This window comes from Phasianus colchicus, chromosome 6 (genome assembly GCF_987193195.1).
Source record: "Phasianus colchicus chromosome 6, bPhaCol1.hap1.1, whole genome shotgun sequence".
Classification (NCBI taxonomy): domain Eukaryota; kingdom Metazoa; phylum Chordata; class Aves; order Galliformes; family Phasianidae; genus Phasianus; species Phasianus colchicus.
In genome coordinates this window covers 27,009,867-27,130,364 of record NC_143441.1, presented here as the reverse complement: position 1 = coordinate 27,130,364, position 120,498 = coordinate 27,009,867, and the positions used below count along the sequence as shown (strand labels likewise).

At 38.1% G+C, this 120,498-nt stretch overlaps 2 protein-coding genes across 2 annotated transcripts; one reads left to right on the top strand and one right to left on the bottom strand.

The window, feature by feature from the left end:
* Positions 1-20,178: 20,178 nt before the first annotated feature.
* LOC116243285 (uncharacterized) lies at positions 20,179-30,366 on the top strand. The gene is made up of 5 exons (XM_031614431.2): positions 20,179-20,497; positions 23,103-23,198; positions 27,169-27,273; positions 27,839-27,934; positions 29,879-30,366. Exons 1-5 carry the CDS (start codon positions 20,260-20,262, stop codon positions 29,986-29,988), a joined length of 645 nt encoding a protein of 214 aa, XP_031470291.1. The 5' UTR covers positions 20,179-20,259; the 3' UTR covers positions 29,989-30,366.
* Positions 30,367-34,642: 4,276 nt separating this feature from the next.
* On the bottom strand, positions 34,643-74,411 carry VWDE (von Willebrand factor D and EGF domains). The gene is made up of 31 exons (XM_090142740.1): positions 74,144-74,411; positions 70,295-70,479; positions 67,879-68,110; positions 65,796-65,861; positions 64,841-65,100; positions 63,233-63,322; positions 61,797-61,941; positions 60,967-61,181; positions 60,598-60,671; positions 58,405-58,678; positions 56,976-57,184; positions 55,592-56,574; positions 53,948-54,084; positions 50,552-50,707; positions 49,876-49,980; positions 49,377-49,491; positions 47,757-48,007; positions 47,421-47,640; positions 46,927-47,064; positions 46,281-46,343; positions 44,073-44,744; positions 42,322-42,417; positions 42,146-42,241; positions 40,560-40,655; positions 40,254-40,349; positions 39,841-39,936; positions 39,285-39,380; positions 39,089-39,184; positions 37,718-37,813; positions 37,170-37,273; positions 34,643-35,798 (listed from the first exon to the last, which is right to left on the bottom strand). Exons 1-31 carry the CDS (start codon positions 74,217-74,219, stop codon positions 35,778-35,780), a joined length of 5,559 nt encoding a protein of 1,852 aa, XP_089998866.1. The 5' UTR covers positions 74,220-74,411; the 3' UTR covers positions 34,643-35,777.
* Between the last annotated feature and the right edge of the window lie 46,087 nt (positions 74,412-120,498).

Here is a 120,498-nt window from a genome sequence, read left to right as displayed (position 1 = left end):
ATGAATAAGCTATTAGGCTTTAATATTGCATTGTCTAGACTATTTTTTTTTTTTTCGGAAGAGTTATTATATAAAGGCTGTCTGTGCCTTCTTTGTAATATACTGATGGTCTTGACAGATTTTTCAGGAGACATGTGGGACTCATTTGTTACCCGTCCCAGGAGGGATGTCATGATGATAAATAATGACTGTATCAGCCAGCGCTCTCTAGAGCGATGTTCCCCCTGGAACAGGGGTGACTGGAGAAAAAAATGGCTAATGGCCCAAGCTGCACTGACATACAGACTGAAGTTTCCATGTGACAATATACTGAGCTGAGGGCAGGTCCTGAATGTCAGTATACATCACCTCAGCTGGAAAAGCTGCTGTCCAAATGGTTTCCTGATTTAGTTTATTCAGCAGCCTTTCCCACTTTCCTCTGGCCTTACTCCTGGCTACAAATGGTACAGTACCCATTTGCAACATGTGTGATGGAAACGTCTGGCTAGTAGGCTGTACCTGAGAGCGTATTAAGTAAAAACACAACAATGCCTGGAGGTCACAACCATGGCAGTGTCAGGTGGAGGATGCTGGAAATGTACTTTCTAGTTTAGTTGTCATTTGAGATGCACTGAAAATGAATAGTGAAGTTGACATTTATATAAATATCCTGTGTATTTTCTGGGGTATCCAGACTCAAATCTTTCCACGTGTTCATACATGCAATGTGTTTTACAGCCTTCCAGGCCTTACACTGTCATACACAGGTAGGACATTGTTGCTGAATTCATAAAGAGCAAACGCCATCAGTGATGGCTGTCCAGGCAGGCAGCCAGTGTGATATGCTGAAGGTGAACAAATATTAGAAATGTCTAAGTTCTGGAAATTAATTACTTGATATCCACAAAGTGCATTTACAGACTTGAAGGAAAAAAAATGAGTTTAGAGACGTTCCATCTTGCAGGTTTCTAATCTTCCCAGTCACCTCTGTGTTGGAGTATCTTCCAAGAGAGCAGTCTCACAATTAGTTCTCTTTAATCAAATATTTGCCCTTTCCAATGAAAATAATTATATATTTTTCTGGCAGAAAATTGTTTGAAACACCATTTCCTCCATTGTCTATTTCCATTTATTCTTGTGAATGCATTTTTGTGCAGATATTCAGAATACAGAAGCTGTACACTAGACTTCGAAGGGAACTTCAGCAACAATTGTGCGTAGCAATGTGAGGTCAATAAACTTCATTAGGAAAAAAATAGTTAGCAAAACTTATTCTTGTATCTCTGGCAAACCTACAGCATTCAGTCAGGACCATCCTTGCGTGTCACATTCTGCCTAGTTAAACATTGGAAGGAGACTAAGTTGTGCATTGCTGGGCTGCAAACTAGCTATGGACTAGGTCCAAAACTCAATAAAATGCATACTCTTTAAGTTATTTCATACTTAAAATAATAATAGCAGTCTTTTTCAGGGTTGGTTGGATTTGTTGTTTTGTATTTTTCTTTTAGATGTTTGGTCAAAATTTATGGAAAGTTTTTAATTCATTTAAGAAAAAAAGCAGCTGTTTTCTTCTGAAGCTAAAATGGACGTTGTAGATGCTAGATAAATCTTATTTAAATATATGGGGAGGAGTGAGAGGGGTGAGAAGTAATCATCATAATTCTGCTAATAATTTTAATGTGATCTAGAAAGTCTGGCATCTCTAGAGCTGTGCCAATTTTCCTTCTGCTCAGAAGCTGTGCAGAGCTGCAACTGGAGAGGAGGGAAACAGGAAATGCTGCTTGAACCAAGTAAAAGCCAGTGGTAGTAATGCAATGTGAAGTACTGCCCAGACACTCTGACCCCTTCCATTTGGTCATGTATGTGACGTGACAGTCCTGTTGGACAACTGGAACATAGCCCTTAGCTACAGTTCAGAGGACCTTCAAGCCTGCTCATATGGTGGGCTTGTCAAATTCACTACAGGAAATGTGAAGACTGAGGGAATGGGCAAGACTGATTGGTTTCAGGGCATCCATTTGGGCTCAAGATGCACAGTACTCACGTGGTCCTCCCTGAGTGTCTAGAACTTCTTGCACACTTCTGCCTTTCCTCAGCAGGTGCTACCAGTGTCCCTCTGGATGCTCCACTGGTGTGAGGTGACATAAGGGACAAGCGCACATTCTGCAGGAATGTCCCTTGAGCCCTTCCCCAGGAAACTGATACTCAGTGTGACAAACTCCACTTGTCAGCTCCTGTCATTTTTGGTATTTGATGTCTATAGACAGAAGTCATTTGTTTATTTAATCATATCCATGCCTGCATTGGAGGCAGTGACTTTGTGCATGTTTTTACTCACATAAGCACGCTCTTGTCCTTATACCCTTGGGTCATTTTGCATTTGGAATAATTTGCTGTTGGAATAATACATGTATGTGTTACATGCTGTTAATATTTAATGGAACTCTGGTAAGATTTCCACCAAGATCATATTTTGAAAACCAGAGAAAAGAAAAAAGCACTTAAAAAATAAAAATCCTGTAATGACAACAGTTGTAGACGGTGCCATTTTCTTTTGTTTGCAGAACCCCAAGTGAGATAGGTTTCTGAACTGTTGAATACAATGGGGAACATATTATTTGCATATCTATGCATCTTCATAAACAAATTTGCGGGGGCTCATACTTGAGGACATAATTCTCATTCTGTTTTACACAGTCAAGCAACATATGCTTGGATGAGTTAATGTGCCGAGATAAATCCAAGCCTTCCACAAAATTGTAACATATTTTAAAGATATTTTAATTATTTTACAGAGAGAAACAAATACATTTCTTAGGCTAAGAGTTCACAGAGATCTATAGGCTCTACCATGTAGGTCCTACCCTTCACTAGGCGTTATGGAGTGTACTGTCTGCAGCCAGCTTAACTGAATCGAGACTTCGAGCTGTTTGTATAGATGTGTCAACATAATATAGCCATGTTTTTCCCAAATCTTTTGCTAGAAAACTTGCTTTTCTTGCTGCTATGCTTTCTTTCAACTGAACTGAGAATTAATAGAAGACTTTGAGTTGCTGGTTCCTGGCTCTACAGGTATTGTGCACTTTTCCAAGCTGTGGAAAACGTGTTAAATCTGTGCAGCTTTTGGATGAAAAAGGTTTGCTATTTCTAATTTTGAATGAACAAACCTCTGAAAGCACTTTAGTATAGCTAACTGATGGGAAGAATGAAAGGTGAAGAGTTTCTTCTGTTTGTGTATCACATGAATGACAACCCTGATGGATCTAAGATCCATCCAAAGTATTCCTCTTTCTTTGGTCTATCTTCAGTCCTTCAGGCCACACATTTCTTCAGCCCCTATACACTGGCCACAACACTAAGCTCAAGTCAGCTTGCTGTGCCAGTCCATGGGTGTGCAATGGGCTTGCTTACCCAGTGTCGTGCTCTTAGCACTGTCTCTATGGAACTGCACCACTGACCTGCCAGCAGCTTGTGACTCTGCTCTACCTAACAGGGCCGCTGCCTGAGGAGGGCCACCCTTGGAGATCAGCCCACTCTTGGGCCTGGCTGGGATGCTGGTGAGTGCTAACAAGCAGGAAGGGCTGTGCCCAGCTCTTAAGCTCCTCCTGATGGAAAACTGTTTGGGCAGCTGTGTTTACCCTTTCACAGGGTAGCATTTACCTTGCAGTTGCTCTTAATGACTATACCACTTCTTTCATCTTCGCCACTACTGCATCTAGAATACTGTATGTATTACTGGCCAAAGCATCTCATTGCATGGCTGGTCTGAGTATTTGTACTTCAGATTAAAGGCTGCTATTGTTTTGATAAAATATAAGCTGTGCCTATACCCTCTTAATCTCTTTTGGCAAAAAAATGATCAAGCCCACGATCTCAAAAATGTGGGATTTTATTTTATTTTTTTTTAATGGTACTAATTAAAAATTTTCTTAAAAGGATGCTTGTTTGGGAAATCTGGGCATCCCTAATATTCCTTCTTTTAAAACTTTTGTAATAGTCACAAACTGTCTTCTCCACCTTTCTTAAAAGCAGGAATTAGTCTGTCAGAAAGATAAATCAGCATTTCCCATAGATCAGATATTTAGCAATGCCCTGGTTCTATCCTTCCTACAATTAAGATATTTTTTGGATCTTTCTTTTTTTATACAGCCATCAATTTTTGCAGCACATGTAAGGACCTGATATCTCCACAACCCTTCCCTCATCTCAGTGCTTGGTGAATGGTATCCAGTGGCTTTGAATGTAATAGGCAGGCTGAGACCAGCCAGCTAGACCAAGCATATGCATAAGTTTTTTTCTCTAGAACTAAGCTAATAGTCCCTTTTTTATTAGGATTGTCTTGTATTCACTGTTTCACCCACAGATGTGATTTCACATGATTTCAATTTGGAGAAACCTTGCAAATCTCCTTCAGGGCTTCCTTTGAAATGGGGCTCTGCTTTGCTTTCTCTCCTTGTCTCAGCCACAGCTTCAAAACCCCTCTTCTACTGTGATTTCATGTGAGATGGCAGCCAAGTGTCTGGTCATGCAAAGTCCCAAAATCAGGAAAGGACATGCAGTGCTGAGTTTCAAGCACCTGAGAAAGCAAGCAGAAGAGCATTATGCACGATTCAGTGAATGAATGTCATATGGATGAGTGAAACTTGGCAACCTCTCTGCACTGTGCCCTACAGATGTAGGATGTAGTAATGAAGGGAGCATGGATGAATGAGCTTATTCTTGAGATACACAGGCATCTTTCATGAGAGTCTCTGTGAGTTTGATGAATCAGATTTGAATCTGACTTTTGAAACCAGCTTGATTGCTGAGTCACTTGTATGCTGGTGCAGGAGGATGGCATGAATGGGCCCCAGCAACAGAGACCTGTGTCCTGCTCCACCAGTGGCTAAGCAATATTCAGCAACATTCAACACTCCCTCTGAGCATCCTCATGGCCTCCTCTTGACTCACTCCAACAGCTCTACGTCTTTCTTGTGCTGGAGGTCCCAGGCCTGGATGCAGTACTCCAGATGAGGCCTCACAAGCGCAGAGTAGTGGAAGACTATCCTCACCCTTCCCCTGCTAGCCATTCCTTTTTGGATGCAGCCCAGGATACAGTTGGCCTTCTGGGCTGCAAATGCAAACTTCTGGCTCATGTTCAACTTTTCCCACCAGAATCTCCAAGTCTTTCTATGCACAGCTGCTTTCAATGAGTTCTTTTCCCAGTCTGTACTCATGTCTGGAATTATCCCGACGCAGGTGCAGAAGCTTATACTTGGCCTTGTTGAGCCTCATTAGGCTCACATGGGCTCACTTCTCAAGCTTGTCCATACTTCTTTTGATGACATCTTTTCCTTCTGTCATAGAATATATGTTTATATATTGACCACGTGCCAGCTGCATGTGAGTCACAAACCATAAGCCACCTGTGTTCCATGAGCCACAAGCCACCTGCCATCCACGAGTGAACCCTAAGCAACAAGCCAGGTGCCATGAGTGAGCAACGTCCATGAGTCACATCCCAGAAGGCATGTGCTACATGAGTCACATCACATGAGCTCTTGTCCTATAAAAAAAGGCTGAGGGAGCTGGTCACATTCAGACTGGAGAAGAGAAGACTCTGGGGAAACCTCACTGAGACCTTCCAGTACTTGAGGGGAGCTTATAATCAGGAGGGGTACCAACTTTTAAAATGGTCTAATAGCAATAGGATGAGGGGGAATGGTTTTAAACTAAAAGAGGCAAGACTGAGATTAGATATTAGGAAGGAAATCTTTACTAAGAATGTGGTGAGGCACTGGAACAGCTTGCCCAGAAAGGTTATAGATGCCCCATCCCTGGAGGTGTTCAAGTCCAGGTTGGATGGGGCCCCAGGCAGCCAAATCTAGTGGGTGGCAACCCTGCCCACAACAGAGGGGTTGAAACTCAAGAATCCCAAGCCATTCTGTGATTCTAAATGCAGCATGTAACTAAACCTCCTTCCACAGTGTCCTATCAACTTACCTCTGTTGAGGTCATAGGAAGCAGAAGCAATGCTGGTCCTGGCACTGTTGCTCTCCTCTTGGCTTTCTGGCAGCAGCATTCTTAGCTTGTCACCTCAACAAACAAACAAACAAACAAACAAACAAACAAAAAACATAGCTGTATTCTACTTCTCAGTGCAGCTTTTTAAGGGTGAATTAGAGCTGCAGGTGCTGTAGGAGCACTTCCTGTCTCCCCAGCTGCAAAGCCAGTGCCTCCTTGAGGGCAGGAAGGAGCATACACCTGCCCTATAGAAAGTTCCAAGGAGAAAAGAAATAGCCCATAGCTTCTGAAGAGCTTTTGCCTGACAGAAATACTCCAATGAAACAGTCCAAATGAAAACCTTCTGTCTATACTGTCTACCATTTCTCCAGCTGTGTGACTTAATTTCAGTTGCTGAGAGGCTTCACTGCTCACTGTGGAAGTGTGGAGTCTTGTTTTCTGATTTTCTCTGGAGACCATTTAAAACTCAGGCTCTTTGAGAAAGGAAATGAAAGTGGCCTCAAGAGCTCTTTGTCTGAACATGCCTCCTGAACCCCACTCAGGAAAGCATGTTCGTGTCACAAATGGATAAAAACTACAAGGGTTCATTCAGGAATGTAGCATCCATTTAACTGATTCATTCACAAATCATAAAATCAAAGGCAAGATTTATTAGGCTTTGGCATAAGGATTAAGCATGGTCCTTTTGTTCCTAGATGACATTTTCCTCCTCTCAAACTTAGTTAAAAATGAAATAGCCCCTCAGTTCAACACAGATTCACAAAACTCCTTTGTCCCTTCTTGGTCAGCCATTGACTCTTTGTAAAGCCCAATAAGGAATCTCAGTCTCAATGGACAGTAGAGTACGAAAACTGTGGAGTAAGAAGAAGTAGTATCATGAATTACTTATAAAGTTCACTGAGATGCAGCCACTGACAAAAAGAATAATGACAAGCTTGTAGGTTTAACTACTCTGATTTTTCTCTTCACATAGGCTTTCATTGCCAAGCCACAAAGGTGTGAGTGGGCTGATAGTGTGTCTCGTACTCATAGAGTGATGAAAAAGCTATCAAGTAACACAGAGCATGCACATTTTTCATGGCATCATGTTTCATTTTTAAGTTCCAAAATAACAACTGCTTCAGAAGAATGAACCTACAGGCTCCTGTGAACATGGAAGATACTGCGTGTGCACCTCCTCACTTTTCAGACCACAGTTATCGGTCCTCTTTTGAATCACTGAAATGAGGGGAAGATCCAGAGGGAGAAGATTAAGCAGGTCTCATTTAATTTTAGGAATCTCCAGATTCCTTGGGACATTTGGGTGAGCCTCAGTGCTGCACTTTGTAAGAAGCATTTGTAGCCCATTGGAAGCAGGTTAATGGGGCCTTAAAGCAAATAAGAGCTTTACGAAATTTGTTCTGTGCTAAGAGCTGAAGTCAGAATGAATCAGAGAAGGAGAATGTAACCACCCTTCTAAAATACACTACACTTGCTATCACTGGGACACTGCTATAGAATTACAAGAACTCCCTATTTCTGCAGCATCAGCAGCTGCTAGGTGTGCTGGTAGCCATAAACTACACAAGCCAAACCATAGAACACAAACAAAAGATCAAAATCATTATTTATTCCTTCTTTCAAGTTCTGCTGGATGCACAAAATCCTACCGTTTCCTCAGATTTCATGCATATAATTTTCTTATACATCTGAGATAGCTGAGTCCTCTCAAGCAGCTGGTAATGTGGGGCTCAGTTGAAGTACAGACTTATAAACCATAATCCCAATGAACCCTCTGCAAAACACCTTCTCTGAAGATGCCTAGAAACTGCTCCTGGTAACTGTTGGGTGTTTTTAACCAGTTCTAATCTCACTCCATGGCAGCCTCCACATATCGAGTGCATCTTGCTTGCCTCTGGATGAGAGCACTGCATATAGCAATGTCAAAGGTCCTAATCTTGCTTTTGTGTTTTTGCATGGCACTTCCCTTAAATTATGTCCACTGAGCATGAACAAGAACAGGCACTAGATACAAAAGCCCTATGCAGTGGGATTCAGGAGCCCTCCGCTGCACAGCCAAGGGGCTGTAGCCATTTCGGACACTGCCAATATTTAGGGTAAGCTCCTCAATTTCTGCTGGCTTCCTAGACATCAGGGAAGTGCTTAAATGGTTACTTGGAGGCAGCTTTCAGCCTCCATCCTGTTGCCCTTCTTTCCTTCTACTGGTACAGTGCAGAGAAGTGATACATTTTCCTGACTTCATTCATATAAAGGTTGAAGGTTGTTTGTAACAGAGCCATTTCAGAGAGTTTCTAGTTCATGGATTACTTCATGTTTAGCTCTAAACCTTTTGCTTAATTAACGATGTATCTTTCAGAAACAGGAGCAACTGTACTCAGTTCACTAAATGAAATTCAGGTGCCCTGAATTTAAGTGCTTGTATGTATAATACATGCACAACTACGCAAGGACTTTGCTTAGAACTACAGCCTCTAGGCTGCAATAAAATCAGATTTTATTTGGGTTAATTTTAGCAGGCAAAACGTCTCCAAAAGATCTGGCAATAAAATACTTAAGTCAAAGAAAAAAAAAAAAAAAAGAAAAAAAAATCACCCCTAACCCTAGAGTACAAACTCCTACCTGTAACGTCAATTAACAGCTGAAATAACTTCCCAAGAGGAAAGCAGATTTTTCCATCCCTTGAAGAATCATAAAGGGGAATTTTTTTAGGAAATGAGAAAAATTACCATCACAGCTTTAAAACAATTGAACCTCACCTCACTTTAACATCTGAGCCTCTTCATTTAGCATGGTAGTAATTAGCTCCTGCAGGCTTCAATTAGATATACTTGTTCAGCAACACTTATCAGCTCCTACTCCCTTGGCACCACTCAGTGGAAATGCTTGAAGCTCTTAGGCTCAATTTGGGTGAAAGTAGGGCCAAGCTACTCACAGCCCTGAGTTTTGGTTCTACAGCATGCATTATGTATATACTGAAGCTGAAATCAGGTTCTGTTTTGTTTTCTTCTGAAAAGCTGTAAAGCTTTGTCCTATGAAGTAGTAAGTACTGTTGGTGTTAGTTTTTTGTTGTTGTTGTTGATGGTGGTTGTTTTACAGGGTACTAGAGGTTGCATTGGAACTTGTTTCTTTACAATTGGTGTGACTGAACTCAAACGGAGGTCTAGAACTCTAATTCCAACAAAATGTAGAAAAGAAAGTAAGAAAAGACCTTTAAAAATATGTATCCATTTTGTTTATAGCCTATGCTAAATTGTAGGCTCCTAAATAGAAGTGTTAGCCTGTCTACTTTCTGTGAGATTTGTGTGGAGATTCTCTTATTGATGAGTTATAGAAAGTATAGTTAGTGCTTCCCATTGATTTCTATGCAAACCAGGTGTGCATCTGAACTCTGAGATGGACAACATATGGGGGGGTATTTACTGCCTCTAAAAGGTATCTGAATGGTTGATCTTTTTCCTATCTGTCTTGGTTTTAAAGACTTATTGCAATACTTTAGTTTTGTTTGTTTGTTTGTTTGTTTTTCCTCATATTTGTGCATTTACTTTTGCTGCACAAACATATTTTTTTTTTTAATGATTATTACCTACATTGATGACTTGCCTCTATAAAATGTAGGAAAAATGATTAATGTTATGAGTAGCAATTTTTTCTTTTGTACAGACTGCAACTATACCTGTGTTGTTTATATGTTAGGCTCCAGCCTGTAAATCTGATTTTAGGAGCATAACTTAAGTGAAATGTGCTATCATGAGAATGGACTGGGAATTAAAAAGCCATTTTAATTATCAGTTCAGTAGTGCTTTCCTCCTTCCTATGTTATCAAGTTTATAGTCAGTAAGTCAGAGCTCCATCATTGTCCCCACAAAGAAAAGGTTACTTCCTTTTCCCCAAATTGCATCAAACTATGAAGAATCTCTCAAAGCTGCAATAGCAATAGTAGAATTGTAGAATCACAGGGTTGGAAAGGACCTACAAGATGTCTAGTCCAACTGTCCTCCTATCACCATTACTACCCACTAAGCTAATAAACTATAATAGAGTCATAGAATCACAAGGTTGGAAAGGAAAATAAAGAAAACATACTTTGAGCATGTTTCCTATTACCTAATATGACATATACCAGACAGCAGGGTGATGTCCTTAGCTGAAAGAGTTTAAGAAGAGAATATTGCCTCCAATGGTACTGAAGAAAGCAACTAATCACATGGATGCTGCATTTAACACAAATTGTTTTAAACAGTTTTCTATTAATCTGTGTGCAGCAGTTTCTCTTGCATTAACCTTTTAAATTTAGTGTTTTATAATACATTTTTTAATCTTTACTACACACGGAATTAGTACTTTCTACATGTAACACAATGTTATGCCTGTGTATTTAAGATAGGAATACAGTAATAAGATTTGACACATAGTTAAATGGCTGGTTGCCATTCCACTGAACTGAAGGGCTCTTCTGCTCAGAGGTGCCCAAGAATTTGGGAACTTTCTGTTTTCAAATACCAATAAGGTGAGGTAATGGGTTATCAGTGAATTTCCTTGGTCACAAGGCAGGGGCCTTACAGTGTGTTAGGGCAGTGCTGGGACTGCAAAGCTACATCTAGACCAGAATATTAAAAGCATACGTGTCTCTTTGCCAATGGAGAACAACAAGCATGATGTAGCCTGCCCCATGTGTATTGCCTCATGTGAAACACAGTAGTCCCAAGGTGTGCTTCTAGGCTGTATTTTTTTGTCCACGTTGAATAGCGTGTTATGTGCTGCTTGAATTTGGTACTTTGAAAATACTTCTTAATTATACTTTAAAATTATAATTAAGCTTAATTGTTGCTGAGTATTTATAGTACCTATTTTACTGGATGTGAAGAGTACCTGAAGAAACCAATGAATGTACTGACAGTAAAGAATAATTATACTTCTGGTCAGTACATAATCTAGCACATTTAGGGGATAAAAAAAAAAAAAAAAAAAAAAAAAAACAACTCTGGGGGAAAAAGCAGCTAGCTGCCTTTAGCCAGTAAGTGGCAGGAAGTCATACTTCACATGGCACTAGAATAACACAAACGACATAGCAATGCAGAAGCTAATAAAGGCAGCCATTCTGCTGTGGGCAAGTAATTGAGAGACATAAGAAGCGCTTCTAGGGATGCCGAAAATACATCATTATTGGCTATTTGATGGGACATGTCAAAAAGCCACAATCAGCAGAAAACTAAGACACGTTTGAATAGAGATATCTGTCACAGCTTGTACAGTATCTTACAGATATAGAGCTAATGTCAAAGAAGGACATTTAGGTATTTACTCTCCAGTTTAGCTCTCTTGTATACATGCAATGTGAACAGCCCAGATACGAGCACTCTTCAAGTCTCACAGAGACAATGGGATGTACTATATTGACTCTTCAACTAGGTCCATTGCAAATCCATAATGGTCAATACTGAATGCTGGAATTACAAAGTAGACAAAAAATCTTACAGTCTCATAACTGCTTCATTCAGTTTGCTAGACTGTATTGTGAACTGACTTCCACATCAGCTTATAGATAATAGCATCGTAGGAAAAACAGCCATGAATATTGGATTATACCATGATGGTATTCTTAGAAGTAGAAAACTGTCAATAAAACTTCCTTCCACTATTAGGCTATTTTTAAACTTACTGAGAAGTAAAACAAAAACAACAAACCAAACTTTTACAGTGGTAGTTTTTGCAACTTTCCTTGTTTGGTACATCTTCAAAATCAGTCCTACTTGGTTTTGGCCATGTACTGCTTATATTACTTATGATTACTCTCATTACCTTTACAACATTGAAGATAAATTACAGTAATATTATACAGAAGTATACACAGTAACAGTGAAATGAGCCTACTACTGGGTAGCACCTAGGTAATAATGTTGGGTTTTGGTGGAATGATTTTTGTGTATGCAAAATAATTGCTACCTAGTTTCAACTATGCTACTCAAGCGGAGTTTGTGTTTAATTTTTCACTGGGGAAAATTAATGCAAGTGTAAACAACATAGGCTTTGACAATCTCTTTTTATATCTCCTGCCTTCTTTCTAAAGAATAAAGTATTTTTTTTAAGAGATTGATGTTATGCACAAAGAGTTCTTAGTTTATGCAGGAATGTTGGGGCTGGATGGCTCTGGGTGCTAAGGAGGCAGTAACCAGGTGTCCTCGGAGATATCAGCCTTGGTATTCTTGTATAATAAAAGTACCATTTTTAATGGTGAGTCAAACATTACCAATGTTTTGTATTGATCACTGAGTGTAAAGGTCAGTGTAAATTGCATCTGGAACATTTGAATGCTCCCCCTGAGCTGGCTGAAGACGAAGCAATGACCGTTTCTGTGATCTTCAACCCATTTCCTCCTCTGAGTGCCATTACAAAGCAGGTGAAAAGCAAGATCTACGATCTACAGAAAAGAGCACAACTGTTTTGTCACCTTATTCCTTGCAAATATGTATTGATTTGTGATATCAGGGCTGACTTGTTTTAAGGTGTCAGGACAGTAAGATGCCAAGTTTATCATGGCAAGTGGCCAATTTCAGAAGTTCTATCAAAAAAATGAAAATAACAGTCCTAAAAGAATCAAGTCTATCATCTTCTAACAATTAATTTTCTTAAAACTGCAGTCCACATTAAGTGGTCCATAGTATTAACTTTGTAATGAAATGTTACAATTGACATCTGCAACTGAAGTATTTTTGTAAACTCCTTTAGTCAACCAATGCATAGGGTCTTAAAAGGAACCCCGACTCCAAATATGAGAAGATTCTATGTAGATGAAAGGGATACAACTGCTTATGCAGAATATTTTTTGAAGTATTACCTGCAAGTTAGTCAGCAGTTGTCACTGTGGTGAAATATGGTTACTGATTAGAAGCAATTTTTTATCTTTTGAAACTGCTGCCTCTGGACGTAAATAACCTGACAGTATTAATTGTATCATATTTATGTTTCATTTCATCCTGCAGTAGTGTTTTTTTTTTGTTGTTGTTATTGTTGTTGTTTTTTAACCCTTAATGAGAGTTTGGCAAAAATACATTTTAAAAAGAGAAAGGTATGTTCTGGCAGTGTTTAGTCGTCTTATTTAAAGCAAAAGAGATATTAAGTAATGCAGGACTAGACTTTTCATCACTGAAAACAGTAGGAATGAAGGATGTCAACGTCCGTATTAGACACTGCATAGGAAAAGAGGTTTTCGTATAAGTTCTTCACAGAATTGAGCATGATTTTCAGATTTCAAGTTTAACTATTAGTATTATCTTTTCCTAAAATATGACATGCTGCATATGTCCTGTCTACCCATAAATTGGTGGACAGCAACATTAAATTTGGAGCACAGTAATCTTACATATATGTAGTGCAATATGACAGTGTTAAGCATCTGGGCTTTTATTGTGCTTATCTTCACTAAATTTACCCAACCAACATTTCATTTTCAGTGGTCTGAAATACTTCCACTGAGCTTATTTTCACCGTGTTTCCTGCTTGCAGCTGCTTTGCACTCCTCTGCTCAGCATCTAAATCCTGCATGTGGTAGAGCATCCGTTTCAATGGGAGTTCTAAATGGGAGGTGCCTAACAACTCTCTGTTGCCCCACCATTTATAAGTGGTTGTGCTATTCAATTATCCCTTAGGAGTGCTGTGAAAATTAATAGAACCAGGCAATTTGATAATGAACTTAAAACTTGTTATGTGCTGCTAAGCTTCTAAATATTATTTGTTGTTTGAGTTACCACTTTCTTTGTTCAGAGCTAGATTTGAGATGAAATGAAATAATAATATGAAAAACATAGGAATATGTATCAAACCAAATTTATTAACCATCAGCTCCCAAACTAAAGTTGTCTCTGTCTGTGAGCAGTAAAGAAGTGATTGTACTTTTTTTTTTTTTTTTTTTTTTTTTAAATAAGGGAGCATTCACAGTGCTGATGCTTTGAATGGATTCCAGCATGAGTAATTACATCCTACCATATCTAAATATCAATTAGATGTGGCCTTTCTTTACCCATTTCCTGTGCCACATTGCTGGGTTGTGTTGCTGAGCACCGTGGAACAGTAGACACATTCACCATAAAGTTGGCAACATCTTTGTGTCAGACAAAGTGATATCTTTATGTCTCAAAGATGAGTCTTTGGATACTTCCTCAGACACTGGTTTTGCTCCAGGGCAGCTTGAGTGGTGTTACTTTGGCTTACATCAGCAAAAGAGTGAAGGAATTATAGTACAATAATAACTATATTAGTACCAAATGATTAATATCACATTTGATACCTAATGTGAGCAGCTGATGGATACAAAGCAGAATCCTGTCAGGCTGAGATTTAACTTTTAGCACAATAAAAAATTAACTACTTCATACTGGCTGTGTGGGGGAGAGAATGTTATTTACTCTCCTGAGATTTTCTTTATCAGGATGAATTGTGAATGTGGACTTTCTACTTCAATTAATTTACAGAACATTAGGTCCCTGGTATTTATACTGTGTTCAGTGGTGTGGTGTCTGAGTTACTCTCAATGGTTACGCCAAGTGCTATTCAATTATTCTTTTCATTGGGTATTATGCCAAATTTCTTTGAGGGCAAAAGATAAATTCAGTGAACAAAAAAATTGTTTATTTATGAGGGACATGGTTGGGAGCCCACAAGTAGGGAGGAAATCAAATTCTTTTCATCCGTTTGCAAGCTGACTTTAGCAACTCAGCAGGGTAAAGAAGAAAAGAACTACTTTAGTTTGTCTTTGTAAAATACCGAGCCCTTTAAACTCCATACCATGTCAAAATTCAAGGTACTGGGAACCTTGCAATATCACGCCCTTTACTTGCTGGGATGTGGAGCATGATACCTCAGTGCTGAAGACAAGTTGATTTCTGAATGGCTCCAAAGGCAGCTGGTTGTCATACTTAAGCATCTAGGAGTCTCAGTTCATCTGCACTTAGGAGTCATTTCTGCACATGAAAGACATAAACCAAATTTGCTGAGGATGCACTCTGTCCCTCAGCGAGTTTATCAGAAGGCTGTTCAGCAAGATCTGGACAGGCTGGAGAGTTGAGTGGAGAGGAACTTCATGAGGTTCAATAACAGCAAACAGAGTCCTACACCTGGAGAGGAATAACCACGTGCATCAGTACAGGTTAAGGGCTGACCTGCTGAAAAAGTGTTCTGCAGAGAAGGACCTGGGTGTTCTGATGGACAGTAGGTTAGCCGTGAGATGTCAATGTGTCTGTGTGGCTGAGAAAGGTATCTGGGGTACATTAAAAAGAAAGTGACCAGCAGGTTGAGGGAGGTGTCTCTACTGTGTCTTGGTGAGGCCACATCTGGAGTACTGTGTGCAGTTCTGGGCCTCCCCCTTCAAGAAAGGCAGGGAACTTCTAAGGAGAGTCCAGCAGAAGGCCATAAAGATGATGAGGGTCCTGGTACATCTCCTTTTGGAGAAAAAGCTGAGAGCCCTGTGACCGTTCAGCCTAGAAAAGACAAGACTGAGCAGGGATCTTATCAACGTTTATAACAGTCTAAAGCATGGATGTCGAGCATGGGGACAGGCTCTTTTCAGTGTTGCCCAGTGACAAGACAAGGGGCAACATGCACAAACTGGAGCACAGTAAGTTCCATATGAACATAAGAAAGAAATTCTGTATTTTGAGGATGATAGAGCACTGGAATAAGCTGCCTGGGGAGATTCTGGAGTCATCTCTGGAGATATTCAAAACCTGACAGGACATTTTCCTATGTAATACTACTAGGGAACCTGCTTTAGCAAAGTGGTTGGATTGGATGATTTCCACACAGCAACAAAATATAATGAAATATTGGCAAGAAAGTTCAACCTCTATAATTATTACCGTACTACCAACATCCTCCTCTGATGTCATAGGACAACAACAAAATAGGAGGCATTACTTTCAGAGAAGCCCTTGTATAATACTTCTGCTCATCTATCTCACACATGGGCATGCTTGAAGAAAAATTCATTCATCATTTTACTTCTTTTAGCAGAATTATAGAATACATATTTTTCAAATACCTCTGTGGCCCAACAGCACTGAAAGACAGATCAATATGTGAACTGTCAACAAAGAAGATCAATGTTGGTCATAAATCCCTATTGCCTGAAAGATTTGACATGAATTTGAGTTTGGATACAGCTTTGAACAGAGCTACTAAACTGTACTGTTACCTGATGGCTCATCTATATGTGACAGAATGGAGATCAAATTATCTGGAAAAGTAGTTACACATGCATATTAACTGTAATGGTACACTTATATATGAAATGTCAGGTTTGTACATCTGGACGACACGTTATTAGATATGATTAAGTACAGCACTGAGCCCAACTGTAACAGTGCAGCTGTGATTGAGCCAGTGTTTTGGACAGCACATGCTGCACAGTGCAGGGAAAGAAGTTAGCTGCGTAGCACACCTCCTAACATTACCTCCCACTCCAGTAAACTTAATTAATGAGCTGCTCATGTTTTATTATTGCGTATCACCACTGTGCAAATACTGTCTAAAATTCATATTCTGCTTTTCAGGTTTACTATTTTCTTACAAGTCAGTAATTTTGTCAGTAGGTTGTGCAGCACTAAGGCTGGCAAACTAATAAAATTCCATGATACATGAAGTTCTTGTACTTCTTGAATATTTTTCACAATGTAATGAAACAAGTCTTTGAAATGGGCAAGAGAAGTGTGACTGTTGTAGAATGTGGCATTTCATGGAGAGCTCTGTCCTTGTTTCTGTTATGCCTTACATGGAGCAGAATCACAGCTGAGGTTCTCAGCTTGGGTTATAATGCAGGTTTGACATCATTCACTGTCTTATTCTCTAGGCTAGAGAGCAACACCAGTGGGGCTGTTAAATATTACTATCTATAATGCATGTAGCCAGTAAACAGAAGGACATACACAAACCTTCCTCAACTGCTTAAATAAGCAAGAGATGAGGCCCTGAATGTCCTGGTTCTAAAACTGATCTATCTGCTTTTCAGTTTGAAGGTAAGACTCAAGTACAACAATTATAACATGACTGAACATGAGCTTTCTTTGTGAAAAGTGAACTCTGTATTAGCAACCTCATTAACTGTAATTTTTTTTTGTTTTTTTAAATCAGATTCTGCTTCTAGGATTAAAACATGTCTGATGCATGGAGGCATTTCTGTTTTCAGTGAAAAACCCTGTTAATATGTTACAAGCCACCTTAAGATGCAGACATGCACTCGGCAAATTTGATAAGCCCTGAGATGAATTTAGATTCACAAAGATGGTGAAGAAACCTAATCCTTCCTACATAAGATAATGTTTAAACAAATTTATTTCATTCAATGAAACACCTGGGCAAGCTTATTTTATATAGTCTTTGCATTTAATTAGCTCAATTGAAGGGGCACCTGCCATATTTCAAACTATGATTATTTCCTTTCTTATTAATTACTTTAAGATCCTCAAATGAAACCTAGAAAGAGATGCAATTAAAAAAGAAAGGAAAAAAAGAAAGAAAGGGGGAGCTCTTAATTAATCTGAGCTACCACAAGTTATCTTTTTGGAATAGAGAAGATGGGATAAGGGACTGAAAACAAATAGTACTTTAAAAATCAGACTCTTGACATGAATAATGAGAATAGTCATTAAAACCTGAAAAGAACTTGGTGTGAATGAATTGTTGCTAGGCATTAATATCAGAAACACACACTTTCATGCTAACCCATCGTAAGGAGAAAAGTCAAAAATAGAAAAATAATTATGTGAAGTACTCAGTATGGTCAAAATTATTGGCAGAACTTGAGGAACTATAAAATTATGATGTACCCAGAGCACAATATAGCCCACAGTCAGTGTCTCCATTCTTTCTCTCATTCTGCTCTTGTGGGATTGGCATAAACAAAGCTATTCCGTTTGGGAAGAATTTATTCCCTAATATATATCTGGCAAGCAATTTCACCAAGAGTGCCCTATCTGAACAATCCAATTACCCTTACATTTACAACAGGGAATACTGAATATGAAAACACAACTGGAACTGCAATAGGAAAAGGATGTGCACACTTTTATTCTAGATAGTAAACTTGCCAACTATAATAACGTAAGCACAAGTAATTATATCATTGGTGTTTTCATTCAGCATCAATACTACTTGAAAGGGTGTTTGCAAATTAGCAATGAATGTAATTGTGTATTGGTTTTGCCTAAATTTGCTCTGGTTGCCTGGGTACAACCAAGAAGAGAATTTGTGCCCATTTTCGGCAGTTATTAAGTACTGCTCATATAGGGTTCTCCTGTTTAATCATTTAACATGTCACTTTGCTCTCTGAATGGGTAAGTATGGTCTTACAAAGATAATAACATCTGTACCTTAATCTTTACAAAAAACAAAATAGCACTCTGTAATATTAGTAACAGATTTCCCTTGTATTTTCATCTCTCTACGAAGCATGTGTTCCACACTTCACTGATATGAAATCAATTTTTTTTCTGGCAGAAACAGTTTTTTGCCTTTTATTTCATCAAACAATTACAAACTTTAATTTCTAATCAAAGTGAATTCAGTTATCAGGTGTACTACTGCTTCATTTAGTCAACAAATCAAGCTGCTTCATGCCATCATGAAACAAATTCAAAGCCAAATCTCACAGCTTAAGCAAGGCTTGCTTTTCCCTGGTTTTACAGGAGATATGGGGTTTATTTCACTTTTCTGAAGAAGTATGTTTTCTCTATCTTTTGTGTAAGTGCTTTTACTGTCCTTTTATTGCTATTAGTCAATAAAACACTTCTAAAAAAACTCCCTTGGGCTCAATCTTGGCATTGAAAGCATGTGCTTTCTCTGGGAAATACTTAAAAACAATAGGAAATGCTCATGAAAGATGGGCAATAATGAGGGGGAAAAGATTTTCTCTCCTTTTTTTTTTTTTTTTTTTTTTGTGTGTGTGTGTGTGTGTGTGTATGTGTGTTCTTGTACCTGAAGATATTTTTACATTTGAACTAAAACATTGGTGTTTACTTGTTGCAGAATGTTATTCAAACAATATATTCCCAGAGATTTCATGCTCGGTGAGGAGCCAGCTTGAAACTCATCTTCCTTCCCTTTTTCCTGTCTGCAAAATTCATTGAGTTCCATACCTCAGTCCTTTCCCTTCCTCAAGCCATCTCTGAAGCACTATGACACAATGTTCACACCTAAGCCTGACCTTCAAGATAAAAATGAGCTAAAGTTTCTAGTCTAGAAGAGGTGAGAGAACAGTTACATTACAAGAGTTGTGGCTAAAAGATGTCATCCTGAAAACAGGTGCAATGGCCAGTAACTGGCATGGTCCACTGCTAAGTGTCATGGTAAAATGATCTCACCAGAACTGTGTAAAACTTAAACCAGCTAAATAACCACCCAGTAGCTGCTCAGTCATTAAACTCTTTATATTGTGTTTATCTTTCTCCCACTCTGTTTTGTTTTTGTTTTTTCTTTTTTCATGTAGCACTGGCCTTCCAGGTTAGAATCACAGCATCTTTTAAGTTGGCAGGGGCCCTTTAAAGGTTATGCAGTCTAACTCTCCGGCAGCCCAGGACTGGCTTTCTGGGCTGTGAGGGCACACTGCTGGCTCATGTCCAGCTGCCATCCACCAGTACCCTCAGTTCCTTTTTGGCAGGGCTGTGCTCTGTCCTTACATCCCCCAGCTTGTAGTGGTAGTGAACGTTGCTGCAACCCAGGTGTAAGACCTTGCACTAGGCTTTGTTGAACTTCCTAAGGTTCCCCTAGGCCCACTGCTGGAGCCTGTCCTGGTCTCTCAGAATGTCATTCCATCCCTTGGATGTCGACTTCACCACTCAGCTTGGGATCATCTGCAAACTTGCTGAGGGTGCACTCAATCCCACTGTGAATGTCATTGAGGACGATATTAAAGAGCATTGGTCCCATTCTGACTCCTGAGATTTACAAGCAGAGAGTGAAATTCTTTGGTCAACAACTGGGTGGTTTAACCTCGGCTAGCAGTAGGCAGGACAAAGGCCTGCGAGCCCGCAGCGGAGCAACCGAGGTTTGTAACCCAGGGCACGGCCCCACACCTCGCGTGCAGCCTGGGGGGGCGGCGGGGGGCGGCCGCGGCGAGGCGGGAGGAAGCTGACGGCGAGAGGCGCTAAAATGGGGGTGAAAGGGTGAGGAGGGGGAGGAGTGGAGGAACTCCGAAAGGAGAAAAACGACGGGAGCGTGAATGAGCGAGGGGAGAAAGAGGAGCGAGGGCAGAAAGAGGAGCGAGCGGGAGCCGAGCGGAGCGTCCCGGCCATGGCACGGCGGGCCGGGGGCGGCGGGGGGCCCCGCCTGCTGCTGGGGCTGTGGCTGGTGCTGTGCGGGATGCGGGGCGGCAGCGCCCAGTACCCGCAGTACTCCCGCGGGGCGGGCCGGCCCCTCAGCTGGGGCCCGGCGGCGGCCTGCAGCCCGCGCTGCCTGCACGGCGGGCTGTGTCTCGGCAACGGCACCTGCCTCTGCTCCAAGGGCTACGAGGGCGAGCTCTGCCAGCACGGTAACGGCGGGGCGGGGGACGAGGGGCAGGGCGCGCGAGAGGTGAGATGGCGGTGCTGTCAGTAGGTCACGTTTTCCACTTGAAGGTTGCCTAAATGCCCTAGGCTTCTGCATTGGCTTGTTTTTGTCGTTTTTTTTTGACGTGTAAACTTCCCTGAGCAAGGAGAGGTGTTGTTGAGGCTTGACTGCCGTCCAAACGTGAGGAACGTGAACTGATGTTTCTAGGTGAGATTGGTGAGACGTGTACTAAGGAGAAGCCAAAAACGCGTGCATAAGACAGGTTGCTCTATGCATCCCTTGCTTATTCAGACTGCACCGTGCTCATAAAATCTCATATCCCAGGTGTTACCTGCCCAGCAGTCGCTGGGATGTCCCACTGCTGTGCTGGCAGGTGTGGAGCCGGGTTAGGGTATAAAGCTTGTTCCTGTGGGTGTGCACAACATGTCTGAGTTCTGATCCATGGCTTGAAAAATTTAATTATAGAGTGCTGTGGCTAAAACTCAGCAACCAGGAAAAGCTGCCTTGCCTTATATCCTGTGTGAAGATGTGATGTAGTTGGTATTGTATTTCATCTAGTTCTCAGTGTGCTTCGTCTGAAATGTAATTCTTTCAAGCTTTGAAATGGGATGTGTGATAGGTGCAGCAAATTGCATCTAACTGACTGTGTGTGTAGTGGTTTTGTTTTTTTTTTTTAATGTGAATATCATGGTCTTGAAATAGGGGCAAAAAAAGGGTGATGTCTCTTACATTCACTGGCTCTTGAGATACAGATGGAAAGGAGAAGATCTGTTCCATCATTTAAACAAACAAACAAAAAGAAAAGGACACTTTGGGAAAAGAAGTCTAATCTTTAAAATAGATGGTCTTGAAACTGTTGTTTAAACCTTTGATTTCAAGGTGAACAGACCCAATAATATACGCTGATCTTTGCTTAGTGCAAGTTTTGGAATAGATTTAGACATGGAATTGTATATCATGAATATAATGAAGGAAAAACATTGAGCAATGCTTTTTGTTGCTCATTCTCTCTGGTTGAGTGAGGTGCTTAGAGAAGATTTTTACTACTTAGCCCTCTTGTTCCAAGTGGGATTGCAGAGACAGGCGAGGCTGCATGTAGAGGTTCTGGTGGAGATTCTACCTATGAGCTGTCCTTGGATCTCTGGATACAGGTATTGTAGAATGCTTAAGGTGCTTCTAGCATAACTTTTATTCTGGTGAGCAGCTGCAGATCAGGTTCTTCCCATTTACTGGAGATAGAGTCAAGCTTGTTCTGGGAAGGCCAAGAACAATTGCAGATATTTTCGCAAAGGGTAAAACCAGCATAAGGAAAACATGTGCAGTTTGTAGGCTGTGGATTTCAGGATAATATCTTTCCTCAGAGCTGTAGCTCTGTGTTGAAATGCCTTCTGAAGCCTTATGGAGAGTCTTCAGTTCTATCCTATAAATATATCTAAGTACTTGGCTGTCCAGATAGTCACAGTTAGTCGATAAGCATTATGTAGGGTTCCAGCACTGCATAATACACAATACTGTCTTTTTAAGATCTCATTGCTATTCTCTTGGTTTCTTTCCTGTTTCACACCAGTGATTCCTACTTGCTATGCTTTCTTCATACTAGTGATACCAAATTTAACCGTTTGATCTTCAGGACAGAACCACTCTTTCTGTCTGTATGCAACTCCACAGTGATATTTTGATACTGCTGCCATGTTGGTATTGTGGGGACAAAAACAAATACAATAAACCTGTGAAATAACACAGAAATAGGATTTTCCTTAAATTGAGAGCTCTTCTGTGTTATTTCCAATCAACTTAAGCATCTGATAAAAAAAGCTATGAGTGCTGAGTGTTGAATGGTTCTATCATACATGTCTGTGTCCTTTATTTGCATGCAAGTACTCATTCTACAGTTATTAATATGAAAAATCCTCTACTTCTGAACTGGATTTTGCCCTCACACTGCCACCAAGCAGTGGTCTTACTCAGTGCTCATCTTTTTTTCTTCCCATTGTTTCAGACTTCTCACTCATCCAGGCAGAGGATAAGGAAGTGTGATGGTGAGAATTCATCTTGCACCTGCAGTTAATTCAGATGAGACTCTGAAACACATAGGGTCCTAGAATTTGGGTGTGAATAAACAAATGTTTTTTGAGAAAGCTGGTCTGATTGAGGAGTGATTTAGGACTAGTAAAAGGAGGGCTGTGTGTGGAGTAATTTATGTGCAGTCAGACTGGACTTCCCTTGAATTCTGCAAAATTGAGCTTATGCACGTTTCTTATCACCTCTTTTCTCCCCTGCTATTTCTTGCCTTAAAGTATCAAAAACTTCTATCACAGTCAATCTATTCCTTTTACCTTTTAATATGGCCACATCTTCTCTCTGTTCTGTCTATGATGCAAATTCTTCTTTAGTTTTGAGTGTTTAAAAGCGTCAGAATGGTGCTTTCTGTGCAGGAATACCCTGTGCAACATGGGATGGCAGAGCAAACATATCTTAAGAAATGTGAAGACAAATTGTGCATTTGGAGACTGAAAGAATGCACATTTCTTATGTATTTAAGCATTAGCTTCAGTAAGTTTCACCGACGTTTGTTATCTTTCTTATAGCAACATGTTATCCAAAATGCAAAAATGGTGGAGAGTGCCTGAGACCTGGAAAATGCCGATGTCCGCCTGGCTATGGGGGCAGATATTGCCATAAGGGTGAGTAAAACACAACAAGTGTTAGCATGGAAAGGCTCAAAGTTTGAGAACAGATTAAATGCATTTGGGACTTCTCAAATCCAGACTGTAATGCACTTTGAAATAATGACCTTAATTCCCTAGATCTCTGACTTTACTGTCAAAAAATACACTTCCAAAGCATGAATGTTCAGTCTTTTGGCTTGCCTGGACCACATTCAGTGAGGAAGAATTGTCTTAGGCCACATATAAAATACATAGGTCACTCTGAACATAATGCCTCCTATTTATTTCCAGGGAAACTACAGTAGGTTCAAAGAGCACTACACTATTTGATAGGGCAAATTCTCAGCTACATAGTCACCACCATTAACTTTGCATTTTTGCTAGGGATGAACAAAAGCTTGCATGCAGTGCTTGTAAAAATCTGCATCAGTGGAGATGACCTGCTGTTGCCACTGCTGAAACACCACTCACTGTGCTCACGTCCACTGTTTGGCTTCCATAAATCTTCAGCAAATGCTGATGAATGTCAGTAGATGCCATTTTTTTCATGAAAGAATTCAGTGACACACCTTTGCTTCATACACACTTCCATGTCAGATGCTGTTTTGTCACACTCCCCCTCTGTTGCCGTCTGACACATGGCAAATTTAAGGAAACACTGGAAGATTCACCCTCTTCTGCCATATTAGCAACATCCACCTCTGGGGTCATAGGCCGGCATAATAAAACAGGAGACATTACTTTCGGAACAGCCTTTATATGTAATATAGTTAATGTATAAGAGCAAAAAAACATTTCATTTTTTTCACTTTTTTTTATTAAAACATAAAAAGAGAGCAACGAAATCATAAAATTAGTGGGATACTTGACCTTGTTTTTGTGAAACTAATGCATCAGTCTGGTTCAATGGCAGTGGCTGCAATTCTTAGTGAGTTCTCAAGGCGTTTGTCAGAGACTTTTGATGGAATTTTACTCTTATTGTGCTTCATCCTTGAAACAGTTGTTCAAAAACCTATGTACTGCCAAAAAAAGTGATGACATTAATGTTGTGAAGCGATATTTCTTTTTGGTAAGAGAGATTTTATAAAGGTCTCATTAAAAAAAAAAAAGAAAGTGATCACATTTTTGAGTCAAATATCTGATTGCATCTCAGTATACTCCATTTCAAAAATTGCATGTAACATACTTATGTTGACTGAAAATGGAGTTGCAACTATAACAAAAAATTGATGATCTTTTCAACAATCTTAAACCCTATTCTCAAATTCCTTTATCAAAACAGAAAGCATGACTGCATATTTTTTGCTCTTTACAGGACTGTGTTTAGCTAATGTATCAAACTGCATAGAATTATTTGCCGTAAGTTGAGCTGGCACTGCAGTGCACCCTCCCCATGTTCCACTTTCAGCCTAGACAGTGCCAATCACACACTGGTGTTTGGTTATTGCTGAGCAGTGAGTGTGTGCCTGGGCTGGGCCACTCGACAGGGAAGAGCCACTGCTATGATGGCATATGGGGCACAGGGTGGCCGCAGGGTGGGCTGGGCCACATGAGTGGGACATGCCTGAACTAGAGGTTCTATGTGCTTGCTGGATAATGGCGTGCTGAAATTTATTGGGAGAATTTGAGATGATGTTGAGTCTTGTAAATACAGTGTTGATGTGTTATGGGATATAACATATTTTAAATGTTGTTCAGTGATACAGCAGACTTCCTGAATAAGCAGGAGGTTTGAATAGATGGATATTAATGCATTAGGTAGCTGAAATTGGTGTAGCATCTGTAAGATGGCAGTATTGAGGGCAAGCTGCTAAAGATACACATAGCAAGGTCTTGGTGATAGTGGGAGATAATAGAGGTGAGGAGTTACAAAGACCAATTTTTATGGTTTTGTGAAGCCTAATAATATATGCATGGGTTGGAAAGGGCAATCCAGGAAACGTTGCTAATTTAGGAACTTATGAGACTATTGATGATAATTCTTGAGTTCTGGGATAAAAGGGGAAGCAAACTTGAAACAGTTTGAGGAGAAAACAGTGTAGTAGGCAAGATATTTCAGAGAGTGAAGGAGAAGAAATCATTGTTTTTCTTTCAGCAAAAAAAGCCTGTGACTCTTAGAAACTTACCATCAGTTCTCAGTTCACCTCAGTGAAGAGGCACTATTAAATTACGGAATCATAGAATTGTACAAGTTGGAAGAGACCTCTAGGGATCATTGAGTCCAACCCCCAGATTAGTTGGGCTGTTGCTAAGAACTTGATGAGCATTCATTCCAACCATGGTCAGAGCAGCTGGAAGCACCTTGCTGGAGTCTCTGTTTATTCTTGATATTTATCCAGTGGGCATTTGCTTTATTTCCTTCCTAATGTGAAATGGAGTGTAACCTCTTGGAGACCTGAGAAGGAACTTGGCTAGATTCTGCAGCTCTCTGAAGTCTTGTTGGACTGTCTGTAGAATTTTGTGTATTTTATGAAAAGAGTTTGACTTGAGCGTACCTAGCAGGATAACATCTGCATTTGCAGAACCTCAAACTATAGCTCTGGGATATTAATGAGATTGAATAGCAATTCAAATGCCACTGATAATACATTGATATAAAAATTGTTAATATAATCTTCATCAGGAGACACTACCTTGTAACACAGTACTGCGTAATGCATTGAGAAATAACCTTTCATTTTGAGTGGACTTAGCAGTACCAACAATGATGAGGTAAACTGGAGCACGGTCGAGTTCACTTTCTAGCAAAAGACTTCAAATACTCTTTTTATTTCTTAAAAGCCAACTGAAAGTGTAGGTTGGTGGGATCTGTGTAGCATGGAGAACTTCACATTTTCAGAGTAATCTGACTCAGAAGGAAGATGATGGGTTCTTAAACAGAGAAAGTAGAATATGGATTTAGTTTGGGCTCATGCTGTAGGCTAGATTTGGATCTCTATCTGAGCAAATGTTTCTGGTGCTCTCACTGTGAGGCAAAGGATGTGGTGAAATATGATGGCTTATAGCCTGTGCAAACTTGCTGTGAAGTGCAATGTGTTATTAAAAACAGTAACTTAGACTGTATGAAAGAGAAACATGAAACAGGCTCTGTAGAGCTTTTCTGGCTATGCTAGAGTTGACTTGTTGCCCTTGCAGTTCAGCATTTGTACCAAAAATCTGTTAACTGAGTTCATGCTCATAACTTGTGGTAGAAGAAAGATTTAAACTTCAGTGTGAAGTACTGAGCAGACATTCTGACCATTCATTGTTATAATGAAAGATAATTGTTTCTCTTCCATAAAGTGAAAAAGTTGTGTACATTCTTGTGAAAAGATGCATTTGATTGTACAAAGCAGCAATTATGCCATGTTTCAGAGGCAATATTGCAGTCCATAGTTGATATTAATCGTATGTCTAGCATAAATAATGCTTAATTAATTAAGCCTTCAGGGCTTTGATATGTAGAACAATTCTGAAATGAGGCTTACTTGGTTGGCCTTTAGTAGAGCATCACTTGACTGGAGTGTAGTCATAGTTTCATTTGTCAAAGTAATAAAAGTAATAATCCCCCTCTTCTTCTTGTTATATGTAGGAACTGTCAGGAAATTAAATATGTGAATCCTTGACCACATATTACTGACTTATCAGCTCTGATTTGGCTAGATTGATAAGAATACATGTCAGTAGTTGTTATGATGTAGCTGCTCAGCTTTTGCTTCACTTTTTTTTTTTTGGGGGGGGGGGAGGCAGTTGTGCCACCATAATAATCATGTTAATACTCTCAGGTTAAGTTGCCAACAAACTCATGCTTAATTTTAACTACATTTTGAGTTGGCATGTGCTGACATGGTTTTGTCATTCTTGCTAATTCCTGATGATGTGCCTTGCTGTGAATAGTCAAAATTGTAGTCGTTACAGATATGATGAAATAAGTAATTGACATACAGATAATTACTCAGTTACCTATGCTACTCCTAAATGTTCTGTGCATGCTGTTTCTCTGCAGTAAGCTGTGAAGGAGGCTGTCAAAATGGCGGGGAATGCATCTCTGTCAATGGGGTTGTGAAGTGCCTTTGTGCTTCCGGCTGGACAGGATCAAGATGCCAGGAAGGTGAGTACTGCTTCGTCTCTACAACAGCTGACTAAAGTGCTGACAGTCCCTAATCACTGTGAGTAAGTCCTGATGGCAGCCTAATGAGACTCAAGTAGTAAAAACAAAAGTAATTTGCTGGATAGATCACTGAAGTAGTCTCAGTTTTTTTTGTCTCAAGACATATCAATAAAAATGTAACAGCAGTGACAAAAAGGATTAAGAGGCTAATAACTATGGAAATGTCATTACATTATGACAGGATCAAAGAATATGCATTACTGGTATGTATTCAGAAAAAATACTGTCAAGTTATTCCACATTAATGTGTGCATCTGTTAATATTTAAACTTAAATACTTAGTAGATGTATATTTTCTTTTTCCTTTTTTTTTTATTTTTTTAAATTTTTTTTTTTGTTTCCATGGTCCTGGAAATGCCTTTAGAATAATACTAGTTGAGCATCTGCCCTGGAATAAAATGTATTTTGCCATTTTGATTTGTATCATTGTGAATATTTTATTCTGTCAGGATTCTTTTGTATCAGTTTTATAAATCCTGCTCTCTTTCCCATTCTTTTCTTCTAGCAATTTGCCCTCAAGGTTGCCGGAATAATGGAGCTTGTGTGGCTCCTGGGATTTGTAGCTGTCCAGCTGGATGGGTCGGTGGAGCGTGTCACTTAGGTAAATAACTTCTGACATTTTTCTTGTATCCCTTCTTTACTTGTTTGATTTATACAGTACAGTGTTCAAATCTTCAGTGCCTAACAAAGCTGCTAGAAAAGTGTCTTAGAACAGTAAATAAGAAGTTCTTCTGCATACTGGGGATCTTATGTATATGTGTCAGGAATAGATAGCCTTTTAGCTTGCTCAGAAAAACAGAACTTTTTCACTTCAAGTGACTTCAAATTCAGATCTCAGTTGTTGCCAAATTCATTACTTTGAATGCACTGTATTTCTGAAATATTTACTGTAAACTGAGATTTCAGTCCAAAGAACCAAAAACCAGCCATTATAGAAATGCTGTCACTACTGATATAGTTTAGAAACTTCAGTAAATTTTACAGATGTGGAGAACTGAAACTTGCTTTTCACTTTGAGGATAAACTGGGAGAATGATCTCTAGGTGTTTTTAAAAAAGCAAGAGAAAGTTGTCTGTATTCAAGATTCCTACTGAGCAAATACTTGCATTTCAGAAAATTTTGATTCACAAAAGCAGATGAAGGTTATACAACCTCTAATCTGCTCAGAGCTGCATGGCCCTGTATGCCTGTAAAGCATTGCCCTGATGCCAAAGGTAGTAGTCCTGAGGCTGAAAAAAAGGAGAGCTTTTTGTTTGCTTTCTGGGACGCTGAGAGAGAACTCACTTAAGATGTTGCTTTTGACCTGGATATGGTGGGTGCAAGGTCTCTGGTTTAAATTCTCCTGCATATAAAATATTTGCGTGATTCAAAGAGTCCAAATTGGCTAGTGTTAGCTCTTCTGCAATATGTATGTTGTCCAACAATAATAAACAAATACTTTAATGTTCCCATTTGATTGGGAGAATGCTTATTCTTTGTATTCAACAGTGTATTGAGATAGAGGGTGATAGAGAGTTAAAAGGTAAGTAGGGGATGTAGAAATTGCAGAATGCCTGCTTCCACTCCCTGCATCAGCAATAATGGTAGAAGTGTTCAGGTTCTGAATAGCAAAATAACAACCATGCCTGAGTTAGCTAAATCTTTTTCTGATTTGACTTCTCTTAGCAAAAGTGCTTGTAAGAAAATTGCAGCCCTCTTGTTTGTTATCTTGACTGCTGTATGACAAGCACACTTATGGCTGTGCATGCTTAGTTGACCATTGCCTTTCTGGTCCCCCACTCCTCCTAAGGAAGGATGGCAACATGTAAGCAGTACCTTGTACATAGAAACTGCATGTCAATGTGTGGATCCAAAAACTGCCTTGAAGAAGTTTCAGCAGAAATTTTTACTGTTCCCTGTAGTGGAAATGCTAAGTCAGGGGTTGAACCAGTGATTGAGCACCTGGTTGGAAGGCACGGGCATCCCAGGGGAGCTCAGATGCATGCACCTGAGTGACTAGTGGGGTGGAGCCAGGATCCACCCCAGACCTCATTTAAGGGTTGGCAGTGGAGGCAAAAGTATCTCTTACTGGAGATCCTTGTGTACGTGAGGACTTCCAAGGGTAAGCAGATTTTTTTTATTTTTTCTTCTTTTGCTTTTGTGTCCATGGCTGCTTCATTTGAGCTAGTCCTCACTTGCTGCAGCCCAGGACTTTGCTACCCTGCTGTTAATGTGCTTTCCATCGCATTATAGTTTTACATTTCCTCACTCTCATGGAGACATCCATCTAAAAGGCAGTCTGAACTTTAAAGAACAACAGAAATGATGGTATTTTAAAAGGGGAATGGAGCACAAATAAGACTAGATGTACTGTGGCTGTATTCCCGTGAAGGCCATGAGGCTATAAATTGAGAAGCATTGCTTTTTGGTTCTTCCAGTGTGCTTTTATTTATGCTGTCCCAACATGGTCCACCAGGGAACAATTCTGTTAGTACAGTAAGACAAAGAAGAAAAATGATCTTGTGTTGTGCAGAAGATGTATTGTGTGTCTGGTGTCTCATTTCAGCTGTATGTAAACTACCTTGTCAACATGGAGGAAAATGCATAGCTCCGAATGTGTGCAGATGTCGACTGCCCTACTCTGGTTTACAGTGCACAAAGAAAAGAAAGGAATGAAACAGCTTCAACAAAGATAAGCTGCATTTTCTTCTTGTAACTCTTCATGCAGAGATAAAACCTGGGGGAAGAAATAGGGAGAAACTTAAGTGGTAATTAGTTGATGTCAGGTAGCTTTTTGTCTTTAGTATTCTGAGTAAATGCATTTCTCTATTAAAGAGGAGTATTGCTGATAGTAATAAAGCTGTTAAAAATATCCAACGGTGTGTAGTGTATGATGTACTCTCCTGTATGTGTAGTGTATGTTTTTCTGCTGTTCTCACTCTTCTTTGTAAGCAGAACTATTATGTCTTGGTTGATAGAGCTGACCTTGAAGTAAAATTTACTCTTCAAATAAAATACTTCAGATCAGATGTGTGCTCTTCTATTTGATTATTTATTTTTCAGACTGAAATTGTTGTGTTTTGTTTCACATGCTTTTTACTAATAAAACCTCCTTAATTCATATCATAAGAATGGGTTGTTAGTGCAAGTATAACTTGTATTTGTTAAGATAACATAGTTGAAGAGAGAAGCATGAAGTTTGCTGATGTTTCAGAAAGATGCCAACTGCAAGGCATCTTATCAAAATCCTGCTTATTGATTTGTGTATGCTTCCTGCTCCTCACCACAATCAGATTTGATCTTCATCAGTTAAGCTTTATTTAAAGAAAAAAAAAGTACATATTTGGACAGTTCCACTGTTACCTTCTAAAAGCTTAATCCATGCTAATACTCCTTATCTTAGTTATCTTAGATTAGTCCTTATCTTGACCACTCTTACAACTGTAGTTTCTGATCATTTCTCTGCTTCCAATTTATTTCTTTTCCTTATCTGAGTAAGATAGGGGAATCTTTATCTTCCTTCTAGAGATGTAGACATTGATGATTCATGTTCAAGATTGTGTCTGCAGGAGCAACATAGTGGGGAACTCTGGGCCTGCAGTGAGAAAGAGCCCTTCTTGCTGCACATCACCTGCACAGAGGATGCTGAGGCTTCCCTTCTGGGCATTTTGGCCTCATTTGGGTTTTGCAGCCTTCTGAGTGGACTGCAGATCTGACTGAGACTTCAACAACCATTGTTCCATGTTTTGTCTGTCCTATTTCTTGAAAGCTACAGCACAGAAAGGCTTTGCCAAAACATGCACGTTGAACTAGGCCAAACGTGGTATCCCTGTCCAAGGGAAAATGAAGGGCGCATTTTTCCAGGGATGAAAACTGACAAATATTTACTGGAAATAAAAGAAATGGGGCATTCATGTTTACCAAACTTGTCTAGAAGAGAAACAAAGCATACTGAAGGCAGGTGAGAGACATTAAATGGTATATTTGTAAGGGTGCTGTTTTCTTTTATGAAGTAGTTGCTGCTTTGTGTAGTTGAGAAGCCTTTCTCCACCCTTGCTTCAGAGGCTATTGTAACTAGTTCACTTGAAACCTGCTAGAAGCCTGTCTTATGGATGTTTTGCTGCTGCGAACATGGGGCAGAACAAGAGGAATGTATTTTTTGGTGCTGCTTTTACTGTGATACGCTGGATATTTCAGATGTGCTGGTAAAAAAAAAAAAGTGTTTTTCACAGATGGAACAAGATGACTTTATCAATACTTCTTGAAGAGGTTTCATGATAGTGAAATTCTGTGTCTGTATCACAGCTCACTATGATAATCAAGCAAAAATTTAGAAATTCAGAAGTGAAGCTGAATACCTTAAATGAAATGCTAGTTGCAGGGCAGTGAATGAAAGAAATAAATGGCATCAGCCCCAAGATTTCAGAGAAAATGAGCAGAAATTCGTACATGCAAAGAGGCACAATATCTCAGCTTTGTTCTTGGAAAGCCTGACTTTCATAGTAAAGCCAAATGTGACAATAGTAATTAGAACCTAAGAGATGTATTATAGGCATATAACACAAAGGCCTATAAAGCAGACCTGTGGTTGGTGTGTGAGCAGGTGAGAACAACTGCTAATTTAAATAGTTACCTTTTTAGAAATAGTTAAAATGGATAAAGCAGTAATTTGATGAACACACCAGAAGTGATGGCATATTTTAGAAACGGCTTGGATGCAGCACCATCTACTGGCTGAAGATTTTGCTGTATTTTTTTCTTCTGTTTTCAAGAAAATCCATTTAAATCTGCACAATACTTTTACTAAATGTCCTCGTTATTTCTAAGTCGAGCATAATCATGATGTATTATAAATGAGATCCAAATGATTGTTTCCAGAGTTGCACATTTATATACTTAAAGAGCTGTCAGTGTTTATTCTCTTTTGTTTCTCCATTCCCTCCCACTCACTGGAAGGCTGAACATGCTTGCCAGTTACAGCATGCTGTTTTGGGAGCTAGGTGTATCTTCCAATGAAAAGGTAATTTTGCATGCAGAACAAGTTTTTTTTTTTTTTTTTTTGTAGAGCTAAGCTAATGGTTCTCATAAAAATGACTGAGAAAATTGTAAGGAAGGTGCATTGGTTGTATTTCTATTATTCTGTCATTTTAAAGGTACACATGGAAGGGTGAGAAATGTTTATTTCTTATGTAATGTATAATTTACCATCTAAATTTTATATTCCACAATCAGTGGTGGTACCAAGAATGGAGTTACTTGGTTCACTTCAATCAAATTCTTTTTTCCAAACTGAGCTGTGATGAGAAGTTGAATAAATTAACACAACTATGCCACGTACTGCCTTCTTAGAAGAGAAAAAGCATAAATCTCTTCAGTCATCGAAAACCTCTTCTAACCTACATGATTCTGTATGTGTACCCTGGTGTTAATGCTTAACTGAAAATTTAAACATTGGATTTTCTCATTTGGGCAAGTAATGGGATAAATATTCTATTTGACAAGAAGGTAAAGCTTTTATACTTATATATGCTACCATTTGCATTGATTATTCTTCAAGGGTTTGCTTTTGTTAGATGGAAATGCAAACTCACTTTCTGTCCTCGGCTATGATAATATTAATGCCTGTAAAAAGAGTGAAACTTTCAAATGTGGCCCACTTCATTTTATTTTTTTAATTTTGAAATTTTGGGTAATATGGATGTAAATGTAGGAAGGTAAGTCCTTGCAAGGTCTGTAGGTTCTTCTGTGATATAAGTGACTACTTCTTTCAAAAATACTCATTAAACAGCGTTTTAAAGATCACGGGCAATGTTTTAATGTGCACTTAGGAAAGGAATTTCTCCTGCTTGCAGAGCAATTTTGGTAGAATCAGCAGACGTACATAGTATATAAGGAAATTATATATAAGGAAACCGTGCAACAACATTCAGTGAACGATATTCTTGTAGAGCAGCAGAAGGTAAACTGAATCAGTATGGCATACATTTTCTCTGCCAACTGACTTCTGACTCTGTTCATACTGATGGAAAAACTTTGTATGTACACTATAAAGATGATTTACTTACGTGAAAACCTTTTCCTATTAATGTAGTCTTTCCAATGTGCTAAGAATCAGCGTAAGAGATTTCAGCTTGGCACTCGTTACCCTGCAGCAGGCCCTGTCATCCCCCATTCCAAGCCCCCAAACTCTTTTTGGCCTACTTTGTGATTGTGCTATGCAATTTTAGAACTTTTTTTTTTTTTTTTTTAACCAGCATATATAAATTCTGCAACTTCTGCTGACTAAGTTTCTGTAAAACTGAGCAGCATTATTGCATTGTTGCAATATGCTTTCTAGGTATATTCAGTAGGTACTATTTAATGTATAATGGACAATAGTAACAGAAGTTTCACATACTAACAGGGAGATTTTGAAGTATGTGTCCTTATGCCTGTACTAGTAATTTTCCTGCTTTGTGTGCTTAAAGGAACACAGCATAGATTGGCACCAAGCTTTTTACTACTGTAGCAAAAGTCTAGATGTGCTTTTCTTCACTCAGCTTGCATTTGGAAGACGTGAAAGAAGTTATTTCTGCCTTTAGCAACAATGAAAATCAGTGGGAAATACTAGAAGTTATTAATTAGAACCCTTCATTCAGCCTGAAATCCTAGAAAGGCATTTGTATTCGTTCAGTTTTGTGAACAGAAGGTTGCACAAAATCATTAACCAAAATGCTGTTCCTGGCACCTCATCCTTGAGAGCACCACCTCTGTAGCTAAATGATGCGTGAGTGGGGGCTGTTACAAAATGAGCTTATGCAATATCAGCATGCCCACGTTTAGAAAATATTATGTATTCAAGGCTTCAGCCTGAGGCATCAGTTCCAATAGCTAGTCAGGTTTTGTTCATAGAGATCTTTGTGAGCTGTGAGAAAGGAAACAGTTCAAGTGAAGCAGGTTTTAAATAATAGAACAGTTCCCAGCACATCTGGCTATCAGCCACCTGGACGCTGGATTAAAAATAAAAGCCATGGAGCCACTGAAACTTACAGTGCAAGTGGAAGACTGAAAACATTTTTGAAATACACACCAGGCACTTAGAAATCATCATTCTGAAATAGTGCTGAGCTCTGAAAATGCCAATTTACTTTGCAGAATGGATTAATAGGGCTATGGAAAGGTGAGGAGAAATGTAAGCTCACAAGAGCTCTTACAGTCATGAGTGGCAGTTGGCGTCCCATAGTGGCAGAAAATAGCAAGAGGAACAGGATTTTCTTTCTATTCAGAATTAGTGCATATAAATGGGATATGGTTCATGAGATTAAAAATAATGAGGTTGTTTTTTTTGTTTTTTTTTTTGTTTTTTTGTTTTTTTTTTTTGTAAGAAAAACAACCCACAGCCCCAAATGGTAAATTTACATGCTGAGCTTAAAGAGAGTTTTGTGTCTATTACCAGAACTCATTTGCTGAAGGAGAGGCAGAAGGAGGAAGGAAGCGTAGAATAAACTAGAGTTTCATTTCTTCCAAAGCTGTCTTGCTGCTGGTTGGTGGTAACAATTGGTTGGAGCAATAGGTAATGGAAAAAGCACCCATATGGATTGCTTGCAAGTACTTTCTGAGATGAGAAGATGTAAATAGATGTCATGATGTGCAGCAAACTCCCAGTGTTACCAGCTCTTATTTTAAGGTTCAGCACAAGATCTCTCTGGGTCAAACACTGTCACATTTCTCTAAGAAACATTATTTTCTCACCTTTCCAAATTCTGTTTCAAAATAGGAACATAGAAGAGTCTTACAGCAGTCATTCTGTAATCCCATGCACACATGTGAATGTAAATAATGAAGAAGAGTCAGAATCTGGCTGCTGGATAGAAAAGTCTGCCACAGATAAACTAGAAGTAGTCTGCTGCTGGTTGACTGTTAATGAGCCATATGGCCCTGCCTGCATTACTACTGAAATCTTGTTTTAGGCTGCCCCTCATTCCTCACTACTACCCAAATGAAAATACAACAAAAAACAAACAAACAAACAAAACAAAACAAAAAAACTGCGCTCTTCCTTCTGTATGCTTCCAAATAATACATATATGAACAGTGTTTAAAAACAGAATGTACAATTCCCAAATGATTATGTGCTGTCTACTTTCGCAGAGGTGCTCAGCAGCTATTACAATCTTGCTCACACGTAGTATAGTTGACAACATTAACAGACTGCGGAATTCTGGGTTTGCACGATGCGTGAAATCTCTCAATCTGGTGAAGATTCAGAGGCTCTGAGGTAGCTGAGAATTGTAAAAACATACATGTTACAATGACTACAAGTTTGTTGTATTGAAGCTGTTCAAAAATTCACAACTAACATGAATTGTTTAAAAATATTCTGAATATTCTCCTCATTTAAATTAGATCTGTGAATGCCTTCAAATTTCTTGCTATTTTCAAGTGTCACGGATCCATGCAGCATTTAGTTGATATACTTTCTTTCTTCAATCACGATGTCTTTGTACCTTGGAAGGAAAAATAAATATAATAGATGGACTTTTTTAAGAAACAATTTTAATGAATTTCTGCTTTCCTGATATGGAGAAATACAGTGTAAAGTTCAGGTTGTGCATAAAGCTCATTTGTTTATTTGAGAAAGAAAACGTGCCCATTTTTTCAGTGAGAGGTATAGCACTGTCCGACTGATCAGCAATGTATTTTATGGAGTAAGAAAAAAAATGCTGATACTTTGAAGGATGTATTTACTCGAATACTTAAGTCTAAATTATTTCATTTGTTATAATGCATTTTGGAAATCCATGCCACAAACATTACAGTTTTATCTTTACAGTGATTGTGATGTATAGCTTTATATTTTCAAGGCACATAGGAAGTCATTTACTGTTCTGATTTCTTACACGTATCTACTCCTTTGGCAAATTATCTGACATCGAACTGTTCCTCACTAAAAAATACCTGCATAGCTAGAAGTCACAGTATAGATTTTACATTAAAAGACTCTGTGGCAAAGTACTAAAAAGAAAAAAAAAATAGGAAATATAGATTACATTGTTTTGTTTGCTGTAGGAGACCAAAGAGCTGAATGGTTTTTAAAAGAAAACAGTGCAAGTGTGAACAGTGGCATGTAATTAAAGATGAATGCAGAGGAATAGTACCAGCAAGCAGTGCAAAAATGAGGTATGTTCCAGCTCCTCCAAGTGAATTCTGCATCATAAGAATATTAAAATCTGCTGGAATTAAAAGGAAAATCATAGATGATTCCACAAATGTGGAATGCTTTCTACTTCAGGAGTCCCAAAACAGTTGTAATAACACTTAATTGGATAACTTCAGTGAAAAATAGTCAGTGCCCAAACACAGGAATATGACAAAGCAGAGAAATGGTCGTTGTTCACTACCATACAAAAAAATAAATCTATGCCCGAAGTTACAGTTGGCAACAATAAATGTTTGCCTGAAATGGGGATACACTGAATGACAGTGTAGGCAGGTAGGTAGTTAAAAAATATTAGGGCTTGACCTGACACCAGCTGAGAAAATCAACAGTGCGATACTCCTCCCCAGAATGGGGCTATGCTTTAGAAAAGAGTTATGGTTGAAGTCATTCCCAAAATGGCTACACTAGGAAAAGAAACACCTTAATTAGAAACAAAGGAAATTTACTTCAGGTGTTGGGAAAAATTCTCAAAAGTACTGGAATGACCAAAAAAATAGAATAAGTCAGGACTTTTAGGACCTTTCCCTCACTGGAGACTGAAATGACGAAATAAGACAAAACACTCCTGGTGTATTTGGTGCTACTTTTCTGGACAGGTGGACTAAATAATGGCTTCCAAATTGCCACATCCGTAGTGGCATCTTGACACTGCAGTTACCTGAACTTTCTTCCCACAGAGGATTCCAATATAACCAGGACGGCACGAGCACACATTAGGTGACACACACTTGCCTCCAAACAGGCACTTCTGATTGCACACAGCTAGATCAAGAGACAGGGATACATGGCTTTAGTTATCTAACAACTCAGTGAAGGAAGCTTCACAGTCATGTGGAACCAACAATACTTTTGCCTACCCCATTTCCATATTCAAAGGTGCAGATATAATATGGGAACGTGCTGACAGAATAAATGAGATAGAGAGAAGGACATGAGTAAGGTGTATTTAAAAGCAGTACATAGCAATGGTCTCTCAGGGCTATTGCAGCAGCATATCATCTATCCGTTTGCATGCGTGGTCTCAGACTACCTTTTTATTCTAGTGAGCTTCAGAATGGGCACAGGAATCTGTACTCTGTCCTACCTTTAACACAGATTTGTGTTAAAATAAGCCAAGGGACAGGACTTGCAGGTATTGTGCATTTCTGAAGCATTCTAAACTGTGCAGAAATAAAAAGTTTACATTGTAGGTCACATCATTCTTACGTGTTTGACATTGGATTCCTTCCCACTGTGGAGGACAATGACACGTACTTGGTCCAATGCACTCTCCACCATTCTTACATTCCTGAAGACAGACTGCTGCACAAAAAACATCATCACAAGGTTCAGTTATATCTCAAGTGATTATTTTTTATTTACATTTGAGAATGCTTAGTAATTGTTGACTGCTTTCTACACAAAAGAGTCACATCATCTTCACTAAAACCCTAAGATCAACAGAATATTAGAACCAGAAACAAAAATGCCTGCAGTCAGGGTATGCATTGAGATGTTCTGATACAACACAGTCAGTTACGAAAGCCTGAAATATTAAGTCAATGCCACTACACCGTTTTGCTGTTTTTTTTCCAAGTTTACCTTTCCAAAATCCAAACCTCAGGGAAAGATCTTTCTGTCTGTCGTGCAACTTAACTCACAGAGAATCAACTCGTGAATATTTGATCTTAAATTATTTTCTATGAACCATTTTTTTCTGCACATTCTCTGTTTATTAAATCATTCTCTAAAACACTATTATTTCTCATTGGTTAACATATTTTATGATGATGAAATCTCTTTTCCATAGAGTCCAAAAATATCTAACCCTTGTCAGTATGGGTGGGGTTTTTTTTGTTTCAATATGCCTTTCCAACAATTACAGAAAATAACACAGGGAGAATTGTTTTTCATCCATCCCATCAGAGATCTCATTGTCTGTATCAGTATCTGAGCCTCAGGTGTGGTGATATGACAGACACTCACATTTTATCTATTGTATTTCTACCATCCATGCTCATGCTGATTTTCACACAAACTGTGCCTTTATCCAAGCTGCCACATTTTATTTACATGCCATCTATAACTCCATCAAGATACAACGCAATCCACAGCTGTGCTTCCATCACAGTCCTATTTTTTCTTTCCTAGAGCATTTATGCCTATTGCATTTTCTATTCCAATCATTTCCCACTGTTTCCACAGCTTTCCAATGTTTCACTGTAGATCTTTTTCTGATATCTTTTTTTTTATGTCCTATAGTGCAAACTGAAATTCTTTCTGTTCATTGATCCAGTTATTTGCAGCTGTATGTATTCAAACATACAGATTCATCTTGTTTAGACAAAAGTGGAGAAAGAAACAGAAGTATGTCATTCAAGAATTAAAAGGATATTTCAGTCTCATGATTTAGCCTGAGCTGCATAGTATTAGTTCCCCATTCTACATTTTGCTGCCAAGTTACAGATCACTGTTTGTCAATGTGTGTATTTTTAAGAGCTCTTTGGCAATAACTTCATATTATCTGTTGACAGAGCTGTCCTTCAGCCATACATTAGTTTTAGGGCATGGTTCTCCTGTTAACTGCATGATACTTACGTGTGTTACAGTTTTTTCCACTCCACCCTGAAGGACAAGAGCAAACATTGGGCTCTACACACCTTCCTCCATTCATGCACCTTGGCTCACAGACACCTTAAATTCAGAAACATTTGCTGTTAAATACTTTTTAATGGTTTACAGAGCAATTTATTAGTTACTTTCATATTCTGGAAGGATTTTAACACTAGCTTACTTTTTTCACATCTTCTACCTGTGTAACCATCAGGACAAGTACAAATGTTGTTTCTCATACAGTGGCCACCATTCTTGCAAGGCGGCCTGCAAACAGCTAAAAGATATAAAGGAGAAAGGCTGTTGTTTGCTTTTGCAACATACTTCCAGGAAATTAGTGAAACACTAAAATCCTGACAGTACCAAACATCGATATAAACTACCAAGCCTGTCTGTTAAAAGTCATATTAGTGGATTTATTACATCAGTTGCAAATACAGAATAAGATAAGAATGTGTCAAGGTTGGCAAGTGTATGTGTATGTGTATACAAGTGACCAGACTATATAATGTGCAAAGCAGCTGGTCAAGTGGCTGAACACCGCTCAAGAATTGAGTGCAAGACAGAGAAAGTGAATTTTTAGTATCTCTTCTTGAACATTGACTGAATCAGCCATAAAAGCCTTACATACATACGTTTGAGTTGTATACTACTTCTCTGAAGCTTAACAGTGCTTTCTTACTGATTACCTCATAATGACAGGAAATAGGAGAAAGAAAAAAAAAAAAAAAGATTACCATTCTGACACTGAATTCCATAAAATCCATGTGGACAGAGGCATACACCTGGCTTAGTACAGGAGCCACCATTGAGACATACAGGGTCACACATCGCTGCACAAACAAGGTGAAGAAAAGTGAGAACAATGACAACAAAATAAAATCCATAAAATATCTACTTCTGTTGCAAGGACTGTGATTAAATGCCTCACATGAGTTCAGATTATACTGTTCACTTAAAATCTCTACCCAAAAATATGAGATCTGTATTATAGAACTAGCATGCAAAGACAAGAAGGGGTGTGGGGGCACCCCAGCATTAAGCAACCACCCAGTGCTGCTGAGTCACATGCTTAACATTTCAGATTATGAGAGGCCTCCCAGGAATGTAGAACTTGGAGGAGTCTGCAGTGGGGTCTATTCCCTGTTACCTGTACTGCACGTTGGTCCGTACCATCCAGATCTACACTGGCAGATGTCTGGAGTGAGACATTCACCACCATTTTCACAGTGCCTGTTGCAAATCACTACCATCCATCAATCAAAGAGGGGAAAAAAATATGTTACAGTTTATCCTTCATCTATTTTTCAGTTCTTTCCCAGATATTAATATTGGAAATTACACACAATTTCACTAGTGGAAGAAGAGTACATCAGATATTTAAATTACAACTTGCTTTGTTCCCAAAGAACAGGAAGAATTTTCGGTATTTTTTTGCTTATGATTTTTTACTTACTTGTATCACATCTTGGTCCTACAAAACCATAGGGGCAGGTACAGAGATTTCTGGCCAAGCATGTGCCTCCATTTTTACAGGATGGTTTACAGTGTGCTGTGAAAATAGAATTAAGTTATTCAAGAAATCACATCTAAAAAGATGTGTGTATTGGTTACGCTTTAGCAAAAGGACAAGGTTGATAATTGACAGCGGGGAAAGAACTGGAAATAAAATGAAGTAACATGTTATGCCAGAAAATAAACTGAACAAGAACTGAATTTCAAAGAGCACACAGAGTTCCAGCACTGCTGGCTTCCCCCAGAGAATGGAAATGTGAGACAGTTTCCAGACAGGACTGCAGACTTCCAGCTTTTCAGGAGTGTTCAGCTTAGAGGCATATAGAGTTACAGGTGAACTCTATTTGCTGTGATAGTTACACTGGTCACTGTCTTTACATAATTTCACATTATCAGAAATACTGCAGGAAAACCTGTGCTTATCTCTCATCTGTATCTTCGTTATTATACAGGTGTAAGGAAGCACTCACCATAAATCCACCTGAAAAGACTGGGGAAGCCTACACATTAGATGTGGCTGGCATTACAGTTAAAACAGTCAGTCATTTTGGGTCAGTACACAAATAGTCCAAACCTATCCACAGAAGGGGTCATGGCAGCAGGGTTTTTTGCAGCTGGCAGTCCTAATCACTGGGCTAGACCAGACTTCCTTTCCTGCTGCCTGTCTTTGGGGATATCACTCACTTCAGCAGAACTGCTAAGTGCTCTTACTAAGAATTGGGAAACTGTTGTGGGGTGATGTGTCTAGAATCCAGATTTCTCCTTCACTGGAGAACATCCCAACTGTCACTGTGACAGAGAGCTGGGTGCCACCATGATGTGCCATTGGGAACTCTTCCTAAGAGGACACAGTTAACATCTGTACTGTTCTGTACTTAGAGAAAAATAAATCATGAGTAAGCAAATTGGGTCATCACCTGGAGACAGCTTGTATTCTCTATACAGTCAATAGAGAAAAGAATGTATTTACATTAAATTATTCGGAAACAGAATGTAGAAAATTCAGGCGCTTTTTTGAGACATTCTTTTGTATTCTTACCCTCCTCCTCAAAGGAACTGAGGAATTTAGGGATGGCAATACCTAAGCAAAGGCACCTAGGTTAGAGGGACTTGATTCCAGCCAAGGATCTGTTGGAAAGGCATATGCACACCCATGAAAGTGAACTGCAATTTGTTGACTTTTATTTTCTTAAAAGGTTCTGAAAGGGTGAAGTGGAGAATGGCAACTCTGAACAAATGCCCAGTGGAAAAAGCACAGCTTCCTCAGATCTTAGTGATAAAAAATAAATAAAAACCAACCAATCAAACAATTTTTCGTTAATTTTAGATCAGCATGCAATGTACTGATGATGCAACAAGTTAAATCGAAGTATGATAATTTGCTGTCATAACTTAGTAAACATAGGAATCTCTGTTAAAGTAAAAATCAAATGAACTTGCATTCCTGTCAGAATGAATGGTTATGAGAGTTACTGACAGCAATCTTCAGATATTTATGAATTCAAAAGTACAAAATATTCTGTTTACCTTCTTCACAAGTGGAGCCGTTGTAACCTGGTAGACATTCACAGACATTGGGCTTAATGCATTTTCCATGGTTTTTACAATCAGGTCTGCATAGAGCTGTGCAAAATCAACAGCGATTTTAATCATTAACTCATTTATATGAGCTATTATGGGGTAAATCAAAATGCCATACCCACCTGTCTGACATTTAGAACCAGCATAACCAGGCTTGCATTTGCAAATATTGGGTGCCACACACTCCATATTTTTGCCACATGTTTGTCTACATATTGCTGAAAGGCAATTAAGAAAACAGTGAAAGGAATAAAGAAACAAACAATGGCATTTCAGTCTAACTATGTCCTACTTAGCACAATGAACATACCACAAGGAATCAATCAGGTCCCTGATCATAAGATGGAAACCTGAGATACATCAGAGAAAAAATGTTTTTAAGTTCATCCGCATAACTAAAAGCCTGTAAGGTAAATATTAATAAGGAAATAAGGAAATTCAATACTATGTGAATTTTACCAATCACACATTAACAATGAACTCTCATGTTATAAAAATACAAGACCTGTTCTGAAAGTAATGCCTCCTATTATATTATGTTGGCCCACAATGTCAGAGACAGATTTTGGTGGTATGGCAGTAAAGCTGAACCTTCCTAGCAATATTCCCTTAAATTTGCTGCCATGTGACAGATGGCAGCAGAGTGGCAGTCTTACAAAATGGTGTCTGACATGGAAGTGCATATTGAGCAAAGGTGTGTCACTGAATTCTTCCATGGAGGAAAAAAATGGAGCCCATTGACATTCCTTGTTTGCTGAATGCATATGGAGACCAAACAGTGCATGTGACCACAGCGAAGCAGTGTGTGGTGAGTTTCAGTAGTATTACAGAGACATGAGGCAAGTCACTTTCTGGATGTCCATGCAGAGCTGTCACCCAAGAAAATGAAGAGTGTCTCAATCAGCTCATGCATGTGAAGACAGACTGCAACCAGGGAACTGTGTATAAAGCTGAATATTGTCTTCTATGTGTTGGAAATGATGGTGGCAGCGTTAAAGTATTGCAAAGTTTGTGCAAGGTAGGTCCCAAAAATGTTCACACAGAACAGAAAGACCACTGTATGCAAGTTTGTCAGGATCTACTGAACCAATACAAGACTGAAGATGACAGTTTCCTGTAGTGCATCATTACCGATGATAAGATATGTTGTCACCACTATAAGCCAGAGTCAAACCGGCAGTTCATGGAGTGGCAAAACATGAATTCTCCGTCGAAGAAAAAATTCAAGATGCAGCTCTCAGTAGGTAAAGTGATGTTCACTGTTTTCTGGGATAGGAAAGAGGTGATCCTTCTGGATTTTCTGGAACCTGGACAAATCATTAACTCTGGCCACTGCATCATGATACTGACTAAGCTGAAGGCTCAAAATTCCAGAGTAAGGAGAGAGAAGAGAACCACCTTTCTCTTGAAATATGATAACTGTAGCCCCCATACCAGTTTGAAGTCTGTGGAGCACATTGTCATTCTTGAAAGGACTGACTTAGCATACCCACTGTATAGACCAGATTTGGCATCTTCTAACTTCCAACTGTTTGGGCCAATGAAGGACAACTGTATGGGCAACATTTTCCTAGCAACAAAGCCCTCAAAGCAGCTGTGAAACAGTAGGTCACCTCCACTTGTGCAGACTTTTATGAGCGTGGCATGCAGGCTCTTGTTCATCATGGGCAAAAATGCATAGCTAATGGTGGTGACTACCCTGAAAAATAGTGTTTTGTAGCTGAGAATTTGCTCTGTCAAATAGTGTTATTGTGCTCTTTGTGTTTGTTGTAATTTCCAAGTTCCATGGAAATAAATAGGTGGCATTACTTTCAGAGCAACTTATATATAAAAAAATTCTCAGCGAAGCATTTAGTACAGTCATTTGCAATACCTCTACAATTGAAGCCATCTCCGTAGTAACCATAAGGACAACGACCACACTTGACTCTATCATCCTGACTTGGCTCACAAGGTACTCCAGGAAAACAAGGTAGATCAGCACAGGTTACTACTTTAGGAAGTACTATTTCATCTGAATCTTCAGGAAGCATTTCTGGTGTGACAGTCACTTCAACAAGAGCAAAAGGTAAAGGACTCATTCTATGCTTGGCTAACAAGTGCTGAACTCTGTGAGCATTTCCACCTTTAAATACTTTGTGTGACAAAGAAAGGCTTTTGCTTGTATTCACTGAACTGCTAAGAGAAGCCTTCTTGCTAGTCTCCCAATGACTGTAGGCCTCAACTTGTGCCCTTATTTTCTTCTCAGTTGACACAGCATGGCTCCTTGAAGAAGCTGTAATCACTGTGTTTTCTGGAGAAGTCCATTCTGTGTCAGTAAGGTGTCCACTACTGCTATCAACAGCTTGAGCAATGTTTTCAGTAACATCTGGTTGTACAGAAGCACTTCTCTGAGAATGATATGACTTCTCAGTGGTGACTGTTTTTGATCTGGAGAGTGATGAAATACTAGTATTGTCCATTTCTATAGAAATAAATCTTTGGGGGACAACTGTAGAACTGGGAACAGAGTTCAAGACCTTGTCAAATGATGACTGTTCAAAACCTACAGAATGTTAAAGAAAAAGGAGAAAAGATGTACAGAAATATTATAAGACTTTTTTTCTTCCAAGGATGAAGAATGTCTTCTGAATAGAAAAACATATGTTCCATTCATTCCTCTCCTACCATGTGCTACACCAGAATAAATGTTTGCAGTAGGACATAAATCTCAACTGGCAGACAAAGGTACTCTGTCTATATACTATATATACTATATCCTTTCCCACTCTCACCATGGCCTTTTGGAGCAAGCAGTCAGGGATTTTCAGATACTGGGTAAACATATAACTTTATTGGCAGAACGAATTAGTAGTGCCATACCAACTAGATTACTGTAATGGTGTTTAAACAAAAGATACTGCTTACTGTTCAAGTGTATGTCTAAATGCAGGTAATAAACCTAGAGTTTGGAAGCAGATATTTAGTCACAATACATACTTACCCACTTGCTTACATCACATGAAGAATTTTGTACGAATAATTCACTATTTTGTAGCAAAAGTATAATTATGTTTTAGTTTACTTAATTACTTCAGTTATCTCAGAGCTCTCTGATAATTCTCTGAACATTTTTCTTCATTTTGATAATTTTTGTATATTTTTTATTAGTGGAATATTACATATGTGTTTTCAGTGACAAAGATGGACTCAGCCTTCTCTCTGATAGTAATGCAGAATGAATGAGAAATGCTCCATATTCTGCCCAGAAAAAAGTGAGTTTCTGGTGGATTGTAGAAAGGAGTATGGCACTATAATACAAGAATGGCAGAAGGCTTTCAATGGGCTTTTTAGCATTATGGGTTTGAGAAGGAATGAAGTTGGAGGAGATTGTTGAACTTAACTTAAGATCTGTCCTTTGGAACAGTATTAGAAAACTGTAAACAAAAGGTTAAACTTCCCTGAATCTTATTGCAAAATGTTATCCTCCCGACTGCTGGAAAACAAAGCATTAGAAGAAACTGATAAAGAATTATCCAGCATTGGCAATTGAGTGAGAGTACATTTTCCTCCCCTGCTAACAATTCAGAGATGAAGAAAAAGACACCCAAGGAGAATTCTCTGTGAACAATACCTCAGCAGGCACAGAGCTGGAAATGCCAGCAATAGTGTTTAAGGAGTTTTGGAATTAAGGACCTTCATTTGCCATACTCTTCACCTTTCTTTTGAATTAAAGTATGAAAATGGCATTCAACATAATGCCATAAACTTTTGCTTATCTCATATAACAGATGTCCCTATCCCCATGTTACCTATTGTACATCAGTGGTTGGGCACAGAAACAAAAGGCAGAAGGTAAGAATGTCATACATCACACTGACAATAAAATGACTTGACTGACCTAAGGGATTTGTTGATATTGACATTTCAGTGTCATTTATAAGATCAGAAATAAGAATGCAAACCAAGTCATTAATTTCATTTAGTTAAACTGAATAATTAAAGTAAATAACATAAAGCTGACTAAAACCTTTAACTTCCCAGCTATATTCTTCTCAGTATGTGAATCAGAAATATCACTATCTTCATGAAATAAAATCACCTTTATTCTCTCCAGCTTCTCCTATGAAATCTTTTCTTTCAACGTAAATGTTGTCAAAGGTTTCTAAAACAAAAAATGAGAGGGCACATTAATAGTTACCTTCAACAGCAAATAAATTACAGAATTCCGATAGAAAAAAATAACTCAAAATTCAGACAGTAGGTGAAGAGTAAAAAATGTTTCTTGAAGATTTGCAACAGATTATGTTAAAATTATTAGTTATTCAGAAATTGCATAAGAGGACACAGTAAATTAATGTTAGGAACCTGATTTCTCAAGTGTCTTTATTTGAATAAATAGTTCTATGCTGAGCAGCCTAAAAGCAAAGCATTTTGTCAATAGTTACTCGTATTATGAAAATAACACAGAAAAAATACACTTCACAGATTCCTAGTATTATATGAAAGAATGTGGGCATTTGTAGCTATTTTTTTCTAAACATTTGAAAAAGGAGCTTACAGCTGTGTGACCCACTACATTCTGATATTGTGACCATCTGAGATTCTGTCTCTGTAGCCAACAGTCAGAGTTCTTTTCTGCTGACTACTACAGTTCTAATTTACTGTTAGAAATGTAGCACATCCAGAGATATCTTGTCTGATTATAATAAGACAATAGTATTCTTCTGAAAAGCAGATCATATTACCATAGCATGACTTCCCATCTCCATGTAGATTGTTTGGGCATGAACCACAATAGTAAGAACCAAAAGTATTGAAGCAAAATACTCCAGGGAAGCAAGGATTGGATGCACATTCATCTATGTCATCTTGACAATTTTCACCTGCATTCAAATACAGATTTTTATAATACTGTTGTCACCAGACTTTGACAATATTTTTTAAAATGATAGAAGTAGAATGTAGATGCAAAAATACAAAGGACTGCATATACGAAGTACATCAAAATATTTCAGTACATCTAATAAATGCAGCTCACTATGTTTGTCACATACATTTTTTTATCATATGCCAAGTTTCTTGCTTATTGCAGAATACGAAGAGAATGGGCTCTGTGGACTACACTTACCTGCTGGCACTGGAGGAACCATGCTGGGACCAAACTTATCATTCTTGTTTTACCATATTCACCAGAGGAAAACAGACAATCTAAATGTGAATATATAATGTAGTAGTTTACCTTGAAGTTCAGGTGGGCATTCACAGTAATAGCTGTTTATTCCATCTACACATTTGCCAGTACCACACTGGTTGAGTTTGCAGTCATCAGTATTCACTTGACAGAGATCACCTTCAAATCCAGCCACACACACACAAAGGTATCTCCCACTTCCAGGTGGGAAATTAATGTTTGTCACACATGAGCCATTATTCAGGCAATCACATGAATTTACCCTGATCTACAAAACAAGACAAATAAGACAGTTTTCTCTTTTTATGAACTAGCAATGAATGTTGTAATTAGATATTGTAAACATCTTACTAGCATGAGTCATTTTACTGTAATATTAATTACCTCTATTTCTACCTTAGTCTCCGCATTGCAGTCATCTGTCAAAGAAAATGTTAATTTATGGGGATTCTTTGACACAGCTTTCCACAAAAGGAGACCTGATGGGGAAAGACTGGCACCTTCAGGACCAGACTCCAATGTGAAAAGAATAGCAGAGCCCTCTGGATCTGAAGCCAAAAACTGATATACAAAATCTTCTCCATAAAAAGTCTGTAGCATACCCTGAAAAGTTTCAAGCACAGGAGGCTGGTTGTCTGTAACAAAGGAAATATTTTCTCTTTTTAGCAAGAGTTGCAATATACTGATAAAAATTTTAAAGGAACATATCTTTCTGTTAAGGAAAACATATGTGACTATTTCTTTTAAATTCTAACATCATTTGAACAGTACAGGAAAAAAAAAAAAGATATTTTTGTTATAATTGTAACATTAACAAGAAATTACTTACAACATTACAAGAAATTATGTAAGAGTGTAAGAGCTTGTAAAGATTGATTGCATTTAAATAGAAAAAGGCCTCAAAAATTATTGAAATTAAAAACTGTTTTTATAAACCTTTGCAGTTTAAAAGTGAAAGTACAGAAAGTCATAAAAAGTTAGAACTAGGAAGAGATTGAGTGAGACAATTATCAAAAGTCCCATTCATACAAGAGCCATACTAATCCAGGCGAGTCATGTTAGCACTTCCCCCATGAAACACTGATGGAATTCTTGTATGTGAGATATGATGGATCTGGGTTGATGGGGAAAGCTGGTTGATGGGAAAGCTGAACCAAAAGAGCTATATCTTCTAGGCTAGAACTTTGTACTATGGAGAGACAGAAAATAGAAACTAGATGACAGTCGTCTTTTCATGGTATGGTTTCTAATTGGACTGAAGTATGAGATTCATAAGTATATTTGCTTAGGCCGTGCACCTATGCAATCAGTGTGAGTTATGTCCAAATATTAAGTGGTTAATTAACATGACCTGCCTTTTAATCCAGTTTCTTGTGTTCACCTCTTGTTTGCTATAAGTCAAAGACTATGGAACAAAATCTTGTTTTAAACATCATTACTAGGCCTGAGGTGTTACCAACATTTATGCAAAGCTCTTTATAGAGCATTTTCATAGATACATGTATACAGAAAAGCTGCTTGTTGCCTAGCTTATGCAGAGCTACGTTGCTCATATTATAAGTTAGAACATGCCTCAGAACATGCACCTGATTTTTGGGAAATACCTTTTATTCCTAAATGTTGAAGACAAACACTTGTGGACATGGCTGTACCAAAAATCAAAATACTGTTAACTGCTAATAAGGCTCAAAGAGTTGTTAATTTCAGTAGTTTCTTGTTAGTTACTGTAAACAGGGGAAAAAAAAAAAAACAACCAAGCCTGTCTTTCACACGTCTAGTCTGGAAAACATCCTTTTCAGAAATAAGGAGAAACGCAAGATGAAAAACAAGATCAAATTACAAAACTAAAATAGTACCCACCAAGCTTTAGCTGAAACATTTAACTAAGCTCAAAACTTCGCTATATCTATTCATCTTGAAACTCAGTAGAACCTAAACTTTTTGCTACTTTAAAAAAAAAAAAAAAAATCAAAGAGATGACAATCAGAACTATTTAGAACTTACTTTCAACAACTGACCAAGTTAACCTTGATGTGTCAGGTCTGCAGAGTAAGCAAGGGCTGATTGGATTTGTGTCACCTTCACCATAACAGAGTCCATCTATGTTGCATGTTTTCTCCTTTTAGAGAAATGACAATGTGATTCATTAATTTCAGTTGTCAAACAGTAAATTACAGACTCATGTATTTGTAAAATTTTGTATTTGTAGAGTGTCCAAATTTAATAAATCAAACCTAATCAAACCTAACCTTACATTCTACTTTTAGAAGTAAACAAATGACAGTATGTTTGTTTTACTTGTTAATTATATACAGTGCTTTTTGTTGTTGTTGTTGTTGTTGTTGTTGTTTTCCTTCAAACTTGTCTCTTCTGAATTTCTCTTCTGGTGCTTTTCATTTCTACACATGAAAAATTCCTGTTGTGAATGAGTACAGGATATGTATTCTTTCTACCTGAAGAGATGCATACTTTAGTAAAATACACAGAAGAATGATATATATACCTTTAGTGCACATAATCCAGATTCCTGTAGTTCACATATCTGACAAGCTCCATCGTATATTATCATTGCTTTAGAATTGCTGTAAGTTAATCCATCATTAGAAATCTGCAAGATGTAGAGTAAAAATAGTTTAACCAACATAGGTATCAACATCTCAGCAGTACTGAGATGGGATTCAATTCAATGACAGGCACTATATTTAGCTGTTTAAACTCTTGTAATAGACAGCAAAACTCTAATCAACAAGATTAGGCAGACTGACCACATGTAGGTGTCTATGCTAGGATAGAATGAACAGTTTTTGGGGTCCATTGACCTTACTGACTCCAACTGCATGATGTCTACCTCACACAAACATTCATGTAGACATATATTGAGCTCAACTCATTTTTTCTGTCGACATATTGAATGTCATTTGAAATACACTAGGGTAACTACTTGGCCTTTGCCTTCAACTTTTGAAGGATGCATCCTTCTGTAGGTTCTAGGGATAGCCCCTTATAGGGGGCAGTCCCCTTGCAGGAAGCACTCTATATTTAATCTTAAGAGATTAAATGAGATGTTATGTTAAGCAAGCTGAATTCCATCCACTGTACCATTAACAAATAATAGTTATATACACAATGTATTTTCATCTTAGTATCTGTAAGTGAATATTTGAAATTTCTGCAAGTACCTTTATTTTCCACCAGGCAATGGGTTTATCATCAACCAGATCCACGACATCAGATTGTGGGCCATTATTCGGTAACTCACAGTCAACAGTTCTGACATTTTGGAAGGCAGCTGACATGATTAGAGGTTCTCCAGGAATCCACTGGCTATCAGTATACTAAATTTTAGGACAAATAATTTGTTTTTCAGTGAAATGGAATATGAAAATATTTTTATCAGAGAAAAAAAAAAACATGTATTGCTTAGTGTTTCAATGTGTCTACTGTCTCTGGATTAGAATGATGTGGGAAATATTATATGTCATTTTTTTCCCCCACAAATAGATTTCTACCACAGCCTGTTAATATGAAAGATGAGAAATCTTTCCTGGTGCATGGCAATTTGGCATGGCATTACCAAGAAAAATTCTTCTATCTGGAGAGTGATGGAAGAGTTAAGTAGTGGGTGATCCTTTAAGTAGCACTGATCTGATGTCGCAATTACTTTATGCCTCTCTATCTCTGCTCACAGAAGTGGACAAGCTTTAGTCAGATGAACAGATGAGGTTCTGGCAATGCTCAGCTATGATTTTGGGTGCCAGCAAATACTGGCAGTTAGCCACTAAACCCCTGCACAAATGAACAGATTACAACATTAACCCTGTAGAATTCTTTTCTATACTCCAGGAAGGGCAAATTACCCAAGGATCTGTCGTGAGAATTCAAGATAACTGAATAGGGATGGTAGTACTATGTGATAGAAGTATGGATTGCAATAGGAAGCAGGGTTAAGCATATAGAAAATAGATTGCGTCCAAGTCTGGAGCCCCCAATATAAGAAAAGACAGGGAGCTGTTGGAGAGAGTCCAGAGGAGAGTCACAAAGATGATCAGGGGACTGGAGCACCTCCCCTATTAGGACAGGCTGAAGGAGCTGGGCTTGTTCAGCCTGGAGAAAAGAAGGCTGCGGGGTGACCTCATTGCAGCCTTTCAGTACTTAAAGGGAGCCTACAAGCAGGAGGGGAATCAACTCTTTGAAAGGGTGAGTGACAGCAGGACAAGGGGAAATGGTTTTAAGCTGAGGGAAGGGAGATTTAGGTTGGACGTCAGGGGGAAGTTCTTTACAGAGAGAGTGGTGAGGTACTGAAACAGGCTGCCCAGAGAGGTTGTGGATGCCCCATCCCTGGAGGTGTTCAAGGCCAGATTGGATGGGGCCCTGGGCAGTTTGGTCTAGCATTAGGTGGGATGGTTGGTGGCCCTGCATGTGGCAGGGGGGTTGGAGATTCATGATCCTTGAGGTCCCTTCCAACCCTGGCCATTCTGTGATTTTGTGATTCTGTAGAATAGGTAGATTAAGAATTGAGAGAACAACAAGATCAAAATCATGTTGAGTTTAGCTAAGTTTTACTGAGTTGGCTATTTTTTCAGTTACTGGAACAAAGTGAAACATTTATTTAATTCCAACCCTGATGTAGGGACCACAGTTCTGAATTTTTTCAAATAAAAAAAAAAAAAAAAAAAAAACACTTCAAAAAATGCTCAAAAGACAAATTAACTATTTTTGTTCAAACCAAACTTTTTTCAATGTTCTTTCACCCTGTGCTAATTAATTAATGGCAAAGGTGAGTAAAAATGTAAAAACTAAGCATTCATGAATACGCAATTTTGAGATCTTTGTCTCTTTGAAATGTGATGCAGTCTATTTTTCCAAAAGCCTTTTGTTATCAGCTGGAGACACATTCAGATATTTTTTTCAGGAATATTATTGCTGAAAAATCAACTAAAAATCTCCAAATCTACTAGAACAAAGTAAGGGGGTTCATAAACATTCCTATCTTTTGCAAAATCTAAATAAATTCTGGCAGTCTGTAATCATTAACTCCTTGGTCATGTCCTGCCCAAAACTCTACCAAGAGATGCGCACTAGTTATGTATCTGTGAAGTATTCCAGTACTTCATCATCTCTTATAGCACTGTGCATGGTAGGACAGTCTGTAGACAACCAATGTGATTTAATCTTTCAGAAGTGCAGGCATTAGAAATGAGAAATGTGAGTGTATTAGCTCTAAATTCAGCAAAAATGCTTCTAGGAAATTTTGATCAATTAAATTCATCTCAAAATACCCACAAGAAGTGCTATATGTTGTAACTCCACTGGCATTTGCACAAAGCCACCATTATTCTAGTCAGAAAATTAAAAGGAAATAAACTTACTTTCCTTGGTAATTTCAGGAAGAAAATCAAAATAAAATTAAAAAAAAGAAAAGCGATAACAACAAAGGAGATCACAATAAAAGAGATTATCTAGAACGTTTGTATAGTTCAGAGCCACATATACTACAACAAAGTGTTGTATCAGAGAATCTTGTCATGAGTTAAGACAGAGGCAGTTCAGATTATTGCAATCAAACTCCCAATAATTGTCTGTGAGATGCTCTAAAATTCTTTTAACTTATACTCTTAACTTTCTCATTTCAAGCCAACAAGCAATCCAGCAATGACTGGATAAATGTGCACAAGAAAAAAAAAAATCTATAACCCACACTGCTTAATTGTAGCATCTACTAGAACTAAGGAAAGCATTTTTTGGTTGTCTCAGGAGCAGAAGTTTCCCACTGAATGTTTTCCCTTTTGTCATTCTCTCCCCCCACTCATCATGAGTGAAAACCAGTTTCATTTGGCAGGGTTTTTTTATTCTCATGTATAATACAATGCAAAAACTTCTAATCACAGATTGTTCATTTCAGGCTAACACTTGTAAATTTTTATTTTAATTTTGCTTTTAATTTTGCCTTGGGCAAATTCTAGGTCTGATTACCAACATTCTGTCTGTACAGACTACTCTGCCATTACAGTGCAGTTCTTTTAGTCTTCTGTTCAAACCTAGGCTACAGAGCTGACATATTATTAAATAGTCACAGTATTCTGCTCCTGGGAAATGGACATCTCAAAAATGCCTTTTTCTTTTTTTGTAACAGATTTATTATGTTTATAAAAAGGCTATTTTGAGTATTGAGTTTGAAACAGTAATCTAGCGGTGTCTTTAACCTTGCGGTCCTTTTTCAAAGAACTGGTACTTCACTTCCTCTCCATAAGCACTTAGAAAAAAAGAAAAAGAATGGAAAGAACAAGCAACGTACTGGTTGCTACCAATAGGACTACCTTTGCCCTTTCCAGATGGATAGCTGCTGTTTGCTGTTATCTCCCTTTTAGCCGTTGAACATTCCCATTATGTTTTGTACTTTTAGCACTGAGGAAAATGCAATCTTGCAAAGACTTGAGTGCCCGCTGCAAAGTGCTGAGTGCCTCTGCTTTTAGCTTCTACTAAAGCATTGGGTTGTACCAACATAAATGATTAGATAGTTTTTACTTATTCACAGAGAAATTTAAACAGAATTATTACTATACAAGGAGACCTACTTGCAATCTGATAATTTCACACTTCAGATTCGATGACTCCCTGAAGCCATGTCCAAAAGCCCTCACTGATGTGCAGTCATACTGACGAATATCACATAGCCCAGCATTTTCCAGCTCTGTAATTTCTGGAGCTTGGTCTTTGAAGTAGAGATTAGACAATAAAAGTCAATACAATGAACTCATTCATATACATTTACTTTAGACAACACATTTATTTCTCTGCCCAACTAAGAAAACTGTCAACAACAAAATCTGGAACCAGTGGAAAAAAGGTACAAACAGTAACCTTTTGTGTCATTAAAATGAATGTCACCATCAAAGCGAGGTTTTATGTCTTTTCTGGGAACTTCAATTTTATAAAGCAGATGAAACATTCATGCAATAACAAACTCCTGTGAATATGTGGTCTATCTCCTCATCTATGATTCTTTACATCACACTTGCAGTGTAAAATGTAAATGAAGCTCAGGCTTTAGATATAGGAACTTGAAAATTACTTGCAATAATTTATAATGGATTTTTTTTGTTTAAAGACTAAACAAAAAAGCATCACTTGTGGAGGTGCTTCATGAAATAAACCAACAAAGTTTAGAATACTCAAATATTTCCTCTGAAAGCAAAGCTGTATGGGAACTGCTGAATCACGGCCTAAACCTCTGATTGATCACAGGAGGCAAGCAACAAGTCACCCATGGGAGCACAGGTGAAGGCAATTCACCTGTGCTTCTGGAAGGGGTGGAGCCTGGCTGCTCCTCTCCTAGACCCATTTAAGAGCTGACTGCCAGTGAGGAAGGATGTCTTTTGGAGATCCCTCTTCTGGAGTTTGGTAGTAAGCTCAGGGTGTGGGTAAGCATCATATTTGTTCTCTTTTTGTTATTATAACCTGCTTAGCCAAACTCTCTTCTTTATTTCATAATTATAGTATCTTTATATTTATTGATTATATGCAAGCCCATCTATTTGAGTTAAAGAGGAAGCAAATATTATGTTTTATTACTTTTTCTTCTTCCTCCATTTATTTTAAATACATTAATTTAACAAAAATACTACTATAAAATATTAACAGCTCTGAAAGACTTTTGAATTTTCTAATACCTCATATTTTCACTGTGTTATCTGCTTATCAGCATTTTCAGTCAATGTCATACTTAATAAAAAAAACTTGCTCAGCTCTACTTAGTAAACTTTTTTCTTCGCCATCAGTTCTGCTTCCACATTTAACAGTATACAGGGATGTAACACTGCCAAAAACATCCCACTTCCAGTTAATAAGCAGGAGTGTATGGATGTGGCAAGATCTCCCTGAAGAAGACAACTGTGGAAACATGCTAATCTCTTGAGGCCGTACTCTGGATTGCAAACTGAGTAGTAAATTTTTAAAATTTGATATACCATAAACTAAGCCCATGTTTTCCCTTGGGAAACAAGAAGGCTAAATAGAAAACAATAATGGCTGTATTAAATTGGAACTAGCCTGCTGGATAATGAACAGGCTCACCAGAGGGAACCCCTGTCAGTGCAGGAAGGAAGGAAAAAAAAAAAAAAAAAAAAAAAAAGCAGGAGAGAAAAACAGTGAAGTAAAACTTATGTTGCACAAACATGGAGACTGTTATTTCAGTAAATCTCATTCTTTTTCCCACCTGCCAGACAGTATACTGCAGTCGTATGAACCATAGCCTTGAAAGCATGCACAACCCCATTCTGTACATTCTCCATTACCACTGCACAGACTGGGACACTTCAATGCAGTAAGCAGGTTCTCAAAAAACCCTTGAAGTTCCTGTTGAGTGTAGTTTATTTCTTCTAAAACTCTCTTCTCACATTCATTCTCTAAAAGAGCTAATGAAGCTTCTGCCCATCTGAGGTCATCTTTCAACAGTAAATCCTTAATGCAGATATTGATCGCGTCTTCCATTCTTCTACCATGAAGGCCACCACAAGCTCTTCCTATACTGGAATTGGCTATTGCCTGCTGGCACAGTCTCAGAGCACTGGACTCAGTGAGGCCAGAAGGTGTGGGCCAAGAAGGAAGAAACTTCTTGTCTTTGTCAGTGGTGTGGTCCTCTGGGAAAAAGTACTTATATGCCTCTAAATCTGTTTGGCTTAGACTCTGGAATAGAAATACCGGATGATATTCATAATATCTTTGGTGCTTCCTTCTACTTGTAACAGATTGACTTTTGTGAAGATTACTGTAACTATCAGAAATTCTTTTAATGTCTGAGCTTGAAGTTCCTTCTTTTTCTATACCAGAACTTATTTTTGAGGTTGCAGAGAAATGTGGTTTTACTAATGATGATTTGTGAAGTTTGGTTTGATTATCTTTCTTTTGCAGAAGTGTAGAGGAATCCATTTCAAGTACAGGTGAATGTTTGTTTAAGCCTTTGACAAGATCAATGGGGTTGAGATACTCAGCAGTGACATCCAGTCCTGGTATCAAAGAAAGAAATCTACCATTTTCACTGTCTTTACAAGACTGGGGAAGTTCTGATTTAGAAACTGCCTTTAATTTATGTACTGATGGATCTAATCCACCATCTTCAAATGTGCAGTCACAGAAGTCTGTTTTCTTAGAAGATGGTAATGAAGAAGGTGTCTTGTCAAACAAGCTACCTCCTGGTGGAATTCTAGAGAAGGGAAAAAAAAAAAGAAATTCTATCTTATCTATATATTTTTGTTGTTTTAATATTTGTGCCTATTTTGCGTAATAATTAATAATTCTATAGCATAGATTACAGAATATACAGGATATGGTTACAGATCTCAGTTAAATTGTTTAAAAAAAAAAAATGGGAATAATGTATACTAGAAAAAAAAGAGTTAAAAAGGCAGATTTTTTTCTGATGACTTGTTCAGAACAAACTTACCTTACATCATATTTACTACTTAAATACAAATTTGGCTCTTCTGTCTATATTTACACAGATATTAACTTACAAAAGCCTTTTATGTCTTCAAATTTTTGAAGAGAGCAAAGAAGAGTTTAAACCAGAAATTATGTCACTTGACTGAAAAAGTATTTCATTACCTCCATTCCTTTATAAAAGAAAAAAGAGCATCAGAATTGCTTGGAATTTCCACCCCATTGGCAGTGTGATAGTCATTCTCTACACTTCCATCAAAGGTGCCACAGAGCCCCATTGTATTTCTGTAATCTGAACTGGGCGCCCTAAGTGTTATGCTCATTCCCCATTCACTCACATCAGCACGAATGAAAGCTCCAGAAGAAAACAAAACCTAAAAAGATATGGACGATATAATTGTGAGAACCATTATTCTTATTTTCCCTAATTTATTAACAAGGAATGATTTACAAAGGCAGACATATAAAGATATCCCATTAAGTTCTGGTTCTTACTATTCTGAATCAGACAAATTGTTATTTACAATGCTACAGCAGAAGAAATACGAATCCTGTGCACCCCAAAAAGCACCTGGATAGCACATTTCAGGCCAATAAGCTTCATCCATCTCTAGTAGGTATAGAGCAGAAGGTCAATGACCTCAAAACCACAGAAAATTAAAGAGTAAATGAGCAAAGAAAAAGGGCCACTTAATCTCCAGATGGAAAGGGATAATTCTAGTAATATGAACTGACTTTCTGGAAGCATCTTTCTCACTTCCTTTTTGCCAACTACATGATTCTATGTGTTAATACTATGTGCTAATTCTATGGCTTAATACAGAATAATCTTCTACCTGCAAATGTGATCCTAAGTGTTCCAGATAGCTCAGAGTACTCTCAAAAATTCACTATTTTATTTCACAATGCTCACCAGAAATACTGACATCTTAGAAATAAACTGAGAAGAATCAAGATTCTTAGTTTACTAATCTGAAGAATTAAAGAATACCTTTCAGCAATGTTTTTACTGAAAGGAGGAGGGGAAAAAAAAAAAGGCAGAGCCAAAGAAGAATAAGTTCATTTGCACATAAAGGAGAAAGAAAAGGTAATAATACTTGAGAATTCATGGACAACTGAATAGGGGAAGTGAAAACGTAAGATTTTTCACTTCCAAGTTTAAAAGTTGTTTCTATGAACTTGGTGCATGACTCCACACAAGTAACTTATTTTTTCTGTTTTAGCATCCTAGCCTCTAAAAATGAGAAGTTTAATTTCTGTTGCCTGATGTTCTCTAAATATTTAATATCTGAAGTATTAAAAACCCAAATATTTTAAACTAATAGACAAATACAAGCTGAAATGGCCTGTTTTTATGACTTGCATTTCAGACCAACAGAATGATAAACAGCAGTGGAGTGTTTCATTTTAAAATTCTGCGTCATTTCAAACATCACTTACATGTAAAGCACTGGTCAGAGTACTTTGACTATAAAATAAACATTGTCATTGTTTAATTGCAGAAAATAAAGCATGTTTTAGTTCTGAAATTGGTGTGAATTGGTAAAAATAATTACTGAAATAACTATTACATCCAAAAGTAATATGAACTTACTGTTACTTTTCTTCCTAGGTAGGATTCAGTGATTCTGACATTGCTTCCTGTTGTGTCTCTACTTACTATGGATAAGCGTGGCTGTGACTCATGTAGCTGACCACTGCACATGTCATATGCAATTATATCACTTCCTTCTTTGGCGACAAAGCCACAGTTACAGGATGCTGGATGTTGAAGACTTCCACAATCCCACTGGCGAACATGAACTTCAAAATCTCGAGCTGTACTCTTATAGAGAACAAATGTTCCTGTTTTAAAATTGTCATAGAGTCTGGTATCAAAAGAAAAGCATAATATCACCAGGTGTCAGTAACTTAACTTAAAACAGATTTCTAGTATTTAGTAGGATTTGATACTGCAGTATTTCCATGCATCATGAAAAAAAAAACCAAGAGTACTGTTCACAAACACAAGTAACTTTGTTCTGAACAAACACCATCAGCTCTAAAACAAAAATTTTAAACCTGTTCTACAGCAGACACAGGAGGAAGAAGAGAAGGATCACAAATGGAATATGTAACAATGTTTGTGAATGGAAAGGTAATCTTGGAGCCACTGCCATTTTCTGATGCATTTTAATTGTGCTTTTGTGTACTCTAACAAGCAATCAGGGGATTCTTCTTAGCCTTTGTGATTCTACTGCAATGCAAATATCCAGTAGGAGCAAGAAGATGCTTAACTGTGTGCATGTGAGGTGCAGAAGCTGAAGACTGTACAGGTACCCTTGATGAAATGATTTAGAAAGTCAGATACTTTTAAAAAGGTCTGCTTCATTAAGATGGAGAAAATCTATTCCCAAAGATTTGAAAATGATTTAAGATGAAAACCATAAATAGTGACTTCATTTATTTTCCCTACGGGTTAGCCATCTGTCCCCCGAAGCAACGTTAGAATAGCCGATTTAATGATTTGGTGGCAAGAAGGAGGGGAGGAAAAAAAAAAGAGGAAAAAATACAAACTTTTTCTGCAAGTTTAACAGTCTCTTACTATAAATGGCTTTTGACATTTAATTGCAGAGTAGTGATTTGCCTTTTGTTTAATAGCTTAGCAGACAAACTGCAGATGTCCAACTGCTGGGACTACATGCGATCACCTGTGATACCACAGGGACAATTCCCTCTCTGTTTGTTTCCCCTGTTTGTAAAATAAATTGCCATTTATTATGCTATTATGGAAATAGCAACGCTATTTATCCTTGAAAAGAAAGGTGCAGCACTATATTCCAGCAGGAACATATTTCAGTAGATCATTACATCATAAGAACGCTTGATCATGACATGTTGATGGTTAAAAAACCCAGAGAAGGCATCCCTGTAATTTTGAATGAAGAAAGAATTGCAAATCAGCATAACTGATTTGTGACTTTATTACTATTATTAGTCACAGTGCTATCAGAGCATCCATTACAACCTGTTTTTTTTCTTTCAAATTCACAAGAAAAACTGTGTTGTGTGTTGAATACGCTTATGTGCAGGCAATGTATCCTCTTTCTCTCACCCTGTCATTTGAAGAAATGTGCTTCTGCTGAGCAGGGAGTATACAAGTCCCATGTGTGGAACCTGTATTTGTTTTGAACTCTTCCATGAATTAGAAATACTTAGAAAGACAGAAGCATACAAAACCCATGCCAGCTGTGGCTAAGGAAGCTGTCTTCACTTTGGAAAGAAGTTTTAGTGAGCTGCAGGTGACAGAAGGGAATAAATTGCTGTCAATGACATTAATGAACTCATCACAATGTCATACTGACAGAAGATAGCTTCTAGCAACTTGATCCTTACAGGAATTCAGATTGGTACACCAGAATACGGAAACTACTCTGAAGACTGGAAATAGTTCTGCGTTAAAACAGTTTTGTCTATTCAATGATTTATCATTGATCATATTTAATATTTCCATCTTTCACATTCAGACTGTACAGCTATTATTTCTCTCTTGGCATATTCCTCTAAAAAGGGTAATAGTCTATTTACTTCCTTCTTTTGTCACAACCTAAAATTTGTATTTTCAAATATAAATACTATAAATATGACTAACAAGCTTTAACCAACTGGAATATGTTTATCCTATTATCCAAGAAAGAGTGTGAAATAATAGCACAACTGTAGAGAACTACAGCTTGCATCACTAGCATAGATTAAAAAAACAAACAACAACAACCCTTGAAACTTAAAGCTCCAATCAAGTGATTACCTTCCATCAAACGTAATTATATGAGGGTCAGTAAATGAGTAGCAGTAGGCAGTTGGTAGATCCTTTACTGTAATCTTCAAAACAAAAAAGAGCATAATCATATCAGGTTAGACTTAGGCACATTTTTTATGTTTTTGATTTATTTCATAATGAGCAGGTTACATTATATCTAAGTAGTCATGTTAATATTCAAATGTAAGAAACTTAATCTAAATGAAAAGGCAGTGTTTTAATAGAAATAAACCAATGAAAAATTGACTACTTAGAAATCTTGGTGTGAATCAGCATGTCACAACTGAAATAGAAAATGTAGATCAGCCACATTCCTGGCTTGTTGGTTTTACAGATCTTAACATTTAGATTTTCAACCTTTGCGCTTTCTGGAACGTAGCCATTCCACAGGAAATTCTCACTGGATATTGGTTCGAATGCAATTCTGGTAATTCTGTCTCCGTCCTGCATAAAGTCTGTCACAGCAGTGAAATAAATTACTGCTTGACTACAGATTCCATTTCTGCAGGGTTTCTGGAGAAGATCCACATGACAAGTAGAAAGAGCCAAGTTTAAACCTAGTTGTTCTTTACCTGTTTTAATGAAAATACATCATTAGTGAGTTTTCATCTAATCACGACACATTTTGTATGTTGCTGTTAATATAAATACTAACTTATTTACAAATAGGTTTTTCTTTGTTTTGTTTTTCACAAATGAAAGTAAGCGAGCATTTTCCTCGACTTTGATCATGGAAAACCCTCTCCCTACACACATCCAAGAAAATTGTTTTAATTTTCTACATCGATAGCCAAATGAAAGTCGTGGTAGTCCTGCAGATGGGACAAAAATGCCTGTCTGAATGGGCAAGGATCCCTATGTTGGGAGATGTTCATGCAACTAGATGTTTGTGTGACTTGGGCATAGCAAAGCACTACAGAAAAACACAGTAAAACCTGTGTATTTCATTACAGTATACTCAATACTTAAAACACAGTAAGTAAAAAAAATTTAAAAATGGATGATGAACATATTCTTCCATACTTTCATCAGCAGTACATACAGCTTTTGAGTATTTTATTTTAATAATTTAGAACGTATTTTATAATACACCACATTTTCAAAAGAGGCAAATCAGAGGGAATATTTAGAAAAACACAATGAACATACAAAATGCAACACACACACAAAATCAGGATAATACTTGCCTTCATCAACAGTATTCAATCTTAGTGATACTCTGCAGTCACTTTCAACCTGGTTAAATTCAGGACAAGGAACAGGGATTCTGCTTTCTATTGACAGTCTGTATTCCTTGCCATCTTCTGCTATATCATACACTTCTGGATGTATCTAGCACAGAAGAAAATATACTTTAAATGCAAACATCATTTGTGAGCTACAGCACCCCTACTGATCAGGCAAGAGTACAAAAAACTAAATACACTGAATGGTGTGGTGCATGGCCCACTCTACTTGTTATCCAGATGGTCTAAAGTGCATTGGTGTACTGGGAGAAGATGAGGATACTATAAAAAGAGTGTGGAGAGAGTGTCAATAATAGGCTAGGATGAGGTAAAGCTAGAAAGAAAGGGATTAGCAAGTACTTTAACACCATAAAAATGCATTTTTTGGGTAGCTTCTGGAAACCAGCATATAGGTAATTTGTCGTTTGTATGCAAAAAAAAAGCTACCTAGGAGCTTCACATAAAAAGGAAAATAATGCATTCATATTTTATATTATGTGCTATAAAATAAGTTCCACTGACAGATTAATCTGGACCCTGAATTTGCAGAAACATAAGCATGCACTTAGCTTTATGAGAGGTAAATTCTCACTCAAGTCAATGGGAATTTTCACAATATGTGTGTGCAGAGTCCCATTCCTGGCCAACAAACAAAGTACTACCTACAACTAAATCTATGGTAGTTTCCTTTTGGACCTCTTCTTCACCTTTAATCAACTGGCATGGCACAACTCATGCCTACGTGCTATACATTTTTCCCAGCATCCCAGTCTAAGCCCAAAGCAGGTTGGTCTGACCCTTCCCTCATCCCCATGGCCAGATGGGAATGAACCCTGATCTCTGTCAGCCATGTTCTGGGAGAAACTGTTGGTATAGTCTAAAATTGTGCAAGAGAGCAGCTAAGTGGTCAAAAGCAAGTCAGAGCTCAAGACTGAGCCATGGCCCTGGTTAGTTTATCCTCGGTTTAAATACAGAGGATGTACTGGAGTCTACTTTAGCTGCTGGAGGTCAAGGCATTTACTGGTTTGTTATAGTTTGCATATAAGTTGTTGATTCGGTCTTCCTGTATCTCAAGGAACATGTTTGTTTCTTCCACTACTTGGCCAATCTGAGTTCACTACTGCTAACAACATGCTTTGTTAAATTGATAATTATATTGTGAGTACCTTACAGTTAGAGGACTCTCTATATACTGTGGCTATTATGATTCACTTGCTTTTGTTCAGCATCCTACATGGTCTTATCAGAGCAGAACATACAATAATTACATAAATGTTCAAACTATCTACTCATATAAATTTTCTAGCATACCCAAAGAAAATACATGAATCTGCTAAATGACACTCAGAAAGACTCCCACTACAAAAAAGTAAAACATTGTTTTCTTTTCAAATGACCTTAATGCCAGCAAAAAATTCCTTGCTCTCAACTGGACTGCTTTGTATGCTTGGCTTCTCCATGAAGAAAGCAGAAGTGCTACAGTAGACCTGTAAAAAAAATCAACACAGTACAATATATTTTTGGTAAGAATTGAATATGAAACTCAGCCATAATGTGTCAGCTTGATGAACTTGTTAAGCCCATGCTTCTGTCTGCATCCAAAGTTACCAACTGTCAGTGGTGCTGTTTAATTGACTGAATTAGACAAAATATTCCAAGATCTCTTCCTGGCATACAAATAATCATGTTTAACAAGCATCTAAATTTCCACAGATTTAACTAATCGCCTCTGGAATATTTCTGCACATCATGATATATTTTGAACATGCATTCTAAACTTTCTTATTTTATACTTCTTTTTGTCAATTCTATGTTTGTTGCCTTTTAATTTTGTTGAATACCCATTTGATCATAGATTACATAAAACAATCATTGCCCCTTCCTCTCTTCTCACTGTAACTTCTTCCTGGTGTTATGGGCCTGAATTATCTTTTTCAGGCTAAGTTTATTGTGATTTCCCTCCACTGAATCAGCTCCATGCTGCTAAATACTGTTTTAGATGCTGTATTTTTTGTTTTGTTTGTTTTGCTATATCTTTTTTTGAAATGTGATGACCACGCATGCAATATTTGAGACCTTGAGAAAACCAAGGATCGATCACAACAGCAATAGTTTATAACTGCGCTTTTTCACCTAGTGTTAGGTCACTGACCTAACATTATCAGGCAACTATTCACAAATTATCCAAAGAATATTTGAGGATTAGCAATTACTATTGTTACTATTGTTGTAAACCATTCAAGCAGCCTGCTTTTTACTTGAACCCCATCACCCTATCAGCATAAAACAGCTTGGAAAAACACTACTCATTTGGGTATTAATACACACACTACATGCTTATTTGTTTTTTGTTTTGGCCAGAAAAGCTTAACTGTATTTTGGTATATGCACGTGGAAAGCTTACTGATTTTCCAATGCTTTAGCTTTTCAAAAAGTTACCAGGTGAACATAGATATTCATTCTGCTACCCATGAAATTTGCAATTAACTAATGTAGTTACATATTGCTTTTGATGGCGGATATCAAACTATTTATATCTGATCCTTGACACAAAATCATCAAGCAGTGGCTCATTATTGATTCTGAGCAATCCATCTGCTGAATCAACAGCACAGTTTCTCACAACTCACTTTGCCACTCACTTAAGATTGTTACATTCCAAATCCTCTTAATTCACAATATCAAGCAAAATTCTAGTAGAAAGTAAAAAAGATTCAAACTGAATAAACATCTATTGGAGGCATGGTATAGTGTACTGAGACAATCTCAAAACATTAATAGTAGTGATAATTACTGATATATTCTGTGACATTTCCACATTTGTAGGGGCAGTGTTGATGTAAACAAAAACTAGAGGCAGTACATATTTTCTGCCAAGAGAAATTATACAGCAAAATGCTGGCGCTCCTTCACTAACAACTGTTAGTATCTGCTGAGCATTTATGAAATCATAAGCCTTTAGACAAAACAGCTATAAGAAGAGATTATAATAATTTTTAACATACTCTTTCTCCAAGTCTGACGCTTATCCCATCTAACTCTAAGAGTGAGAATGTATGAACTGTTCTCTCATGTTTCAGTTCTTCTTTGATGCCTTCAGGAGAAAGTCTTGACCAAGTCACAATGAATCCAACTGAGCTGTTTGCAAAAGGAATGCCAAAGGTACACCTTAGGTAAATACTGCCTTTGAGCAACTCTGCTGCAACCTCAGGAATGGCTGGTAGTGGTGGTAAGACAGACGGAGATGTTGAAGGAGCCACCTTACCTAGTTAAACAAAAATGTCTTTTGTGCTTTTTATTCTATGCAAAAAGAAAAAACACTGGATAAGGCAACATTTACATATACTTATCAATAACATTACATATTACATCAATTACATATACATATCAATTAAAATCCTTATAATAATATTTACCTCTCTTGATGTATGGAAATATTAAGTAGTTGTTTAGAGAATCAGAGAAAACATGTATACTACATTCATTATTAAAATGAGTAAAACTGATTACATTCTAGACCATACAAAGGTGCTGAAGAGGAAAAAATACTGAGGGAATCAAATGCAATGAAGCGTTTTAACAGATAGAAGAGAGCTGCAACCAAAGGAATTTGGCTGACATATAAAATATTTTCTCTGCTTACGAAGAAAAATATAGAATGGTCTATGCAAGAAGGAAAAGAATAAACACACCATGATTCATCGGGAGTCAGATACAAAATTCATCTGCAAATTAGAGTGACCTAAATTATTTTTAAAATTTTGGTGCTTATTCTGAACATTCTGCTACTTTTGCAATTGCAGTTCTGCTATCTCCAAATTGCTCATTTTGCATTAGACTGAGTTGATAACATGTACTTCTTTTTTATCAAAGACAACATATAACTAAAAGTTGACGTTTCTGGGGCATGGATGCAAACAAATATCTTTGAAAGAAAATAAGTCAAAAGAAAATACCTACTGCTGCAGATGCCTCGAATTTCTATCCCCTTGGGATCACAGGTCTGTGGCTTTGCATCTACAACAACTATAAACTGTTCCTAACTCACTATTTACACACTTACAGACTATTCCTATACTAGTGCTCTTAAAATATTGCCCCATGTTAAAAAACAAAACAAAACAAAACAAACAAACAAACAAAAAACTTATTAAAGATCAACAATAACAAGAAAAGAAAAACATCAAATATTAAAAGACACCAATGAAAGTATGACCTACTAGAGCAGAAAAAACGTTGTGATCTGATTCATATACAGTTACAGTAGCAGTCAGTGCAAAACCAAAAGGCGGAAAACACAAGTTGGGTGACTGCATCTAAGAGCAAGATGCAAGGGCAAGAACATTTTTCCACTTCTACATCTTTAATGCAGATATAAACAGCAGATACCTAGAGATGTTACTAATGAATAAAAAAGAATTAAGCTATTCTTTCAAATACATACTTTCTCTTTTAGAACCCACATCTGAATACTTATTTATTAACTGTAACCATGGAGAGTCAAAATCAATGCAGACCTACTTAGGAGGAAAAAAAAAAGTCTTTCCAACATGGGACTCAGCAACATCTATATGTGTATACTGTTACTGTTTGCTACTTTGAATATCATTCATATAAACAAACAAAACAAAACAACCATCAGCGGAACTTAGATTAAACATGAAAATATCAGTATATTTTGAACAGGAATAAAAAGAATTTAAGTTAAAAGCAGCAAAACTGAAAATCTTGTTCATTGAAAAGAATTTAAAGCATATTTTGGTGTTCCAAGCTTTGGTATTGCACAGGAATGACTGCTTGAAAATCTGCATCAAGTATTCACACCTATCAAGCATTAAAGAGGAAATACAGTACATATGGTAACCTAGATATAAAAAGCAGCACAAAAATACAAAATGTGAAAAATATCATCCTAAATAAATGGCTTCAGAGTTGAGAGAAGTCACCAGAGCCAACCCAAAGTTTTGTTTCTTCCCTGTTTTGTCTTCAAGCAGTAAAAATTTTCTATCCTGCTGCCTATCATTTTTATTCTCTTTCTTTTCATGAATGCATCACCCAAAGCAAATGCAAAGTCACATTCTGCAGGATTTCTTTATGGCTTCAGCCACTTGCATTCTGAAATGTCTTATTTCTGGCTTTTTTTTTTCTTTCTTCTGCCAATAACCTCTCGGAGAATTACTTAACAATTGATCCCAAAGGGATAATGATGGGCCATAAAGCACCATAAAAAACACCAGCAGTTTTGCTATTAAGATTTTGCAAGCAGTTGGTAATAGAGAGTATGACTTAGAGCAAGACAATATATTGTGCATAAAAGTATTGCAAGTATTTTCACTGGCAGTATGTTATAGGAACTGCTAAGAATCTCCTACTACACGGGCTTGTCACTAACAATATCTATAACTTCTATAGAAGAATTAGAGTAAGAAAAATATTCCTAATGAAAATAAACAATAACTGATGTATATATATATTTTTTCATCAGTTTATTAAAGAAAATTTATGCTTACACATAACACTACAGACATTCAGTAATGGCGATACACACTATGTGAGTGCCAATGTAGGCAGTCTAAATTTTGACTTGTAGATGTGTCTTACATCCCCATCTGACTATATGGAAAAAGAAAAAAAATAGATCCTTATTTTGGGGGCTCTGAACTATAATTGAGCATCAACTGCAAGTTACATGGGGATAGTATGAATTCACCTTCTCCTGGGAAATCGTTGTTCTATCGCATCAGAATTAAGAGTGCAGAAAATTTTAGTATGTGTAACTATTGCCAGACACAATCAGCAAAATATCTTACAAAATACCACATTTTCACAGAAACATCACTTACTTGCTTTTATGTTATTTTCAGCTGTTTTTGAATAACTATAGAATGACCAAACACCAGAGAACATCTGCTGATATGTTAGATGAAGATGTATCAGACTTCTTTTTAAGAAGGTTAGAATAAAAGAAATAATTATGCTGATGTTCAGTTGAAAACCACATTTACTAATAAATATATGCTCTTAATTGAGTCTGAGTACTCACCTTCTGCACAATAACCCATGCATCCTTGTGTGGGTTGTAGTAAATAAACAAAGAATTCTCCACAGTTTCTCACACTGACAGGGATTCGAAAAAGGCAGCAGTCTTTGGACATGCTGAAGAAAAATTTCCATGTTGCACAGGCTGTGAGCTGCTTGATCTCGCCAGGTTGAGGCATGGATTCTGACTCCTTCAGAGACAACCAGACAGGGGCTTGAGTACCACAGTGATTCATCTGAAACACCAGAGAAAAAATGTCAGAAAATAGTTAATGTACATTTATACTTAATCCTCATATTCCTGCACTAGCTTTTAACAAAGTTCAGATGATATAACTGAGAGCTTGCTTTTTAACATCCTCAAATCTGAATATAAATACGCATAAAAGAGACTTATGTCCTCATATGACTATCATGAAATCTCTTTCTATACACAAAATGCAATTTAGTCAAGTCTGAAGAACTTGACCAAGAGCCACCACAACTTCTGCAACCATAAATCCATTTATGTTTATGAAGCAGAGGAATCCACAAGGTCTGTGGTTCAGATGCCAACGCAACAGGTGATGAAGGAGAGCCAGTGCTCCCTCTCTCCCACACAAAAGTCTTGCTCAGTGTTTTTTTTGTTAAAGTGTGAAGAGCACAGTGCTGTGGAATAGCCCTCCATCCTACTGACATCACTGTGGCAATCTGAGGTCTTCAGATTAGGGAAGCTGCCATGTAGCTCAAAACAGTCCAGGAAGTACAACAAGGTCTCAGACCACATTGTCTTTACACTTCTTGGTCTGAAATCTAAATACAACTGTATGCTCACTTAGCAATTATTCACCTCAAAAGTACACTATTTTCTTACTTCTGAGCATATTTGTGTCCAATCTATTTGTTTTATGTTTTTGTTACTTTTCTTTTGATTTGACTAAAAATATACTTTTAAAAAAGAGGTTTTATTACTTATATACATTAACTATATAATATATTTTATTTGTGACCTAAGATAACTCCTCTTCACAAAATGCGACTCAGGCAAGCCAAAGGTTGGACATGTAGAGTGTCTGAGCCCTCTATCAATCCACTGAGCAGACAGAATCCATGAGAAGGATGATGTATTGTTTAAACAGCCTGAATCTTTGACAAGGATTAAGTATAGCTATAAAACACATTCAGGAAGGAAACTTCCTGAACATGATATCCATTTTAAGTTCAGTTTTAGTGTTTTGATTTTGATTATTTCAAAATAATGGCCTTGTTTTTCCTAACAGTTACAAAAGAGCAGATATCAGGGCATGAATTTCATTTGCTGAAAAGTAATTGAATCAATCGCTTGCCAACTGTAATTACCTGGACTCTTCTATATATGGATGGCAGTCAGTTTTGACTGCATATTTACTAAGCACAGAGGGACTGGGTGAGATTTTTAAAACTCCCCTAGATTATCTGAGTGGCTATCTTGCTGGACTACCCTGTGTTCTGAGAAACACAGTTTTTTTTCCCTGCTTGATTCTCCGTGAAGAAGTGTCTGTTTTGAGAGAAATACTACTATTAAGTTAATTTGTTCCTATTAAATCTAATTGAAAAAGTTCTTCAGGAAATACACTTTGCTCAAGCTTTTTCAGCTTAACAGCCCACATAATAGCAGCCTCTGTAATAAGGTCCTGCAATCAATGTAATTTTTGCACTTTTTGTGCTTTTAACTGTTTTGCATTTCTTTTAAAAGAATTTTTTTGTTTTTTTTGTTTGTTTGTTTGTTTGTTTGTTGCTTGTTTTAAAGAGACTGAACACAGGCAATTTCAATTCAGTATGCAATCACAGGATCACAGATAATACATCCTGATGACATGCAGTGACACTTTTTTAAAATAAGGAAATGTTTTCAAATAGGAAGCTACAAAGATATATGTTCTTCAAATGTAACTGCTAAAAAGATGTTGACATAGTTCCAAAATGAAGTATCAGAAGTCTAGAGTACTACATGTTCTAAGTAGTTCTTGGATCTCAGTGGACTTGCAGATAACATGGAAACTAATCAGTTAACTCTCTTAATTGAAGTCATTCTAGGAGTAATCTTTTCCTTCCAGAATGATCACTTTAAAAGCTCCATAATTACTGGGATCATATGTTTTCTATGCTCGCATGTAGGTTCAGGAGCAGACTGCCCATCACACAGCTGCAGCTTTAAAACAGGACATCCCTACTATGTTGCACTGAGACATGTTTAGAAGGGACTAAAACAACAGTTTCTGAGTGCTTTAAAAGCTACGTGAGTTCTTTGCCATACTCCATTCAGTGTAATATTTTTCAACACATAAAAACATATTTTAATACAGTCTCATTCAGAGATATTTTTTTACATTGGTCTCCATAATTGTAATTATTCTTATGAAAAACATGTACATTTTTCATAAACAAACCAGGTGCAATACCTCCACACACTTGGTCGGCATCTCAGCAGGCTTATCAAAAATCATAAAGCGATACCATCCTGGTGCAAGGGAATGGTCGCATATTAAATCCTGAATAGCTGACTGCTGGAGGTGGGATGAATCAAAATCAACACTTCGGTAAGGGCTCTGCAGGATCTGATGTCCACCAGGATGGCATTCAAGAACTGTAAAGCAAGAGCATTAAAATGAAGAGCTTAACAGATATGTTAGATATTAAGGGTGTTTGTTTTTTTTTATCAGACAATAAGGAGATAGGATCACTGTGAGATCACTTTTACAGAGCAACATAGTGAAAACTTAATAGCAACAACAAATAACTATGTTAACACTCTAAAATTTAATAAATTCATCACATAGTAATATTCCCTTGTTTAAGTGGACAATAATTGAAAAATAAATATGCATGTTAATTTATAATTGAAAGTGTGCACTTTCCTCTGGATTTTGCCATTTTGCTGGCTATGAAACCTAACAAACTGAAGAAAAATGGCATATTTGATACATGAGGAACAAAATCTTACTTCAAGATGAGAAAGGTTTGTTCAAGGGTCTTCCTTTCGCAAATAGGCTAACACTTCACAGTGTTTCTATGTATTAAATGAAGAATGCCCTCAAACAGATGGATACTACAGTTACATATAGTTTGCACGTATAAAAGCAGATTATAGTAAAAGTATGGAATTTGATAGATACTTAATCATAGATTTTAAGTCAATGTGCATGATTTGCATGCCTAAATACAACTGACAAACAGATTTTTGGACATCTAAGTGAACTTACGGCCTCAAAATAACCTCAAAATTGCTGGTAGATAAAATTAGGGATCAGAATCTGTAGAAGTTGCAGCAACTTTCTAAAAAAATGCAGACTCTTTCAGAAATAAAACTGCACCCTACAATTTGTAAGATCAGTCTTTGAAACCAGACTACTCCTTCCAAAGCCAGTGACAGTAGAAGTTCCAGCTAATAGTGCTTTTACTAGTAACGTAATTGTAATGGTCATTCTTGATCAGAAATATGTTCGGGAAGTAAAAGTAGGGATGAATTAGAAAAATTCAGCTGTAATTAAAGCTGTGTAATATTATATTTTGAATATTATTACTCTGTTCCTCAAGTTCTCACACCCACAGTTTTTAATATTTGTCCCATGTTTTCATGGTGTAAATGTATCACTGATTAGAAGAATATTTTGGTTCAAATTGCACTAGATGCATTATTGCACATTGTTTCATATCACTGTTCAGAAAACCACAATTTTAAGATAGTTTCTAAATCAAACAATATCCCCCTCTGAATGTAGAAGATGCCCTAGCTAAACAACAGATCTCATTTCTTTCACACACAGTATGAGGTTCCTATAGACTTTCAAAGACTAAAGATTTAATCTGATATGGCTTTAGGCTACCCAAGCAGGTAACAATAGCTTTATCTTCTACCCTCTAAGGGCAGATGGAAGTCAATGTGATTGACTGTGCCACCACTGTGTTTCTGAGTTGCTTGTCATAGCCTGTAGGCAATTCATGTCCATACAAGTTGACCTTATTGAGAATTTATCCCTCACTGGAATTTGAAGAAAAGCCCTTGAAGAATCAAAGGTCAGTCATGTGTGTTATTGAAGTGTTTTTCCAAGCAAGCTTCAGCTCAAGCAGTTTACGAACCATGGTGAAAGTTTCTTCCTGTCTTCTATTTTTTATTGGAATTCTACCTTCCATACAGCACTCTCATTAGTTTTCTTTCCTGTAACTGAAACACTCCTGAAACAATTAATATCTCTTATCTCTTCCATTAATAAATCAAGCTAGACATGAGACAAGTCTTTATTTTTTTTCTCTGCAGTTTAATTAGATCATCGTTTGATAGATCTCTAAAACAGCTGACTGTACTCACTTGTAATAGGGTTATAAATCTTACTAAAGATCAAATTATACGTTTTTTATTATTATGCACATCACTTTAAAATGTCACACAGCTCTTCATATATTTTTTCTCCCTCTTTAGAAGTATGCTCGCATTTTCATAGCTATTTCTTTTGAAATCTCATGTTGTCTAGCACTGCTTCATTCCTTTTCCTTTTTTTTTTTCCTCTCACCTTCTCTGCAAAACAACTGAAAATACCTGCCATCATCAGTAATACAGACTAAAATATTCCTATCTGAATGTATAACTGTTGTGCTGCCTAACTCTACCAAGAGCAGATGCAAGTACAACTGTCGTATTTATGGGCACATAAATACAAAAATAACAATGTTATTTTTGCTGTGAGAAAGTAACCTCTGTAGACCAAACCCATTCATATCACAGACATTTAGGAGGAGAGCTGGTTCTCATTGAAAGATGGAGCCCTCATTATTAAATCCAGTCCTGAGTTATGAAAACCTGAGCTGTAAATAAAACCTCAACTCTAATGTATTGTTTTAGTTAACGCACATCTGCTGTTTGGTCCTAAACTTCACACTATGTTACATTGGATTATTCTGAGATTTTCCTGTTGCTTTCCATATTTGGTAGATTTTTCCAGTTATCTGTCTGAATAGATTACAGTGCAAGTATTTTTGAGAGACAGAGATTAAATCTCTGAAGTGCCAATGCCAACTGTTTCTGGAGCACTGTCTTCTAAGCACAGTCCAGACACAAAATTTAAATTTTTAGTCAGGACACTCAGCTGAGTATTATTGGCAGGTCTTTGGGGTCCTGGTAGATGAAAAGATTGACATGAGCCAGGAGTGTGCTCTTGCAGCCTGGAAGTCCAACTGTATCCCGAGCTGCAACAAAAGAGGGGTGGACAGCAGAGAGAGGGAGATCATTGACTGCTCTCATGAGGTCCATCCGGAGTACTGTGTCCAGGCCTGGGGCCCCCAGCACAAGAAGGATGTGGAACTGTTGGAGTGGGCCCAGAGGAGATACACTAAGATAATCGAAAGGCCAGGATATAAACAAATAAACACAACCAGTAGGAGTTGGACTCAGTGATCCTCATGGTCTCTTCCATCTCAGGGAATTCTATGGTTCTCTGCGTGCACTCTGATCCTGAGTGTTCTTTCTTTTGCATCTACTATTGCAAAGGAAGTAGTGTATCTGCATCCCACAGCATAAACTAGAGCTTAGGCTGTTTCTAACAAACATATTTGTGTATTTAAAATTCCAACATAATATTCAATTAGAAAGGAGGTGACTTTTTGAAAAAAAGCTATTCTGAAATACTTATTTAGGGTAAAATTTTTAAAGTGAAATACAAAAATAAATGTAACCAACACAAGCAAACCCTTTGTTTTGGATGAGAAACGTAAGAAAAGCATGATTACAGAGATTTTAGCAATGAGAATATTGCAGTGCAGAGGAACAGAAATACTTCTGCACAAGGAATGCTGAAGGAAACAATCAGCATGCACACACTGACACATCATTATCAGAAAGGGTGTCAGAACACTTTTCACTGCTCACATCTATACCTCAGGGGCTGCTTTGTAAAGTTTGTAAGTAGCTGCACAACAATTTAAAAAAATATATAAGAACTATCAGCATTCCTAGAAAAGCGAATAGGGACCAGAGGGAGTGGGAGAGCTAAAGCCAAAGCCCAGGCAGCCTCACTCCGCAGGTTCTCCCGCAGGTACCCGGTACGGCTGGCAAGGCACAGTTTGTCAGTTCGTGAAGTTACGCCTAGTCCAGCGAAATGCGCTACAGGAAACTCGGGCTCGGAGGGAGGACCTGAGCCGCTGAGGGGAGACCGTATAAGGGCTGTTTTATTTCTCTGCTCTCCCTGCGCTGAGCAGAGCGGAGCATCCGCCCATCCGGCGCTCCCTCTTGGCCATGTACCCCTGGCCCCGCTTACCTCTCCGGAGGGGCTTCGCCGCCGCCAGGCAGCCCAGCACGACCGCGCACAGCCACAGGCGGGCGGCCCCCGGCATCGCCCACTGCTCACCGCTCCGCTGCCGTCGCGGCTCTGACGGCCACGGCCTTCCATCCCCTCCTTAATGCGGCCCCTCCCTCGGGGGTCCTCGGGGGGCCCGGCCCTCAGCCCACCTCCATGCCGGCCCCGGCCGGGCTGTGCTGGGGCTGCTGTGCTCCGTGGTTCTGGGAGCTCGTGGTGAGCGTCTTCATCTCCTCCAACGCATAGTTCTGTTTGTCTTCTAATGTGCAGTTAAACGCTGGAAACAAGCCAGTTTCAAATTGTTTGCTCTTTATGCTGTGACCATTTCCTTAGGACACCAAGAGCGCTTTATAATGGTCCTTCGTAATTCCAAACTCTTGTGATGGACACCATTAACTTATAATGAAGCCTGTGGCTTCAAGCAGCCAAGTTTCAAGGCTTGCTGGGAGATGCTTCTCTTCGGAAATGTCCAGCAGAGAGCTCCGTGTTTAAGGTTTGGTAAGTTTTTTGGTATTTTTCTTGCTAATCTCCAGGCTGTGCAGGCACTGAAGTATTTTGCACACAGCAGGTTGTAGAGATGTTTCACTCTTTTGAATCATAGGATAACAGAATATCCCAATCTGAGAAGGACTGACAAGGATCACAGAATCCAACTCCACACAGGACCACTCAAAAATCACCCAGTCTCAGACTTTATGTCTGAGAGTGCTGTCAAATGCTCCTCGAACTCCAGCACTTGAGTCTGTGACCCTGGGCAGCCCATTCCATGCCCACTGCCCTCTGGTGCAGACCCTTTCCCTAACCCCAGCTGCCCCTCACCTGACACAGCTCCATGCTGGTCCCTCTGGCCTTGTTGCTGTCACACAGAGCAGAGCTCAGCGCTGCCCTCCACTCCCGGTGAGGAGCTGCAGCCGCAATCAGCTCCTCTGCTCTGGGCAGAACAAACCCTATCTTCCCTATCTTTGTAGCCCATGCTTGAATGTCTCTAATGGAATAGACCTCACTCAAAGAAATTGACACAGGGGAGTACATCCAAGCCCTGCACACCCACAGCATACGGCAAGCCATTGAAACTCTGCAAGAAGTGTTGGGCAAGGGCTGCCTCCTGGAAGTGCAGGCATGGGTGCCCTTTGTAGAGCAGTGTCCCTTCAGAAGGCGCTGGGGTAGGAAAAAGACAGAGGTACAGCACTGTGAGATGGGCCATCTCCATCCTCTGCTCTGGAAGAAGCCCCATGAAATGAGCAACGTTTAAAAGGCAGTGCTAGTGCAGTCTGAACGTTGAATTCTGTCTTGCATTTCTGTTAGTTCTCTGAGGCAAATACATTCTTCTTAAACATTCAGGCAATTTTAATGGTTAGTTTTCATATTTACCTCGATGACTTTCTGAGTTGCTACCAAATATGATTTACTTTTATCCCAGAAGGCTGCATTTATCTGAAATTTTCCCAGTGTGTATTTATAAAAAAGACAAAAGGAAAGCAAGAGGTATTTTACCAAACAAGTTACAAAGTAAAGAACTAGAAATAGAGACACTGTGAAGCCTTGGCAAAGTTTAAACACTGAGCTGCTTCTTTGACCGCTGCTAATCATGATGGAGTGGTATTTACGGAAGGATTAACACCTTTAGTCATGGATCATACAGGAGACAAAAGAGATGGCAATAATGGCTGCTGGAGTAAAGAAACCTTTCATCTTTTCTGCCTGTTTTTTCTCTGCCTGATCCCTCGGCCACTATCAGTCTTGAAGACTCTTGCAGCAACAGCAGAGCAAGAGCATATTGGGTTTGGAACAACTGATAACTTGCCAAAGATAGTATTCGGCTCTCACGGGGACAGAGTTGTGCCAGTAACAATGAATTTCGGGGAAAAAAAAAAAAAAAAGCAATTCTATGTCAGGCTTATAGCAGTATAGATCTTTCCATCAGGCTGCAATTTCAACAAGCTTTAGACAGTAATACATTTACATTGTTTTATTAAAGCATATCAAAAGCAGTGTAAAACAGATTTGTGCTATGAAAAACACCCTTCACTCAAGATGTGCTATGAAGTCACGTTACAGTTTTGCAGCATACTATGAAGTAACAGGGTGTTTGGGAGGATAAAACAGGGTTGTTGAATGGAGAAAGAATTTAAGCTGATGTGCATGATTATGTAGTCCAGAACATCACTACTGTAGACAGTTAACAGTTTTCTAAAAATGCAAAGTTGGCAGCAATAGTACTGATGCAAAGGAGCACTTAGACATTGTGACACAAAGCAGCATTTTCCAAAAATGGATTGTATGAGTAATTATAGAGAAAGGTAAGACTAGCTCTGAAAATTATGCCAGAGCTAATTTCCAGCAATGTCTGTTCCTTGAGGCTTTTAAATACATATTTAATTTAAGATAGACTCTTCAGTTCCATCTATGAATGAGCTTCACTCTGCTTGGAATGAAGCTGGAGCACAAGTGCTTTCACTGGCAGAGGACTGATTTATTAAAAAAAGAATGGGATGGTGATAAACTGGAGAAAGTGGACATGTTGGGTGACAAAGAGCAGGGACTTCAGCAGTGCCGAAAGTAGAGTCATTGTAGATGTTTAAAAATTCAGATTAGAAAAAAAAGGTGGCTCTGCTTATACTGTCTTAGGTATTGCAGTTAGGTTGGACTGATTTAATAGTTGTCTGTGTAATTAAGTGACTGTGCAGCTCCAATGTGTGTTTACATGTAACTGAACCCTTCACAAAGCATGATCGAAAAAATGGACTTTCTCTTCGTACAACCAGCATAGTAACTTCTTACTGTATCTGCCACTTTTATTGGCAACATGCTAGTGTGAGCTGTCTAACTATGCACCTTACATTATCAATATATGCAAAATACTCATCATATACAGTATTTAATAAGATTGTATTATTTCTACTTGCATTTACTTTAGCCTTAAGCATTATAGGTAAACATACCAATCCGCAGTATTTGCCAATTTGTTTACAGGCACAAACACTTGTGAAAGATATTCAGGTGTGAGCTGGAAATGAAAAATCATCTGTGAGTTTTAAAAGTATTTGACTACAGGCTACGCCATTAATGTTATTTGTAGAAACACCCAAGCCCTAAATTCCATAGTAAATAAGGGGATCATGTAGAACAAAGGCAATTCTTGTGGTATGCTAGGTGGAAGAACAAGAAGTTAGTGGGAATGCTGGTGCTCAGGAGCAGGACACAAGCTGGGAGCTGAGGGCAGCAGTTAAGTGGGTGGATGTTGTCTTGAGTGATGAGCGCCCTGCTCTGACACTTACATGTTCTTTGAGGTGTTTTGTAAATAAAGGTGAACAATTACAGAAGAATCCAATTAAGTTTAAGATAAAGTTGCCCACTGCATCTAATTTAATATAAACCTTTTCTTTCAAATTGTGAGCACAAATGAAAGTCTGTCTTAAATGAATCCCTGTGCTATACCATTAATCTTGTCTGCTATAGTAGGCAAAGTAAATCTGAATAAGCCCTTTAAGCCTATGTTGCCATATTTGTTATCTGTGCAGAGACAGAACATGGATAGTAACTCCAAATAAAGTTGTGAGCAGAAATTGGAAACTGGGAGAGATCTCCCTGCAAAGCTTCAAAGGGTCTCAGTAATAATACAAATGCTGGATGTTTGGAAAGAGTTGCCTTCAGCAGATAACATCCCTCCTGTAAGGAACAGATGGCGAGAGATATCCCACAGTTCTGGCCAGATCCAAAACATCAGAGAGTGATGAGTCTTCTTGCATTTGCCCTTTCATGTTTTCAGTTCTGTCTGTTTGTAAAAATAATTTCTTTTTCAATTGGGCCAGTTTATATACGTGAATGGTAAGTGAACTTATCCTTCCAGAAAGAATAAATTGCTAACATTCTTTGTCTAATCTAATCAGTTCTGTCACTAAAGTCAAATTCCAGACTTCCCTTCAAACTGCGGATTGTGTGACTTTTAACTTAGCTAAGATTCATTTGGTTTAAGAGTAGAGTCTAACAGTTCTGAAACAAATGTCCCCCAAATCACTAAGACACATTAACTGACAGTTCTAGTTCAGAACAAGGTGTTTGATTCTGTTTCCTATTTCTGTATTTGATGCCAAACAAATAGAAACGGAGAGTCAGTAAGAATCAAACGCTTTTATTTATCTTGATCATTCTGCAGAGAACTTTACATTCCTTGCAAGAAGTTAAACCTGCTCATATTTATTCCACTGGAGTGTTTTGTTGTTGGTTTTCTTTTTTTTTTTCTGTTTTTTTTTTTTGTGTGTGTTTTTCTCCCCCCCCCCCCCCCCCCCCCAAACTGCATAGCTTTTGGGTGGCATTTGTTTTTCTAAATGTATTTAAAAATTGGAGAGGGGATTTTTAAATCTGCCCTGTAAATGTACTCAGTATTGACAGTCTGTTTAGCTTTCAGAAGTAATGATGTATTCAGTATGTTTTAGCTCCTAATTCTCTTTCATATTTGACCTCTTGCATACACTACATTTGACTTATGCAGTAAAGGACTTCAATATAAAAATCGAATGTAAATTGGTTTGGATAAGCAGTATGAGCTTTAATATAAATTAGGGGAAATCTATCTCCAGTGCTTAGGCTATTGAGAGGCAAATAAAATCAGTGGTAGGCTTTCTATTAACTTCAGTTTCCTTTGAATCAGACCCTTACTCTTTTATGGTTCTCAACTACTTTTATGTTGTTTTTTACAAAATGGCTTGAAACTTAACTCAAAGGTCTATCAGCTGTATTTGTTCAGAATGTACTGAGTACTTTGAAGTCTGAGAAGTGCCTTCATTGGTGGAGTATTAATGGATTAATCTTTGTTTTACCCATATTGAGTAATGTTATTATGTACATTAAATTGTATCACAGGCGTGATACAATTTTAACTATTTCTTCTCTTTCTATCTCACATGATGTGTTTGTGTGAATACAACCTAATAAGCTGTAGTTTGAAAAAAAAGTAGAGAGAATGTAGAATTTGTTCTTTAGCCTGTATAGGATAAGCACTGTGTGAATGTGACCAAAAAATTGGTTTTGTAACTAACTGCATATTTCATACTTGTAGTCTTACTGACTTATTGTGTTTATTTTTGCACTACTATATTTGATGTTTGTTGAATAAAAAACAATATTAGTGGATAAAACTGGTGATTAAATCACATGTTTTTCTAAAATGCAAGTGAGAAAAAATATTCTTGAACTATATAACCTATTTATGAATGATGATGAACAAATAATGAAATATTTTTCTCAAATTCTCCAATTACATTTCTTAGTATCAAAGGCTTTGGTTCTACAAACACTAAAACGTGTTTAAGTGAACTCTCTCAAGAAGAAGGGGGATTTAAAATGAAGCCTCCCATGCTGCAGTGTTAGCAGCTCTCTTCTTTCTTTCTGAGCATATTATTTCCTGTCCTAGTTTTCACCTTATCTGTACAACTGGCTTACTTGGTCATGCATCAGAAAGGTCATAGAGCAGGCAACTCTAGCTGTGGCCAAACACCAGTACAGCACCATTGGTAGTGATACTTTCCAACCTGGTGGTTAACTAATGACAATGAATATACAAATAAATAAAGTGTGATTAGCTTGGCAAGGAAAAGAAACATTCGCCAAAGCAAAGAGAGCACATTTTTCACTTTGTGTTATGAAAAAGTCTGATTCCTGCCTTGAGGAGAGAGTGCACAGCTGAGGATCATGAAAGAAAGTAAGGTTTCCTCGGCTTTTGGTGCTATGCTGTTAGCTTGTGTCTTGTGTCAAGACTTTCCTGTTCTGTGGAGAAAAGAAATACCTCCTAAAGGCTCAATCTCAACTGTAAGACTGGAGATGTTAATAAGAAAAAATGTCCAGATTGGATTTATAATGAAATTTATGCATATTTCATAGAAATCTCACTTTCAATAAAACAGTACATTCTGCTTTTTGAAAAATGTTTTGAGAAACCGTCTGAGCTGTTCTAGTTAGTGTATGTATGTTTTCTCTCTGCCTCACAATAACATTTCCTGTCTGTAGGATAAAATTATTTAGGTGTTTTTTTTTTTGTTTTTGTTTTTGTTTTTTTTTTTTTTGAATAGGAATAAGATATCTGGCTGCAGATGGCACTTTCTTGGCAAAGAAAATTATGAATGTTTTTTGTTGTTTTTTTTTTTCATCTGTTGTTTAAAGAAACTGGATACACAATCTCTGATGCTCTTTTAATTTCCCTCTGATGATTTGGCTATCTGAATTTTTAGGTTAACACCATTGTTTTTTAAAATGCTTTAAAAAAATAAATAAATAAAAAAGAAGCGTGACAGAAATATATTGACAAAAGAACAAGGCAGAGACTTCATATCAAAGTAGCAGTAAACAGTATGTTCAAAAACTACTTTACAGAGCTGTGCTAGGTAATGTTGCTAGTTAGATTATTCCTTGTGAACTAAAGTGTATATGGCACACTAGGAAGGGGGAAAGGAAGAGAAGTTCTAAACCAAATACATTTTTCTGAATCTGAAAGGAGAAAAACAAAGTAAAGCTTCTAACAAAATCCCCAGTCAAACCAATGCATCTTGGGATCAATATTTGTAGACTTTGTACAGGCTTTGTCTAAGGATGAAATTAGTGCTAATGGTCAGATCATGCCAACATGTATGCATACACACTTTCACAATTTTGTATCTGAGGATAAGAGAACCCTTCACCTGCTGGGCCACAAAGCCTCTAGCATCAGGTTTGCTTCCCTCTTTCTTTCTTTTTTTTTTTTTTTTGCCATGTTTGTTTATCAGTTAACAAGTTTGTCATATTTATACCTTATTCACTTTTGTTGTGTTTTCTGACTAAACTGGATACGTTTACCAGCGCAAAGAGTTTCCCAATTAAAAATTCTGCAAGGTGCAGATTTCATAAACACTGCATAGATTTGTGCACTAGATTCTCTGAAAAATTATGATAAAGAGGCAAAGTGGTGCTAATTTCTCTGAGATCTGGAATGGGTTTTGTTAATGCTCTCAGGATGAAATGAGTCACAATATTTGCAGTTAGAAAAGATTTTGTTCTCTGAATCATTGTCAAGATCTTTTAGGGTATAGCTGTGATGCACACACAGTGGGGAGTTGAGAATTAAATGTCTCTACCAGTTCCCTACTGCTGAAGGAATTACAGCCATTACTCCTAGTGCTGGTTTTGGTTTGTTTTCTCTGCGTCTCTCATTCTGTTTTTTTTCTGTGGAACATCACAGTTTTTGCTTTTACAGCAGATCAAAAGTTTATTAAGTGTTCAGTGGATTTCTCTGGACTGAAGCTCTATTCCATGATCATCTTGTTGGCAAGTGTGGTCAGGGCAGTGTCTTTAATTTTTTGTACACCTGTTTCACCTGCCGAAGTCTGTGGATCTGAATTGGCAATATGCATTTAACATTCAAAAGAGCCTAAAGCTGTGAAGCTAACAATAAGAAGCACAGGAGGTTTGAGAATGGAAAGTTATAGGAAGCGATTCTGGTAGGGAGATTAATTCTCATTGTATTAGTACTATAAGGAACTATGGTAAAGGTTACGTAATTTTTAATTTTTTCTTCTCTTTTATTGTAATTTAAAGTTTCTGTTCCTGTACCTTCCTCCCTTTGGTTAAGAATTTTGATATGAACTGCATGAGATAATGAAGTGAATTATGGAGATGAAGACCTGAGTAAGGATAAAGAAAATATAAGTACTGTATTCAGATGTTCAGTACTGTTAATAAGCTATTTTTTGTCATTTTTGAAATACATAATAAGTAGATCTGAGAATGAAAGTCAGATGATCTGTGGGGAAAAAGAAATTCTTCTGGAATCTTTTCTTATTGTACATGTTTTATATCAAAGAGTACATAGGTCAGGAATGAATAAAACAATAACTTTAGCAGTGAAATTTAGGCAGAGATAGTACTACTACTTAAAAAAAATAACCTACTTTGAATCTCCAAGTAGAACAAGACTGTAGTCTATCTAATTAGACTTCCCCCAAGCTGCCTCTTCTATCTGAACTGTCTGTAGCATTCATTTCTGCCTTAATCCTTCTCCAAAACCCATCATTGTAACACCTTTTTTTTTTTTTTTTTTTTTCCAAATTAAAAATGCACCGTTTCTGAATCAGCTCTCTGGTTTCAGAGCTGCTGTTTTTATACTTATGGTCCAGACAAAGGGAAATCCCAATTAACTTGTTACATTTGGTAGGATATCATTTGTATTTGATAAGCAGGCAATTACCTCCTTCTTTGTTTTCCTTATGCTAAGACACATTATTCCAGCCTGTTGGGGCTATTTATCTCCTCTCTACTAAAGAAAATATTATCTTTATAGACTTCATTGATTTTATATTTACAGTGCACCAAATAGTTTACAACAGTATATCAACTAATTATATCTAGAAATAACAATGTATTACTTAAGTAAAACTATTTATTAAGTAAATGGATATGTAACTGATAAAGAGGAAGATAGTGAGTGTCACTGCTGGAACAGTAATATTTTTATTTACAGTATGGATGTCCTTGACGTAACCACTAACTTCACGTCCTCATCTACTTTGTAGCATACAGCATTCTTTCAAACTTGAAAATGTTCAGAAGACTTGTTAACAGCTCATGCTTTTTCTGATGAAGAAATGTGGTCTTGACAGAAATCTGCAGTTTTTGTCAAGTGAACAGAACAAAGCCATGAACCTGTGTCTTTTCTGTCAGTAGTAGAAAGACTAAGTGCTTGTGAAAAAAAGTCCTATTTCCTGCTGTATCTCAGATTTTCCATTAAGCGCAATTCATCAGCTGGAAAACTTTGAGCTGCTTTATTTTAAGGAGATGCAGAAATACTGTGTTACAGTCAGCAGTAGAACATTCTATTTCTGTCTATAATCCAAATATACTTCTTTATGAGCCTGAAAAACTAAAATTATGTAATTTTATTATTACTAATAATCTCCTGTTAAGCTATCATTTCAGTTTTCAGCTCCTTCAATACATGGTTCAGAGAATATCCACGGTCATAGAGAATGCACTCAGAAAGCCATTGCTGAAACTGTTAGATGAAATCATCGTAAAAGATATCAGAAAAACTGTAAAAAGCAGAGCAATATTATACTATTATATTACCACAATGTCTGAAGGCAAGTTGAGAAAAGAAAGTGAGAAGAAATTTCAAGGAGAATGTTGTAGCAGTCCCACTGATTTGGTCCCACTGAACTACGTGGCTTTGTGCTGATAGAAACTGGATTAGGGCAGAAATAATAGGATTTTGTACAGGTGCAGTAATTAGGAAAGGAAGGCTTCACATTTAAGTGGGTTCTCTTGCAGTCCTGCTTAGATGTTCTCAGTTTTCTTCTACACGTAATTCTTTCCTTTCACAGAATCTACTCATGAATTTCAAATACAGTTACAGATATAAAAGCAAAATAGAATCTAATGTAAAACACTGGATAATAAAAATTCTCCTATCTTCCAGAAGTCTTTGAACACCTCTTAAAATTTTGTTTTCTAGCCTGCCATGCAATATGATGGGAATTAACGCTAATGAATACCTTGTCAGAATATAAAAAATCAATTTATATCTTACTGTACAGATCAACAGATAGAATATATCTCAAAGACAACTACTGCATCTCACTAAGACTATTCCTAGTTGATGCCCTCTGCATTCAAATGAGAAGAACTGCTCAGTGTTGTTCCTTAACTCCATCTGAAAGAAAATGTGATGTGATTATTTATTAACCTAAAGTGACTTGCTCAAAACTGAACATAGTTAGAACTAAAGTGATCAGGATAATTAAAAATGCCATGTCTTTCTTTCTATTGTATCTAGAAACATATGACAAAGGAGCATGTCATTTAAGATCTCTTCATTTTTGTCTGTACAGTAATTTAAACATTCATTGGAACATGGAGACTTAGTTAAGAAGAATGACACTGAGATGATTATTTGACTTGTGTGTAACAGTCTTAGAACTAAAGATACATAGATAGGGGATGTACTCTGTAGCTTTTTTTTCCTACTCAGTACTTGATAGCATCCTTGACTTCTCTTCTCAATGTACCCCTGTATATATAGGAGCTAGTTTTTCTGTATTTTGAAGATGAGGGGTCATTTCAAACTCCACAACCCAGTAAGAGCAGGCTTACTGAATTTAAAACATCCAGTCTCTGAGCCCACTGGAGAGGCAATATAATCAGTTGGTCTTATCTAACATTTTTCCCTTTAATTATACAGATTAAGGCTACATATATTGCATGCATCTGCTAGTTTGTAAAACTAGGAATTACTCTTTAATGGATCTATGACTGTTAGTGATGCCCTTACCTCTGTTCCCTGCCTTGCTGCTGCTTTTTCTATTTGAAGATAATCTGTAGACCATCGACATATTTTCACCATAAAAGTGGACATAGAGGTTATGACAGTTGTCCTTTCTGAATGTAATCTTAGATTTTACAAGAATTCTACTAAACGATTTTCAAGCTGTGATCATCTCTTCCTGCTTTGTGTGGTATTGCTAAGGAAAAAACATAGATTGGAGTTTTCTATTATTTTTTTTAATTTTTTTTTTTAGCAGTACATTCTAGTAGTGTTTTAAGACCTTAAATTTGCAACTAAATTATACACTTAGCTTTACACACTTGACTTCTTTGGACTATTTAACAGCTTACACTGCAGCACATTTAAGTGTTTGCAGGATTAAGATCCTCATCCTCTCTGAACCATTAAACGTTTTGCAATTGAAAAGATGTTAGATTCCCCAAGGGGTTGTCTTTCATGTATAAATGGAGAGCATCCGTGGTTTGCATCTGGGATTTCTCATCTTGTTTCAGTGATCTAATCTCTTTAGTGTATATACGTGTACTCATGCACTTAAATAAGTAGACATGGTAACAGCAAGAATGGACTTGGCATGGGGTGGGATGGGAGGAAGCTGGAGAAGGAATTGTCAGATATTATTTGTCACCCATGTTGTGCACAATTTAAAACATTTTATCTTCTGGCCAACTGTATAAATTGCCCACTGTTTCCCTGCTCTCTGCCTAACAGAGGTCAGGGCAGTTTTGAATGTTCCAGACCACTGACCACCATTTATTGTGCAAACTAGAAAACAGTTAAACCTCAGGATTTTTTCTTTTATTTTCCTGATATTATATTTCATCTCCACTTCTTGAGCCTCCCTTCAATGCTTTATGGTCTGGAGTAGTTCTTTATGACTTATGTATACAAATATATATGAAGTACACACATACACATTTGTATGTTTGCCTTTCACATATAAAGCATACATAATGATATAGGTAGATAGAGGATGTTTATTTTTTGTCCTGTGGTTTAAACTGTTAATCTGCCTAAAGCATTTATGTAGAATTTTCTATGGAATGATTTCATGCAATTTTGTGTTTGGTGTAGTCACATTGTAGGCTCCAAATTTTAATACATACCTTTTTTTGTTTGTGACATATGTCAACTGATACTATCAACTCTCTGCAAATACAGAGCTTTCCATAGGAAAATTATACTTCTTTGTAGCTTTTGTGAGTCACAAAATAGTTATATCATTAGATCTGGCAGTATTAATCCAGCATTGCTGTTTCCACTCTTAATGTGGAACAGAGATAGGACTGTGGAACCAGTTTATTCTTCTTTTCCTTGCCATCTTTCAAGTGAATAATGCTCAAGTGAAGGCAGCTGCAGAAGTCAGAGATTAGTTGCTATGCCACTTGAAATGATGTTCATTTTGCTTGACTGAAGATACCTATGTAGACACCAATCCCAACTGACTATGCTCGGCCATGTTGACCTTGATGAGTTTGGAAATGGTTTCCAGAATGGCAGCCTTCACCTTCCAGGAATCAAGGGAAGGCTGAATGGCCTGCAATTGCCAGTTCATCCTTCTTACACTTCCCAAGGACAAGAAAGACATTTGCATTCTTCCTAACCTCAGAACTCTCCCCTTGTGGTCACCACCTCTCAAAGATAATTGAGACATTGGCCAACTCCCTCAGCACGAGACTGTATCTCACTAGGTCCGATGGATTTGTGTATATCCAATTTGTTTAGGTTTTCTCTAATCTGACCTTGCTCTAGAACAGAGTTCATTTCAAATTAATTGACTATTTGCTTGACTTTATTTGTTAGATTTTTAAAAAATTAGCATATTTAATATTTTCTATAATTGTTTCTGGACCTTTCAGTATATTAGTAAAGGATTATCAGTTATTACTAGATAATATGGCTTATTCTAGAAAAATATGAAATTTCAAATATTGCAGATGTATTGTCCACAGGGAATAAAAGTGGTAGATCTTCTGATCCAGAGGCTCTTTCTTTCGGCTGTGATTTCACTTTGAAGCTGTTATCTCTAGATTAAATTTTAAGGCTGCATCTCCATTTTGTGGAAGTATGTCTAGAAAAAAAAAAAAAAAAACATAGCTAACACGATATGGTCAGTCTGATGTGGAATATTAGTGACTTGAAATTGTGAAAAATGTTGCTGTGCAAAAGTGCAATAATTAGGTTTCACATGAGACCTTGTGCCTTGTTCCAAAGCAAAATTCACATCTGTCAATGAATGCTAGCAACTGCTTGCAATTTCCTTTGAGCTTAATGTTTAAGTGCAAATTCAGTAGTTTTAACAGTATTTATAAATTTGATTGATTTTTTCATGTACCTTGAAGAATAGTAATAGCTATCTAGACATATATCCATAAATGAAGACAAAGTACTGGAATATGTATGCAAAATGTTTGTTTCTAAGAAATCCCATCATAAATCAGAAGACAGGTTTTGTAGATTTTCACTAATATTCTGTCAGGGAGTATTGTGGTTTTCTTTTTCTTGACATTTTTTAAATGTTTGAAATCCACAGGCTCAAGAGGAGTCAATTGACTAATACTGTTTAGAGGTGTATTTCTCAAGTGTTGTGAAGGGTATGTTTTGGCAGCAATTCAGGATGTAGAGATGCCCTCTGATCTTGGCTCTATGTCACCCAGTACCCAGTAGCATTCCTGTTTGGCACAGTGAATGTGACTGAAGACATTCCCCATTAGGAGCCTACAGAGAGAGCTGCATACATGTGCACATGTGAATGAACATTTGTGGTTATTTCTGTGGTAGCGTTTTTGGTAAAAAAGTGCCACAAAAGCTTGGTGAATAAACATTAAAGTCGTTAAATATATATATGTATTGATGAGACAGCTGAAAGACATTTAGATCCATTTGTGCTGGAAGATAATTTTTTTTTTTTAGAAAGCTCTGATATTGTGGGATTTTCAAATACACAGGCCAGAAAATGAAAAACAAAAACAAAAATACAAACCAAGGAGCTGGAAGCATGCCATTTCTCATAGCAGTACGATAACAAAATAAAAGCTACATTTCTGTCATTGATAGGATTAGGTTTTTCTCTTATTAAATTGTTTATTTCTGTGTAAAAATTTAGAAGAGAACCTTTCAGATGGAAAGCTTAGTTGCCTCTAGGCATAGTTGGAAACAAAATATCTCAAGGCCAAAATCTGTTGTATTTTCTCAAGCAAAGAGACTGCTTTGGGCCAAAATTCTACAAAAACATAAGAACAAACATTTTTCTTAAAGCTCATGTTAATCGTGCTACAGCAGCATCCTGCCATGAAATAATTCTTCCTCCCTTCCAAGTACTTCTTACTAGAGATTCATCAGGCTGCCATACATCTCAAACTGAATGAACTCATTCCCCCCTGCCACCCTTGTATTTAGCTTATTTCCATACAAGCAGTTATGGAGGAAAGTATTACCATCACTTAAAGAATGAGATATTTGGAAGAATCTTGAAGACTGTGAATCGCCTTGAGCAGATACATATGAGATATGAAAAAGAGCTTTTTTTTTTAATTGCAATTCAGTTTAAAGACTTTTTTTTTTTTTTTTTTTTGTATTGCAGTCAGACAAGATCTTTTATATCACTTGCACAGGAATATCTCTTGTTTTTTGTGAATTTTAAGCCAGACATAGTTTAAAGTGGGCAAAGAAGCAACTATGTGCAATGATTTTATTTTCCTAGAAAGCAAAAATGCACTAAATTGCCATAGTCTAAATTAACTTTAATAGAAGTCTTAATATTTTGTAAATACGAAAACCATTCTTTAACATTGATAGCATTCTTAGATGTCAGTATTTAAGCATATCAGAACCTTATCCTTGAAGAAGAAAAACACTCTTTAACAACATTTTCATTTTCTTAAAAGCTGTTTCTAAACAGGACTAAATAGAAATACAGAAGGCACAAAATGCCATGAGTTTTCAGAGCACAAGTAGCTTTTTGTGAAGGATGTTGTAGCAGAAATGCTAAGTCAGGGCTTGAAGCAGTGATTGAGCACCTGGTGGGAAGGCAGCACCATCGCAGGGGAGCTCAGGTGCATGCAATGCTTCTGAGTGACTGGATAGGTTGAAGCCAGGATCCACCCCTTCCCAGACCTCATTTAAGGGTTGGCAGTGGTTACGTGGCCCCCTTGGTGGGGATCTCTGCTTGCTTGAGTCTTTTCAAGGGTAAGCAGAGTTTTCTCTTTGTTTCTGTGTCTGCAACATTGAGTCTTACTAGCTGTAGCCTAGGACTTAGCTACTATGCTGCTATTGCTGTGCTTTCCATTGTGTTTTAGCATTACTGGTGTCATTTAAAAAAAAAAAAGCTTTAATGATGATTTTTGGCCACTAATGATAGCTTTCAAACCAGCTTTCCTTGACTAACTTAAAGGTAGAATGTTATCCTATTGTGCTATTTATAGGCTTAATTTTAATCCTTAAGCAAGTAAAGTCCTTCATCTGTTATCTGTATGTTAAAAATATCTCTTGCTTATTCATGTGAGAAGAGGTACAAGCATATAAATATATGTATAAGAAAAGGCAAGCTACATAAAGTACATTCACATATCTCTTACATGTGGACAATCTGGAAACAGCTGAAAGGGTCCTTGTCACCTTGGTGTGAAAAGCTCGGCTAGCTAATGCCTACTTGATATCTTTCAGGAAGGACTAAGTCTTTGGGAGCAGTCTTTAACTTCATACTATGTGTCACTGAACAGTTTCAATATTGAAGCTTTGAGTTGTAATTAGCTTGGAGTTTCAGGGAGAACTTATACAATTATAAATTTCTGCATATATTTAAGTGTGAAATTTTTTACATGCTTTGATATTATAGAAGATATTTACTATTATCTAATTGTTGGATGAACAACAGGAAAAAGACTTGAAAGCACCATTCTAGATGGAGGAAAGTGTGTCCTGACCTTATAAGCCTATATGCCCCTATGCTTACATTGGTACACTCTTAGTTCATGAATGAATAATTTTAAATTGATGAGGATGTAGGATCTGTGGACTATTGGTTTGTTTATTTATTTTAATTCTTTTAGTATCTTGGCTGAGTCATGCTGTGAATGCACCCATGACTTCTCCATTAATTCGAACATAATTCTGTTTATGCAGAAATTAATGGCAACATTCTCACTACCTTCAACAATTGCAAGAATAGATGTTCTGTGTTTAGAAACATATTAGTATGAAACCACACTGTGATGATATTTTTGCAAATACTATCAGAAGTATTTACCCAGCAAATGTTGATGTTTTGTTCCCCATTTATTGTCTATAGAGATGTTTCATAAGTATAATACTTAATTATGGTTTTACTGCTGATTAAAAATGTGGTGAAAGGTACTAACACAAGATTCCTCTTAGTCCAAATACATATTTCAGGTTCATAAGGAATGTGTGTAACTGTGTGTGCTGTTCTTATTTCTCCATGTTAGCTAGTTTAAAGCAAGTAATAATGTTTCAATAAGGCAACCACATTTTTTCCCTGAAAACCATGATAGTGACTTATCAGAAGGTCTGTACAGGAGTAGTGGGTCTTAAAACAGGGCTAAAATCTTCTGATAAGTAATAACAGAAGTGAATTGCTTCAGGGCGAGAAGCAATATTCAAATTTTCTGATTTTGAGTCAGAGTAAAATAAAATCTTTCTTGATATGTGATTTATTTGTATATGGCAATATGCTCCTCAGTATATGAAATCTCTTGGTTATATTCTTGACTTCAACCGCAAGTATATGTAATTACATTCAGTCATTTTAAATGGCATCTGTTGCCATGTTCCTTAGTAATGAATGCACATTTTCATATGTATTTCTGTTTGGAAGGGCATTTCATCCTTTTTTATTTTTAAATGTGATTCATGAGGATGTATAATGTGTAGTAGGCTCTTTGTTAGCCTTTCATATCCAGAAATGTGTGGGAGAGAAGAAATCAAACCATGGGACAGCACTGTGTGCTCCTTCATATCTGGTGCAGACAGGATAGCAGTGGGCTCAGTGTCTGCCTGACTAAATAGGCAAATCTGAAAAATGAAATAAAACTCTGAAGATAACTATTTGGTCCAGTTCTTCCAAAAGAATCAACGTGGTGTTTTTTTTTTAAGGCATGATTTCTTAAGGGACTAAAAAGTATGCAGGTTATGTTTCCACCTGCAGGTTTTAGTTTCTGTCTACTGCAGGGTCTTGCTAACCAAATTTCAAGCAAATCTGGCAGACAATTAGAGATCAATGATTCTGAGAAGATACTCAAGAAAATACCTCACTGTAATATAAGTGATTATAATTCAATTTCATATATACCTTCTGGGAAGGGTAGCCAGCTGTGCAATTAGCGTTTGCTGAGCAGTCTGCAGGTGAAAAGCTTTGTATCAGCCATGGAATTGTTGCCAATTGCTCAGGTGAGAAGCCAACCTTATGGGAAGAACTGGTGGGTGGTGAAGTTACTTTGCTTCCTCACACACCAACTCAGCTTCTCATTCTCATATAATTGTATGAGAAAGAACATGATACAAATAATCAGGTTCAGGTGAACTCCTCTTATTTATTATCTGAATAAAGTACATTGACATTAAATAACTGTCATGAAGAAGTAAGTCACTGTCTCCCACAGGGAAGGTGTTCTTTTATCTTGTCTTGGAGATTAATAATTTCAGAGCTGTGAACAGGTCTCATCATCTTTTCCATGTTTTTTCATTTACATATGCTAATGGCTATTCTGTCTGTATATGGTACCAGCTTCCTAAAGCCATTGTTACAGAAAATTAGATTTCTCAGAATTGATTGATTGACACAGTTTAAAACTTAATTATACTTGTTAATTAAGTTAGTAACATGTGAACTAAGATAGACATAATACCTCAATGTGGGAAGTAGACTTAACTTATTTTTGTGATAGTACTTGTTTATATTAAACAATGATTTTTTTTACTGTGATCCTTCAGCTGTTCTGTCTGTTTACAGGATCTATTGCATCCCTGTAAACAGTATCAGTTTTTCTCCCCAAGAAAAATTCTGCTGAGTGGAAACACAATTTGTCATGTTCAAGTTTTAAAGAGTATTTTAAGCCTAACGTAGAAATTGTAAATGCAGCGTAGTTCATCTTGTTGAATGAGAAGGGAAGGAACGTACCACACAAATAGTTCTTTCACTACTTATAATGTTCTTTCTAATTGCTGTGGAGGGGACAACGTATCTTGTGTGCACAATGAAGTGTAGGTGAGGATGTGAATAGTAGGGCCTTGCTCTTGCAAGTAACTGCCTATGTGTATGTACAGCTGAATCTTGTACTGAATATATTATTTCACATGTATTAATTTGAAAGAGTCTTAAGAAGATACTGGCATGGAGGGAGACAAAGTGGTTTAATTGTTCCTACTGCTCTTCAACCTGTGATAATTTTCTCTCTACAGTTCCTATATTTGAAGCCTTCCTGTTGCTCAGTTCCAAAATGAAGAACAATAGAGCAAAGTTTCACTGTTGACTCTGTCCTGATTGCCAGCTCAGTGGTGGGCTCAAATCTTATTTTATGTATGAAAGTTTTGGTGATGTTGAGAAATAGCAACCAAATCAGTAGCTTAAGACAGAGCAGAGGGGAGCAGAGTGTGAAAGGCTGTGAGCATTTACAGTAGCTTTTCACATAGATATTTTTGTATTGCTTTTGTCAAAATGGTTTTCAAGTGTGAGTGTCAAAAGCCCTAAGATTTGACAATGCAAGAGCACAGGTGACATTATTCTGAGAGACTGAGCCAAAACACCTGGCAAAAAATGAGTTGAAGTTCATCTGTACCGTAGTAAACCTTTAGGACAATAAACACATATGCATGTAAGACATATGTTTTTACATCAGTATGCTAGTTTGTATATTCAAAAGTCCTTATGTTTTTGCAGTCTGAATGTTGCCATACACATGCCAATTGGATGGCTATGTTAATGTGCAACAAATAGTATCCCAGACATTCACATTCAAATTGACCAATTACTTGGCTTTGCCTGTTCCTGTGTTTGGTAGCAATGTTGAAAAACATAACTACTGTGGTTTTATAGAGAAAACAAGTTTTTCCACCCCCCTTATGGTGATGTTCATATGATTCAAATTGAGTGTTGTCACTAAAAGAAGCTTAATTCTTTTGCTGCACTGTAGTCATATGGTGACTTCTTATAGCTGTAACTACTCTTGCTTTATTTGCAATCACAACAGGGTGTGACTGAGATAAATAAGCCAACCCTGCTATGCAGTATTCTAACAAAACACTTCATTGAGAATTTTGAGCCATCTCCTACTAATCAGATTTCTCATCAAGATGACCACTCCCCCAAATCAAGTATGGTCAGTGGACATGGCAGGTTACCACATCCAAACAGCTTAATGAATATCTACCCATTTAATTTTGGTTAAGAAGAGTCAGCAGGGTTGCTGCACAGGCTGGGATTATTGCCTTTGCATCCTACTGTTCTTGACTGTGGGTTTAATTCCTGCTTCTGCAATATAATTTGGTAATTATAATCCAAGACAGTACACTTGATCATGCTGCTTCTGGCAATGGAATCCCATTGAGCCACCTATTCCAAAAAACTGTGCAGAGGTTTCTTAACTATTTCCTGATGTAAAATAGCGCATCTAACTGTAGATCAGCAGCTGGTATGTTGGTATGTTCATCTGCATCCTTCTGCACTGCCTCAAGCAGATACTGCCATACATAAAAGAATTGTAAGATAACATTAAAAAATATTATACATGGAGAGGGTATTTATTTCCACAGCTGTTTTCAGTCATCTTCTCTTATTCCTTCCTTATTCATATTCTTGTCTCTCTAGTGATACCTGTGATACAATTCTGAAACTCTAAAATACAATATGCTTTGCAGAATCTTCCATTTGGAGTTCCTTAAACTGCTACAATATAAATAATTATTTACTTATTAGACATATCAGACAGTTTTCTGGTCCAAAGCATTAAGAAATGAAAACAAGAGCAAGTGAGAACAGAATGGTAGACTACATGGATATCCATTATTTTTCTCTCTAGTTTATGCTTTAAATAGTAAAGGTAGATGAGAATCCAGAGTCAGCTCTGTATATAATGATAAATTTTCTTGATAGTTTTGTTCCAGCTTTAAAGACTGAATTCTGCTACTGCTTATGAGCAAAAATCTTGCTTATTTTCCTGAATATACATTCAGATTATGGAGGAAGAAAGTGGTCTGTAGAAATATTACAAACACAGCTATAAACAGGTGGGCTACTTAAAAGTGTTATACAAAAGAAAACACTTAGCCTGCAGGTTTTCATCTAATCACAAGTTCCTGTGATATAATAAAGATACAGCTGTCTGGAAGATTGTTACATTTTCTCTAAAATAAAAACAGAAAATTAAAGCTTAATCACTATTTTTGGTTCTTTTTTCCTTAATCTACATAGTTCAGTTGAATTTCTTTCCATTTTTCCTCCCTCTGTGGGCTCTGTAGGATGCTACTTTGCAAACATCTCACAGGAATTCCTGAACACATTGTATTGAGACAATGTTTGCTTTCTTGATGGCTAAATTATCATATGGAGGTCCTAAGTTTGACTGTCCTGGGACAGATCTTGGACTTTTTTGGTATAGAGGAATGATTTAAACAAAGATCAGTCAAAAAAAATAAGATGTTGATGAGATGCTACTTTGGAAACAGTGGAACTGCACTAAACACTTATCTTTTAATTGTCACAAGCAGTGCTGAAGCCCTGGTGCAGGAAACTTTGAAGCCATATGGTGAACAAATCTATCATCTCCGCATGGATAAAATCTGTCTAAGCTGCTTCTGCAGGCTAAACAGTCCCATCTCTTTCAGATGCTTATCATACCAAAGATGCTCTAGTCCTTTAGTAAGCTTTGTGGCTTCTGCTGGGCTTCCATCAGAGTTCCCATCTCTGTCCTATATTGGCGCATTCAAAAGTAGACACTAGACACATAGCTATATATTAATAACTAGCAGGCAGATAAGAAGGGTAACATAGTAGAAGCACCAAGTTTTGAAACTATCATGTGCAACCACCTGAATTAACCTGCTAGTTCTGTAGGTACAAGAGCTGTGGAAATTAAAAAAAAAAAACTACTGTTAGAAAGCATGAAATACTTCTTTTCTTTAAGAGAAATTTATGCAAACCAGTAGCATTTGGGTTTTTTAGATCACTTTTGCTGCATAAATGATGAAAAATTATACTATTATGCTGGTTGCAAAAGCTATTCTACTCATTTCTACTCAGCGTTTTGCCTTTTCCAGATGCAGCAGGTAGGTAAGTGAAGACAATAGCTAGTCTACTGTACTCCAGGAATAAAAATCTGAGAGAGAAATAAAATGGAGTTATTGAACTAGTTAATAAGTATGCTGAAAGTGTTGATCTTCTTGGTCTGTTTATAATTTATCAAAAGAATGCTGATGTATTTTGACATGGAAGGATGAATGGACAGGAAAAACAACGACACTAGAGCACTGGAGAAAAAGGAAACAAATATCAAGAGGAATGGGAAATAAGAAATTTCATGTTCCTCCATCAAGAGAATCACTCTTTGTCTGAAGTCCTAAACCTTAGACTGCCAAGCATAAAGCGATGCATTTAATTTCCTGTTAATAGCTAGTCACTTATAGCAGATCATCTTGGGGTATATTTCCTGTTAATGTAAGTGCTGAGCTTCTGGAATAAATAAATGGCCCCTCCCAGGACCGTTTCCAAAGGATGCTATTGAGAGATGCTGTCAAATCAGAATGTTTGATTTCTCAGCACTTGGAAAGGAAACTTTTTAACTGCATGTATCATAATCCACTGGTTGAAAATAATGAATACGATCTTTTCCTTTTTTTGCTTAAGGGGTAAGATTGAATCTTTTCTAAGTCTGGAAGCTTTTCATTTTTATGATGAATGTTCTGTTCAGCATCAAGGCAAATCCCAAGTTAAGCTATCAGAGCTGAAGAACAACAAAACTGTTGCCTTATCTAAAGCTTTCCTTCAGTGGATTCAGAAACATTTGGTAAACATCAACAAATTTAAGTAGTTCTCTGTGAAGCAGATAGGCTTTTGAAAAATTTGACTGTAAGTGCTGGGAAATCATTAGTTCTCTATAATCAAAAGACATCCTAAAGTGTGAGCCAATGAAATGCATAGTATGTTAGAAGAAAGTTGGTTACATATTGCATGCTTTTACTGCCAGAAGCGTATAACTGACATAACTAAAAGCTGATGTGTAGTTAGTTTCCTTTCAGGTTCTGGTTAAAGGCTCACTAGTGTTAATAGGAATTCTTTCATTTTTGTGAGACTTGACTACCAAATTCAGGAGAAATTCCTGAAATTGGGTCTGACCATTTCTATAAAAGCATCTGATGTGTGATGTTTTTTTGAATCAAGAACTGGATCTCACCCTTAGTCATATAGTCATATATAGGCAAATAATGACAGTAGGGTAGGAGCCACTCAAAATCTTGTTTTCTGGTTCAGCTGGGGCTTGGCATATAAACTCTACACTTAATCATTCAGAGGTTAAGAGAACTTCTTAAAGACTGATCACCTATCAAATTTTGTTGCTGCTATAATATAAGTATTTTTTTAGTGGCAACATGCTTGGAAAATGAATTAAGTCTCAAGAAGTCCAAAGTCCTCTAATGAATTGCTCTTACTACATACTTCCTTGGTGGTTGGCTACTTAAATTCAGCATCTGAAATCCTTTGGTACAGTGTAAAGAACATCTCTAGTGAGTTGTCATTACACATGTTGGTTTTACTCCCTCTCTATACCTGGTTGGTGTAAAATAACACCATCAATCTTGTAAAAAGGATCCCTTGTTTCCCTCCTGCTTCCCAGTTACCACTGCTGTCTCTCCTTAAGTCATGAATACTCCTAGCACAGCAGGAACACATTAATGATTTATTTTTTCCTGGCAATATCCTTATTATAAATGATTTTTTTACCATGTTGGGTACTCTCACTGCAGGGCATTGCTGCTAATAGATCCCCTTGAGCATTTGCAGTATATACTCCTCATTCAACTAGATCCCAGGTGCTATGCATGTTAAATACCTCATCTATAATCTCTTTAAGCATTAGGTTTCTGTCACATTCTCTTTTGGCTGGGTAATTTCTGGCAGCAACAGTAAAAGCAGCACAAGACTTTTCTAAAATTCAAGTGAGAAGTTGCCAGTTGTGGTTATTCACAACTGTCTGTGAGGATGGGTTCATATTTGGGAGAACTTCATTCTGGCACCCTATATCTCAGTATGGCTTTTCAGTTTTATTTCTTTTAAGATTTTCTGTTTTCCTGCATCACTTTCAGACCATTCTGTTGCTTGTTTCATAAACCTCTCAAGTGTATGAAAGGTTTGGGAGCATTAAAACCCAAGCAAGCAAGTGGAGGCAAAACTGCATGCCAAACCTGAATTCTTTCGAGAATTATATTTTTCATGCTTTCTGCAAGATTTTGTTGGCAGAGTTTTACTAGCATACAGGAATCTTTTAACGTGGGGAAAAGGTTTCAGTGGTGAAAGGACATAGGAAGTAGCTGGCTGGCTGGGCCATCAACGTGGTACTGAAAACAGGTGGTGTGCAGCGCTGTGTAAGGTGGAGACTGTCTTGCATTGTGGAAGGGGAAGACTGAAAAGCAGTGAGATGTCACTTGATTAGAGGAGTGGACTAGGAGAAGTGGTTCTGGGTCCTACAAAAAGAGGTCTGTCTAATGGACTTGCACTTCTTTTATTGTTTGTTGGTTATTTAGCAGCTGCAAAGAGAATATGAAACTACTGAAATTAACATTTACCATGGATCCAGAGTGTGTAAGCCCTTGGAGTTAATAAAGGAATAATGGGCTGAAAGAGGCTTGTGCTCTCTTTCATCTTTTAATACATACACACAACTGATTTCATTGGAGATGGTTGAAGGTTTACTTTATAATTTTTCCTGGAATACTTTTTTCATGTACATATTCTTTTGTGCTTTAGCACACACTCCTTTGTAACTGTAATTAGCTTATGTCTGTGTGTGATTAGTCAGCCATGAAGGACCAACTTCTGTTTTTTCTTATGTAATCTCTTACAAAATAAGATCTTAATGAATCTAAGTGCTTGAACATTACTCTATGTTGCTGCGTACCTGCAATATTTTGTACCTTTTATTCATCTTCATGGCAAATAAGAAAATGTTTTGAATTAATCTTATCATTACACTTATGGGATAGGGGCATGTGGAAACAAAGAAATATACATTGACAGTACTGTGGCACTATTTATAAGCAGAAACTGAATTATAAGTCTTCTGTTTTTTCCAGTAAATGCTAATTCACTTAAGTGACTCACTGTAGTGTTTAAACTATAGTAATATGTCTGCTCATAGGTGAAGAATGAAACAGTGCCATATTTCATCTACAGCATAAACATGACATCTTATAAAGAAGTCTTCTCAGCCTTGCAGGTCTCACTGAGAAATTGCTAACAAAGTTCTCTTGATATTTTGGTCTAATTCTAAACTGCTGATACACTTAAATTTACTTTGAAAAGAGACAAGAAAAAGAACTGGATGGAAAGCTGCCCAGAAGGAAGTCATTTTGTTTACGTGCATAATTTGTAGCTTTAAATTATTCCTTTAAACTTAGGTTGCTCTGAAAGTAACACCTCTTATTTATTCTGTGAAAATGACAACAGATGCGAAAAGCATGATAACACTATTTGTTAAAGAAAACTCTCAGCTACAAAATGCTATGTCTCAATGTAGTCATCACCATTAGCTATGCATTTTCACCAGTGATGAACTAATGACTTCATGCCAAACTTGTTTTTCATGTTACTGTCACTGCTGCTGAAATAAACATATGGTGGTGGAATAAACCCACCACCTCACTGTGCTCACATTGTTTGGTCTTGGTAAATATTCAGCAAGCATCAGTGAATGTCCACAGGTGCATTTTTTCTGCATGAAGGAGTTCAGTGACGCACCTTTCCTTCATATGCAGTTCATAACATATGTCAGCCCTGCAGAGAAGGACCAGGGGTTCCTGGTGGATGAAAAACTTAACATGAGCCAGCAGTGTGCTCTTGCAGCTCAGAAAGCAAATGGTATCTTGGGCTCCATCAGAAGAAGGGTGGCCAGCAGGGACAGGGCGGTGACTGTCCCCCTCTACTCTACTCTTGTGAGGCCCCATCTGGAGTAATGTGTCCAGGTCTGGAGCCCCCCAGTACAAAAAAGACAGGGAGCTGTTGGAGAGGGTCCAGAGAAGAACCACAAAGATGATCAGAGGACTGGAGCATCTCCCCTACGAAGACAGGCTGAGGAAGCTGGGTTTGTTCAGTCTGGAGAAAAGAAGGCTGTGGGATGACCTCATTGCAGCCTTTCAATACCTAAAGGAAGCCTATAAGTAGGAGGGGAGTCGGAGTCAACTCTTTACAAGGGTAGATAACAGCAGGACAAGGGGAAATGGTTTTAAGTTGAAGGAGGGAAGATTTAGGTTGGATATCAAGGGGAAGAAGCTCTTTACAGAGAGAGTGGTGAGGTCCTGGAACAGGCTGCCCAGGGAGATTGTGGATGCCCCGTCGCTGGAGGTGTTCAAGGCCAGTTTGGATGGGGCTCTGGGCAGCCTGGTCTAGTATTAAATGGGGAGATTGGTGGTGCTGCATGTGGCAGGGGGGTTGGAGATTCATGATCCATTGAGGTCCCTTCCAACTGTGGCCATTCTATGATTCTGTCAGATGCTATTTTGCTATTTTAGTGTGTGCCAGCAGGAGAGCAAATTTTTGGCTGGAAATATCTCATCTTCCACTAAAAACATTTTCCTTTCTTATTGGAATATAGGTACAAGGTATAGGCTAAATTTCTGGAAATCTATGGAATAGCATAATCCTTGAATATTGTTGAACACTATTACAGTACTGATAGTGAAGATCATCCTAAAATGCCTAAAAGCAGAAGTGACATGTTGACTCTTCTGCATTGGAAAGCTGCAGAGAACTTCAAGTTGCAGAGGAAAAACTTAAAAGAGGACTTTGTTTGAAGAGTCTTGTGTTCCAGGGATGAGGCCCAAACTTGGCTTTACAGACGATGTTTATGTAAACATTTACTTGAAACTATCTCATCCTTTTCCTGGACTTTGCACAGTATTTTGTCCACTGACATACCTATAATCCACATGTTCATGAAATGAAAAGTGATAGGATATCTTCCTCTTCCTCTGGCCACATACCAAAGATGAAAGTACTACTAAATTTTGTAGGGAACACAAAATATCACAAAAGCATGTTGGGGCACATGGGAAAATATCCAGCGGATGAATCCCAGCAATATCTTAGCCTACCACAGTGTTCTGTTTTTCTGCTCTCTAATTTGGAGGTGATTTGGATGCCCAACAGTTCATTTCTAAATGGACTGTGAAAATGCTGAGATGTAGTCTTGTAGGTTTATTGCCATGCAGAACTCTTCAGGCACCTGGAAGTAAATGGCAATTGAAGCTGAGAACCGGACTCTTGTGATGATGTTCTGGACTTAGGTCCAGATGTTTCTCCAGAAATTAAGTTGTTGTGGGATAATAACAGTTTAAATACTTGGGAAAAAAAAAAGAAAAAAAAAACATTGAGGAAAAATGATTAGTTATTATAAGAAGAAAAGGTTTATCATGGAGAGAAAAACAAATCTGCACCTGCACTGTTCAATATAGGCATAAGTGACCTGGGAAAAAAGTGAATAGGAAAATGAGAACTTGCTGAATATCTAAATTATTCAAGTTAGTAAAAATGAAATGGGCCATCAAGTGGTACAGTGAATGGCTGGGTGATAAAGTGGCGGATGAAATTTTATTTTGATAAATGCAAATAACAAACGTGTGAAAAAGCAATAATCTTAACTATACATGAAGAGCTCTTGCTATTGCCACTCAGAAAAGATAACTTAGTATTGTAGGTGGTTCTCTGGAAATATAATAATTTTAGTGTTCTGCTGCAGTAACAAAACAGCAAGCAGAATGGTTAGCTTTATTGGGAAAAGAACAGAAAACATTGCTATGACCCTATGCAACTCTGGGATGCCTGTGTCTCAGAATCTGTGAGATTCTGAGAAAGGAGTGGTGAAGGTGCTTGTGATAAGGAACAGTTGTGAAGCCGGGGCTGTTAAGAAAAGTGTGGTGCAGGCAAGGAATATGTTAAGCGTTTATTATACTTGAGGGGCTGAAGAAAACAAAAAGAAAAGTAGGAGGACATGCCAAAGTAAGCATTAAAGTGGCAGTTTAGACTCAGTCTAAACTGACTGGTTGGTTGATTTTGTGGTTTTGTTTTGTGGTTTTTTTTAACTATAGCTGCTAGTTCCTGCAAGAAACAAGACTTTTCTGTAGGTATCTGTAAGTTTGCTGAAATTCTGCTTTATGCTTAACTTTAGCTTATGTTTATCATGCTATCTGATCGAAACTTTCTGTATCTCAAATGCTTTTTTATAAAATGTATGTAGTTTTACTTTGTTGTCAGGGCACCTTGTAACAATAAGGAGTAAGACAGCCAGAGAGCACAAATGGAAGTATCAAGGAGTGAATGAACTGCCCCATATGGACGCTGTTACAGTTTTAAGCTAATAGAGATGGAAGAGCTCCTACTGCACCTGGAGGCTTTGATTGAGATAGGCTTTGGAAAGTGGAAAAAGTGCAGATCTGTGGCTTTTTATGATGGCATAACTGCATCAATGGACAAGGAAAGAGCTACTGATGTCATCTATAAGACCCTGGACATGGTACCCCCCATAACATCCTTCAATCCAAATTGGAATTGATGGGTGCCCTGTTCATTGGATGTGGAACAGGTTGCAAGATTGTACCCAGTGAGTGGTGGCTAATGGCTCTGTGACCGGATAGATATTGGTGAAAATCGATGTCCCTCAGAGGCTGTGTTTTAACCAGTGCTCAATAACTTCATCATGAATAACATCGACAGTGGGATTGAGTGCACCTTCTGCAATTCTGTGGATGACACCAAGCTGTATGATGTGGCTGACATGCCCAAGGGATGGGATGCCATTCAGAGAGACCTAGACAGGCTCCAGAACAGGGCCCAGGTGAAGTGCAAGATCTTGCAACTGAGTTGTGGCAACCCCCACAGCAGTACAAATGGGGGGATGAAAGGATAGAACAGAGATCTGTTGAAGAGGGCTTGGGGATACTGGTGGATGGCAGCTGGACATGGGCCAGCGATGTGCCCTCACAGCCCAGAAAGCCAACTGTATCCTGAACTACATCAAAAGAAGTGTGGCCAAGAGGGTGAAGGAAGGAACTGATCCTGTCACTCTGCTCTGTGCTGGTGAGACCTCGCTTGGAGTGCTTTGCACAGATGTGGAGTTCTCAGTACAGGAGAGATGTGGACCTGTTACAGCATATCCAGAGGAGGGTCTCAAAAATGATCCAAGGGATTGAAACAGATCTGCTAAGAAGACAGGCTGAAAGAACTGAGGCTGTTCATCCTAGAGAAGAGATGGCTCCAGGGGGACATAACAGCAGCCTTTCTATATCTAAAGGGGGGGGCAATGAGAAAGAAGGGGACAAATTCTTTACCAGGGTCTGTTGTAATAGGGCAAGGGGAAATGGTTTCAAACTAAAAGAAGGAAGATTTAGACTGGACATAAGGAAGAATTCTTTTTTTACAGTAAGTGTAGTGCAGCACTGCAACAGTTTGTCCAGAGAGGTGGTGGATGCCCTGAAGTCTGATATAAACCGGTGACCTGTCATAAATGTTTTAACAAAATTAATCAATTGATTGAAAACCTTTGACTTAGGAAGCTACAACTACTCAGTTGATTGTGTTACGCCTGAAAAACTTTCTGGCTTTGAATGAAGAAAGATACTTAATCTATTTTGAAATTCACTCATGATAAAGCCTGTAGTGAACTTAAAAACAACATAAAGATTATACTGTGATTTTTCAGCTTGATTAATACAAGTTTCAGAACTCGCTTCTTTTTTCTTCATAGAACTGAAAAGTCTGATCCTGCCTATATCTACAAGCACGTATCTTGTCCATAGAGTATTCTATCTAAATACATTCTGTGTGAAATTCTGGATTTATTATTCAGTGGAAAGGAAGCTTCAAACCCTCTGTGACAGAAAACAAGTTGTGTTCCTTTTTAGAGTCATCCTATTAACTCCTTACTTAACATAGTAAAACTAGAATTTCAGGATGTGTTGTTGTAAGAACTTCCTGTCCGTTGAGTTGTGCCAGAGTAGCCTGGGTTACTAAAATGAAAATGAGCTGCTAAAATAAAATATTCCAAATTTAAGATAAATCTGATAAGAACTGGCTACCTAAAATTGAAAGGCATTGAACTTCTCAGATAATTTGATTTTTAATTGTTTTATTTTACATAAACTTAAGATAAAATCCAAAATTGATTTAAATCTGCGGAAAAAAACGTGTCCTGGGTCAAGAAATGGGACAAAATAGGGGTTAGTAAGATTAGTCAATGTATGTTAATTGCTGTGGGATTCTTCTACTGCTATGCTATTGAGTTTTCCTGGACTAGTCCTGTAAATGCTGTACAGACAATATAGACCTATCAGTGAATTTCAGTTCACTCTGGCTACTGTGTGTTTAGCCCCACCAGCACAGATTTGTGCATTCTCAACTGATTTCCTTTGTAAAGAGCTGTATGTGCTATTTTGTAAGTGAGATATAATATGTGTAAGGTCTAAGTAGCTCATGTCAACTAACAGATGCAGGGGAACACTACTGTAAACCTTTGGCTGAACAATGTCAAAACAAATGTTATTTTAGTAGTGAAAGAAGTGATGCTGATTTATCCTTAAACACATTTCAGTTCTGATTGAAGAGACTTAACTGAGTTGGACCAAGCTGACTGGGGCTATATACAGACTTTGGAATCTCAATTACTTTGTTCAACTGCTGCCAGCAGCATTCAGGTGTAGCTGGTAAATGCAAGATGGTTTGCATTTATTCAGCTGTTGCATTTGAGATGTTCTTAAGCTCTGAGTGGAATGGAAACAGCAGTGTGTCAAAGGGGTGTTGAGAGCAGTGCCAAACCACAACCATCATCTCCACTAATTTACCACAATGAGGACTGATAGATTATCTTATTTCTGTCTGTTACTGAGTAATAACAGGGGGAGCATATTTGATATAACTCATTTAGTCTTAAGTGGACTCTGTACAAGAATAAGTTGCTTCTGATTATGTGTGAAATGGTATAGAGATACAGCTGTGTGTCCCATATCCTTTTAACTGCACTTACATGCCTGATTAAGACAGACAGTTCATGAAGAGTACAGGGGAAATGGTGCCCTTGAATGTGTCTGATAGTGGGTAGAGGAAAAAGATGACACCAGTGATTCATATGAAGAGACAGTCTCAGTAAGGGAACCCACTGCTTCATCTCTCATGATGGTGACCTTGACTGAGTGACTGAGCCTGATACTTCTTTCATTCTTGATTTCTTGGTGGTCCAACCTTGCTAGGAGAAGCTATGTTGCTATAAAACACTTCTCTAAGAATTAGTAGGTATCATTTCAACTCTGCCCTTCTTCCTTTCCTGACAAATGAAGAGGAGGCATAGCAAGTTCTCTGGTGGATGCTGTATTTGTTCTTTACATTAATGTCAGCATCATGTCTCCAATTGCATTTATATTTTGATCTGAGCCTAGTACAGACCTAGGTGTGAATGAAATAAGTTAAACAAGCTAAAGATCTCTGACCTTTCCAAGACTCACAGTTCTGCGTAACTCTTCACCTGTCTCAGCATCTCAATAAAAAAAATCCCCAGAACTGTATTTTACAGCATAGATGGGGTGGAGAAGTGAGAGGATGCTCTTTGCCTAAAGTGCAGTAGTATTGTTTTAATCTGTTGTTGCTGGTGGGTTCTTTTTGTTTGTTTTCTGGTTGGTTGGTTTTGCTTTTTTATTGTGTGTTTTGTTTTGCTGAGGTTTTTTATGGTTGGTTGGGTTTTCTTTTGAATTTTCTTGGAGACCAGAATCAAAGCTGGAAATTGGGCAGAAAGTAGGTATTTTCCTAACAACAAATAAATTAGGATGGGAAGTGAATATCTATTTTATTTTTTTGCTGTTTTGAAAAACGAGCAGTAGGTGGAAACTCAGTCCATCTGCAGTTTGCTTTTCAGTATCTAACTATCCAAGGAGAAATGTGTCTCTTGCTCCAAGCAGAGAAGAGCCAGTAGTAACTCCAGGTGGCAGCTGGAGGCAGTGTTACTATGTAGAGCAAAGTCTCTTCAGCCAGACTGTCTGAAGTAGAGCTTCAGGAATTCTACATTTTACAGACAGAAATGAGAATGAATGAACTGAGATGGAAGTGTAAGCTATCAATCCTTGAATTAATTCATACTGAGCATGTCAGCAAATGAATTTGTTGTCATGAGGTTTGTTGTCAGGAGCTTTGTAGATTCAGAGAAAAAAATGTTCCTGTGACTCTATCCTGGTTATTCTGTGGCTATCAAATTTGTTCCAGGATGGTGCTGTGACTGCAGGCAGCTTAGGTAGCACATTCCTTATGGATATTTACAGTGTTTCTGTATCCTCCAAAGTTAATATTCAAAATCTGTACCTTTCTGCATATTTCAGATCTATGATATATAAACTGCTTCTGCATTGTTTACTGTTAAGATTGCTAATTTCTAATTCCCTACTGTTGTTCAGTTAGTTCCCTCTGATTAAGTACTGTGTTTTTCTGTTCAGAAAGTAAACACTGTTATTCTTGCAAAGGTGAACTGGAAATAAAAATGAAACTTTCCAGTGTTAATATTCATTCTGGCAACACTTAACCTTATGTCCATATTTACAGGTTTTCTTTAGCCACCTCACTCTGCAAGCATGCTATGCAGTTGAAGAGTAGTTTATCCAGTTGCAGAAACCTCAACACAGAAGCCCATAAAAGAACACTTTAATCTTTGCTCTCCTCTACTCTCTGTTTTAAAAGGGATAGTGAGAGCTTCCACTTCATTTCAAGAAAGAAGCATTTAGCTCTTCAGAGCTCTTGCAATAGTTTCTCCATCTGTACCTTCAGCTATCCTGGTTCACATCAGTTTGCTCCCAGAGCAACTCTGGGCAGCATTCTCTGCCATGCCAATTTCTGTTAATTTCTTCATAAAAACTGTTTTGAGTTTCCAGATGACTACTGGTAGATAACCAAGTGATCATCCTTTTCTAGTTTTACCACATTTTTTAAAGACGGAGCACTGACAGAGTAAATATATCAGAGTATTTGAAATATCTGAAGCCTCGCAGAACAGAAATTTCTTGCCTCTTAAAGTGAGGGATTTGTAGCTGATCACTTGATGAAAGAAAGAACTGCAGCTCAAATTACATCTAGGGAGGGGTATGCACCCAGATAACCTTTGCCAGCTGACACATCTCAGTATGGATTCAGAACTTACTTTCTTCCACTCTCAGCTTTCGGTGAACTCTGCCATGCTACTGTGGCTTTTAACATCTAACCCTCTACATCAGACCTTATTAAAGGTCATCTATTGGACAGTGAGCACATAGGATCTAAACCTTCTTGCTATGAAATAATCTTGATTTTTCTTTTATCTGTTATTATGAGCTTGTATCATCATTTTAGTTACAGTGGAAGAATTTTACTTTTTGGAGTATCAATATGCACTCCTTCATGTGCCAAAGATGCTATCTGGTTTTATTTCAATATAAATAGCTTTCATAACATTTTATAAACAAAGGTGCCTATTAGATAGCTTACCCTTCTGAAATTTTCACTGTCCTTTGGCCAAGACAGCTAAGAGTCATGTTGTTGTACTTGCATTAAAGAGTTACATTTGGAACCAGATTGCAAACACAGATACTGTATAAAGAATGCTATTATCAGGTTAGATCACCAAACACTAGTCACTGTACTCTGTATTCATATTTTACTGACTCAAATTGCTTGCCCTAAAGCTTTTACCTGTGTAGCTTGCGTTTATTCAGAAAGTGTCTTTAATACATGCTTAGATTTCAGCAAGCAATAGGTTTGATGTCTCCTTTCTTAAATCAGTTACTAATTGCTATGTGAGCCTTAGTTAAACAGCAAGTAATAGTACTGCCTTTTTGACTGTTTTCTTGTTATAATCAAATCACTGATCACTCTAACAAGCTGTTCCTCCTTTCAAGGAGAACCATACAGCTGATGTGAAACATCTGAAAGAGTCAGAAGGAGAGACATACAACATTATTAAGGTGTAGCATATACAGTTTTACGTGCACAGAAGTGTTCACCAGTCCTATGTGGCATCACTGTCTTTGAGATGGCACAAGAAAGAATCAGAATCAAATGGCTTCCTGCAAGGTGCACATGGAACAGTTGTAACATCTCTGTTTTTCTTTGAAAAAATGTCTTGAACAGGACAAAGTATAAAGTGTTATGAAGGACAGTTTCCTATATACTTTCCCTTCCTGCATCTTTAATGGTCCCTGTACCTCTGAGCCATGAAAGTGGTCTCAGAAGCTGTTCTCTAACCAGTCATATACTTAATTTCTTAATGTTATGATTTCTTAACATAAAGGATTATGAATATCACTCAGAGATAGTTAAGAGAACAAAAAGAGAACAAGAACACGTGACTGTTGGCTGAAAAATATTTATAAACAAATTCAAGGCTTCTTTATGCACCAATCTACCTCACCTGATCTGATTAATTACCATAGTTTTCTCTTCTTTTTATTTTGTCTGTGTCAGCATTTTGAATAATGAAAGCAAACTATTCACCTTAATAAAAATATATTTTGAGTCTTACAGTGTGACACATTATTGTAATATAGCTGTTGAATTAATGATTTCAATTTATAAATGAACAAGTGATGTAGAGCTGTGCATATAATCATCTATTTGAGTTGTTAGGCCTTTGGAAGCAGTGTGTTTTTATTAGCACCCATATAATAATGTACATTGTACTTCATTTGGCTTCTGAAATGCTGTACAAAGAATCTTGGGAATTCAGAACTTTTAACACCTTATTGTGCAGTATACAGTTGTGTGTTAGAAAATGATTAGTCAATTTACCTGAAAGAGTCCTGGCTAATTGAAATAATAAGCAGCATCTAATAGTAGAATTTTCTATTTATAATAAAAAGTATTCAGAAATGCAGATCTTCATTACAAAGTCAATGTTCATTTGGCTGTTTAATAGAACTATGCTTAACTAAATTAATGTAATGGCTTAAAGTTATTCAGCAGAGCCAAAATAATTATTCTCATCTGTTAGAGAAATATGAGGATTACTGGAAAATTAATTTGAAGGAGGAAAGACACTGTTATATAATTAAATTATTTTCTTTATTAAAGTTTACTGAATTCTAGTAAATCTCATCTTCTGTTTAAGAGATGAGTTTCCTGCTAGGAAAATAACCCTGATCTTATTTAGCAAAAGAGAACAAGGTAATAATTTGAAACTATCTTTCAAACACAATTTGCAAAATTATGTACTAGGTCCCTACCTCTTTCGTGGAACAAGTAAGGCTTTATCCTGTCCATGGAGTGTGTGAAGTTGGAGTACTGTGCTAATCAAAACTGAGTCAGTTGCTACAACCACAGTACAACTTCTTTGTCTATTGCTCTCTGGTACTACTGCCTTCACTGCTGTCTTTTTCTGCAGCACATAGTCACGTAGTTTTGTCTCAGAATCTAGGTAATATTGGTGGTGGAGCATCTCCTCTAAAGGACAGGCTGAAAGAGTGGGAGCTGTTCAGCCTGGTGAGGAGAAGGCTCTGGGGAGACATGACAACAGTCTTTCTATATCTAAAGGGGTGCTGTAAGAAAGAAGACGACAAACTTTTTAGCAGGGTCTGTTGTGAGAGGACAAGGGGAAATAGTTTCTAACTAAAAGAAGGGAGATTTAGGCTGGACATATGGAGGAATTTTGTTTTATTTTATTTTTTTACAGTAAGGATAGTGAAGCACTGGAACAGTTTGTCCTGAGATGTGGTGGATTCCTCATGCCTAAAGACATTCAAGTTCAGGCTGGACAGGGCTCTAAGCAATCTGTTCTAGCTGTAGATGTCCCTGTTAATTTTAGAGATACTGGACTAGATGACTTTTAATGGTTCCTTCCAACTCAAACAACTCTACGATTCTATTCTACTAATATACAATATGTATCTTGAAGAGATGATCCAGAGAAGTTTGTAAAATTTTTGTCTTTGGAGGCTTTCAGGACTTGGCAGTAGCAAGGCCAGAGCTGATCTAATATTATATGAAAATTCTGTTTCAAGCAGATGGTGGAGTAGAAGTTCTCCAAAAGTCTCTTTAAAACTACATATTATGATACTGATCTGATTTCAGAAGGGGAAGGACTAAAGCTAAAAGTTTTGAAGAGTGGAACAAGGAAAATAAATCACATGTATAATGACAAAGTTAGCTAGCTTGTAAGAAGTATGTTGAATTATTTAAACAAATGCACATAATCAATATAGGTAGAGCCACTGTTGCCTATCTGTTATAGTTTCTAGGACCTGATTAATTCAAAATTCAAGGAATCCAATCCCACTGGAATCAATCTCGGAAAAGGGAACATCATGACTTCAGCAAAAATTGCTATAATGATATCAACGGAAACCCTGTTTTAGTTTTGTCAGCAGTTTGGGCAAGTTAAATCCCATTAGTGAGAGATACAGAATTTGGTGATAAAGACTGAGGATGTAACTTGATTTATTAGACTGAGACTATAGAGCGATAATAGTTTTAAACTACAGAAATACCAAATATGTGTAAGCTGACTTCATACATATAGACACAATTACATTTGTGACTCTTAGTGAAAGGGGAGATGTAGGAGGTGGGAAAAATTGCTGTCTGACTTAATTTTGATTTGGAACAACATTACACGCTGTAAGAATGAGCTTTGTGCTTTCTGTTGCTGGCTGCTCTTTATTGTGCCATTTTCTCTTCAGTTTTAAACAGCAGAATGAAAGAACCCTATTATAATGAATTAGAAAATGCAAAATGAATTTTATGATTTTTTTTAATTAATCACATTCTAAATTTTATGGAAAAAAAATCTGGTAATTCTCATAACAAAAACAAGTGAAGCTTTCAATTTTGTGTCACGTGGTACTTTAAGGTAAACTATATTGAAGATTTTTCAAGGCATAGCCAGATAAAAGAAGATATTTGTGAGGACTAAAATTTGACAAGTGTGGGAGATAGTTTTGGATTTTGAATTAATACATTTTTTTTACTGGTTTTGCTATTCCAGGTAACCCATTTATTTTTGCTGTCTATTGTATTTTTAAGAAATGGAAGTTGTCCCTGTCTTGTTTTGAGACATTTCTTTCATCTCTGTGGAAGGAATGGTGGTAAGGAATTATCTTCATAACTCCTTGAGTAATGCAGAACAGCCTAAAATAACTCTAAGCTGGCTTGCATTTCTTAGCACCTGAATGCAATAGAGTTGTGTTTGCATGTTGCTCAGTGTGAAGGTTAATTAGCTGAGATGGATGTGTCACCTTGACCTGGACCCGCAGGCATTGAGTTTACTGAGATCTTTCATAGTTGCTCTGCAGGGGGCAGACAGTCCTTTAATTCCTGTGCTTGATGAACAGCTACTCTCGATAAGGGAAGTGAAACAGCCATTTTAGTGTAAACCAGGATTTATTCTACTCAGTCACTAATAAGATTTCAAAAGTAAGAAATGGATTAATAAAATCTGTGGGATTGTTCCTTGCTTCTGAGAGTTATAACAGGGAAACACTAAGCCAACATTAACCCTCAGGTACCATTCTATGTTATTATTGAGGTAAAATGGAATATTCCCCTGTTTTCACGTACTGATCATCATTTTATACAGTACTGCAAACCTCTGTCATCTGATTTTCCTTTCTGTTGCTTCAGCAGTGGTTTTAAATTCACACTGCTTTTACACCAGCTTTGGTGGACATGCATTCTGAACAACTGTAAGAACTACATTAGAACTGTAAATACCTACTGGCATCTTCCTGATGTTCTTGAGTTATCACTGGAGTTATCACTGGAGCATTGTTACGGTACTTTGAACATGGGCCCTGAAACTATTTGGCTCAGCTGCCAGAGAAATACAGGAAAAATATAAGTCATTGTCCCAGAAGTCTGACAGCCCAAGGAAGGGAAGCATTCTATTTCCACCATGGGCTGATGACTGGTGATAAAGATCATTTGTTTGTTGTCAAAATCAGAAGTAAGCCTCCTCTATCTTTCACCCAGTGGAAATTTTAAATAAAGTTTAAAAAAAAAATCCTAAAAGATGTTGAAGAACACAACATGCTCAAAAAGTCATGTTAATGATCCTGTCAAGTGATTTTCTAGTGGTTTTTCTTATAATTTAGGTTCTGGTTGATAGTGCTTCTTTGTGATATGGCAATCAAATAAAACATAAATGGTAAAAGAGAATAGGATGAAAAATAAATAGTTCATGGTCAGATTTTATTTATTCACTTGTTATTTATTTGAAATCCCTTATTTCAAGATAGAATGTACAGCTACTGTTGGTTTTCAAGGTTAAATCTGGGTGTGATATTCCATCTGTGCTTGCTTGTCACTAAGAAGATTCTGCAGCTCAGACTAGATCCCAGCTAGCTTTACTGCTTTTCCTAGCTTGTACTTTTAAGGTCTCCTTAATCTTATTTAAGTCTACGAAGGGCTTATATTTAGCTGAAACCATGAGGTGGTGTTGTGTAGGAAAATTTCAAGCCCTCTTACTAAGCAGCAGTAGAGCAGAAAGGATTCCTGTTCCTTGTAAAGCAGGTAGCATGCTGCCATCTACTGGCGACGAAGAATGATTTTATTTCCTCAAGTCACTTTTAGGAAATATGTTTGACATTTTCCCTTCTGTAAAACTGTACATATCTCAAGAATATAAACTTGAAAAAGATCATGCAAATGTACCTTACCATTTACTTTAGGGTCACTATGAGGGATTTCTGTAAATCTTACCACGCATTTCAGCCTTTAACTTAACCTCTAACTTCCTTTTCATCTGAAACCTAAAAAAATGTTCACTGCAAACTTAGGAACATTTAAGGAAAATGTTCCCCCCTTTCATTTTCCATATTTTTAAGAATAAAAACAAGAAAAAACAAATGTGAAAACTTCCCAGACTGCAGTTGATTTGTCACCACCATTTTTTTTCTTTCTCTTGTGTTTCCAGTTAAATCCACTATGTACAGTCACATCTCATAGCTAAATAACTCTTTATGATTTCATAATGAAACATTAAAAAAGAAAAACAACTGAGCCATGTTTACTCAGTTGAGAACTATAACTCAGCTCAGGGTTGGCTGATTTTGCTGCAGCTCTGGACCAAATTTCAGCTGTGTAATGTAGTTCTGCAACCAGGGGTAACAGATTTTATAATGAAATAGCTTAATAAATGTAAATAACACATTTTCCAACAGCATGTAATTACCGTATGTTAAGGTGAAAGGGTACTCTAATGTATTTATATTGATATTGTATTTATATATTATAATTGTATTTATATACTTAAGTTTTGTTCTCTTTTACACTTAATTTGCACATAAGCAAATATACAAAAGCTGAATGACGTAAATACATGCAGTTAAATAATTGCCCTTAGTTACAGTTCATACCTTTTTAACAGCAATCATTTCAAGGCATGTGCAGCAGCTATTCAATTATGTGCTCAATAATAAAGGCTGAGTAGGCCCCTGCAAATGGGATGCTGCATGTGCTGTGTTCAAGAGTTCCTTGCTAGAGGTAACCACTGACTAACCAGGTGGCTTCTGCCAAATGCTTCTCCCAGTGCTTAAATGTTCCGCCACCCATTGCTTTCAGCATTGTTTTTAACAACCCATTGTATTGTTCGATTTTACCAGAGGCTGGTGCATGGTAGGGAATATGGTAAATCCACTCAATGCCATGATCTTTGGCCCAAGTATTTACAAGAGAATTTTTGAAATGAGTCCCATTATCTGACTCAATTCTTTCTGGGGTGCCATGTCGCCAAAGGACTTGTTTCTCAAGACCTAATATGGTATTTCGGGCGGTAGCATGGGGTACTGCATATGTTTCAAGCCACCCAGTGGTTGCCTCTACCATGGTAAGCACATAACACTTACCACTGCGGGATCGTGGCAAGGTGATATAATCAACCTGCCATGCCTCCCCATATTTATACTTTTGCCATCGCCCTTCCTCCCAGAGTGGTTTCATCTTCTTGGCTTGTTTGATTATAGCACATGTTTCACAGTCATGAATAACCTGTGCAATAGCATCCACAGTTAAGTCCACCCCTCGGTCTCTAGCCCACTTATATGTTGCATCTCTCCCCTGATGGCCCGAGGTCTCATGAGCCCACCGAGCTAGAAATAATTCACCCTTGTTCTGCCAGTCCAGGTCTATCTGAGCCACCTCAATTTTGGCAGCTCGGTCCACCTGGTGGTTATTTTGCTGTTCTTCAGTAGCCCGTCTCTTGGGCACATGAGCATCTACATGGCGCACCTTTACAACCATATTCTTTATTCGGGCAGCAATGTCTTTCCACAGTTCAGCAGCCCAAATAGGTTTACCCCTTCTTTGCCAGTTATTTTGCTCCCACTGCTGTAACCACCCCCACAAAGCATTTGCCACCATCCATGAGTCAGTGTAAAGATAAAGCATTGGCCACCTCTCCCATTCAGCCACATCCAAGGCCAGTTGGACAGCCTTTACCTCTGCAAATTGGCTTGATTCTCCTTTCCCTTCAGTGGCCTCTGCAACTTGTCGTGTGGGGCTCCACACAGCAGCTTTCCATCTGCGATGCTTTCCCACAATACGACACGATCCATCAGTGAACAGGGCATACTTTCTTTCATTTTCTGGTAATTCGTTGTATGGTGGGGCCTCTTTAGCTCGTGATACTTCTTCTGCTGGTGATGTTCCAAACTTTTTACCTTCAGGCCAGTCCATGATGACCTCTAGGATTCCTGGACGGCTGAGGTTCCCCATCCGCGCTCATTGCGTAATCAACGCAATCCACTTACTCCAAGTGGCATCAGTTGCGTGATGGGTAGGGGGAACCTTTCCTTTAAACATCCAGTTCAGCACTGGTAGTCGAGGTGCCAGAAGGAGCTGTGTTTCAGTACCGACTACTTCAGAAGCAGCCCGAACCCCCTCATACGCGGCTAAGATCTCCTTTTCAGTTGGAGTGTAGCCCTCTTCCGACCCCTTGTAGGCCCGACTCCAGAATCCCAGGGGTCGGCCTCGGGTCTCTCCTGAGGCTCTCTGCCACAAACTCCAAGTGGGACCTTTCTCTCCAGCAGCAGTGTAGAGGATGTTCTTTATATCCTGCCCTGTCCGTACTGGCCCTAAGGCCACGGCACGGGCTATCTCTTGCTTAATCTGTTCAAAAGCCTGCTGCTGCTCAGGGCCCCGTGTAAACTCATTCTTCATTCGCGTCACATGATAAAGGGGGCTTACAATGAAGCTATAGTTTGGAACATGCATTCTCCAAAAGCCCACTACACCCAAAAAAGATTGTGTCTCTTTCTTACTAGTGGGTGGAGACATAGCGGTGATTTTGTTGATCACATCTGTCGGGATGTGACAACGGCCATCTTGCCACTTTATACCTAGGAACTGAATCTCCTGAGCAGGTCCTTTCACTTTGCTCCGCTTAACAGCAAAACCAGCACGCGGAAGAATCTGGATTATTCGCTCTCCTTTTGTGAAGACTTCTTCTGCTGTATCGCCCCACACAACGATATCATCAATGTACTGCAAGTGCTCAGGGGCACTGCCCTGTTCTAATGCAGTTTGGATCAACCCGTGGCAAATGGTTGGGCTGTGTTTCCACCCCTGGGGCAAACGGTTCCAAGTATACTGAACACCCCTCCAGGTGAAAGCGAATTGTGGCCTACATTCTTTGGCCAAAGGAATGGAGAAAAAGGCATTAGCAATGTCAATGGTGGCATACCATTTGGCTGCTTTTGATTCCAGTTCATACTGGAGTTCTAACATGTCCGGCACAGCAGCACTCAGTGGGGGTGTGACCTCATTCAGGCCACGATAGTCCACCGTCAGCCTCCATTCTCCACTGGCTTTACGCACTGGCCATATGGGGCTGTTAAAAGGCGAGTGAGTTTTGCTGATCACTCCCTGACTCTCTAGTTGACGAATCAACTTATGAATGGGGAGCAAGGAATCCCTGTTGGTGCGGTACTGCCGTCTGTGCACCGTTTTTGTAGCAATTAGTACCTGTTGCTCTTTTACTTGTAGCAACCCCACAACAGACGGATCTTCTGACAGGCCAGGAAAAACAGACAGCTGCTTAATGTTGTTTGTGTCTACAGCAGCTATTCCAAAGGCCCATCGATACCCCTTAGGATCCTTGAAATGCCCCCTTCTGAGGTAATCAATACCAAGTATACATGGAGCCCCTGGACCAGTCACAATAGGGTGCTTTTGCCAGTTCCTACCAGTGAGGCTTATCTCAGCCTCCAACACAGTCAATTCTTGAGAGCCCCCAGTCACTCCAGAAATATGGATTGATTCTGTCCCTTCATAAGTCGAGGGCATCAGAGTGCACTGTGCACCGGTATCCACCAATGCCTTATATTTCAGTGGTTCTGATGTGCCAGGCCATCGGATCCACACAGTCCAATAAACTCTATTATCCCTTTCCCCCCCCGACTGAGGGCAGGGCCCCTCTATTCATTACCTCTGGTAACCGGAGCAACTGCACTGGCGGTTGATCTGCCTTGTAATTCTCTCACCCGTGCTCGTAGTACATGAGTAGCTTGGTCGTGCCACTTCCTCATGTCTTCTCCATGGTCACGTAAGTAACGCCACAAGGCAAGTCGCGATGTAGGATTCCTTCCTGGAGCTGGAGAGCGTTTGCCTCTAACAGCTGAGATTTTTGATTTTGCACCTGAGAAGGAGGGTTCATCGTCTTTAGTTCGATCCGTATTAGTTTCATCAGCTCCTTCATTAGACTCTTTTGACTATTCTGATCTTCATCAAGCGTTTCTGATACTTCTACAGGTTTGTCACGATTCACCAGTGAAGACATTTGCTCTTGCACTTTATTCAGTTGCTCCGTCATTTGTGAGATGGCGGCGATGGCGGCGCGAGTTGGGGGTAGCTGTTGTTCATAGCTTTGGAGCATAAGAATCAATTCATAAACTAAGGGGCTTCTCTGTTGGTCCTGGTATCTGTCAGATGCTGCCAATAGTGCAGAGGCGTATCTGGCTGGTGCTGTTGATGTGAGTTGCTGCCACATTTCACGCGTTGTTCTCACTCTCTCAGGGTCATGGCCTTGTGGATCGTTAAAAACACAGTTTGGGTCATACAACATTTCCACCATGGCTATTTCCCTCAAATACTGGATACCCTGTTCAACTGTATCCCATCTTTTCGTCACAGGCTTCAAGCCACTTTTGAAGGGGTACCTTTCCTTCACGGCTGTTAATACTCGTTCCCAGAGGGAGGCAGCCCCATCCAGACATCGACTAATTCCTCTGTCAATAGCTGGATCTCTGGCAATGGCTCCTAGTTGGCGAGCTTCGTTACCATCTAGAGACAAGCTACTGGCCCCGTCGTCCCAACAGCGAACTAACCAGGAAACAATAGTTTCATTTGGGCGCCGTATAAATTCCTTTCTTGAGCCTTGGATTTCAGTCATCTTCAGAGGCCGACGAGTAGTAATAGAAACTTCCTCTTCATCACTCTCTTCTGCATGTCTCTTAGTTTTTCCTTTTGCCTTTCTTGATGTTGGTGGTTTCGAGGAGGGCCCCTCACCTGGATCTTCCTCCACCTCCTACTCCTCCTCTTCTTCTTTTTTCCGTTCTAGACGCGAGGACACTCGTTTCCATTTCTTGCCCTCCACAGGGGCAACTGATATTGTTACTGGTGTCTCCTGTAATTGATCAGATTTGACTTCCCCTTTGGCTTGAACCTCAGCTCGGAAACTCTCTCTCTCCAAAACAGTATTATATAGGGCACGGTAAGCACAAGCCAAACCCCAAATAAGTTGTACCTCCTTAGATTTACCTAAGCCGCACTGCCCCTGTTTCAAATACTGGCTAAGTTTCTGGGGATCCCACAGGTGCTCAAGAGTGAAATCCCATGACATTGCGGGTCCCCATGCTTCTAAGATTTTTCCTAAACCTCTCCATATTCCCTGCCAGTCAGCATTCTCTGGTTCTGGAGGAGACTCCTTCTGCTTACTATTCCTGTATAGGACTACATTCAGGGAGAGTGATATTACGACCACAAGCATGAGAGTTAAGTCAGCATTGGAAAAACGTCTGATAAACCAAAAGGAAAACCTGGAAACTGGTTTGAACATCGTGTGGTTTGTAAAATTAGCTATTCCATCTGGGATGTAGTTGCTTGTGAAATTAGCCATTCCATCCGGGATGCAAATGTCAAAATTCATATTAAACATTGAATATAGGTACCAAGATAGGTACCATACAGGCGTCTCCATCAGTGCCTTTATGTAGTTATATACGTACACCATTCCACAACAAGTAAAGATGACATTGATGATTGGCCAGTAGGTCACGAGAAACACCATAGTTTTTAATCCCCTACTCAGCGCTCCCACGAAAAAGAGTGGGTTCATCGCTGGTTTCTGCTCAAAAAGGGTTAATGAATTGAAACTAACAAGAGGGGGGGGGGAAGGAAAAAAAAGGCACTACTCAGACTAAGCAGTGCTCAAAGTTTACAAATATCCCAGAATACTGGCAGTACGCCTGGTCTTTCAAGGTCAAGTTTTCCAGCACAAAAACCTGAACTAATGATAATGCTCCCTAACGAAGCTCTCTAAGAGCAGAGAGCGAGATTTGTTCTAAGAGCCAAAAAGCAAAAACCAAAAAAACAAAAGGCAGCTATGCCCGCATTCTCCACCAAAATCTGTCACGGAATTAACTAGATCAGTTTATGCCCGTGACAGGGGGCAGTAGGCCCCTGCCCTCCCCACCCCCCACCTGGGCCCACAAAATGCAAAGGAAGGGGGAAAAGGAAAAAAACAGCAGCAACAATCTATGGAGGTAAACTTATTTTACTAACTATGATATCGGAATGCAAAATAATACAATATAATACAATATAATTGAAATTGAGACTAATAAATCAAATAAGATATGAGAGAGAGTTCCCGAGACCGAGTCAAACCTGAAAAAAAAGCTTGGAACGGCTAGGAAAGCACCCTCCAGCACCCACTGCCAGGCAGTAAGAGACCGCCCCCCCCGGAAGGGTCAGATCCCGTGACTTCCGTAATGTATAGGGATAGGTACGTAGAATTAGAGCATTAATACTTCCAGTACATGATGTTTTGATGTGGAATATTGAAAATCAAATAAGCAAAAACCAAAACCATGACAGTACGTATAGAAGAGAAAAATCAGTGCTGATGCGTGTTAATTAGCATGTTATGCTAATATAAGTTGTGAGGCTGGCAGGTCTGAAGAGAGAGTGATCCACTGAGTCACAACACAGATACCTCAAGGGTAGAGCTGTACTCGATTTCCTGTCTTTGTTTCAACTGGGATGCAATTGTTTTCTCCAGAGTATCTGGTATACTGGTATGTTTTGGCTCTAGAAGAAAAATGGTGTTGATAACACACCAATACTTATCGTTGCTGCAAAGCCACATTGTACAGCGCCAAGGCCGTTCTCATCAAAGGGCCCAAGGAGCTGGGAGGGAACAGTTAGGAGTGCTGATTGAAATTGGCCAAAGGGGTATTCCATATCGTGTGACGTGTGGAAGGAGTTTTGAAGGGGATGGGAGTTAATTGGGCTCTCTTCTGCTGCTTGAGGGGCTAGTTGGGTATAGGCTCGGGGGTGGTGAGCAATTACTTTATGTATCACTGGTGATATACATTCATATATATATATATTCATAATTTTTATCCTATTACTGTTCTCTAAGTAAATAGGTATATCTCAACCTGTGAGTTCTACTTTTTTTTTTTTTTTTCCTGATTCTCTCACCCAACCCCCTGGGAGGCGAGGGAGTGAGGCAGCAACTGTGTAGTGCTTAGCCACCTGCAAGACTAAACCACAGCACTTGCCCAGCAATATTTTTCAACCTGAAGTCGCTGATTTTTGAGTAAATAGGTAGCTCTGATTTCTTAACCATTTGACTTCTGATTTCTCTTGCCAGTAAAGAGGCTACGTGCAGGTGTGGCTGGCAGGAGACACACAGCCCCTACCTGTTTCACAGTGCTCACTAATTCTGTTACATGACCAGCACTTCACGTCATTCCCAGTCACGCATGTCTTTAGCTGCTGGCTTAGAAGGCAAAGCCCTTCTCAGCCGGCAAAGCCCTTCTCAGCCTGCACAGCCCCAGTGCCAGGGACCCCATTTTCCGTCTCCCAGATAGAATCATAGAATGGTCTCTGTTGAAAAGGACCACAACGATCACCTAGTTTCAGCCCCCTGCTATGTTCAGGGTCACCAACCACCAGACCGGGCTGCCCAGAGCCACATCTAGCCTGGCTTTGAATGCCCCCAGGGATGGGGCACCCACTTGGCAGCCTCCTTGGGCAACCTATTCCAGTGCTTCACCACCACCTGTGTGGAAGAACTTCCTGCCGATATCTAACCTAGACCTGCCCTGTCTTGGTTTAAAGCCATGTCCCCTTGTCCTATCACTATCCACCTTTGTAAAAGATAGGATCTGATAGATCTGCTCTCCCTGCTGTGGTTGTGGATAGGTTTCTCCTCTGAGCTGACAGGAAAGCCATAGAGGCAGCAATTTGCTGTTTAAGGTTCTGCTCCTCTGCACACCATGTGTCACTGACTTGTACAGCTCCTTTCAGGCACTTCCTCAAGTTTTCATGTGGCACCATTTCATACGTGATAAGCACCACTGAGGCTGACGGTTCAGTTTTGAACAGAGTAGATGTAGTGAGATCCCTGTTACTGGAAGAATAAATAGACTGAGAAACCCTCTGCACTTCAGTGTGCAGTATTGATTGCTGTACTGTGTCGTAATGTCAGCTGAATGCCTTCCTTCCTCTTCAGTTCCCATACAGTAACGCTTTCTTTGAGGGGAAAACCAACTGTCTGTAGTTTCTGCAGAAACCACTCCCGACTGAGACAGGTGCCTCCAGGTGAAGTGAAGGGAGTAGACGTGAGAGAGGTGTACGTGGTTGTCATCTCATCATGTCTGCAGCATCCCTGCATTGTTGCAAATTCAGCCCCATGTTTCTGGGCTTACGTTAAGTTTGTAGATTTGGACCGTACGACTGGCACCTTCTCTTGGCACGTGAATTCTGCCTGCCCCTCCCTCCAACAGAGCCGGTTGTGCAGATGGAGGTATGGAAATGCTCTGCATTGGCAGTGAAGTGACCACATCTGTTAAGGAATCTTGGAGCTCTAGGAACTGCTGTACGTGGGAGGGTTGAAATGGTAAGTGGGAATTTCCCCCTTTTATTGTTAAGTCTGCTTTTCTGAAAGAAGTCAGCAAAGACAGCTATGGAAACAATTCCTCCTGGAGAGGAGTATTCTGGACTGACTGGTCAGTTCGTGATTCTGTTCTTTTGGGGTACAAGCACGTGTTGCTTGGCAAAACGTGTAATTGAAGGCCAGGATGTTTTGAGAAGGAATTAACCCGAGTCCTAGGACTTGTTAGCTGATGATAAAATGAGCCATTTCTTTAATGTACTTTAACGTCACTGGAGGCAAGTGTGGGTTCACATTTCTGAAATCCTTATGCACGCTTCTTTTACAAATGGCATTGACTGATTTTATTTTTTTTCTGAAAGAGCAGTAAAACGATGTTCATTCAGAGCTTAATGTGGCCCTAGCTACAGATTAGCACACTGGGAATATCTTCATTCTGTCATCTCTCTGCTGCTCTATGGGGAAAGCAAGCTGACATGGTTATTGAATCTGGCAGCTGTGTTGTGTGCACGTGGGAAGTGAGCAGAGTACAGCATATAGAAAACCAGTAGCTTCCTTTTGCTGCTATGAGGCTTGAAAGGCAGGCTAAAAAGCTTTCTCCTTCTGTAGTCACCAGTTGCTGTTACAGTGTGCAAATGCTACAAATACAGTGGCAAATGGAAGTTGTCTTTGCT

Coding starts and splice junctions, on each gene's coding strand:
- VWDE (XM_090142740.1), bottom strand. CDS start 74,219: ATGCCGGGGGCCGCCCGCCTGTGGCTGTGCGCGGTCGTGCTGGGCTGC. Junction 39,381..39,840: donor TGGAATTCAGTGTCAGAATG/GTAATCTTTTTT, acceptor TATATCTTTTAG/CTGTTTGCAGGCCGCCTTGC. Junction 39,185..39,284: donor AGGTAGAAGATGTGAAAAAA/GTAAGCTAGTGT, acceptor TCTGAATTTAAG/GTGTCTGTGAGCCAAGGTGC.
- LOC116243285 (XM_031614431.2), top strand. CDS start 20,260: ATGGCACGGCGGGCCGGGGGCGGCGGGGGGCCCCGCCTGCTGCTGGGG. Junction 20,498..23,102: donor GGGCGAGCTCTGCCAGCACG/GTAACGGCGGGG, acceptor TCTTTCTTATAG/CAACATGTTATCCAAAATGC. Junction 27,935..29,878: donor CGGTGGAGCGTGTCACTTAG/GTAAATAACTTC, acceptor GTCTCATTTCAG/CTGTATGTAAACTACCTTGT.